Source organism: Peromyscus californicus, unplaced genomic scaffold (genome assembly GCF_007827085.1).
Source record: "Peromyscus californicus insignis strain IS unplaced genomic scaffold, ASM782708v3 Scaffold_16__1_contigs__length_79575227, whole genome shotgun sequence".
NCBI classification, from domain to species: domain Eukaryota; kingdom Metazoa; phylum Chordata; class Mammalia; order Rodentia; family Cricetidae; genus Peromyscus; species Peromyscus californicus.
In genome coordinates, this window is record NW_026294458.1 from 71,782,341 (window position 1) to 71,925,781 (window position 143,441).

Consider the following 143,441-nt stretch of genomic DNA (forward strand, 5'->3'; position numbering starts at 1 on the left):
CCACTGTGAGGCAAGGGGGAGGGTGATAAACGCGTGGATGGCAGGGACAGTGTGTGTCTGTCACGTTGCTTAATTATGAAGTTTCCTCTTTCACTGTGTCATGTGTCCCAGTAGGGACAATAAACTTTGTAGTCCTACGGGCAGGAAGAGCATGGCAGGGGAGCCCTTGTTCTTGGGGACCAGGATTGGCACCTTTTATTACATGTGTCTTGGCTCATGCTAATCTCATCTGGGCTTTCCTTGAGAGAATTCTGAATCTTTTGCTTTTTAATGTAGACAGTGAACCAGGGTGTTTCAGACTAGTGTCTGGGTGCATTCTGAATATGCTTTTAACTGCCCATCACGAACAGTTCAATCCAAATGTTGATTTCAGAGAGAGGAAAATGAATGTGAAGGAGACTTCTCCTCAGTGAGGAGACGAGAACAAAGCAGTCTCCTCATTCACGGACCATCTCCCCCACACTGGCTCTCTGAAGGACCACATCAGGACCAGATTCTCCTAGGCTTCCCTTCAGAGAGAGAGAGACAGCCGCTGTTGCCTTGGAGACGGTGCCCAGCAGGCTGGCATCACGAGACTTTGTGGGTCCTGCTCCAGGGCTGACAGCCAATGCTGACTAATTCAGTTTGACTTGGTGATGGCTTTGTCGGGGACACAATGATGGGGGGGACGAGGACAGGGGAACTTGGGCACGTGAAATGACAACAGCAAGATAGCTCCCTTTAACAAAGCAAGTTATGACAAGAGAGATCACTAGCATGTTTTGACAATCACGATGGTGGATGAAATGTTGAGGACCAGAGATGCCATGAAACAAAGCACTCACGTGCCCACATTTGAATTCTATTCAGAATTCTGATTCAAAAATATCTCCAAGACCTGCCACCTGGCAGCCAGCTACGACTGTCATGCAGCAGCAGCAGTGTGGGCGGCACTCTGTTCCAAACCTCTCTTCTGGTCTCTTCTACCAGGCAGAGGATGGTCAATGTCCACCAGGACTCAAGTGCTGCATGGGAGTCTCTACCTGCCCAGGCACAGTTGCCATTTCAAAGCAGTATCCACTGAGTGTCCCTTATCGGATGCTTGGGGAAGAACTGTTTGATATTTCAATATGTTTAGATTTTGAAATATTTGCATAATACAATGAGAAGCCTGGGGGATGGGAGCAGAGACTGAATGGACAACCGACACTATTTCCATACCCATCTTACAGAAGTAGAGCGGAAGGAACTTCACACATTCATTTTAGCCCTATGTGTTTTTCACTGCGACCCATCACATGAGGCTGACTGTGGAGTTTCTACTCATGGGATCACGCTAGCATTCAGAAAGTTTCGGATTTCAGAGTTTGGGCTTTCAGATTAGTAGCACTCAAACCTTCACTTAATTAAAACAAATATTGCAGGGGCCAGAGAGACGGCAAGTGCCTAAAGGTGCTTGCTGACAAGCCTGACCAGCAGAATCTGTGCCCTGCGACCCACAGGGAGAAAAGTGACGCTTGCAAGTTGTCCTCTGACCTCCACACGTGCGCTGTGGTAAGCATCACCCCCCCCCCCACAAACACACACACACAGACACACATAAAATAAATAAACGTAACAAAAAATTAACACTTTTCTATTTTTTTAAATGAATTTGAAGGGGAACTTTACAGGTCATTTTAATTCCTCATTCCATGGTTGGGGACAGGGCTGGGAAACAGGAGGTCAAGGGTACGAATGGCACCATCTGCTACCGGCATGGCAGGACCCAGACTACAAAGCTCTGTCTGGCTGCACCTCAGAGAACCACCTTTGCCTCCGCTGTTAACGTTGAGCATAATTTAACACACGAATGCAAACATTTGCGTTTCAGCAAACGGAAACATAAAGCACAGTTCTTTCTCGGTACCCATGGGGGTCCCTGCTACAAAACGGCGTTCTATTTTGCACATAACCGAGGCACATCTGCCCACACTTTAAATCACTTCTCAATTACTTTTGATTCCTAGCACAATGTAAATGCTATGCAAATTATGTTATAAGTTATTATTTAGGAACTAACAACGAAAAGGAATCTACAGATGTTCAGCATAGATTTAACTTTTTTCAAGTATTTGTGGGAAGTGGACAGTGTGTGTGTGTGTGTGTGTGTGTGTGTGTGTGTGTGTGTGTGTGTGTGTGTAGGTACCTGTGGAGGTCAGAGTTCAACCTTGGGTGTTGTTCCTCGAAAGCCATCGTCCTTGTTTTTATGTTAAGACAGGGTCTTACTGGGACCCGAGGCCACCAATTAGGCTAGATCGGCAGGCACTGAGTCCTAGAGATCCTCCTGTCTCTACCTTCCCGGTGCTAGGATTATAGGCACTCAGAACCATGGCCAGCTCTTGACCTGGGTTCCAGGGATCGAACTCAGATCCTGATGCTTACAAGGCAAGCACTTTACCGGCTGAGCTCTCTCCCCAGCACCTCCCACATTTCTGATCTGTGGTTCTCTGAATTCATGGCTATGGAAGCTGGAGAGAGAGGGGGGCCAACTCCAACTGCCCTCATCTTCTTACATTTTGGAAAAAGGACTCACCGAAAGTACTCTGGATGCCTAGTTCCATTAACAGTACCGTTCCCTAGGCCTTCCAAAGAAGCTAGTGACATGGAGACAAATGGGGAGAACTCTTGAGAAGTCCTTGTGAGTCAAGCATTTTGGTGGGGTGATTAGAAGCATCTCCCCCAAAGCCCGACATCTCTCAGTTGGCAATTCCAAATGGAGCCGGCAGACACAGGTATTAGGGAGTCAGAATTCAGGAAGGGGGTTTAGTAATGAACCGGAGTCATGGAAACATAGGAAGCGAGTGAAAGAGAAACCATAATTAACTTCCCAAGTACGATCTGAGTCTCAGGGAGACTGCTTGCAGGCACGTACGAGGAAACAGTATTAGGGGTGAGCTGACAGACTGTTAGTAATCTGATGGGGACTAGGGTATAAAGGGGCTGGGGGAGTCCCGGCTGTGCTATCTAACCAAGAAGCTTCTGATGCTCCAGGTTAGTTGGAAGAGACTCCAGCAGCCACCCAATTTGTCCTGGCGCTAGTGAGTAGCCAGACATGGTGAGTAATTATGTGGTGAAATGCGGCCCCTTGTGGTCTGATTCAGGAAGCAATATATATACACAAGTATATCTGCCTAATGACACTAAGCTACTGTACATGGAAGAGGTAAAACAGATGGAAACACAAGTTCACATTGTGAATTGCAGGGAAGGCCTGGAGACTGGGTTTCTGAAACCACTGCCATGGAGATGTCCATTCTGAGCAGCTCCAGGACTCTGAGGAAGTCCCTGCCACATGGGATGCCCCAGCACAGCTCCACTCGGGCCTCTTCACTCTGGGGATTGCATGTCCCAGGATGACATTCCCATTAGGCTCCTGTCCTCCCAATGAAGTCAAGGTTGTGGGGGTGGTATAATTCCTTGTCAATACTGAGGCCCTGGGACCAATTCATCCTGCAAACCTGAGACCCCTGCTTTGAGATCATTCTTCTCAGGGAGAAGGGCATCCTTGTGGGGTCACAGAGGCCATCCCCTAACATGTGGCGACATTTCAGGTTGGCATGTGTCTATGCCCTGTGGGTTCTACATGAACAGAGCTAGGGCTGGTTCTCCTGGCCCTGGGTGCAGTAGGACGCTCTCTGGCCTATTTACCTCCAAATTCTCTCTTGAGGTTTGCACATCTGCAAATCACTTATGATGCCTGTCTGCTGGGCTTCTCACTCACATGTGGCACACAGTGAGCACCTGCTGTGATCAGATTTCCTATTTCAAATAGTCATACTTTTACCTCTAATTCTAAGAATTCATTGTATTCGGTTAGTAAAAAATAATTTTTAATACCAAGTATTTTTAACTTGTGTGGGAGGAGAAAGATGGAAGACACAACAGCAGAATGATCACAGGTGGGTAATTACACATGTAAATGAGCTGAGTTTGATAATTCCCCCCGAATTCCTATTTACCGTTAACATTTTATGCTGAATCCTACATTACCACTTCACTTGGGGGTGTTTCTTTTTATTCTTATACGTTAATCCTAAAATATTAAGGGGAATTTAGACAACCACTTTCTATGCTTAGCTTTTACAGATAGTGCCACTTATCCTTGTAACTGATAAACAAGTAGACAGGATAAAACTGTTCTTTTCACTTAAAAAAAATCATTATTAATTGCCTCCATTCAGTGTTCAGGGTCCGACACTTTGGGTTCTCAGGTCACTGGTGTTAGGACATCTTAAGTTTTGAAGGACTAGTTCCCCCAAGTCTAGAACACAGTATCACAAGATAGTGAAGCCAGTGATTTACTGATTGGGAAATAATGACCACGGCTGAGCGATCTGCAGTTCACTAGGAGGATGTTACAGGACCTCAAAGAGGACAAGCGAGGACTACAGAGAAGCGAGTGTGAGACAGAGCACACCTGTGAGCAAAAGCTCAGCCCGCCAGACTCACACACACACACACACATACCTCACATACACACACCTCACACACATACACATACACACACCTCACACACATACACATACACACACACACCTCACACACATACACACACACCTCACACACACACATACACACACACCTCACACACATACACATACACACACACCTCACACACATACACATACACACACACCTCACACACATACACATACACACACACACCTCACACACATACACATACACACACATCTCACACACATACACACACCTCACACACATACACATACATATACACACACACACACCTCACACACTCATACACACACACACACACACACACACACCTGTAATCCCAGAGCGGAGAGGCAGAGGCAAAGGGCTTCTGGGGCTCACTGCCAGCTAGTCTTGACAAGTTATCAAACTCCAGGTTTAGAGACTCCGTCTCAAAAAATAAGGTACAGAAAGATAGAAGACACCTGACACCAACCTCCAGCCTCCACACATACATGAGCACATACGTGCACAAGCACACACATGCACAGAGGGAAAAGGTGCCACTACAAAGACTGAGTACCCCACACGTGTGGTGAGGTGAAGTGTGAATTACTGTCCACCCACTGTTCAGCAGTGACGGCAAGTGCTTCTGCTGCCTGTTTACACGCAGACACTGACCAATTTCTCACTCAGGGAGAATAAAAAGGGTATCTGTGACAGCAGCTATGTAAGATTCCCAGTCATTTGTTTTCAAGTATTTTGCTTTTTCTCTGGAAGCAATGAAGAATGCGGCTATAATCCTTTGGTTGTAAGACACTTTCATTTTTTACTTAACAAATGAGATGTTAAGAATGGTCTTTTGAGTGTTGTCTTCTAAATGCTAAGTTAAACAGGATGGAGCAAGACTGAAATAGACTACGGTGCTAGGAAACCAGCTCGGAAGGAAGAGGGAAACCCTGACTGTTTTTCAGTACTTGATTTCTCTAATAGAATACCCACAACCCCTCTCTGCCCAACTTCAAGCTGCCAGAGGTTTACCTAGCAGCTCAGGTATCTCTAAACATCTCAAACACCACCTCCTGCACACCACAGGCGCTTCCATGGTCCATCTTCTTCTGTTTGAGGCATGTATTCAATTGTCAAGTACAACCACTAAACGGAGTTCATACATTATGTCACAGTTTGGATCTGAAATGCCACCCCACCCCACCTCACCCCCGCAAAAGCCTTCCGGTCACTAGGGGCACACGCTTAGTTACACTGACTGTGACTCTAACTTTCTCAGAATGCTTCAGAAACAACTGCTCAGAAACTGAGTGAATGAGCACTACAGGGTGCCGTGAGGAGCCTCCTCTGCACCTAAAAAGGGGTCTGGGCCGAGCAGATCACAGAGTATGTAGATTTCAGGGCCCCAGAATTTTTTTATCACTTAAATATCAATTTAGTTTGTAAACAAACAAATGAACCTTCAAGCATTTTAAAAATCTTTATTCTTTCTTATTATAAAATAATAAATGTTCATTATAAAAGTTTTACATTATAGAAAATCGAAATCTAATATATTACACTAAAATCTTACCCCAGAAGTTACATACTCTTTGGTAAGTATCTTTAAGCATGAAGATACCACAGCAGGTTGGGATCTCACTGCACACAGATGGTATTTTAAGCATAAAGATCCCACAGCAGGATGGAATCTCACTGCACACAGATGTTATTTTTAAGCATCTAGTGAACAGCAGGATGGGATCTCACTGCATACAGATGGCATTTTAAGCATGAAGATTCCACAGCAGGATGAGATGGTAGGTTATTCTTGCACAAATTTCCAAGTCATTCTAGCAAGTGGACTGACCAGTTTTTCCAGAGGCTTAAGCACTAATCTTCAAAGACTATACCACAAAGCAGATGAGAAAAACAATTAAGATTTTCTTACTACTCACTCTTTAATATCCAAAGTATTAAGTGACAAAGTTTTTAAAAAATAGAAAAATGCACACGTACAATGAATTTAACAAAAAAAAGACAGAAAAATCACCCCGTTTTTTAATAAAATAAAAACTCACAAAACCTCGTTCCAGCATGTATCATAAACTGGCTTTAAAATTCACATACGGAGAACAGTTACTTCTTCCCCTAAAGTACACAGAAGGAGTCTGACTACCCATGAGGAACAGGGTGGGGCAGGTGGGGTAGGGCAGCTCAGCGGCAGCAGCCAGCCAAGGACAGTTTTGACTCAACCTCCCACAGCTTCGTCTGCAAGGCCTTCAGGACGTCTTCCATCTACCGGATTGAAAAGGCATGGAGAAACACAAGTCTGAGTATAATTACTGCTCACAGTCGAATGGTTAAAATGAGTCACACCTCTGTGACTGTTATGTATGGCATAGATGAAGATATTCGGCCTAACGAAACTCTTTAGATGAGTGAGTCTCCTGTGAATGAGACATACTCATAATCTTACTAGCTTTAGTCACAACCTGACCCACAATCTACAGCTACACATGAATTCGCCATCCTGTCCATCTCAAGAAACTTGAGTGTTCAGCAACGAGCCCAATACCAGGCAAGCCAATCGGCTCAAGGCCACAGGCTGGCTTAGCAGGCAAAGGCACCTGCTGCTCAGCCTGGCCACCCTGGCTCAACCCTGAGACCTGGCTGGGGATCCGACACCCTCTTCCAGCCTCCACAGCCATCCAGCTCACACATGGTGCACATGCATACATGCAGGCAAAGCACAAAGACACGCAGACACATACAAATATTTGTAAACAATTTAAATATTGCTTTGCTCCAGGCTACACTTCTGGTTTAGAATCAGTACGGTTTTGAGCTCAGCATGGAAGGTGTTCGCTGTTCTGTTGACACAGCTTCAGCTCACAGCTCAACTCCCTAATGGATGATGAGCACTTTCTCACCGCTAAAGTGCTAAAAGCAAAACAGATGACATCACAGGGCCATGGGGAGGGGTCATCTGGTCACTGCAGGAAACTGTTCAAACAAGGGCATAAATTTAGAGCAAAATTACCTGCTTTATAGACTTCTCTATTTCAACTCTGCTTTCCAGATTGAGAAGCTCCTTGTCTTCCGACAGGATTTGCTTTTCGGAGGACCCTAAAGTGTAACTGAGATGTGGTACAACACAGAGTTACAGTCTGGAAAGGAACAAGCATCAACTCTGCAGGGCTAACACCGCCAGCTTGAAGGCCATTCCTCTATCCCCGAGTAACTGAAGACAGCCGCTCCCTTTTGGTGGAGACCTTCTGAGGAAGCCGTACCATATAATCTCATCCCTCCCTACCGGCTTTGTCCAGCTAGCCCTGTGCATCCAGCTTTCGTTATAAATATTTCACTGTTGGAATAGGCCACCGCCGCCGACTACTCCTCCTCCTCCTCCTCCTCCTCCTCCTCCTCCTCCTCCTCCTCCCTCACCCCCGGGCGGTCACCACGGCTCAAGGCCAGGGGCAAGCAGAGCAACCCTGAGAAACCAAAGCTCGCTTTATGTGACTTTCCAGAAACATGGGCGTTTTCAAGTTCGGCTTCTAAGAAGTAGCCAGTTGTGGAATCAACTCTGATTATCAACCTCAGGGTTGGAGAGATAGTTGTAGGTAGTTAAGAGCACTTGCTGCTCCTGTAGGAGCTGAGTTCAGTTCCTAGGACCCCTATGGCAGCTCACAACCCTCGATGACTCCAGTTCTAGAGGATCCGATGACCTCTTCTGGCCTCCAGGGAACCAGGCTTACATGTGGCACACATACATACGTTTAGGCAAAACACCCATAAACACACAATAAAAATAACTAAGTCTGAAAAAATAAGATTTAGACTGCCTCAACATTGTCCTCCAGCTTGTGTTCTCCACAGCTCTCTAGGTTGTGGAGTGTTATTATTAAAAATGTATTTTTAAAAAAGCAGCAGCAGCAGCAGCCTGGGCCATGAGAAAAGGAAGTCTGGTGCCAGCCCCCACAGAACTCAACGTGAGGAAGGACACGCAATTCCTTCCCTTCTTTAAGTCTTTTATCCATGTAGCAACTTCACATCATCTGTCAAATAACAAGGCTTCTGGAGCTGCTGAGACGGCAGCAGGTAAGAGCACCGGCTGTTCTCCCAGAGGATCTGGGTTCAATTCCCAGCTCCCACATGGCGGCTCACGGCTGTCTGTAGCCTTAGTTTCGGGGACCTGACACCCTCACAAGGATATATATGCAGGCAAAACAGTAATGCTCATGAAGTAAAATTAATAATAATAAGATCATTTTATCTTACATAAAATGAAAAAAAGAAGAGAACTAGAAAAAATCATCCTGTAAAAAAAGAAGAAATGAACTGAAAAGACCGATGGCATTTAAGTCATTTTCTGAACTGTAACTACATGTCACACTGCGCAAACACGTCTACAGTGAACCCAGACTCCTCAGCATGATAATCCTGCCCCTAAAGGTACCATGACCCGAAATTTAACTTTTAAGGAGAAAAATAACTTCAATATTGTGACCTTTAGGACAAAATATTCCACCCCTTTTCTTTTATATAGTTTCACTTTGAAACGTTATGGTGATCCTAGCACTTGGAAGACTGAGGCAGGAGGATCACTGAGTTCAAAGCTAGCCAGGGACACCACCACCTGGCCCAATCTTAAAAAATCTGAGAAGAGTAAAGGGAACTGGGGATTCCTCTCTCTGTTTTCTGACTGAGACGTAATGTGACTGTCTTTCCCACTAACTGACTGGTCCCTCAAAGTCTGAGTCCAAATAAACCATTCCTTCTTAAAAAGAAAGTCAGCTGGGTGTGGTGGCACACACCTTTACTTCCAGCACTCGGGAGGTAGAGGCAGGAGGATCTCTATGAGTTCAAGGCCAGGCTGGTCTACAGAGTGAGATCCAGGACAGGCTCCAAAGCTACACAGAGAAACCCTGTCTTGAAAAACAAAACAAAAACAAAAACGAAAAAGAAAAACACAACAAAACAATAATGATAAAATGAAAGATAGAAATTTTAATCCAGTAAGGTTAGAACAACCCTCTTTTTGTTTGATTTTTGTTTTTGTTTTGTTTTAGGTTTTTTGAGACAGGGTCTCGTTATGTAGTCCTGACTTGCCACCACCACATGGCTTTATCATTATTTTTAAGGAGAGAGCTTGCCAGGTAACCAAGGTGCTTTAAACTCCCGACTACCCTCCCCACCTCAGACTCTGAAATGCTGAGGTTATGGTGCATCACCACACTTGGCTGAAAGGCCCTCTCTTTTATATGCATGCACACCCTCAGTTCATCGTCACTGACCCTGGTGAGCATCTCACAGATTAAGGGGGCACGGGTTTAGGACCCGGCCTTCTACTCAGACATTAAAATCATGAACCACCATATACTACATGCTCTGTAACATGGAACACTGCTTGCTTAGTGATTCTTCCATGTGAGTTGGCTTACGGATTATAAAATTTTGATTTAAACTTGTCTAGTTTCAAAACATGCCAAATACAAAGTTATCAATTAATAACTGGATAAAAATTACTTAAAAATTTTTTTGGGGGGGAGGGTGTTTCGAGACAGGGTTTCTCTGTGTAGTTTTGGCCTCCCCAGTGCTGGGATTAAAGGTGTGCGCCACCACTGCCTGGCCTGTTTTAAAAAATTTTAAAACAGGCACTCGGGAGGCAGAGCCAGGCGGATCGCTGTGAGTTCGAGGCCAGCCTGGGCTACCAAGTGAGTTCCAGGAAAGGCGCAAAGCTACACAGAGAAACCCTGTCTCGAAAAACCAAAAAAAAAAAAAAAAAAAAAAAATTTTAAAACAGGAGAAAAATCTAAGAAATTAAACAAGCATGATAAAAGTACCTCAAGTTGCTGTGGGATGGTCTGTATGTCAAATTGCTCTGATTGGTCAATAAATAAAACACTGATTGGCCAGTGGCTAGGCGGGAAGTATAGGTGGGACTAACAGGAGAACAGAGAAAACAGGAAGGCGGAGAGAGACACTGCCAGCTGCCACGATGACAAACAGCATGTGAAGATGCCAGTAAGCCACGAGCCATGTGGCAAGGTATAGATTTATAGAAATGGATTAATTTAAGCTGTAAGAGCAGTTAGCAAGAAGTCTGCCACAGCCATACATTTTGTAAGCAATATAAGTCTCTGTGTTTACTTGGTTGGGTCTGAGTGGTTGTGGGACTGGCGGGTGAGAGAGATTTGTCCTGACGGTGGGCCAGGCAGGAAAACTCTAGCTACATCAAGTAAGTAAAGTATAGTCATTTTCTTTTCTTCTTAAATTGTTCTTTCCTGATACACAAGATCTTAGGGTCACATCTTTACAAGGACAAATTAAGAGGCACTGATATCAACTGATTTAATTTTGTATTTCCTATTTTAAAAGGACAGTCAACTGAAGGCCACTGAGACATCTGACATTGTTCTGAGGGGTAAGGTTTCCCATATCTAGCACTGGGTTTTTTATTTGGCAACCCAGGGCTTCTAGGGTGAGCATAATCCCAGTGTAGGGTAATGCCAATGAAACTCAGATATATACACATATATAATAAAATAGCTTTCCATATGGCTTTTCAAGTGATCAAAGCTGTGGATGGCTGATGGCTTCTAAAAGGAGGGAGTCAGTTTTCTCTAAGGGTGAAGCCCTGGTAGGTGGACCATGATCCGTGGACAGCCACACACACGGAGTATAAGCCACACAAACTGGACTTGATAGGTTATGAAAGAGGCCTGAAGTTTTGGAGGGAAGAAGTGGGAAGACGGAGCTGGGAAAAGTGAGGAGGGTGAATATGAGCAATACATTGCATGAAATTCTCAAAGCATTACTAAACACTTTTTATTAAAAAACTATCTGAAATTAGGGGCCTGTAGCACCTAATTCACATTGTTTCCTAATGCTTTTTAGAAATCTTGCAGAATACAAATATTTCCTTGCATTTTTGAAAAATACAGAAAACAAAAACAAAAAACCAGATAATTCTTTATTATAGTAAATAACTAAATTTATATTTCTAGTCTTCTAGAATATCAAAGGGACTCCCTTCTTAACCAATTTTGAAATGCCAATTCTTCATGACATTCTTTTTGGGAGTCCGAGGGCATTTTGAGAGTCTTATGGATCTTAAGGCTAGCTCTCTATGTTGCTCTCTCTATGATCCTCCTGCCTCCACCTGCCAAGTGCAGAGATGATGGTGTGCACCACCGTGCTGGGCTCTGAACCAAGGGTTTGTACATACTGTGCTCTACCCACTGAGCTATAAACACCCTGATCATCTAAGGTACAAGTTCTCAACCTGTGGGTCCCAACCCCTTTGGGGAGTTAAGTGACCCTTTCACAGGGGCTGCATATCAGATATCCTGCATATCAGATATTTACAGTATGATTCATAACAGTAGCAAAATTACAGTTATGAAGTAACAGCGAAGTAATTTTATAGTTGGGGTCACAACATGAGGAACTGTATTGAAGAGTCACAGCATTAGGAAGACTGAGAACCACTGCCTGAGAGGTTAATAATGGGGATAGGAAAGTACATACTGGTCTACACAATTGCTTAAAAACATCTTGCTAGGCATACTCACACTCATGATCCCAGCATCTGGGAAGCAGAAGTAGGGGATTATGACTTTGAAGTCAGCTAAGAGTACGTACTAAAACTAGTAGTGGTGCACAGCTGTAATCCCAGCACGCGGGAGGCAGAGGCAAGCAGAGCTCTGTGAGTTCAGGGTCAGCCTGGTCTACAGAGCGCCAGGGCAGCCAAGGCAAGGCTACACAGAGAAACCTTGTCTCAGGAAAAACAAAAACAAAATAAAATAAAATAAAATAAAAAGCAAATAAATAAACAAAAAACTCAAATCAAAAAAAGTCTCCCATTTTCTCCTATAATTGAGTGTCTGACTTTCCCAATACTAAATAAATTAGACACAAAGTGTGTATCGGGGTGGGGGTGACTTGCTGGCTTTACTGTCAGGAACTTTTACTCTAAAATGTATTTGAACCCACCAGTGTTGATTTAGTACAGTTGTTCTCACACCTACTTCTGCAAACCTAACAGTGAGAAATCAGTCACGAGGCAGCCACTTAGCTGTCAAACCTGCCTTTCAATCAAACCTGCCTTTCAATCAAACCTACCTTTCAATCAAACCTACCTTTCAATCAAACCTACCTTTCAATCAAACCTGCCTTTCAATCAAACCTGCCTTTCAATCAAACCTGCCTTTCAATCAAACCTACCTTTCAATCAAACCTACCTTTCAATCAAACCTACCTTTCAATCAAACCTGCCTTTCAATCAAACCTGCCTTTCAATCAAACCTACCTTTCAATCAAACCTACCTTTCAATGGCTTCAACGCTGAGGCAGAACAAGTCCCTCTTGTAGTCTAGGTTCTTGGGAGTGCATCTGTACACATAGCCAAGGCGGAGGGAGCAGCCTGTACAATACAGAGTCTCAAGAATGCTGCAATAAAGAAATGACACTACTGAGGGAGAATGTATGAATGCGTATGATAAAATCCACAAGCTGAGGGCTGGCAAGACGGCTCAGCAGGGAAAGGTGCTTCCTGCCAGCATAACAACCTGACTCGCTCGCTCCCAGGACCCCTATGGTGAAAGGAGAGTTGTCCCTGACCTCCACAGACACACACACAGAGACAGACAGACAGACAGACACACACACACAACACAATTTAAAGAAATAAAAATAAATTAAACTCCACAGGCCCTGAGTTGCCTCAGGTGAAAAGGGGCTATTCTGACCACTTCGTGTTATTGTTTTTGTTTTGTGTTTGTTTTGTTTCGGGGGGCACAGGGTCTCACTATGTAGCACACCCCCACTTCAAACTCTTAGCAGTCGTCATTCTGCCCATCTTCCCGTGGCAAGAGCTGGGGTGACAAGCATGCTTCACTACAACCAGCCTCATTCCGACTGTACTAAGTCACACACACACACACACACACACACACACACACACACACAAGCTGAGTGCAGAAGTGCTGTCAGCTCTAGGCCACACTACTTTGGACAACAAATGACAAGGAACATAAACAAAATGCCAAGGCAGGGTTTTCCAGAATATATAGTCCTTGATCTGGTATGAAGACAAACTTTAAAATCTGGGAAAGCAACAAAAAGACTCTGCACATTCATAACACTCTTGTTAGGAAGGTAGGCAATTTCCCTGTAATGAAATTAAGTATTTCAAGCTTTCCGGCCACCAGGGGTCTGGTGTGAGCATCAACTCTGTACTGTGGCACAGAGCAGTCAGACATACAGAACTGAATAATCTGCTCCCCTAAACACAGCCACACAACACAAGCCCAGCCCAGGCCAGGTGGTGGCGCACACCTTTAATCCCAGTACTTGGGAGGCAGAGGCAGGCGGATCTCTGTGAGTTTGAGGCCAGCCTGGTCTACAGAGCAAGATCCAGGACAGGCTCCAAAACTACACAGAGAAACCCTGTCTTGAAAAACAAAGAGAAAAAAAAAAGAAGAAGAAGAAGCTTGAGCCATAGACCATCCAGTTTTTAATTAATATAAGCCTCTGAGTGATTATTTTATAATCGGCTATGGGACCGTGGGTAGGAGAGATTTGTCTGGACCTTGGGGCCGGGCTGGACCTGATAAACTTCCCACTACATCACTGTTCACCCAGACACTCAGAGATGCTTTTTAATTATGGCAGCAATATATGGAACAAAGATCACCACCTGTTAAGATTTCATCAGTGATATAATTGGCTAGGAAATCTGCTACTTATTCTATATTAAGTCTCTATGGCGTTTAAAAAAAGATTTTTTGTAAGAGATTAAAAAAAAATATTGGGGTTGGGGAGATGGGTCAGTGGTTAAGAGCAAGTACTCTTACAAAAGACCTGAGTTAGGTTCTCAGAACCTACATAACAGTCCATACTACCTACAACTCCAATTTCAAGGGGATCTGCCCTAGTTAGGGCTTCTACTGCTGTACCCATGACCAAAGCAACTTGGGGAGGAAAGGGTGTATACAGTTTATGCCTCCATATCCATAGACCATCACTGAAGGAAGTCAGGGTAGGAACTCAAACAGGACAGGAACCTGGAGGAAGAAACTGAATCAGAGGTCATCGAGACAGGGTTTCTCTGTGTAGCTTTAACTGTCCTGGAACTGACTATGTAGACCAGGATGGCCTCGAACTCACAGAGATCCGCCTGCCTCTGCCTCCCAAGTACCGGGATTAAAGGTGTGTGCCACCACCTGGGGGAGGCATTTTCTTAACTGAGAGTCCCTCCTCTCAGATGACTTTAGCTTGTGTCAAGTTGACATAAAGAGCCAGTACAGGATCCAATACCCTTCTGTGGCCTCTGCTAACACTGCACCCACATTCACAAACCCACACACATATACATATACACACACTTTAAAAATAATAATTTTTTTTTAAGAACTATAAAAACAGCTTAGGGGCAGGAGAGATGGCACAATGGTTAAGGGCACTTGCTGCTCTTCCAGAGAATCAGGTTTAGTTCCCAGCACTCACATGGCAGCTCATGATCATCCATAACTCCAGTTCCAGGGGATCTGATGCCCTCTTCTGACTTTTGTGGGCACCAGGCACACTTGTGGTGCACATAGATACACGTGGGCAAAACATGTATGTAGCTAGAGTTTTCCTGCCTGGCCCACAGTCAGGACAAATCTCTCTCACCCGCCAGTCCCACAGCAGCTCAGACCCGACCAAGTAAACACAGAGACTTATATTGGTTACAAACTGTATGGCCGTGGCAGGCTTCTTGCTAACTGTTCTTACAGCTTAAATTAATCCATTTCCATTAATCTATACCTTGCCACGTGGCTCGTGGCTTACCGGCATCTTCACATGCTGTTTCTCATCATGGCGGCTGGCAGTGTCTCTCTGACTCAGCCTTCCACTTCCCAGCTTTATTCTCCTTGTCCCGCCTACACTTCCTGCCTAGCCAATGGCCAATCAGTGTTTTATTTATTGACTAATTAGCAACACATTTGCCATACAGAACATCCCACAGCACATGTACACTCATAAAATAATAAATCTTTAAAGGAAAAAAAACAAGCAAATAAAAACATCTTAGTAGACCCCAAGTAGAAAACCTCACCTACACTACCAACAGTGAACAGGCAAATCTACATGATTTTATATATATATATATATCAAGCTTCATAATAATTAGGAGGCTACAACACATTGTCAATATTGTAATCAAGAAAAAAGATTTAGAAAAACCTGAGATTTTAACTCCTAGGATATACTGATAATAAATGGATAATCTGAATTTTCAAAATCAGTCACAATACCTGCAAGAGCTCACATGAGCCCTCTCACATCTCGGCACCATTTGAATGTGGTCTGTCTTCCCAAGCTCATAAAGAAACTCCAGTGAGACAGTACACGGCCCTCAGAACTGGGGTCTCTTGAAGGTGAGTAAGACTGGACAAGTCATCATGGTAGAGCCCCAATGGCTTTATAAGAGGGAGAGACCAGAAGAGACACATACCCACACAAGGTTCCATCTTGCCACAGTATACTCTGCACCACCTGGGACTGTCATCAAGAAGGCTACCACTGAACGTGGCCCTTAGACAATGTACCCCCAGAACTGTAGTCACAGCAAACCTCCTTCCTGCATACCGTAGCATGGTCAGGTACTTCATCACAATCCAACCGATCCAGAATTAGAATCATCTTGGGGAACAGCAGGAGTGTGTGGCCACCATCAGACTATCATTGAACAAGACTGAGAAGGACCACCAGAAACCACAAATGACTTTAATCAAGGAACCTGCTCAATCCTAAGATCCTCAACGAGGGATGGATCAGAAAAGCAGGGGAGCCGTACTTCTGGAGCCCACCCCTGGGCTCCTGCTGACCCCTTGAATGGCTCAGCTGGACACTCAGTAGAAAGGACACCCTAAAGCAATCCAGTATTTCACAAGGCCTGGTGAGACCCAGGACAACTGAAGGCAATACAGATGACGGGTTCAGGAGACACAAGTAGACGAGTCCCTTCAGCTCACTGAGTGAGAAAGACGGTTCCCTTCTCAACTCTCAACCAGTTCTGGTTGCTAAACAACAGTCAGCTCCATGTCACACTGCTGTCAACACGGCTGTACACTGTTCAGCACCCTGAGAACAGACCACAGGCTTAGCAAGACAAGCAACAACTGCGTGATCTACTGTTTGCTCCACTGCAGTGGAGCTCGAGCTACCTTCAAGCTGATTTCAGGAAAACACACTAAGCACAGACAGTGGACCTGGGACACAGCCACGACATAATGGAGGAGGTTACATCAGAAGACTCGAGTTGGAAGCAGAGAGAAAAGAACACTGCAGAGCAGCGAGGCCAACACCAACACCCTGGATGGACTGCAGTCAGTGCCACAGCCTAGTGAGGGGTGAACTCCTGGGCTTGTTTCCTTCAGCCACAACATGAGACGTGATCTAAAGTTGAGATTTCCAGGAGATAGCTAGAGTTAAGAGCACTGGCTGCTCTTGCAGAGAGCCAGGTTCATTCCTGGCACCTACACAGCAGCTCACACCTGTCTACTATTCCTAATTCCAGGGGATCCAGCGCCCTCTTTTGACCTCTGTGGGCATCAGGCACACGCATGATGAACATACATACATATGTGCAAAGACTCATACACGCAAAATAATAAATAAATCTAAGAAACAAAGGTGAGATTTCTAAATTGTAACCATCCACCTGCCAGCAACATAATCTGACCCGCCTACACATTATCTTTACCAATATCCATGTAATTTCCCTTGAGTTTCTGTACCGCTGCACTCGACTCTATTTGAACAGGATATTCCAGCATTATTAAAGCTCTAATGTCAGTACCACCTTTGCTTCTCTGGGCACTACCTAAAGTTCATCTCTACTCCTCAGCAAGACACAGTTCCGATTTGGGGTACCAACTACAAAAGGCGGGGCTTCCGTTCATTTGCTGAGGACAGCACTTGCAGCCACAAGATGACAGCCGTGATAAGATGGCTGTCCTTCAGCCCCAGCAGTGGCCACACGGAACAAAACTAGGACCGCTGTGCTGTGGTTGGGACTGCTTGTTTAGGGCCACAAACGGCCTGTCTGTGTACCCAGTCGGCTGTGGGTGTGGATTCTGAATTAGCACTTCCTGTCTGTGTCGGGACATGGAAGAGGCAGCAGCACTGGGACAGGGCACCTCAGACTTGGAGATTTTAAGATAGATATGTTCTACATTTACCTCCCATCTTCTTCTGCACCAAACCCAAAGCCCTAAAGTCGGTGTCAGCGACCCCTTCAGAAACTTAGAAACTTCCACTTTCCTATCTAAAGGGACTCTCACCACTGAATAATGGGTTTTTACTTCTTTTATATATGTTCAGTTACCATGAAAAGTTACATCTCAAGCAATCTCACAGAATGGTGGAAGACTTTTCCTTAAAATTAAACATTTTCTATGATGCAATATTCACATCAACACCTCACTTACCAGCCGTCTTCGCCTTCGCACTTGGACAGTTTCTGTTCTTTATCCACAGACACATTGGAGGAAACACCTGGGAAGAGAACAGCAACACTTCATTAGTGTGGTTTGTTATAATACACCTGAACACAGACAACTTTTAACTCAACTTTAACTTTTATTTTAGAACTCAGAGGGATAGGGAAAAAGAGGAGCCCAAAGACAGAGCCCATATACATGGTTCAAAACTAAAGGTGCAGGGGCCTTCTGGGAAAAGAAGGTGGAGTAAGAGTCACTTCACATCCTTCTCTGAAAACTAACAGTATTAATAAAGCGAACAACATTACCCAGGAACATCAACGACAGAGCTTGGACTGTGAGAATCGCAAGCTACAAAGAACAAACTACCAGGTAGAGAGAAATCGGGGTCAAGACCAAGGAAGATGGTCATCCCTGCACTTCCAGATCCAACACAGAGCTCCTCTAAAAGTAACGGAGCAGGTCCCCAGACAGACATCTTGGGCTTGGACACGTCACAGTTGGACCAGAGAAGCAGTACAAAACATTCCCAGAGGAAAATGGAGAAGCAGTCTCTCCAGTTCACCCTCTTCCACAGCCGCCTTAGTATACCCCGTGCCCACATATTCAGTGGCTCCGATTAGAAGCCGGGACGTATTCCATGAGTTTACTTTGGTTTTTACAACTCTGGGTATCATGCCAAGCAAGCCCTGCCTCACAAACCTTCCTCAGGTCCTGAAACCTCAGCACCACCTCTTGCCTGGACAACTGCTGCCGCACAGCTACAGCAGTGTTAGCCTTCCCTCCTTGCTTGTTCCACGAGAGTCGACCATCACTCCTCTGCCCCGTGGTCACTCGTCGGATAGATTCTCCAAGTCCCTCCATTTCCTGGTCCCTTTCTAAAGCTTGTCTACACTTAGGCAACACAAGCCTGGGTCCCTTCCTGGGGGAAGGGGGGTGGGGGAGCAGGACCCAATTTAGTATCTACATATAAAGATAACAAAAAGAAACTTTCCAGCACCCAAACTTGACATTTCCGTGGGGACTGGAAAGACAATGGTGATAATTATACAAGCGGTGGGGAAGTCACAAATTTTTTAAATTTTTATTCATTTATTTTTGAGTGTTTTGCCTGCATGTGAGTATGTGCGGCAAGTGCATGTGTGGTGACGTCAGATCCCCTGGAATCGGAGTTACCAATGGTTGGAAACAGCCCGTCAGTGCTGAGAACTGAACCCTGGTCCTTTGGAAATGCTCTTGACCCTCGAGTCCTCTCTCCAGCCCCTATTTTTTTTATATGTTAATAAAACTACTGGGGTTGAGAGATGAGTTTATAAATATATTAAAGCTGCCAGGTGGTGGTGGCACACAACTTTAATCCTAGCACTTGGGAGGCAGAGCCAGGCAGATCTCTGTGAGTTTGAGGCCAGCCTGGTCTACAAAGCGAGATCCAGGACAGGCACCAAAACTACACAGAGAAAACCTGTCTCGAAAAACCAAACAAACAAACAAATCCCATCCCAATTTTAGGCTGTCCAAATTAATGGTGGCAATGCTGGGTGGATCACCCAGCAAAGAAAGCGCCGACTCATTGGCCACACAGCATTCATGAACTCACTTAATCGTCCCCGTTATCGCATGTATTAGCCCTCACTTTGGCACAAGCTGTTGGACATGCCCACAAGTCCCCTCAAAGAAGCTGGATGGTCTTAACACTTGGAACTGTAAGGGCCATCGGCTAACAGAGCCCACCAGATCTGAAAAACCTTGACACGTCCCTGAAGGAAGCACCTAGCTAAGACGCCTGGTCACTTGTTTCTGGATAACGTTCATGACGATGCTCAAAGATGCTCAACCCTCCTGGGGACTGGGGATGGCCGAGCCCACTGACAGGAAGGCCCTTCCTCCCCTTTGCTCACCCCCAACCCCCGGGAACCCAGAAACCCCTCATGCCCCCGGGCCCGAACTGACAGCGCAAGAGGATGCAGTTGCTGTCCTCCTGGCTGGTCACCCAGGTGAGCGAGTCGCCCAGCGGCCGGCGACAGCGCGAGCACAGGAACACGAGCGGGTTCTCCCCGGCCGCCGCCGCCGCCGCCGCCGCCGCCGCCTTCTCCCCGCACGGCTCGGGCTCCGCCTCCGCCTCCGCCGCGTCCGCGCTCGACATGCTCGTCCACTGCTGAAGCAGCCGGTGGCGGCGCGAGTCTTCCGAGAGCCGCTTCTCCAGCAGCGAGGGGTCGCTCCACTTGCCCTGGCGGTTACATGCACAAGAAGCAGAGGAGCAGCCTAGGGAGCACGCAGCCGCCATGAGCGACAAATCTGCCGCGCGCCCCAGAGCCCCACGGGAAAAGCACAGCTGGGCATGCGCGAGGACCGAGAGGCGGGGCACCGCTCGAGGGGCGGGGCCTGAGGGCCCGACCGCACCTAATGCGCGTGCTCGTCGCCCGGCTGGCGCGCCCGCTGCGCCCGCTGCGCCCGCTGCGCCCTCACGCCTCCCTCGGCTAGGAAGCTGAGCTGGAAGTGTTGGCGGGAAACCTGCCTGCACCCTCCGCCACCATGGAGGAAGTTGAGGGTCTCAAATGAGTGGAGACGCCCGTGCTGGGTTAGCAGAGCAGGGCGGTGGTGGCGCAGGCAGAGCCAGACGGATCTCTGTGAGTTCGAGGCCAGCCTGGTCTACAGAGCGAGATCCAGGAAAGGCACCAAAACTACACGGAGAAACTCTGTCTCAAAAACACCAAAAAAACAAAACAAAACTCAGGCCTAGTGGAGGCTGGGGCCAGGAGAAGTCTAGCCATGGCGTTGCTGTGGCCCCTCAAGGACCAAGCATTGGAGTATGTGTGAGGATACCATGCCTGAGTTAATTAACTTCCAAGTAAAAGTAAGTGCTTCAAATAGTTCAGGGCTTTTCCACCCAGCGAATTGTCTCTTTTCCTACTGCTTTTGTAGAGTGCGCCTGGCCTACCCTTTCTGTGTTATGTGAGTAACACAACCCACATGAGTTGTGGAAGTTGGGTAGTATCTTTGGAATTCAATGGGCAATTGTTAGCCTCAGACATTGGGATCCTATGATCAGCACTTAAAATGCTATATAATAGGATATCCCAGTACAATGATCCTTCATTCTCAGCGAATACATCTTGTTGCAAGAAAATACAGCTCTCACCTCAAAGTGACTTAAGAGAGGGTTTATTATGGAGCCAAATATGAGTGGCCATGGCCCAAGAATACAGATCCCATTTTCCAATGTGACATCAGTTATGTGAGGTTTTAATTGTGTGTGAGGGGTCACAGTAAAGAAATCATCAAAATGGCCCATTTGACGAGTAAAGGGAAAGGTTTTTATTGTAGGTAAGAAAAAGGAGCTATCGAGGCATCTGGAAGAGTTCGGAGCAGAGAGAGAAAGCAGCAGACTGCTGGACATGGCCAGGGCTATCTACAAGGGGGAGGAATAGCAGGAGAGAATAGTAGACATGGTGAGATTGGGGGATGGGGGTGGGAACGGAGCCTTGCCATTATATAGAGAAGGAACAGGAGAAGGGAAGCCTGTGAGCTAGAACAGGCCTAGGAATTTGGGGTAGAGGAGGTGAGAAGGGCCAGAATGCTCAAGTTGGGGGTTTGAAGTGTATGACAGGTACTTGTGAACAGGGTCTGTGGGAACCTGGAGGCCAGCATGGGCTTTGTTATGCAACCATGGGCATATGTCAATGGAGAGCTATATGTCCCTTCTGCCAGAGAGGCAGGGGAATGACTCCTTTTGGAACCTGTTTCATACGTTCCTGAAGAATGCTGACTTTTATTTAACTTCCAGAAATCCTTCTGCGGTCCAGTCCGGCTTAAGGTGGGCCAAGACTGTCATTTCTGGATATATGCATTTCCTGAGACTTAAGGGAACAGAACAAAGAATGCCATAAACCAACAAACTTTTCAACTACATGTGAGTTGTATCAGGAAGGTGGGTTACAGCAAAGCAATAGGAACCCTTTACTGTGGACTGCCAATGCTCTCTGGCCATATTCTTAGCATTTGGGTTTAGAAGCTAGGGATCTGATTGTATATATCAAAGTCTTTACCTCATACAGGGGAGGGCAGTAAATGACCATAGAAGGGGACTAAAGATAATCCAAAATGATTGGGCGCTGAACTTAACAGCGTTCCAACCTCTGCAGTCATTGATGTTCTGATCCCTCAATTAGCCTTTGTGGTCTCTGCCTCTTTCCAGGAATTTTCCTTCAGAGTTCCAATACCCCTGGTGGAGGCAGGAAATAGCAGTCATTGCAAACACTCTCGAACTCCTGCTTTGCTGAACTTGGCAGGGTGGGAGAGGAAGGGAAAGAGAGCTTGGAGATAGAAGAAAGTTCAAGAAGAAATGAATGGATGAGGCCTTAGCCATTTTGCTGGAAGAATTGAGGATTGATTTTTATTTACATTTATTTAAGGGGAACCTGCAGATGTTGGAAGGCAGAGGACAACTTGGAGTCAGTTCTTTTCTTCCTGGAGTTTAAACTCAGGCTTGCTGCCAAGCACCTTTAACCTCTGAGTCATCTCTCCACCCTGAACTAGAGATTCTCAAAAGTGCACTGGCAGCTGAGGAAAATGAGAAATTAATAACTGCTGATTACAATCACAGACTGATTTTAATTGCATGCACTTCCTAACATTTGCACACCAGAATGACAATAAGATGTGATTGCAGGTCCCCAGAGGCGGGTGGCTGACTTCTCTGGTAGGCAGGTTTGATTGCGGTCGCATTCAAAGACCATTTAGATGTATGTGTGTGTTGGGCGGGGGGATCCAAATGGTAACAAAGGCTGCCTTCCCTGACCAGCTGGCACCAGGAGAATGGCACACTATACCCTCCAGCCCCCAAGGACCTTCTTTCACCCTAAGAGCCCTTTTTAGGGGATACAACCCACTATAGGTTAAGCCGGGAGCAGGGAGGTGGTGATATTTATATCTGTGTTCCACACAGAACTCAGGAATATGTCTCACCTTCTTAAAAGTCCTCAGAGGCAGGACGTTCTTTAAATAGTATTTCTTCGCTCTTCTATGTGTTGAGTAGAATCACAACTTCCCAGCCCTCAACCGATCCTTGGTTCTTGTGAAAGTTAAAAACAAGTAAGAGAGCATGTGGTTCTCAGCAAAACCATAATACAGTGGAGCTGAGAAACCCACATGCTTAATTGATGCATCTCATTCTAACCATGAAAAGGCTGAGATCTATGGGATTCATGAGTAACTGTTCAGATGACTGGCAGAGATTTATGAGAGCCTGGACTGTTAAATATTAAGCACACCCCTCCCCTTCCCCCACAGAAACACCTAGAGAAGAACAGCGTCACCATCCATATCTTGGTTACAATTTTAACCGGAAAGAAACAATGCTAATGGTCAAGGTCGTGGAGGCATTTGTTAATATAAGTATGTCAGTGTTATCTCAGAGCGTCAGCCTTTGTGGGAATATTAGTTTTCTCTATGCCAAAAGGTGGGAGGAAATGTTTAATTTGTTATTCCCCCTGGTTCTTTTTAAAATCTAGATTATTGTCACACCAGTAAGTTCACCATAATAGTTAGTAATCCATTAGACAGAAGTAAAAATTTCAAACTAGTCTAATTAAATTATGCTCAATTGGAAAGGAAGGAAGGAGAGCAAGAGGGTGGAAAGGTAAATATATATAATTCCTCAGTTTAAAATACCTGCACAAAGATGTGAAATCCTCCCCCACACTCCACCTGACCTGTATTCACTGCATACACTGCCATGAGCAGTAAGGTATCTATCTCTGTTTTCCACACCAGTCTCTGGCACTTCCTTGGCTTCCCCTCTCCGTCCCAACTTGACCTCTTCGGAAGGGGACCAGGAAGTCATTTTGTTGGACACCCTTGTGCTGTGGGATGGTCTTTTTGTCAAGTGTGTTGCTAATTAGTCAATAAAACACTGATTGGCCATTGGCTAGGCAGGAAGTGTAGGCGGGACAAGGAGGAGAATAAAGCTGGGAAGTGGAAGGCTGAGTCAGAGAGACACTGCCAACCGCCATGATGAGAAACAACAGCATGTGAAGATGCTGGTAAGCCACGAGCCATGTGGCAAGGTATAGATTAATGGAAATGGATTAATTTAAGCTGTAAGAACAGTTAGCAAGAAGCCTGCCACGGCCATACAGTTTGCAACCAATATAAGTCTCTGTGTTTACTTGGTTGGGTCTGACGGCTGTGGGACTGGCAGGTGAGAGAGATTTGTCCTGACTGTGGGCCAGGCAGAAAACTCCAGCTATACCCTTGATTTAGCTTTTTCCCTAATGTCTTAGTCAGAGTTACTGGGGTCATGTGTTTAACAAGAGCACCACAGAGGTCATGAGTCCCTCATGCACACGGTAAGGGACAAACACAGTCATCACTGCTTGTCAGTGATTTGAAATGTAGCACCTGGAGGTTTCTTGTGATTGTTTTTCTCTGTGTAAACAGTATTGTTTTATATTGTTATTCAAATTAGTAATGAACAATCTGGAGATTCTTGTTAAATTAGGCAAATATTGTTTCTCCTCACACTTTCACCTACTAATTTGACATCCATCTTTACATGCCTGCCAGAGTCTTGCCCTCTGATAGTTGTGCTGTGTTTCTTCCCATCCTATAATTATGTTAGGATGAGCTAGCCTTTGGATAACTTGTTTATTTCGTCAATCAGTTATCAGTATGGGCTCACCTGTAGCTACTTTTTCTATGGTATGCTGTGGGCGGACTTTTTTGTGGGGACCACCAGTCAGCTTTGTCCTACCAGCTGGCTCCCCAAATAACCACACAGAGACTTATTATTAATTATAAATGCTTGGCCGATAGCTTGGGCTTGTTACTAACTAGCACTTACATCGTAAATTAACCCATAAGCCTTATCTGCATTCCACCATGTGGTAGGGCAGTTTTCAGCATGGCATATTCACCTTGCTTCTCTCCGCGTCTCCTAGCGACTGTGACTCTGCCTTTCTTCTTCCTCACAGTTTCTTTTTGTCCATAAGTCCTGCCTAAACTTTTGCTGCCTAGCGATTGGCCAGTCAGCTCTTTATTAACCAGTGAGAGTAATATGTATTTACAGTGTACAAAAAGATGGTTCCACAGCAGTATGCCCTCTAATACTACCACTACAGATTTTTATACTTTTCATTTTTATACATTTTCACATTCTTAAATTTTTATGTTACATATTCATTTTAATTATTTTAATAATTAAATTTAAGGGCCTTGTCTGCTAATTCCAGTATCTGGGTCGTCTCAGAATTGGCTTCATTTGCCTTCATTTTCTCTAGATGGAATGCCTTGCTTTTTCTGAGTCTTTTTGGAGGCAGAGTGATCTTTGAGGCAGAGTGATCTTTCCGTTGTATGTGATGGCTAGCTTTAAATTTTAGCTTTCCACAACCTAGAGTCGCCTCGGGGTTCCTTAGATCAGGCTCTGGGCATGTCTGTGGAGCACTGTTTTGGTTGCCTTACCTGAAGTGGGGATAGAAGACCCACTCTGAATGTAGGCAACACCACAGCAGGGGCTGGGCCCTGGACCATGTAAGAGTGAAGGAAGCCCGCTGAGCAAAACCAAGCCAGCAGCGTGTATACGTTTGCTGCTCTCTGCTCTCAGGTGTGATGTCACAGGATGCTTTGTGACCCTGCTGCTGCCTTGACTCCCGCTCCATGACAGAGCGAAACCTGGAGTTATAAACTGGAGAAGCCCTTGCTCCCCCAAGTTGCTCTAGTCAGGGTGGTTGTCACAGCAACAGAAAGTAAACTAGGCCACTGCCATAGTAGGTGACACATGGAGACTAGAGTCTGCTGCGTCCTCTGAACTGTGGGGTTTTGCCTATTGTGACCTATTTCATTTTGATTCTTTTCCTCACTCAAGGATTTGACCAAGGTTATTTATTTTTTTAACTGTGGAATGAGGGACTGAACCTAGAGCCTGGAGTATTGATAGGCAAGTTCTGTCTCTACCACTGAGCTAACACACACCTTGAACAACATAAACAGGTTGGGGCGGGGGGGGGGGGGGGGGTCTGGTTCTGTGGGATGTCTTTCTGTACACTATGAATATGTGTTGCTCTGATTGGTTGATAAATAAAGCTATTTGGCCAATGGCGAGGCAGCATAAGGTTAGGCGGGGCATTCAAACTGAAGATGAGACAAAGAAGGGTGGCATCAGGGGAGACACAAGCCCGGTGCCCAAGGAGCAACAAGATGCCAGCAGATCGGTAACGCCACAGCCACGTGGCAACAAATAGATTAACAGGAATGGGTTAACTTAAGATGAAAGAGCTAGCTAGCAAGAAGCTGAAGCCATAGACCATACAGTTTGTAATTAATATAAGCCTCTGAATAATTTTTTATAAGTGGCTGTGGGACCATGGTGGGAGAGATTTGTCTGGACCTTGGGGCCAGGCGGGACCAGAGAAACTTATGTCTACAGGGTGGTAACTATGCCCTTTTACCCTCTATGATTCCTCTACCCTATGCCCATTTAAATACTCTCCTATGCCAAGCTCTGCCCCCTGACTCCCAAACCCAATTAAATTTTTGTTTTCTGCTTGAATTCACACTGGCTTATGTTGTGATGGCTGGGGGATGCACCCAGGAAAGACATCTATAAATACAAACCTCACCCCTGCTGTTCCCTTATCTCGGTGTTGTTATCTATCTTGTTGCTGTGGCTTTCTGTCCCTCTCTGGTGCCTCTGAATAGTTGTCTTATTATATCTTTTCCATATTTTGCAGTTATTACCTAAAGATCTATTAGTAGGATATGTGCTACTCCACAATTATAACAACAACAAAAAACAGACCGCCTGACTGGGGTTTTAGTTTAATACTTTTATATGTAAACAATTTAGAATGGTTGACAGTTACCGCATTTTTGCAGCTTCTTAAAAATTTTATGAGCCAGGCGGTGGTGGCACACACCTTTAATCCCAGCACTCGGGAGGCAGAGCCAGGTAGATCTCTGTGAGTTCAAGGCCAGCCTGGTCTACAGAGTGAGTTTCAGGAAAGGCACAAAGCTACACAGAGAAACCCTGTCTCGAAAAACCAAAAAAAAAAACAAAAAACAACCAAAAACCAAAAGCAAAACAAAACAAAAAAATTTATGAAACATGTTTAATCTGATTGATATTATCAATAAATTCTGACAATAAGTAAATCATGATCTTTGTCTTAAATTTTTTGCAAAGCACCCAGAGATGTTGAGACAAATATAGGAATGAATTAAAAATTCAGCAGAAACTTACTGGAATAGGTCAAAGTAAAGGAACTGAAACATGTAGATGTAAAAGAACAGGAGCATGGATATCTCATCAATTACCTCATGCTGTGTAAGAAAGCACCCCAAGATTAGTGACTTGAAATAGCCATTTGGGCTGGGGAGATGGCCCCGCTGGTAAATTGCTGCCTGCCTTGCAAACATAAGGACCTGAGTTCAATCCCCAGGGCCCATGTCAGAGAGTGACCAGGTGTGATGCACGGTGCATGCTTGCAGTCTTGGCACTGGGGGAGGCAGATGCAGGCACCCCTGGGTTTCACTGACCAGACTGCCTGGCCTACCTGGTGAGCTCCGGGTCAGTGGGAAACAAGGTGGATGGCTCTTGAGGACTGATTCTTCATTGTTCTCTGGCCAGTACACACACACACACACACACACACACACACACACACACACACACACACACACGGGGAAGGACGGGGGAGAGAAGAGACGGGCCGGGGTGGGGGGAGAAGGGAGAGAGAGGGAGAAGGCACATTATCACACACACACACACACACACAAACACACACACACACACACACACACACGGGGAAGGACGGGGGAGAGAAGAGACGGGCCGGGGTGGGGGGAGAAGGGAGAGAGAGGGAGAAGGCACATTATCACACACACACACACACACACACACACACACACACACACACACGGGGAAGGACGGGGGAGAAAAGAGACAGGGAGAGAGGGGAGAGAGAGGGAGAAGGCATATTACCACACACAAAGAACAACCATTCTGGCTGCTGGGGTTTGCCTGGCTCTTAACTGTGAAACTTGTCCCTACTGCTAGTGCTGCAGAAGAGTGGGAGTGTGCCAGACCTCTTAAGACAGTGGTTCTCAACCTTCTGAATGCTGTGATCCTTTAATGCATTCCCCATGCTGTGCTGACCCCCAACCATAAATTATTTTGTTGCTGCTTCAGAACTATAATTTTGCTAGTTATGAATCATAATGTAAATATCTGATATGCAGGATATCTGATATGTGGCTCTCAGGGGGGTCCTGACCCACAGGTTGAGAACTTTCGACTTAAGACTTTGGCCTGGAACTTGCACATCTTTGTGTTTTGTTTTTGTAGTGCTGGGAACTGAATGGACCCGGGGCCTTGTAGATGCTCTGCATTATGGTCTGCTGTGCAGTCACATCCCAGGTCAATACAACGTCTCAGTTGCTGTATCAATTACTCAAAGCCAAAGCAAGTCACAAGGACCGCTCATATCCAAGGGCTCATCACTGTGGGAAAATGAATTACTCGGTATCTCTCTAACACTACCGAGGAACAAAAGGGAGTGATTGCTTCATGCAACATGTTGACAAAAGAAGCTAGAGCTCAAAGGGTGTGTACAGGCTGCGTTTTGTGATCGATCACATCTATGGGTTTTATTGGAATTTCTGGGTGACTGGGTGAGAGGAGCGACACACCAGCTTCCTTGATCTGTACCTGGGCTTTTATGCTAATGAGGGTTTTTATGCTAATGAGGGCTTTATGCTAATGAGGTGATTTGTGGAGACTCGGATTGTCAGAGGATCCAATCACAAGCTAACAAGAACTGGAACTCAGCCCACACTTTAACCTCTAGGGAGGGAAGGCTACATCTCACCTTGAGGTTGAGATCAGCCACTTGGATCTAGGGATTTCATGCTTCACCTCTGTGCTCTATAACCTCGAGACCCTGTACAATGAGGTTGGGGTGCGGGAAATGCTGGGGGTATACATGGAGAAGGCCAGGAAGCTTCCTACCTCTTTAACCCTAGACCTCAAAACCAAGGGAAATGCCAAATAAACCCCTTAGCCTCCCTTGCTTTTACTCACATGCTTCTAGCACCAGCTTTAGAGGGCACGCAGCTAAGCAGTACCTCCCACGGCTTCGCTCTAGGTAACTCCTCTGACACGTGCTAATAGTTGCCCAGGTTGTTCAGAATTTGGAGGACGTTCTCGTCTGTCTTCAGTGAGCTGGCACACTACCCCTCGTTCTCGTCTGCCTTCAGTGAGCTGGCACACTGCCCCTTGACTTGTTCCTGCACAGAGGGGGATGTTTTGACGTCAGAGAGCTGAACAGTCCACCCTTAGAGCTTACTAATGTCACTGTGTTCTGAACATGTGACCTCTGAAGAATCCTGAACTGGACCACACATGCACAGGCCACCCATCACCCCATCACCCCTTCACCCCATCACCCCTTCACTCCATCACCCCATCACCCCATCACCCCTTCACTCCATCACTCCATCACCCCTTCACTCCATCACCCCATCACTCCATCACCCCATCACCCCATTACTCCATCACCCCATCACCCCATCACCCCATCACCCCTTCACTCCATCACTCCTTCACTCCATCACTCCTTCACTCCATCACTCCTTCACTCCATCACTCCTTCACTCCATCACTCCTTCACTTTATCACTCCATCACTCCATCACCCCATCACTCCTTCACTCCATCACTCCTTCACTCCATCACTCCTTCAGTCATCACCCCATCACTCCACTCCATCACCCCATCACCCCATCACTCCATCACTCCATCACTCCTTCACTTTATCACTACATCACTCCTTACCTCCCATCACCTTTTCCCCATTCTCAGACCAGCCCTCTTCTTTACACCATAAATGTCCCTGTCACCATTCTCAGGTAACGGAATTGAGACTTGTGTAAACAGAAGGCTTTTCTCTGTCCCGCCCCGTCCTGCAGCTGTTTCCAAATAATCACTCAGAGGCTTGTAATTGTTTGGCTGATGACTCAGGCTTATTACTAACTAGCTCTTACATTTAAATTAGCCCATTTCTTCTTACCTATTTATTGCCACATGTCCCGTGGCTTACTAGTTCTCTCTGGCATCTTGTTCCTTGGGTGACTGGCTGGCTGGCATCTCTCCTGACTCCTCCCTCCTTCTTCCCATCATTCTCAGTTTGGCTTTCCTGCCTAACTTCCTGCCCAGCTACAGGCCTGTCAGCTTTTTATTAACCAGTGGGAGTAATACCTATTCACAGCATACAGAAGGTCATCCCACAGCAGACTTGGGGCTTCTGTGTCCTCCATCTTTGCCTCACAAAAAGATGCTGTGTTGTAAAAACCACTTTCAGTGATTGTCACACTCTGCAGTGTGCACACCAGGCCTGTTTTGACAGCGATAGCTTCTGTCTGACTAGACCTGAATTGTATCCTTTTATGATGAGCCCGAGTCCTGGGAACCAGGGGAGGGGCTTGTTAAACCCTTCAATGTCCAGCCAGTGGGTCAGAACTGAGGTGACAACCTGGGGTTCAGGATTACAGCTGAAGTGGGGAGAGGCAGGTGACTCTGGGCCCATAACACAGTTATAACACAGACGACGGGAGCTTGTGTGGCATGAAAACCCTTCACTCCTGCTGAGAGGTAAAACAGAAGAGGGAACACAGTTCCCTGTTCTTCCAGGGGATCATCGCCTCTTTGCTTTGGAAATCCAAGCACAACCTCCCCCGCTTCTCGACCTCTAAGAGCTCCCAGCAGAATGCCTGCCTTGGCATAGCAGGGTCAGAACTGGCAGGGCTCAGGCTGTACCTCTTGACACCCAGCACTGGAGACTTAGAAACAAGTAGGACAGATGAAAGACCCGGTGCATACTCCCAAAGGCAAAATCCCAAGGTGCCTCACGCATCAGCTGCTCATTCCAGGATTCCTCACAGTCTTTCAGGGTAGTGTCTAGAGACCTTGGCAACGAGTGAGTGCTTAACTTAGGGCAGGCCCCACAGAAGCCTGGATTCCTCCTTACACTGTGTCAGCTAAGAGCTGTGTAGACCCTTGTGCCTTCTTTCCCAAGAGCTCAGTCCTGTGGGACGCTGACCCAGATACACTGCCTCTTTGGTCTGAACAAATGCAGCTGGCCACCACCCAGCTGGCTCCTGGAGGCTTGAGTGAAAGCTGGGGGTGCATTCAGCCGGGTAGTGGGATTTTCCGTTTTAGTTTACTGGTTGTGCACAGGAAAGAGGTTGCAAGTACAGGGCCTGCCTTCAGAATCCAAGTCAGAGGTCTGCTGGTTGCTTAATAATACCGAGAACTGCCTCAGTGTGTGTCAAGGGCACTGCCAGGCTTTCCTGCAGTTTTGTTAACTTTTCATGTATCAGAGGCAAAAACGACGGCTCTGTCTGGCTCCTCCGCTAGTCATTTCCTGCTTCTGGCATCTGATTTCTTGCCCACTTCCCAGGCCTTCCACGGAGAGGCAAGCTAGAGCTGAGTGGGAAGCCGTGACTCTCACAGCCGGCTTTTCCTGCTTTGTAGATTTTTCCAGAGGCAGTTCATGGGAACAGCCCCCTGACCTTCCAGCGAAGCTATGATAAGCAGGCCCCTTGTCTGGAGACCCGCAGATGAGCTGGGTGACTCTGAAAGAGATGAGTTAAGCAATGTCGTCCCTGGGGCCCACAGCCCAGCTCCGGATGTGAGGCTCTGGCAGACGCTGGCCTCCATAGCTACAGTCATGGCCAACAGGACCAACGCCTCCGTCCCGTACACCAGCTATGAATATTACCTGGATTACTTAGACCTCATTCCTGTGGATGAAAAGAAGTTGAAAGCCAACAAGCGTAAGTCGGAACCTGGGAAGGCAGCCAGGCAGAGGCTGGGTCCCAGATGAGGTGTTCCTGGTCTTGCCTTTACTTTCTAACTCCAAAAGACTCACCCGGCAGCAATAATACTGCACACACAGATGGAAATGAGTCAGGCCTGGGACTCAGACTGTACCTATAACTTTCAGTAGTAAGTTTATGAATCAACTTGCTATAAACTAAGCAGAATGTTCCTTTTAAAAATGCGCATGCATTCATTTAGGAGGTGGGGGTGCCACGGTGCATCTGGGAAGGTCAGAGGACAGCTTGGGGAAGTTGTCTATCTCCACCACATGGGTCCCTAACGCGGAAACCCCTTTGTCAAGCTTGGCAGCAAGCGCCTTTAACCCTCTATCTCGATAACCCAGCAGAATGTTCCTTTAAGACAAATGCACATGCGCGCACACACACATACTTACTTTTACGCTTTATTTCCCCATTCATTTTCTTAGTGTATATTAATTGTACAAAATAATGGATTTTGTTGGAAAGGTTTCATACATGTAGTATAATTTTTTTATTTTTGTTTCTTTGAGATGGCGTCTTATTTAGCTTTGGCTCTGTTGGTACTCCTTATATAGCACAGACTTTGCTCAAACTCACAGAAATCCTCCTGCCTCAGCCACTCAAGTGCTGGGACTACAGGTGTGCATTACCGTGACCAGCTGCGGACTTTGATCATATTCAGCCCCCTGTTACCCTTCCTCATGCCTGATTCCTTCCCCCCCCGGCCCTTCTTTCCCCAAATAGTTGCCCCTCCGACTTCCCTTTTTTCCTCTCACCCTGCGATGCTGGGAATTGAGTCAAGCCTCTCCAGCTCTCTGCTACATGCCCCCCACCCCCACTTCTCTCTTGAAGGTCTATTTCTTGATGAAGTTGCATTTGTTTGGGGCTCCAGTAAGCTGGGTGAGTTTCTTCAAACTGCAGAGTTCACTTTTTCTCACTGTCCATATTTAGAGCTGGGAGATGTATTCCCGCCACCTCTAAGACGGATGTCATAATCTCTGCTAAATTGCCAACAGCTGTTCAGCGTTCCTAGTCTCAGAGGACAAGCATGAGTTAACATCCGTTTCTCATCTGCTTTCATTCATCTCTTGAGCAACTTGGCACTTTGTGGACGTTCTTCCCTGATCCGTCCAGCTATTCAGTCAAGGTCAAAAGTCAGCCAAGGTGATGAGCACACAGGCACAGCCCTGGAACCGTGCTCTTGTCGGGGGACCTGCCTCTGCCTGCTCCATAAGAGGTCTTGGGTTCTGTAGATATTTCCCACACTATAAATGGAATTCCTCAAAGGGATGGAATGATTTCCATATGGAAGGGAGAACGCTGCTTATAGTTCAGCTCAAAACAAATAAATGCTAGTGTTTAAGACAGTAAGCACAAGGCAGGCAGTGCCTCTGAGGACAGTCTTCTAGAACAGCCTGTCGGGTGGAGTTCCCGTTTCATTTCCAACTTGCAGTATTCAAATGCAAGTGCCCATCCATGTTCCTGAGGACTCCTTTGTTCCCAACACCATAGGAAGCCCTCTGGGGGCGCAGGAGGTTTGCTGTGTGCTGTCTAGTGCGAGGCAGAGATTCGTACCTTTCAGGGGCAGGGTTTTGCACACGTGACTCACAATAAGGAAGTTGTGATCAGAGGGAGAGCAGCAGGGCTGAAAAACACACCCACTTGTAAATATTGTCACAAGATCAGAACCCGAGGACACGTGTTGATCTGGACAAAAAGTAGGTTTGCCTTCAGATGACTTTGTAAAACAGAACGCTGTTCAGATGCAAAGCTGAGAGACCCTCAGACAGTGGAACTTTCTGAATGTGGAAGATGTCGCGCTCGGTCACTGCCTGCTCAGTAAAGCCACCGCACTGTTTTGGGTGGGAGGCTTCTTGGCCATCTTACAGTCTGCGAGCTCAGCCTTGCCTTAAGTTCAGTTCCTGGGACCCATGTGGTAGGAGGAGAGAACTGACTCCCACAGGCTTCCCTCTGACCTCCACACACACGCGCCGTGCTGTGCACACACAATCAATAAATGTGGAAAAGAATATATTAATTTGCAAGCTGAGGAGATGGCTCAGTGTTTATAGCAAACGCATGAGGACCAAAGGTTGGGTCCCTGAACCCACATACAAACTGGGTATGGAAGCCCAGATCTGTAATCCCAGAACTCATACAGCAGGATGGGAGGCAGAGAAAGGAGAAAAAATTCATGGGTACTCATGAGTTAGCTAGCCTGGTGTACCCAGGAGCAACGAGACCTTGTATCAAATAAGATAGAAGTCAAGACCAACAGTCCTATCTGACCTCCACAGGTGTGCCATGACATATGCACGTCTTCACACACGCCACAACTACACACAATGTTAATTTGCATTTGAAGGGCCCTAGTTTCTTAGGAGGTCAGTTCTAACTACATTACAAAGGATAACGTCCCCTCAGGAGAAAGAAGTCAGTACTGAGCTGAAGGCTGTAGGCTGCCATATGCCAGTGACAGATCAAAATCTGGCCTGATCCTGTTACAAGCACTTTACAAGGACATGAGCCTTGTAGTTCTCAATGCGGCTCATGACTGTTTCATGGAGATGTGTCAACACAGTAGAATATGCAAAGAGGCTTTGGAAGAACCCATCAGAGTTGGAGGGTATGATTTTGTATCTGTCCCCCTCTTGGATGCCAAGCTAAGAAGAGAACCAATCCTACATTCTGATCTTACAGAGACAAAGGAATTATTCTGATCAGATGGGTCTCCAGTGACTGGTTAGTGTTCCTTCTCAGAGGGCAGTGAGATGGGTGGCCCTCCCTCAAAAATAACTGGCTTTAGTGCTCTATTATCTACCTCCATGGTCCACATATCTCCTTCCCTTTAATTATGGGTTAGAAAGAATTTGTCACAGTACAAATTGACTTCTGTTGCTGCCCTGCTCTAGCAGTTTCAATAATGCTGTCTATTCACCTGCTTCTCCAAGAGCTCAGGGAAGGAGAGCAGAAACACACCATTAATCAAACTCTTCCGAAAACAATAGGGATCTCAATGGACACATAAAACAAAGGGCTGCATATGACTCTTTTCTCACAGGAGAAACATCAATTTCAGACTTTCCCCATGATTTCATTGTCTTCAGCAAATGGTCCTCAGCAAATTTCAATGTCCCATGCACGTAACATAAATCCTGAAAGTGACATTTAAAGAAAGATGTCACAATGTTTGCTTTGGAATAAACTTTCATCAAATGTCCTTGCAAGGCATGACACTTGAATGATTCTGTTACTGGAACCCTTTGGTTTGAAACTGATTTAGACAACCACAGCCCATTTTCTGAAACATCTTTGGAGAGAAATGATGTGTAAGTTTTCAGAGTGATTTGTTGCTATGATTGATTGATAAATAGAACGCTGATTGGCCAGTAGCCAGGCAGGAAGTATAGGCTGGACAAACAGAGAGGAGAGTTCTGGGAAGTGGAAGGCTGAGGCAGGGAGACACTGCCAGCCACCGTGATGAGAAGCAACATGTTAAGATACCAGTAAGCCACGAGCCACGTGGCAACTTATAGATTAACAGAAATGGGTTAAGATATAAGAACAGCTAGCAAGAAGCCTGAGCCCGTAGGCCATACAGTTTTTTTGTTTTTTTTTTGTTTTTTTTTTTTTGGTTTTTCGAGACAGGGTTTCTCTGTGTAGCTTTGCGCCTTTCCTGGATCTCGCTAGAACAGGCTGGCCTCGAACTCACAGAGATCCGCCTGCCTCTGCCTCCCGAGTGCTGGGATTAAAGGCGTGCGCCACCACCGCCCGGCCCGTAGGCCATACAGTTTATAAATAATGTAAGTCTCTGTGTGTTTGCTTGGGTCTGAGGGCCGCGGGAGCCAGGCAGGAACAGGATAACTTCGGCTACAGTGACTTGTTTCTGGGAACTAGTTAGAGGAGGGCTGTATTTGATTAATAGATACACTTCGGGAAAATCTCTCTGGGGTAGCTTTCATTTGGATTTGTCCTTGTTGTTCTGGTGTGTTCCATGAGAAAGCCACAGTAAGGACCACTGATGGCAACGCACAGGAGAACGGGGGCAACACAAGTTGATGACTCCTACACAGGGCCCAGCCAGGGTAGGGTGGTGAGGTGGCCCCATGAAATCCTCAGGCACTAGACGACGTGGGACTCACTCCTCTAGCTTTCCTGAGACGTGTCACTCAGCTCCATGCTCTAGGCTTTGCTGATGACTTCACCATCCACAGCTGGGCAGAAAAATGGAGAAAGGGAATAAAGGAAGGATGCAAGGTTCAGGAAGTCTAGCTGTGGCTGGAGGAAGACTCCAGGGCCAGTTCTTCTCATACTCCACTAGCTAGAACCTGGCTGAAAAGGAAGCTGGGAAATGTAGTTTTTATCCCAGGTAGCCATGAACCCAGATGAAACAGGGGTAGAGAACAGATCCTAGGATTGATAACTAGCACTCTGTGCCGTAGCTACCTTTATTCAGACCCCACATTAGTGAGGTCAGAGGACAATGTGACACTGCATCATTGGCCATAAAACCCTTGACAAAAACAAGGATCTTAGTTCTCCTTAGAAATTGTAGGCACTGAACGAGAAACTATGCCAGGGACATTTATTTTATTCAGTCATCTGAATACTTAGTATAATAGGCACTATTGGAGACAAACAAGATTTAGAGATGTAAGAAAATGTCAGATTGACCAAGATCATAAATAGGAAATGAAAAGGTCAAAATGTGAAATTGAAAGCAATCTGCCTGGGCTTTTACTATTTTTTTATTCCCCAACAAAGAGACAAGTAACAACAGCAGCAAGAACTGAAGCCGGTTCCTACCAGAACCCTGGAATGTGGTGACGTCAGACAAACACTGCCGTGTACTCGCTCTTGCTCATACACTGAAGAACCTTCCCTGGGGTGGTTTAATTAACTCCTACGATCATACGCTAAAGGCCCAGTCAAGGCCCTAGGAGCTGTTGAGAAGTAACAGACCCTCTAAGTGGGAGGAGGTGAGGTCATTGGCGGTATGTCCTTGATGAGAACACTGGGGTCCTGGACTCTCTCCTTTTGCTCCCCAGTTGCCGTGATGTTAGCAGTATTATTCATCACATGCTCTGCACCATGGCCCCCAGCCTCACCAAAGCACCAAAGTGACACACTGAGCAACCACAGACTCAAGTCTCTAAAATTGTAACCAAATAGACCATTCCCTATGGTGATATTTTATTTGTATTAAAATGTTATTTGTATGTTAATAAATAAAGTTGCCCGGGGGTCAGAGCTATTAGCAAGCCATAGGAAAGCAGGGCAGTGGTAGCGTATGCTTGTAATTCCAGCACTTGGTAGGCAGAGCTGGGTAAGTCTCTGTGTGTTCAGGGATACAGCCATTATTGGATACACATGCTTTTAATCTTAATACCAATCATGGAAAACCTGGAGGCCTATACAGACAGGCCGTGAGGAGGCGGTCATGTGGTTGGGTTTACAACCAATGAGAAGGCAGGACAGGAACTCTATATAAAGACTTTAACACAGGGGTAGTTCTGGTTTGGAGAGGTAGGACCACCGCAGGAGGAAGGGTAAGGTTTTAGCTCTTAGCTCTGACCTCTTGGCTTTCTTCTTTGCATTGGTTCTGTGTTTCTTATTTAATAAGAAGGTTGGATACATCTACAATTCCCCTTTTAAATGGTGTGTGCGCTTCAGGGATCTTGTCACGGTGTTGTGCAGCTGACTGACACACTCAGGTTAGTCAAGGGAGTCCTATAATGTAAGGTGAAGTCCATCCGTGCTTGCTGCAATTTGCCTTAGAAATGGGGTCATGCTATGTGGGCCAGGCTGGTCCTGAACTTCTGAACTCCAGCAGTCCTCCTGCCTCAGTTCCCAAGTAGCCGGAACTACAGCATGCAATGCTGCACACATTCAGAATCTGGTGAATCCTCTGTTGGTGTTCGATTCTTCACAGTCCATAGTGTGAACGTGTGAACAGGGAAATGGAGGAGAGGAAAGAGGGCAGAAGAGAGGGGGGAACTGAGGGAGGGAGGGCAGGGGAGAGCGGGAGGAGGGAAAGAGGGATGGAAGAGAAAGGAATGGGCAGGCAGGCAGGGAGAGGAAGCTGGGGGCTCTCCATATATGAACTGGTTTCATTCCCAGCCCAGCCAGGGGTTCTTTGCAAAAACAAGCCCGTGAGTGTGAGAATCTTTCAGATGCTGGAGGATGACCGTTCTTGCCTTTAGGACAAAATGTTCTCTGTGAGCACTCAAGATGAACTTTCAACAGAAGAGGAAGAAAGTACTATTTTTCTTGGCTTTCTATTTCAAAGGAACACAACGAGAGGGAATTTAACATGGGAATTGACTAGTGGCTGCTCATCCTCATTTCGGTCTGACAAAATTTAAATTTCACTTGTCCGTAGGCAATGAATTCCAGGCAAGGGGTCATCTCATTTCCTGCTTGGTATCAGGGATAATGACCAGGGCTCTGGCAGATGGTTGAGAGAAATGAGGCTCTTGTCTACTAAGTGCTTGAAGCTGCTTCCTGTGAACTTACAAGGACCTATGGACCTCAAATTTTTCATCATTTTTATGAAGAGGAAAAGAGAGCATTGATGTCCACAGAAATCAGAAATACCCATCCAGAAGAAAATCCCAAATGAAAGTTTCAGAAAGCATATGCTCATACCTGGAAGATTATGAAGCAAATTGTAACTCTCTGGGAGTATGGGCATGTAACAAGGCATGCAGAGAAAGACACAGGGGTCTTTTGAAAGGATTCTGTATAAACTAACCATAATGTCAATAAGGAGAAGGTTTTTCATGTAAATTGAGAGAGAGAGAGAGAGAGAGACAGAGAGACAGAGAGACAGAGAGAACAGCCAGAGGCATCTGGAAGAGTCCATAGCAGAGGGAGAAATAAGTAGATGAATGGCCAGCAGACTGGATGTGGCCAGGGTTATCTTCAAGAGGGGAGAAGAGCAGGGAATAGAGAACAGAGAAAACACAGTGAGAGGCAGGAGCAGAGAGAGAACAAGCAGGAACAGCTGGGCCATAAGGAGAATGAGTAGCTGGGGGAAAGAAGCCCATGTGCTGGAGGGAGTTTAGGGTAGGGGAGGAGGTGAGGAGGGCTAGGGTCCTAGCATGGACTTTGAAATGTGCAACAGGTACTTGTGATGCTGAGGGACCCGGGAGCCAGCACGGCACTGATATGCTGATAGGCACCACAGGCAGCCATTTGTCCCTCCTGCCAGAGGAAAGGGAAATGACTCCTTTTGGCAGATGGGAACTAGTTTCATCAGTTCCAGAGGAATGCTGGCTTTTATCTAACTGCCAGAAATCCTCCTATGGTCAGGTTGAGCTCATTTCTTAATATTTGGACTTGCGTTTTGGGGTTTAGGGAATTGGAGTTTCCTTTGGGCTTGACATGTTTCTGCTTAGGACATCCGCTATGACCTCATCTCCCACTTCCCGGGAGCCCAGAGGTCCCCTTAAACTGTTGAATGTTTCTTAGCTTAGGGGCAGAAAAGGGAGAGGATGCAAGAGCCAGCTTGGGGGCCTCTGCTGTCCTTGCCTCCCTGGAGGGTAAATGCTGTAAAGGGCTGATAGATTACAAAGCAGGGGCTTGTGTTCCTTCTACAAGCATAGCATCTTTTCTGCTCTGTGTGTGTGTGTGTGTGTGTGCGCGCGCACGCGTGCATGCATGCGCGTGTGTGTGTTATGTGTAGTACAGTGTGCAAGTGCACATATACCTGTGTAACCAGAGTTCAATGTTGGGTGTCTTTCCTCAATTGCTTGGCACCTAATCTGTTGAGATAGGGTCACTCACTAACCCTTGAAGTCATCAGCTCATCAGTTGGCCTGGCTGGCTGGCCGGTGATCTCTGGGGATAAACTTGTCTTCACTCCCTAATCCCCAGGATTGGGTTACAGATGAGCACCTGGTTTTTCCATGCATGCCTGGGATCTGGCCTCAGGTCTTCCTGCTTGTGCCATAGGCTGTTTACCAGCTGAATCACCCCTGTCTTAAGCCCCATTTTTGACGTTAACTGTTAGGGTCCAGGGTGTGAATGTTATAGCTCTGGAGGGAGAGGTATCCCGACTTGTAGGGAAGCCAGGCTGTACCTGGAGCTGCAGTGGGACAGCTCAGCCCTGGAGGGAGGGGTATCCTGACTTGTGGGGAAGACAGGTGATACCTGAAGCTGGGGTGCAGTGGGAGATGGTCACCCCACACGGTATAGCAATTCTGTTCCTCTCCTAGAGAGAGCCCTTACAGCTGAGCTTTGCTCCGCCCCACCCCCTTAAGGGGGTTTCCCAGCAGAGCTCCAGTTCTTCTCTCTGGCCCAAGATGTTGCTTCCTCCACTTCACTCTGCTCAAGGGGAAACCCCTGCAGAAATTTAGCACTCTCCTCCAGCGAAAAGTTGTTACTTTGTTCTGCTCAGCCCCCCCCAGTCTCAGCAAGTTTTTTTCTACTCAGTCTCCCTAAGGAATGTCTCAGAATGAAGATCTTCACCCAAGACTCTTGAGAGATTTATTTGGGAAGGAGGAGTCCGGCAGAGTGGCTGCCTCTGTCTCTGTCGGGGTGGGGTGGGAAAGCACCCTGTACAACTGAACAGGCAGAGGGACTTATATAGGGCTTTTTAGGGGCGGAGTTTCTCCAGGGAGATTCTCTGCTCAGGGATTGGTTAGTTTCGTTGGTCGGGCAGAGATAGCTCTGATTTCAGGGTCAAACTATGTTGCTTTCACTGGTCCTTTTTAGCCTTTTGGCTCTAGTTTTAGGGCCAGGGCATGTTTCTTTCACTGGCTCTGATTCCAGGGACAAAGTGTGTTTCTTTGGCACTGGTTTCAGGGTCAGGGTATGTTTCTTAGGTTCTGGGTTTGGGGCTGGCCCCTTTTCCCTACACAAGGTGCACTTTTACAAAAAAAAAAAAAAAAAAATTTTTTTAACCTGTCTGAGTCATAGGAAGCAGAGATGACACTTTTCAAATATGGCCAGCGTTATATATCCACATACTGAAATTATTTTTTTTTAAATTGGATATGTACTAAAAGTGGACAGACCCTTCTCTTGTCCTTATCCCCTCAGAAGACAGCAGCTGTTTGTATGCAGTCATGTGGAACAGAGTCATCTGGAGATGATTCAAGCTGTGGTAGTCTTGTGCAGGCTATACACACATACAATGTGGGCTTCCATAGTGGACATGAGCATCTGAGGACGTTGGTACCCTATGGGGGGAGGAGAGCCTGACAAACAGGGATGCCATTTACACAGAGCCCACTTCCATCTCCACAACTTACACACCCCGCGCACCACAATCACTTCTTTGGATGGTTGCTCATTTTTTGTATAACATTCATAAATATCTTTTGTATATGATATGATAATATGACACATGGTCCCTTTGTGTTAGCTTTCACAGCTGTGGAGCATTACAATTCACACTAACAGAAGGTTGCCCTGCAGGGCTCAGTGTGCTTAGTAAGTACTTCTTGGGTTACAGACTGTCTTAGGGTTTCTATTGCTACCATGACCACAGCAACTCTTACAAAAACATTTAATTGGGACTTCTTTACAGGTTCAGAGGTTTAGTCCATTACTGTCAAGGCAGGGAGCATGGTGGCATGCAGGCAGACATGGTGCTGGAGAAGGAGAGTTCTACATCTGGATCTGTAGGCAGCAGGCAGGGAGAGTCCCTGGGCCTTGCTTGAGCATTTGAAACCTCAAAGTCCATCCCCAGTTACACGCTTCCTCCAACAAGGCCACACCTACTCCAACAAGAACACACCTCCTAATAGTGCCACTCCCTATGAGCCTATGGGGGCTCTTTTCATTCAAACTACCATACGACTTCAATAGTCTCTTTCTGTCACGCATTGAGGGGTGTATAGATTCTCCCAGCTTGAACATCTTGTCCTGAGGCTACCATGTAGTTCTCATAGCCATAGGTAACCACCCCAAACCCACCATAGTGTGACAGTTCCCCAGCTACCTGTCAGGAGCCTCTGAGACAAACCCTCCCAACCTGCCAGGTTCTGCACAGGGATGGAGGAGGCTAAGCATGTTCCCTGGTTTCCACTTGCCCAGAGCCACACATCCAGCCATGGTGCTGGCTACAACAATGCCCGAGAGAGGGTCACTAGCCAGTTACACCCCCTGTCCCTGGCCTCAGTCCACTTCTCCACAGAGGTAGGGACCTTGACCTCCAACAGGACCCACTGGCCCTGTGCAGTTCTCCTGGGTTTCTGAGAATGGAGTCCCCGAATCTGATCCTACTGGGGCCTGTCACCAAGGCTCCGAGAGTCCTTGTTACACCGAGCTGCACTCAATGAGAAAAGGAAGTCACAAAGTCACTACTCAGGATTCTTCTCCAAGCAACAGTGCAGCTGGACAAGGCTTGTGGGGAGCCCCAGATTCTATTCAGTTTGCCATCAAGTGACATCACCCTAAACGGAGGAAAAGCCGCTCGCACACTTCCCTTTCTTTCTGTGGCTGTTTCGGGAAACCTTCCCAGCCAACAGCTGGAAGAGGCCGCCTCGGAGGCACTGGCTCTGGAATGCCTGGTCTCCTGACTTCTCACTGAGGACGGCTCTGCTGTCAGGCTGACGCAGCTGATTCTCTTCCTTCCTGCAGATTCCATCGTCATCGCCTTTTGGGTGAGCCTGGCAACTTTCGTGGTGCTCCTCTTCCTGATTCTGCTCTACATGTCCTGGTCAGGCTCCCCGCAGATGAGGTAAGCAGGGAGGCGGGCGTTTGGACGAATGCAGATGTGAAATGGTAGTCGTGCAGGGCATTCGCCCCACGGGACGGCACCCATTCATGCTAAGCATGGCCCAGCAATAACAATCTACACATAGAGTAGCAGTTCCCCAAGTTTGTTGAGTACAGCCTGTGGTGTTCGCAGTGAGACCACCTCGTGGCCCACTGCTTAGCAGTTAAGAGCACTTGCTATTCTTCCCGAGGACCAAGTTGGGTGGCCAGCACTCACAATGGGCAGTTTACAACTGCCTGAGATCCAACTCCAGGGATCTGGCATCCTCTGCTGGCCTCTTTGGGTGGCATACACTCACTCTGACACCCACATAAACACAATTTTCTTTTTTTTAGAAATCTAGAAAGACCCCCAAGACACTGGGTGAGGACCCTCCCCATCCCCCACAGAGATGGGGGAGGGGCAGACAGGAAACAAAAGGCTCCTATGGCTCCTGAGGCACCTGGAGAGAAGGGCTTTGGGTCCCAGCAGCTCCCCTCCGGTGCCTTCCTTTTGGAGCACTGTAGCCACATGGAGCATTGTTCTCCAGCTTAGCTAGTCCCTGGCCCCGGCTCCCCCCATGCCACTTACGAGGCAGTTTCATCCCATTTTGTGAATAAAACCCAACACAGGCAGAAGCAGTGGTCAAGGTTTATGCCAGGCAGCCATGTTCACTGTCCCCCGCACTTCCGTGGCCTGGAAACCCAGAAGACAGGCTTCCTTGTTAAAGACACAGTCAGTGTGGCCATGAAGGAGCTGCCGCGGGTCTGTGTAGGCCGCTGTGTGCAAGGAGACATACAGAAGAAGGAAGGACTCAAGGCCTGGTTCCCAGGGGCGCAGGGCAGGCATGGGGGACGGGGGGCCCCCAGCTGCGGACTGTTCTCTAGCCAGTCCCTCTGAAGTTCGCCTCTGTTTGCTCTGCCCACAGACACAGCCCCCAGCCCCACCGGATATGCCCATGGAGTCACAGCCTCAACCTCCCCTTCTGTCTCCGGAGGGCCTCCCCGCAGACAACAGGGGAACCAGGAAGTAGAACGGGCTCTGAGCAATGGTTACAGCAGCAGAGTCGCACCTCTGCCTCGCCCCTGGAACCAGGCTTGGGATGGGGCTTCCCAGGGCATCAGCTGACCTCAGGAACAAGCAAGGGGGTGTAGTGGTGAGCCTGGAGACAGAACTTCTCAGCTGTGGAACTGACAAACTTGATACACTCAAATCAACATGGACCATTTACAATGTAGTTCTAAGAACCTGACCAGGTCACAGCCAAGTCTACAGGGAGGACCTTCACACACGTTCACAGTCCAGGGAGGACCTTCACACACGTTCACAGTCCGGGGAGGACCATCACACACGTTCACAGTCCGGGGAGGACCATCACACAGGTTCACAGTCCGGGGAGGACCATCACACAGGTTCACAGTCCGGGGAGGACCATCACACACGTTCACAGTCTGGGGAGGACCATCACACACGTTCACAGTCCGGGGAGGACCATCACACAGGTTCACAGTCCAAGGAGGACCATCACACACGTTCACAGTCCGGGGAGGACCATCACACACATTCACAATCCGGGGAGGACCATCACACACGTTCACAGTCCGGGGAGGACCATCACACAGGTTCACAGTCCGGGGAGGACCATCACACACGTTCACAGTCCAAGGAGGACCATCACACACGTTCACAGTCCGGGGAGGACCATCACACACGTTCACAGTCTGGGGAGGACCATCACACACGTTCACAGTCCGGGGAGGACCATCACACAGGTTCACAGTCCGGGGAGGACCATCACACACGTTCACAGTCCGGGGAGGACCATCACACATTCACAGTCCTGGGAGGACCATCACACAGGTTCACAGTCCAAGGAGGACCATCACACATGTTCACAGTCCGGGGAGGACCATCACACACGTTCACAGTCCGGGGAGGCCATCACACACGTTCACAGTCCGGGGAGGACCATCACACACGTTCACAGTCCGGGGAGGACTATCACACACATTCACAGTCCAAGGAGGACCATCACACACGTTCACAGTCCGGCTACCATGCAGAAGCTGCCCCGACATAGCTGATTCTGTTGACTATGTTAATCTGCTTGCTGCTTGCATTTGCTTTGGGATGCGTAGGAAAATAAAACATGAACCAGGATAAAGAGTACTAACCTTTGCTTTGCCTCCATCATTCCTTCTGCCTGAACACACCTGATACAGGTTCTTGTGAGGATGCTGGGGAAGCCTGCAGACCTCCCTGTGCCCTCCACTGACACTGAGAGATCCCCAAGATACAACAGTGTGTGCCCTCCCAGGCCAGCTCAGCTGGATCACGCTCTCTCTTCCCCACAGCCTTTCAAGACAGAGCCCAAGGAGCTTGTCAGAAGCAGGGCCTGAATCCAGTGGAGCCAGCCAGCCCCCAGCACGGTCCCAGAATACTGACTTCTCCAAGCTAGCAAGTAGCTTCAAAGCCATTTTAGACGCCGCTTTACGGGACCGTGGCTCCGAGAGCCCCGAACAACTAGGTGTGTAGTACCGACGGCCCTGCTTGAACTGAGATAGCACAAGGCCCAGAAAAGCGGCAGTAGCAGCTGCTAGCACAGCCAGGCGCTGGTAGGCTCGATCCTTAAATGATGGTTTTCCCTTTCCACCACAGCCTTCACGCAGCTTCTCGGTACTGACCGGGGTGGGGCCATGCCAAAACCACAGTGAGCAAACCCTTGTGTAAAACAGTGCTGCGTTTGCACACGGCCAGCCTGCCAAGCACCACTTCTGGCACGCTTTAACCATCTCCAGATGCCCTCCATCCCGTGCCCGGCAAGTCTCAACATCAGTACAGAGGCAATCCATTTCGTATCACAGCTGCGGACTGTGGGTCTAGAAGGCTGGCTGTGTAACCCCATGCCAGGTGTGGAAGGTCACGTGGGGCCCACTCTGCACAGGGTGAGGGCCAGGCGTGGTCTCGCCAGGCTTGGGGGAGGTGAATCTAAACAGACGGAGAGCTGGCGAGCTCCTGAGCTCAGGTGAGGCTCTGCTCTGCCTGCATCGCTGTCACCACCTAAGGCAGCATCTACCTCCTGTCTCTGCTCTGCACTGGCCACAGACTGCCAGGAGAGGGCAAGGGAGGGAGCATGACCCATGACCTCTCACCAGCTCCTATCCAGGGTCAAGACAGAGGAGGCTGGTACCATCAGACTGCATGTGAGCTCACCTCACAGGAGCAATCAAACCCCACCAACTCACTGCGACCCATGAATCTAGGGGACGGCTGAGGACTGGAGCTTGTGACGAGCTGTGGAAACTTGCTGAGGTCTGGTGGCCTCTCAGAGGCCGGTTATAGGGACACGCTCCAGATCCTGTCTTTCCAGCCACTGTCCCTCTGTATGCCAGTCAGAGGTACCATAAACAGGACAGTGTCAATAAACTGCAATCTAACGGCACTTTCCACGTCAGTGTCCTCGAGCTTTGGCCGCTCCCTGCCATTAAAGGTAAACGGCCCCGTCCTTACACGAGCCTGTCTGTGTAACAGGACGACACACAGGTGCACATAAAAGTGTAAACATTTAAGTCGAAATCAAGCCACTCTCAGTACTACATACACCACACACGACAAACTAAATCACCAGCTCACAAATGGCAGCTCAAACACAAGGGACCAGTGTGGAGTATTTCATCTGCAAAATCTATGCAATTTCAGACTGACCTCTACCAGAGACAACACCTACTAACAGTGAACCATGGAAGTTAAATTCTGACATAAAATGCAGGTCTCTGAAATAAAAAGTTTGTAAAATGAAAGCAAAGTACAAAGCGACTCGCAAAAATAGCTATTTATTATCAAAACATTATAAAACTCAAAATCCTCATTGAAATATAACTTAGAAAAATAGACTGTCTCCCCCAAAGTAGAGGTGAAGGCATTTACCTTAGGGGTGTAGTACAACATACTTAAATAGAACAGCAAACACAGACAGGAGCTCGGCCCCGTGGACACAGAAGCTACTCCTAGGACTTCTTACAGAGATGACTTGAAACATCTGTCGTGGGCATCCACAGACACGAGGTTTCACATTTCAGCTTTCACACCATGAACCCTTCCCAGCACACTTAGGAAGCGTCCTCTGCTGGGGCTCCGGGACTCAGGTGATGGCAGCCATCCGAACCCGCCGTGGGCCTCATGGCCTGCCAGTGCCCCAGTCACTTCAACTCTGACTGTAAGGTCAACACCCGAGCCTCGTGTTGGTCAGTTAAGGCCTCTTAACTTTTCTTGCTGGAAAACAGTTGAATGTATCAGTTCACACCTCCTGGAAACCTTGCCCTAAGCTTTCTGGAACCTGCTGGGGCGCTGGTCGGCGGGGGGGGGGGGGGGGGGGGGGGGGGGAGGCAAGCATCTGGGTCAAGGAGTCAATGTTCCTGCACATCACAACAATGGCCTCCACTTCACCATGTGGCCCGTCCTTTGCAGCCTCACAGACCATTCTGACATGATGGAGGAAGGTGTCTGGCTGCTGGGCCCCCAGCCAGATGTCCTTAACGTACAGCGACACCAGGAATGCTGCGGGAGCTGTGGAGAGTTGGACAAGGCCATTAGGATATGCACTTGCTCAGACGGGAACAAACCGCCCACCCACAGTGCATAGGGCTTTGGACAGCTGCCAGATCCACTACGCCAAACCTGGGGAAGCACAAGTGAGCATGTGGACAAACAATGAATTTCCTCTTGTGCTACCCTTTCTGATCATTTTTCAGTTTACTTTCTTCTGATGATTGTGTATCGACCTTAAAAAAGAACTACTCCTAGTCCCATCAAGGTCAGAGGCCTCATGCCTAGCACCATCACTGACTCGGCATTTATCATCTCCAAGGGCATGTTTAGGAAAAGGTGAGGTTCACCCTGCTCCTTCTGCTCTCAGGTGAGGTCACAGCTCAGCCTGCTGTCCTCTCCATTCTCCCAGATGGAGGACACAGCTGGCACTCCATCTCACAGCCGCCACGGAGCAGGTCACTCATCCACTCACTCTTGCATCCAAGCCTCTGGATGCCAGCTGAATGCCAAGCACGAACTGCATGTGTGGGTGTGTGCTCACGTGGGTATATCCATGTGGTCATTGTGCAACACAGCAATGTTCTGCTTGGGTGACTTATGGTCAAAACACCCTCTGCTCTGTAGGATGGAGTGTCCCTAAGGTGCTGAGGGGGTGCCTGTCATCATAAACATGATTGTCGCCAATGAGGAAGACCTGCTCTCCCTTTGCATTCACTCTCTGTAACTCCCAGTCTTGGTGAGGACCCAACTAGAAATCAGAGTACCAAGTGAAAGAACTTTCTAACCCACCCTCTCCCACCCCACACATTTCTCTACTTCTGACCAAGAGCCCACGTTACCTCGTTTGGCTTCATCCTTTTCGTTCAGACAGTCAAGGCACAGGGCCTCCACCGCTGGATGGAAAGGGCTGTCTGTCTGGCCCTGGGCTACCAACAACTGCAGCATGACAGAGCTGAACTCGCAGGCCACATCCTGTGCAGGCCCCGCCAGGCCCTGGGCGCTGCAGTGGCGCCCATACAGCCTGAAGATGCCACTCTTCACAGCACTGTCCCTGAGAAGGTCAGCCACCACCGCTGGGTATGGCAAAATGTGGCTCTTGAGCCAGTCAAGGAGTCTTGTGGCCTCTGCCCTGCTGAGGGGGTGTTCAGCCAATGACCTCAGCACCCAGCTGACCACCAAGGAAACAGCAGCATATGTAGAGCCCAGTGTTGTACTTCTGGGGGTAGCCTGGTCCACAGACTCCTGGGTGGGTCCAGGGATGGTCACAACTGGCCCCCAGTGAGTCAGTGTGGCCCTCAGGAGGTCCTTGCATGTCTCCAAACTAGACGCTTCCAGCTCAGGCTCAGCAGTCTCCTCCACCTCTCCATGCCTCTTCTTTCGGCCTCGTGGGCCTTTGGCATGGGCAGCTGTCACAGGCTTGTTCTTATCCTTGAGCATTTCTGTTAAAGACAGAGAGAAAAGGTGAGGCTAGGGTTGCCACATCCACACAGTGTGTGTGTTTGTGTGTGTGTGTGTGTGTGTGCAAGTGAGCAGTGTTGAATCCCTTAGAGCTGGAGTTAAAGGTGTTTGTGAGATGCGATGAGGGTGTTGGGGTACAAACTCCGGCCCTTTGATAGAGCACTAAGCACTCTTTAACTTTGTGTTTTGGGACAGGGTCTCTCAGTGGACCTGGGCTTACTCATCCGGCTGGACTGGCTGGCTGAGCCAACCCCAGACATCTACCTGTCTCCATCTCCCCAGCATGGGGATTATAAACATGCTCTGCCATGTTTAGCTCCGTGAGTTCTGGAGAGCCCCCTCAGGTCCTTATGTGTGTGTGACAGCGCTGTATAGGCTGCACTTCCTCCCGGGCCTTCCCAATCAGTTCTGACTTCAGAGCAGAGAACAAGGTGAAAACAAGCCACTCTTAGGTACCTCCCTTAGGCGATCGGGCACCTCAACACTCATATTACCGTTTGGATCTCCTACATCCCCGAAGCCTTTGTGTTTTAGGCTTACTCCCAATGCAGCAGTGTGGAAGTGAATGGTTCAGGAAGGTCCTGATCTTGTGGGCGAAGGGATTAAAGCATTTATGCACTTACAGCTTAACAGGCTATGGGAGCTGTGGAAACACTGGAAAGTAGGTCACTGGCAGTGTACCTCTGAAGGTGTATCTGACCCCAGGTCCCTTTTTATCTTCTGAGGTATTTTGTCACAGTGACATAAAGCTAACACACTTAGGGACTGACATACCTAAGGGCAGAAAGGCCACCAGGCACTGGGGCTGAAGTTCAAAGCCAGGTCCCCACTTCGGCCTCTGTGTGCACCAGCTCTCAACTGTGGCTGCTAAGGACAGTGAGGAGGTCTAGAACTCACTCATTAGGTCCTTGACTTGGTGCTGCTCAATGACGTCTTTCAGGGCTCCTTGGAGCTTCGTGTCTCTTTCAATGAGGCTCCACTTATGGAGGAGGACCAGCACATCTTTGGTGGAAAGCGTCTCCTTGTTCACAGTGAATCGGCCCATCTCCTTGAAGGTCTTTATGATGGTGGCCCGATAGCTCAGCACAGACTCAAGTGTCCAAAAGAAGTTGATCAGCTGGGCGGAGGCCAGGGTGGGTCTGTTTGGAAGTCAATGTTTCAGACTGGGCAAGAGCTGACCCTGTCCTGACAGCTCAGGACAGTCAGGGTCACACAAACTACACTGCTTTTGAAGGCCAAACCAGTGTGCACTCAGGACAGAGAAGAGGAAAAATGAGGCACTCGAGAGAGACCTGGATCTGAGGAAGAGAAATCTCTTGGAAAGCTAAGCGAAATGGGGGAAGCCAAGAAGGAAGAGGGAGGCTGGTCAGGGCCATGGGAGTGCCACAGAACTCTACCCTAGGATGCTGAGTCCTCTCCAGCTCAGGCAGGCCCTGTTCAGTATCACCTCACAGGAAAGCCTGAGTGGAGGAAAGACAGCTTTCTGGTCTTTTCATGTCATCTGCTACACACAAGGTTGGATGCTAAACCATCATTCCAAGGACCACTAGCTGTCGGGCAGCAATGTTCCAGACAACCGCGAAGTAAGAGGTATGGTTGCTCAGCAGTCTTAATTTAATTTGGGACACCTGAAACCAACTGCCCTGTTCTTATCAAAAAATGCCTCCATTCCGAGCCCCATTCTCTCCCACCAACACACGTCAGCTCCCAACATGAGAAATCTAAGTACATGTTTTCTCCAACACTGACTCTGAGGAGAATTCAACTCCCAGAGGAAACCCAGCACCCGATTCAAGGATCAGCTGCCAGGACTGATGAGCTCCAGGATCCATGTGCATCTCTGGAGGCTGGAGGCTTGTAGGTGCCCTGGCTGAGGTAAGGTCACAGAAAACATGCTCTTCTGTGGGACCTCATTTGTTCAAGCAATGTGGGGGTGTGGTGGGGGTGCCACCTATAAGTTTTTCCTGCTAAAAATGCCCTAGCCACCACTGCCCCGACTTGCACAGTAGAGTACCTCATGGCGGGCTCACCTCAGGTGCTTTGTAAGCGCGACGAGAACATACAGGAACTCATTGACCATGTGCAATGCAAGCATCTTTTGGGACTTGTGGGAGCCAGGCTGGCAAGGTGGCTGGCCGCCCTTCTCCGGTGCCTTGTTGCCCAGGTTGGTCACCCACAGGGTGTGCAGCAAGGAGATCACGTTGGAGAGCAGCCGAGTTTCCACAAACCTGAAAGCAAACACGGCAGCAGGGAAGCCAACTTGGGAAGCTAAGATGGGGACCGCAGAGTAGGCCAGACGCTGTGACAGCCCTGCCTTCAGAGGTCCAATCTGTTCATCCCTCACCACAAAGCACATGCGCTAAGTAAAACCAGGGTCCTAATGTAGAAATGCGGCATCAAGCCAGGATGAGGCCGCCAGACCACTTTCTAACCAGCACACTGTCCCAAGTCCCCCAAGTACAGTAACAACAGCATTGCAGTTACAGTAGCAACTTGAGCTATAAATGAAGTTATTACGGGACAGGCTATTGGCCAATTATGCCTTTTTAAAAAAATCTGAAAGTCTTGAAGTTGTTGATGTTGGAAGACAAGGTTTAAGCTGTTTCTTTCTTTTAGAAAGATTTTATTCTATTTGTCCTTTTGAGGTAAGATCTAGCATGGTAGCCCAGATTGGCCTCGAACCCCCTGAAATCCTCTGACACAGCCTCCTGAATGGTAGGATTACACGCACAAGAACCTTTAGAAAAGTATCTCTTCAATGCCAATGTCCAGCAGTGCTTATTCCCAGGTATGAACACCTAGTTTTTATATTAGGAGTAAAAGATCATTTAATCTAAGCTTTGGGCAAAAACAAATCAATGAAGGAGCGTCTTCTGCAACACCAGGCTTATGACGTGACAGTGCCACAAACCTCTTGGGGATGAGGTGCGGTAGGCACCCTAAGAAGTCATCTGGTGTGGTGACAAACAGGATCTGAAATATGCAGAGTTCCCAGGCCTGCAGCCTGCACATGTGCACTGGAGTCAGCTTCTCAAAGAGCTGACATTACTTTGGAAAAAGAACAAAAAGACCCTGCTGTGGGATGTTCTGTATGGCAAATGTGTTGCTAATTAGTCAATAAATAAAACACTGATTGGCCATGGCTAGGCAGGAAGTTTAGGCGGGACAAGGAGGAGAATAAAGCTGGGAAGTGGAAGGCTGAGTCAGAGAGACACTGCCAGCCGCCATGATGAGAAACAGCATGTGAAGATGCCGGTAAGCCACGAGCCACGTGGCAAGGTATAGATTAATGGAAATGGATTAATTTAAGTTGTAAGAACAGTTAGCAAGAAGCCTGCCACGGCCATACAGTTTGTAACCAATATAAGTCTCTGTGTTTACTTGGTCGGGTCTGAGCGGCTGTGGGACTGGCAGGTGAGAGAGATTTGTCCTGACTGTGGGCCAGGCAGGAAATCTCTAGCTACAAGACCCAGTGGCCCTGGGCATATCACAGATGCGCCGTCACAGACAGAGCCCTCCGGACAGTGTGGCTGTGTCAGGGGCCCCAGCCTTCCACAGACTCACAGTGAGGGGGACTACGAGGAATGACAGGCACCTTCTGTCCAGTCCTCCACACTGTAGCACCGGCTCCTCCCTGCCCCACGCCCCATCCTTCACTGGGCATTTCAACAAGCCTTTTAGACCCAGAGGCTCAGGCGACAGGACACTGTGTCAAGCCCTCTAGAAAGCTGACCCCAGTGGATGAGTGTGATATAAAGACAGGAAGGCCAGTGGGGTTCTGCCAGAGCAGACGCAGCTGTGCTCCAATCCAAGGCAGACAAGAGACACTGAAAGGCAGGAGTTAATGGAAGAAAGGTCCTTTGGCTGTTACCAGGAGCTGGGCTGCAAGCTCACAGGAGTATCAGTGGGCCGCCACTGCACACAGTCTATTGATACTTAAACGCTTAGAGGTATCATGAACACATAGCTCATGCAAACAGTACTTACCTGCTTTCAAGGATGTGTAAAATCCATGTTAAAAGGCTATAGTCACGGATGACTTCATAGGCAGATCTGGTGATGTGGGCAACATTCTGCAGAATTTCCAGAATCCAATTCTGTAAAGTCCCAAAAGTCACTCCTTAGTGGACAAACTTACTCAACTGAAAGTGATTTTTCCCTCCCACTGTTTTAACTTTTAGTATGTTTTAGATAGGGACTCACACTGGTCCCAGACTCCTGAGGGCTGGGATTATAAGCACTAGCCACTAGGCCCAGCTCCAAAAGAGTGATTTCAAAATGTATCAGCATGCAAATGACAGAAGACAGACTCCCAGCAGTCAGCAGCTCTTGGAGAGAGCCTCACTTCTGATAATCCGTCATGGAACTGACCCACAGCAGACATGCACCATGAAAACCACATAGCTCAGATACATGACAGTCCAGGTGGGACACAGTATAGACCCCAGAATTTCTAGCCCAGCCGTGAGCTGCTGCTGGTAGCCCATTTTGTCCTATTCACCCAGAAGGGAGACCATCAACAGGACTATCCTTAACTGCTTCTGAGCACCTCAGAATTCTCTTACTATAAAAGTAAAGTTACCATACTCAACTTCCATTTATCACAATGTGTTTCTTAATCCTGACTGTTACCCCCCACATCTTACATAAAACAGAAATGAAAGCTCTCCAGGCTAAGAATTAATCTAGGCCGGGCGGTGGTGGTGCACGCCTTTAATCCCAGCACTTGGGAGGCAGAGGCAGGCGGATCTTTGTGAGTTCGAGGCCAGCCTAGTCTACAGAGTGAGTTCCAGGAAAGGCGCAAAGCTGCACAGAGAAACCCTGTCTCAAAAAACTAAAAAAAAAAAGAAAAGAATTAATCGAGGCACCTCAGCCTTTTCCCATTTACTTCTTTCAGCAGCCTGTGTATTTAGAACACATAGAATCAGCTCTTGCTCCCGGACACAGTCAGGGGTCAGGGCAAACTCACTGATTCCTGATGGGTGAGGGAAGGCAGTCCTAACTCTCAATTCTCCCCAAATCAAAGGCAAATTAAGAATTAAGTCTTTAATTGAAATTCAGAGTGCCTTTGACTTTTAAAGCTTTAGTGAAAACTGTAAACTGTCATTTAGTTAGATGATATTGACACCAGACAGTCAAAAAAGATGGATCCAGCCTCAGAGAGCACTCTGGAGCTTGTACATCAGTATGTGGTGACAGGGGAGGGGATGCAAGAAGTTCTGATCTCACAAAACAACCAAAGAGACCGTGTGTCCAGTGCTTATACTTAGGGACTACATTCAGTGGAAACTTTTGAAGAGTCAACCTCACATCTGGTCAGGCCTACAGTCCAGCACGGGAAAGGCAGGAGGGAGACTGCAAGTTCAAAGCCAGCCACATGAAAATCAGACTTCAGGCCAGCCAGGGCTACAAAGGGAGACCTTGTTCCAAAAGCAGAAGAATAAATCACAGAAGAATAATATAACTGATATGAACTGATAAAACTGAACACACAGTGTAACTGTCCACAGGCCAACATTTATTTATTTGGAACATGGTTTGTCTTATGCATTCCAGGCTGGCCTTGAATCCTCCTGCCTCAGCCTAAGGGCTGGGATTCTTCTGCAAAGGTCTTCTGTCTCCAGACACCACATGAAAGCTGGGAGCTAGAGGGCTCCTGTCACTCATGTGGTGCAATCTGCATCCTGGATTTCTGGCCAACTCCACAGGCCTATGACCAGTAATCAGCACCTTTCCCTTGGTAAACTAAAGAGGCAGAGACCTTTCTCCCTATCACCAGGGGTATGGTAAGAAGGCTACAAAGAAAACCACCTGTCAGGGGACAGACAACTGGGAGAACCCCAGAGACCAGTCGGCTGTGCAGTGGACCCGAGGAACATGCTCACCTGAGCCACTTCATCACACAGGGGGCTGCTGAAGAAGGACAGGATGATGTGGAGCACCCCTCTCCTGGAGCACAGCTCATAGCACTGCTTGTCTCTAATCCCCTGCCGCAGAATTCCCAACACCCATTCTTGTTCAGTTTTTTGCTAGACCAGACAAACAAGAAAGCATTGTTAGGTAAGTTACAGCCCTTTCGTGGCCAATCAAACACCACTGTTTCCAGGTGAGGGCAACAGCTCTGGCCTGACATCATTAAGAGTCTCGTCCCATCTTTGATTCCATTATCAGCTCAGAAATCCAAGGGCAAGTCAAGTTCTACGCTGAGCCATGTGTAAGTGGTGGGAGTTTTACAGAAGGGTATGCAATACTTGGTCCAGGGACTCAGCAAGGAAATATACGAGGGATGCTTAAGGAAGCCCGAGAAGTGCCAGGACACAGGGGTGTGTCTGGCTTTGTGGGGCAGCACCAACAGTTCCTTTCTGTGACCTTGCTCTGCACGGTTGTGCCATGGTACTGGGGAGCAAGCGGTACTACTGGGGACACAGGAGATGTAGCGGCAGAGCAATCCTGTCAGGAGTCTCTGGGGGCCTTGAGGACTTGGCAACACTACCTGGAAGTCAGAGCTGTAGAAGAACTGGTAGAAGCCTGGCAGTTTGTCCATGTTCAAGCTGTCGTGGGAGAGCAGGAACTTGCTGATCTTCCAGTACATGTGCTCCTCTGAGAACACAGGCAGACAGTCACTCACAGCCTCGTGGCACAGGCTGGCAGGAGATGAACTAGGGATCAACCCCGACCCAGCAGAGGTTCTGTATCCTTCTCCTGATTACTAGTCCCTACGAACCAGAATATGACTGGAAACCCAAGACCACTTCTGGTTTAGAAACCATTCCTGGACTTGGCCACCAACAAGAGCACAGGGCCCACACTGCCTACTTTGAGTCTCTCCTAGAAAGGGGCTGGCCCAGGAGGGAGGCTCAGACATCTGACTCCAGAATACAAGGCAGGGATGGTACACACCTCCTCTTCCTGCTGCACTCTCAAAGTCCAGCTGGGGGGTCACTGGTCACCAACCCATGACCTTCCTTGGCATGAGGACTGATATGACAGCCATACCCAGGCACCATGGGCACAATGGGAGACTACCACCATGAACATCTGATCTCTGCTGTATTTTCTCCTAACAGCAAAGTGATAATTATTTAGCTCCCTCCACAAGTTTCCAAGGCAGGGAAGGAAACCCATGTCACACAAGTTCGATGACAGATGAGAACCAGACCGGACTTCGAAGAGCAACTTGATTGCACACTTGACTACACACTAACTGAGGGCCTGAGACACACTGCCTCTCCTGGGGACCTCAGCTGGTGAGGAGGTGGGGAGTCAGGTGGGGACTGTTTTCTCAGCTGAGATTATGACCTTGCTAGACTAACCCAGCCCTGGGCCCCCGCTGGTACCAACCCTCCTCTATTGGTTTTTCTCTGATTAACCCCAACCAGGGCCTTCTGGTGAATCGAGGCCTGTTACTTGCATGTCCTTTTAGAGGTGGCCCTGTTCCCCATGAGCTGTGCTCTGACATCCTGGGTTACACCTCAGAGTGACTCATATGCTTTCCGGCTGAGTCCCTGGAACCACACACACCATGGCCTCTGCTATGCATGATCAGTGATCATGAACAGTTTCAGCAGAACAGCTGATAACTCAGATGGGGGTATGCTGTGCGGGCAATCTACAAGGCTTTGAAGTGCATGACTCCTGACCTCTCACAGCAGTCCTAGAGGCAGGGGGTGCTCTACAGTGAAGAAACCTGTGGGACTGACTCCCACAACCTTGGCTTTATCTGTTTCTCCTCCCCCAGAATCTACGAGGGTACCTGGTTTCAAGATCTGTAGCGCTGCCTTGGCAATGAAAAGAGCCACGGTAAAGGGGAGTCTCAGGTTTGGAGCTTTAATTCCATTACGGACAACATCCAACAGGTACAGAACCTGAACAGGGGGGGAAAAGATGAGCATGTTCAGAAGGTGTCTGTTTGGTCACAGCTTGCAGGGAGTGCCCGCTCCTTCCAGCCTGGGGACAAACAGGAAGCTATAGCAGTATACTGTGTGCCTTCCTCTTGGACTCCCTGAAGTCCAATCTGCTCCTGTCCTCCAGCACCACGGGGTGTGGGCTTCTGGGGGTCAGATGGTGTGGAAGGTCAGCTGCCTTCACCACTGAGTTTAGACCAACATTCAACGGAAGGCAAACCACTGTGTCTAGCCACAAGAAAGCAGGGTGCAGGGGAACCCTTCCCAGGGGGTCCTGGGGTAGAAGGCAGCCTCCCGAGGCTGAGCAGGGCCTCTCACTCACGCCTCCTCCACACCCGTCCTCCTGCCCCAGGTGACAGGCAGCTCTCCAAAGCCTCACCTGCATCTCCACAGATCTATCCAATTCTACTCACTTGGGACTGTTCCCGGAAGCGAGCTCCCTCCAGGTGTGAGTAGTAGGCTGCTAGGACATAGTAGGCCGCAGCTCGCATCTGGGGGTCATAGCTGCTAAGGGCTGCGACAGTTAGACCCAGAGCATTTGAATCCAAAAATTTTCGACAATCCACCACAAACTCTACAGAAAGTAAATTACAGCGTTAAACACATGATCCAAATTTCATGATCCTTGTACAACCTACAGGATTTCTTTTACTTCCCACCAATGCCAGCTGTTCGGGCTGGACACAGAAAACAAGTGTCTCTCTGACTGCTGAGACTGGACAAGAGTATATTCTCTTCTGTGGCAACGAGTACCCTGTTTCTATGACACTGGTCAGTTCTACGCACAGATGCCTCAAAGCTGAGAAGAGCGAGGGCAACACCAAGACTCACTTGCAATCTCAGCGCGTCAGCAGAATGGGACACAACGAGAGACCTGGCGTCCAGGTCCTACCTTGTCTAGCCCTGGGCCTCTGCCCCATATAGAAGACTAGAAGGGACTGAGAGTTGGGAAACTCAGCCAGCAAACCAGTGGGGTCTGGGCCCATTCTGTACACAAAGGACCCCCTACGTCCACTGTGACAACCCTCCTTCCTTTATTCTTCAGACACACAACAAAACTCTGTAGAGTGGTTCACCAGGCTTAAACAAAAGCAATGGTCAAAAAGTCTGCTGGGGCTGGGGGCCAGGGCACAGCTCAGTGGCAGAGTACTTGTCTACCCCACACAAGGCCAGGGGGGGATTCCCAGCATTGCCAGGGGCAGGGACAGCCTGCTGGCTGACATCCATTTGCTCTATGTGAGGCCTCAAGGCACCCCAACTGCTATGAGAAAGTGCAAGACAGCTGGTCACATACAGGGGACCAATCCCGACAGCCCAAGGGCCCAAGGGCTTGACGCTCACCAACAGAACCTGATCTTATCAGCTGATCACATACAGGGGGACCAATCCCGACAGCCCAAGGGCTCGATGCTCACCAACAGAACCTGATCTTGTCAGCTCCACTTTAATGGGAACTCAGGACTTTCCCCGAGGAATAACTCTGTCCAAGAACCTCAGAAGAGAGCTAGGTTTCCCTTGGTGAAAAATGAGTAACTTGGTGATAATTCCCCATTAAAGACGCTTTTTAGATTGAGTGGTCAGTGACCCAATCAGGAACTAACAGAAGCAAACGGAAATGAGTGTCTTCTATGAACACTCTTGGGATACACTATCAATGTGATCAATTTAAAACAGGAGCAAAGACAGTGCACGCTAAGATGAAGATGGAGAGAATGAGGACCCAAGCAGCTTCTGGAGGAGGCTGTGGGGAGGCTGGAGATGAAGTTGCTGTGGAATCATTCTTTTTGTACACTGTGAATATGTATTACTCTCATTGGTTTAATAAAGAGCTGACTGAGCCGGGCGGTGGTGGCGCAAGCCTTTAATCCCAGCACTCGGGAGGCAGAGGCAGGCGGATCTCTGTGAGTTCGAGGTCAGCCTGGTCTACGGCTCGAGACCCAGGAAAGGCGCAAAGCTACACAGAGAAACCCTGTCTCGAAAAACCAAAAAAAAAAAAAAAATAATAATAAATAAAGAGCTGACTGGCCAATAGCTAGGCAGGAAGAGCGAGGTGAGAGAGCCAGACTGAGAGGATGCTGGGAAGAAGAAGGTGGGGACAAGAGAGTCACCTCCAGATGCAGAGGAAGTAGGACAGGTACAAAATGAGGTCATGAGCCAGGAGCCACATGGCAACAAGTAAATAAATAGGAACCGGTTACTTTAAGTTACAAGAGCTAGTTACAACCAAATCTAAGCTCTCAGCCGAGCAGTTATAATTAACAGTAAGTCTCTGCACGGTTATTTGGGAGTGGCTGGTGGGACAGAGCTGAAAGTGCACTGGCCAGGACCAAGATCAGAACAGGCCAGTGACTCAGAAGACTGCAAGAGAAACCATGTAAACCAGATACAGAGAAAACTATCGGAACCCAAGTACAGAGAAAACAAACATCTAAAAGCCACAGCAGCAGTACTGAGCAGCAGGGCAACGTGCAGGCGGCCAGCAACCACGGAGGCCTAAGAAGAACCTGGAGACACGGGGGCCATGCTTCTCTCAAGCCAGCCCCGCTGGACTGTCAGTCAGGAGCTCCAGAAGCACAAGCCAGAAACAAAATTACGAAAAACTGAAGTAAAAATAGGTTTACAGGTGACAAAGAAAAGGTTTAGGAATAGCACAAAAGCCAAGCACGCTGGCTGGTTTTATTAACCTGACACAAGCCTAAGTCATCTGAGAGGAGGGAACCTCAAATAAGATCGGGCTGCAGGCAGGCCTGTAGGGCATTTTCTTAATTAGTGATTGGTGGGGGAGGGCCCAGCCCATGGTGGGTGGTACCATCCCCTGGCTGGTGGTCCTGGGTTCTATAAGAAAGCAGGCTGAGCAAGCCATGGGAAGGAAGTCAGTAAACAGCTCCCTTCCATGGCCTCTGCATCAGCTCCCGCCTCCAGGTTCCTGCCCTGTTTGAGTTCCTGTCCTGACTTCCTTCAGTGAAGGACTATGATCTGGAAGTGTAGCCAAATAAACCCTTTCCTCCCCAACTTGCTTTTTGGTCATGGAGTTTCATCGCAGCAATAGAAGCCCTAACAAGACACTCAGAAAGGAGAAACGGTCTATGCTATGGTTAGCCTCTTGCACATGCATGAAGCAAAGTCATCTGGCTGGAGAGTAAACTGTGATCAACTGCATGACACGAGCCCTAAGCAGCCACACTCACCCTTACAAAACTGAACCAGGGCTATGATTTCATTACGTAGACATGGTGGACACCCTCCACTAAACCAGAACTCAAGTTACTAAGTTGTAACTTAGCACATGCTGCTTATGAGAGCCCACTTGATGGTAAAGCACAGACGGAAGCCAGGACTGGGAAAAGAACAAGCAGGCGATTGATTGTTCCAGTAACTTACAGACTCCATTTCACAGTTTCTAACAACTGACGATTTGGATGTGCAAAGGGCACTAAAAAGCTTTTTAAAAGCATCAAACTATAGATAAAATGAATACTGCTCTGGAGAACAGAGGTATTTAAGAGATAGCTACATAACAGACATTCATGAATAGAGTATGTTTGGGAGAGAGAACAGTCTAAACATTTAATTTACACTCAATGAGGAAAGCTAGACCTCTGACGGCTGGGATAATTTTAGTAACTACTGACGTTCTAAGACAAATGAATTTTCCACGTGGCCATGAGGAGAAACCAACTTCCTATTCTGTGACTTTCTCGGCTACTCTCTGGTCTTAGCTGTGCACTTATGGAAGAGGGCTGCCCTTGGGTACTGAAAATATACCAGGTTATTGAAAAGTGGCTATAAATGCTACTCTGTTTTAAGAACCCTTTGAACAGGATTTTGACCTTCTAAAACCAGCTTTAAAATTCTGAGATGGCTTAGCCAGGACAAAGACCATAGAAACATCAAAAGCACCCAGGTTTAGTGGACATTCATGGTCCTGTGGCTCTGTTCCAGGAGCATCAGGAAATGTGCCTCAGCCTCTCTTTATATGACATCCTCAGACATGAACTGTAAAAGGTTCTTCACAGACAGCAGAGTCCACAGGTCTGGTGCGCTGGGCACCAGGCGGTGGCATGCAGCTCACCCTGTGCGGCTGCCTTGGCAGACTGTAGCTCCAGCCTGTCTAGCACAAGAGCTGCTGTGGAAAAAGCATCTGTCACTGCCACTGGTAACAGCCTTGGCTGGCTGAGCACTCCAAGTGGGCAGGTAGTGAGGTTATGAAAACAGGTTCCTACTCTCCACAAAGGGCTGAAAGTGGAGCAGTAAGACACAAGAATCACAGGCCTGACTTCGGACAAGGGCAGCAATACCTGGCCACGGTGGAAGCACAGACTGCTGGGGCCAGGATCATGCGCGCGCGCGTGTGTGCACACACACACACACACACACACACACACACACACACACACACACTAAATTTTTGTAAATAAATAAAAAGCCATGCCTAGAAGTCAGACACAGAAATTTTTTACTGTGTGCCTTAAAGTTTTAATTTTCTATCATCTAAATTTTAAAATTTGAATGCATAATCCAATACTAAAAATAATTAAATTCTCAATTCTGGGAAAAAAGAACAATATCCCTTGTTCTTCCAACAAAAACAAGGTCTTAAGTATAGCTAAAGACCTTGAATATAACATAAATAAATCCATGGGCAGGCAAGAAGACTCTGAGGATAAAGGTGCTTGCTGTAAAGCCTGGCAACTTGAATTTGATGACTGGGACTCATACTAAAGGCGAAAACTATCGCCTTAAAGTTGTTCTCTGACCTCCACGGGTGCTGTGGCATGAGTGCAAAACATCCTGTGCACAATAGTAAGGACTAATTAAAAAACAAACCAACAAACCAAATATCATGACTGAAAGGGAGAGAAAGCAGACTAGCTCAGGGCTCTAGGTCCAAGGAATGATAAGGTGGGTTGTGCCCCTATGCCCCTAGCAACATACCCATAACAAACAAAACCCCTAGAAGAATAGTTTCCTGACTGGGGACTGACCTGGGAGCTATGAAAACAATGAACAGCAATCTGACCGCAGAAGGCCAGCACACTCACCTGGCCTGGTCAACTCCCCAAAGAGATGGAGAAGAAAGCAGGGGTCATAGAGGCTGTCGAGGTCCACTCTCACAGTCTTGTCCTTAAACACCAGTGGCTCCCCTGTGTCCTGAAACAGCCCGAGCCAACACCATGCTCAGGGATGCTGACCATTTGGATGCTGACCCCACTGTCAGAGCTCATAAAGCTTAAGCAGTTCCACAAAAAAGAGTTTTCACAGGAAACTGTGATCTTTGAGACTTACTTCAAGACAAGCTTGTGGGGGTAATAAATAACAAAACAGTGTGACCAGTGTGGTCCAGCTTCAGTATGGACATGGAGGTCCAGTCTGCACCTCTGGACAAAACTGGAGTGCCAACAGGGAAGGGAGAAGAGCAGCACCACACCTCAGCAGGCAGCAGCCTCCGGTCCTGTGGGAAGTGCAGGATGGTCTGCATCATCCGTTCTGGGTCCAGCAGGCGGAGGATGTCCCCAACGCTTGGCTGCTGCCACAGTGACTTGCCTAGGCTTCGACATGTCTTGTGATGCTCCACAGCTGCTGGGCCCCACAACAGAACCCTAGAGTCACAGAGGAGTGCAGACTGGTCACAGGACCCACCAGAAACAGAACTGATGACCACAACCCCAACACCAAGATCCAAGTGCCACTCTGGGTAAGCATGCACGCTCTATCACTTAACCCTTAACATGGCCTCTGAAATCGACACGGTGATGGTGCTGCTGAGGCGCAGGGACAGCGGGTGGTGGCAGCACAAGCCAGCACCCACACACTACTCTTGGGGTATGTGGCCAGACTCAGAGCCTGTCGCATGCAAGAATTCACGGAATCGGTGCCATGACCCCATGGCTTACATTGCCACCTTCTGTGCAATGTGGGGAAGAGGTATGAGGGCCTGGGGACGCTGCACGGCCACTCACTTGCCCGCTGGGGAGCAGCAGAGCAGGGATTCTACAGGCAGGCTAAAGCAGCCACAGGATCCTGACCTCAGGCTGCCCACAGGAGGAACCAACCCGTCAGGACTGCCGCAAAGTCTTTAGTCAGCCCTGCCTGGAGACCCCACCCTGTGCAGCCCGGTACTCGCCGGCAGCTGCCCACTGAGGCCCACGGGACATGGCAACGACTACAGTGTGGGTCTGGTTCCTGCCAACGCTTCTGTGGAGGCTCTGTTCTTGACTTCCAAGTGTGCACTGTGGCATGAACATGCTATGCATATGCCTACATTTATACAAAATAAGGAATACAAATCCTAATAATAGTTTAAGACAACAACAGAGAGGAATGAGCTGTCTCGGATCTAGAGCTCCCTGGAGAGGGGCGACACCACTGGGCCAAGTGTCCCCATTGTCCTTTTGTTCATGACCACCTGTCAAGCCAACACTCACCTGAAGCTGATGAGGCTGAGGTTGTTCTGTTCATATGCACGAAGGAGAAGTAAAATCTTCTGGTCTAGAGACAAAGGAAGGCCACTTTCAGGAAACTGAACCCCTCCAATACACAAGAGGGTACACCCACGAGCCCCACCCACATAGCCTGGCCATCAGGTCCTCCTCACCCAGGACACTGAGGGTGGCGCTGTAGGTCCCAAGAAGCACGGCAAAGTGGCTGCTCTCACAGACGGAAGGGCACATCCTCACCACAGCGGACATCAGGTCCACCAGGGTTTCTGGAAGAAACATGGACATAAGCACTAAGGAGAGAGACACCTTCTCACACAGTCGGGGAGGGTGCACTGCAGCAGGCCTGGAAGCAGTGGGCCACCACCAACGAAGCTCTAGCCCTTCCTGCTTTCATTCAACCCTCCCTGCAAGACTCATGGCGACTCCACTCCTCTCCGGGCAAATGTCCACACTTATTTTCCCACCCCTCCCCTAACTCCCAGACTTTTAACACCAGCTCCTGACAGGGCCACGAGCCCCCACAGAACCTCTGTAAACCAGACAAAGCCTTCAAAACAGGGGGCAACTTCTGTGTCACTTTTAAGACAGAGGAGCACGTCTGTACCCTGAATCTGATAGACACAGAGATTCCAGTACGGCACTCTGAAAAGGAATGGTGCTTGGCTAGCTGGATGGAGCTAGAAGACAGCAGCTGCCACTGAGCTGGGAGGGCAGAGTGTGCAGACACCTTTTACTTGACTGTCCAGATCTTCCTGTTCTTCCGATGTCAGCATGGTTGGCAAAAACAGAGAATGCTGGGTGAGCATCATGTGGACCACTGGAAGCTGGACAAGTTTTGTGTGCACAGAGCTTTCTGGACTATACAGGAGTTTCATGGCATCGAGCAGAGTCTTCAAAAAGGTGAGGTCCTGGTACCGAAATCTGGAAGACAAGCCAAAGGGAAAAAGTGTCATGAAGGGAAGCTTATTTTTTTAGGAAATAACATTTGTCCTTAGAATTCCAAAACTACAAAGCTGACAATTTTACAGTGGCTATGTATACATTCATCCCTGGTTCTGAGTCCTATCTGTCCACCATGACAGGGATCTCTAACCTACATCATGAGGAGATCCTGTCATGAGACAGACATCACAGAATGGGCTGACACAGACAGGACAGCGACATCACTAGCTACCCAGCCTCGTGTGGGATCACTATCATACAGGGTGATCTCTGACCAAACCATCTTCTGTGGCACATGGCTGAACCTGCTCTGTGGCAGAGCTATCAAGAAGACCGTTCTGTCTGCTGAGTCAGCAGGCAGAAGCCTGAGTGTGAGGACGGCACTCCGCGGTGGACCCTACCAGGTCGGCCTCCCTGGGTCCTTGGCCATTTGGACTACACCAAGCTATGTCTTCAATCCCTTCAAACCCACTAAAGGGAGAAGAGGTCTAGGAGAAATCCTTGTAGCTCTCTCCAGGTCAGCATTAGGATGTCCCTAGACTTGTCATGAAGAAAACAGGAAGTGCTGTGCAGCATCAAGGAGAGTGGGGCTGGGCGGGGCTGTGTAGGGGAGAGTGGGGCTGGGCGGGGCTGTGTAGGGGAGAGTGGGGCTGGGCAGGGCTGTGTAGGGGAGAGTGGGGCTGGGCAGGGCTGTGTAGGGGAGAGTAGGGCTGGGCAGGGCTGTGTAGGGGAGAGTAGGGCTGGGCAGGGGCTGTGTATGGGAGAGTGGGGCTGGGCAGGGGCTATGTAGGGGAGAGTGGGGCTGGGCAGGGCTGTGTAGGAGAGAGTGAGGCTGGGCAGGGCTGTGTAGGGGAGAGTGGGGCTGGGCAGGGGCTGCATCAATTCCCCTGGACACTTCCCAGCACTTGGGAAGAAGGCTCAGAGTTGGAGGAGGCTTGGACTACATAGTGAGACTCTGTCTCAAAAGGTCAAAGAACAGACAGACAAATAAGAAAAGAAAAAGAAGAGGGGGCTGGAGAGATGGCTCAGTGGTTAAGAGCACTGGCTGCTCTTCCAGAGAACCTGGGTTCAATTCTCAGCACCCATAGGGTGGCTCACAACCATCTGTAATGGGATCCAATGCCCTCCTCTGGCAAGCAGAGGAACATGCAGACAGAGAACTCAAATACATACAAACATAAATAAATAACGCTTGAAAAAAAGAAGAAGAAATAATAATGATGGCAGTATTTAACCTGGAACCACTCCTTCCTTCTTTCTTCTCATGACATTTTCTCTGGATGTTGGACATCACAAATAATCAGGAATGAAGATTACAGGCACCACACATCATTTCATGATTCTCTGCACACCCAAACTAGTCTGACCACAGCAAATGTGAGCGAGGTCTCATTAACGCACACACTCCCTGCTAGGAACAAAGTCTCTCCACTTTGCTCGAGTGACATTCAAAGTGTGCAGATCCTCCCCCAGCCGGCAGGTCCTCCACCAGCACTACATGTAACATGGGGAGTCACTGCAGGGGCTATAAAGGTGGGGAGGGCTCAGGGAACAGCCTAGATGTCCTCCAGCAGGGAACTGCTAAATAAACCGCTGTACAGTCTAAAGACGGAATTCTACACAGTAGTGAAAATGGATGACTTTTAGATCTGTATGTTTTAAATTAGAAACATCTGAGTAAAAAAAAAAAACAAAGACAAAGAATGACATGAATGTTCAAAGTATCAAACACATGCAATAATATATCATGCCGTGGAACATACTCTGCCACACAGAGGCTGGGTGGCCACAGCTCAGTGGTGTAAAATACTTGCCTAGCATTTGTAAGGCCCTAGCTAGGTCAATCCTCAGCACTGAAAAAACAAAAACAAACAAAACAAAACTAGATAAACAGCCCTGGAGGATGACAAATGCATGGCTGGGCACAGAGGGGAGACAAGAATTCATTAGGAATAATACAGAAAACGGTGACATTCATCGTGTTTGAGTACAGCTATCATCTCTACACTTCAAATTTTCAAAATTTCATTTTTACTTCGTGTGTGTGTGTGTGTGTGTGTGTGTGTGTGTGTGTGTGTGTGTGATCAGACTGTTTTGTTTTCTTGAGATAAAGTCTCATGCAGCCCAGGCTGGCCTTGAACTTGCTATGGAGCAGAAGAATGATTTTGAAATTCCTCCCCAAGTGCTGCATTACAGACATGCACTATCACACCATTTCCATGTTTGTGTGTTTCGGATGTTTTTCTTCTCTGTAGACAAGGCTGACAGCTGTGCTGCTGTGACTGGTACTCTAATGACAAGCTAAAGAGACCTGCATGGTTGGAGCACCACGTCTTTACAAGTGGCACCAAGAAAATCAAATCAACTTACTTGAGTCCTGTCTTCACAAACTGCTGCCAGTCACCAGGGTCAACCTCTTTAAGCTCATGCTAGAAAAAAGCAAGCAAAAGTGCACATGAAACATGCCAGTGAGCTGGACACACTGAGGGCTCCAACACTGTTTCGGGGGGCAGCTGAACTAGCTCCAGTTCTCTCTCTGACTTCTGAAGCAGGGTTACCGAGAGCCCTGCAGCGCTTCCTACTCAGTCTGTCATCTCCCCTGCAGCTGCTCCACTCACCTACTGCCGTTCCTGCTGACCCAGGGGCAGAGACAGGCCAACCATCTTACAACGAAGACTAACGTGCAGACTGTGAATTTACAGCAAACAGAAACCAAGTACCCAAACACGGCCGCTTTGTTTGAGACAGGCTCCCATGTAGGCCGCTGTGAACTAACTGGGGACTCCCCTACTTCCTGAGGGCTAGGATTACAGGTCTGAGCTACCATTCCCTGTTTATCCGGTGCTGGCGATGGAAGCCAGGGTTTTGTGCATGCTGAGCAAGGGCTCTACCCACTGAGCTACAACCCCTTGTTTTGTTATTTAAAAAAGCAGTACTGAAATTTTATCAGCACACCAAACATGCAAAGGGGCATTTCCCGGGCGGTCCTGTTATGTTTCCATGCCCGCCTTTTCAGACAGCACTGGTGGATTTGCGATTAGCTTTTTCCTTAGGAACCAGTGGAGAACACTCAGAGGACATGCTCACCCACCCCAGGAAACAGTGCACAAAGGGACCGTGAGGCGCAACGCTGGCCCTGAGCACAGCTAAGCACAGGTCACTCATGTCACTGCCTCCACCAGGCCAGCCATGCACGGAGACCTCAGTGCCAAAGACGGCCAGGAGATCCCAGGGCACTGGCCCTCGACCGAGGACTTTTCTGACGCATCACACTCTTCAACGCTGTTCTCTTTGCCCAGCACTTGCTGTTTCGGGGATTCACCAGGATAAACTGATCAGATGTACAGAGGGCTGTGGCAGTCAGTACTGAGCCTCACAGGGTCTAGAATAATCTGGAGACAAAAACCTCTGTGCTGTCTGTAAGGGAGTGTCTAACACTTACAGTTCAGTTCTAGCTCATCACTTGCACGCAGAGATATACCATCTCTAGGATATTCATTCACCTAACATGGCGGAATGGCCTTGCGATGTTCTCTTAGTTTTGCATTGCTGGTCTTCCTGGGGCTGGTGGTAGGGCACTATGGATAGAGCAGGGACCTGCAGGAGCTAAGCCAGCACTCCATCACTCAGCTACACCCCAGCTCTGCACTGCTCACTGCTGTAGTTGGTATGTTTGTTAGCTTACGATCACAAAAGCCAGTAAATTTACATTTTCATGGTATTGGAGGAAAGGGTGACAGACATCATACATGGAATACTACTAAGCAACAAAAACCCAGGTACTCGCCAGGCGGTGGTGGCGCACGCCTTTAACCCCAGCACTCGGGAGGCAGAGGCAGGCGGATCTCTGTGAGTTCGAGGCCAGTCTGGTCTACAGAGCAAGAGCCAGGACAGACACCAAAGCTACACAGAGAAACCCTGTCTTGAAAAAAACAAAACAAAAAAACCAAGCCAGCTACTCATTCCCATATCTGTAAAGTATTACTTAGCCAAGAAAAGAGACACTGAAGGGTACACACTGAAGTCATACCATGTTGGGTTCCTGTTACTTTAAATTCACAAACCATGACACAACAAATTAAGCCTGAAAGTACAGGTTGTAAAATATATATATTATCAATCACTTTGTGATTCATAATGAACTCACAAATAAAAACATCAAGCAGCTAGAGTACGGGAGCCACCCAAACCCTTATCCAGTCCCAAGCTCTACACATCTCAATGTATCTCTGAAGTTGTACAGCTTCCACTGGGGTTTTACAATCCACAAGTGTATGGTGCATGCCTGGAAGCTATACAGACTGCATGCCTGGAAGCTATACAGACGGCATGCCTGGAAGTTATACAGACGGCATGCCTGGAAGTTATACAGACGGCATGCCTTGGGGGCCACTACTAACTTTTAGGATACTATTTCTATATGGAAACATAACATTTAAAAGGGAGTACTTTAATAGAAGGGAATAAACGTGGACCATTTCTCAACTTTATAACCACCACAAGCTGCAGACAGACAGACAGCTTACTGCATGCAGTGCTTAAGAAGCTAGGGATGGAAAGCCTATGGGCCATCATAAGCCAACTAACTGCTCAACCCACACTTTCAAAAGGTCCTAAAATCAGCCATAGGAAAAAAGGCACCATGTATTGATGAGTGAAAGTAAGAATGACAGATCTGACTGGAAACAAAGCAATCCAGAAGATAGGAAGGCGGTACCTATAAAACAGTTAAGAAGAACAACCAAACTGTCCACTTGAATTTTAAACCTAGTGAAACTGTTCCCAACTCATCCTATGAGGCCTGCCTTACCCAACACAGAGCATCACAGAAAAGATAAATTCAACACTATTCAACTATGCCTTATGCACAAAGGAGCAAAAACTCCCTAGCGGAATTAATTAGCAAATCAAATTCAACAACATAGAACAAGGCTAATACACTATGATCAAGTAGTTGATTTCAAGAATACAAGGCTGGTTTAGCATTAACTAATAAAATTCACCCTATTAACAGACTAATCAAAAGACAGACTTTCTGTAACATCTCAATAGATGAAAAAGAATCTGATAAAATGCAACATCCATTCCTGATAAAAGATGGCTTACAAATTCAGAGCCCTCCCACCCGACTGCCCCCAGACATCAGTCCCCTCACTTCCTCTGAGGCCTCCTTCACACCATACAGTTTGGCTTGTCTGGCTCCACGTCCCCTCAGCATGTAAGCAGGGTCTCCAAGGAGAGCTACTTACCAACAACTGGCTTAATCGGAGCAGCATTGGCTTCTCTTGCTCCTGGGGGTTTTCATCTCCTGGCTCCCTGCCACTGAAGGACACAGCCAGCCACTGCATACAGGACCCCAGAAGGGTCTTCCTCCAGGCCCTCAGCTCTTCTGCTGACCCCGCCAAGGCTGCAGAGACAGAGTCGGCCACGATCCAACTGCAGCAGGAGACAGGGGCGGCAGGGTTACGCTGCTGAGGGCTGTCTGTACAGAGGCCGCACTGCCCACTCTCAGGGCCACTCTGACTTCACCTCACACTGTCAGTGGGCTCAGCACAGCAGAGAAAGGACAGTCTCTCCAGACTCAGTGCGCGCGCGCGTGTGTGTGTGTGTGTGTGTGTGTGTGTGTGTGAGAGAGAGAGAGAGAGAGAGAGAGTGTTTCACCAGGTATAGAATACTGGGTTGGCAGTTATTATCTTTTTTTTTTTAATTTTTAAATGTAATTTATTTATTGATTCTTTGGGAATTTCACATCATGCACTGCTAATTTCACTCACCTCTTGGTCCCCCCATATCCTCCCCTCACCCCTGCAGTGCCCCCCCCAAGAGAAAATTAAAAAAAAATCAAAACAAAACAATCAAGCAAGCAAACAAACAAAAACAAGAAGAAAACAAACGAACAAGACCCCTTTCTTCTCCTTTTTCCCGCCTCTCCACCACCTCTCCACCGTCCTGGCGGCACCGGGAGCTGTGGTGTGCCACACAGTCCACCCTTCTGTCTGTCAGTTTACCAGCAAATGTTCACTGCGGTGAGTCCTGGTCTTCTTTCTCCAGACTCGTTCTTAACCAGGGCCTCCCCACCTCTGATCTAGTGACGCACAGGGCCTGGTGCTTTCTTTGGAAGGCTGTTCTATCAGCAGTCAGTGGCACTCCGTCCCTCGACCCTCTGGAGACCAGAGAGCACACCCCCTCACCCAAGTGAGACACTGCAAAACCGCGGCTGGGGGAAGCCGCTCTGGTAGAGCGCTGCTCTGGGGCATCAGCCATCCGCAGGCAGAGATGCACTTCTCCAGCCATAATGGCTGCCCCAGCCAGACTGCTGTTCCGTCCACTGGCACAACAGGAAGACACACTTTTCCTTAACTGTTCCATACATACCAAAGAGAAAGTGACGCTAAGAGGGAAAAGCCACCCCACGGCCTTAGATGTCATACCTCCTGTGACTACTCAGGGTCCGAAGCAAGCTGGGTAAACGGTCCATGAGAACATGCAGATCTTTGGTTCTTGCAAATGGAACGAGCTGAGCCAGGGACTCCAGATGCAGCTCATGTTTGGAGAGTCCATCAATCTGAAAAACCCTGTCTCGCACTTGTCTCCATAGGGCCTTCAAGACAGGAGTGACAGCGGAGCACACTAGGCAGACACAAAGCAGAGGTTACTGTGCACAATGCAGGGCGCCTTTGGACACGTGGCTGCCTGCGGGGAACCTCCCTTTAGGAAGCGCCTGTCACTGACACAGTACAAAGCAACAGGGAATCACCTTTTGTTTACTATAAATGAGTAAGTTGGAGGTGACTGTCGGTGCCAGACCTGAGGCTCAGCAGGGAGAGAACTGAATTCACACATACTGCTTGGACTCAGTATGAACTCACCAACAACTTTCCTGAAGGACAGGACAGTGTAATGGGACAGAGGATGGCTTAGCCCTCAGTTACTTCTGCTCAATCAGAAACAGCCAGAACACCCCAATTACTGCCCACCCTACCCTGCCTTTCTAATTAGGAATGGCTAGGCCCCTGGGGCTACACCTCAGTTCCTAAGGTCAAGAGACAAGAGAGGCTGCTGAGAACTCTCAGCTTTCTCAGCCTCGAGAGACTACAGTAAGAAGGAACCGAACTGTACCAGGTCCAGAACATAAGAGACAGGGTTCAAGAGGGCGAGCCACTCCGCCTTCCAGGCAGAAACCCCTCACTGCTTTCTCTCTCCATACCTCCTGTTGGCCGCATGAAGCATCCTTGAGTCCTGTGCTGGAGATACACATGGATAAGGGGGAGGAAGTCATCCAGGTGCTCATGCAGCAGCCCCACACCAGGCTGCCCACACCACAGCTCAAACTTTAGTAGGTGGGTGCTGCTGTGCCGCAGGAGCAGGCTAGCAATGCCCAGGGCTGCCTCTGTCCGTCGGACCAAGCAGTACTCAAGCAGGTCGGCTGGGACCGCAGGGGCCAGTACAGGGTCTCTCTGCAGAGTCTGAAGGAATACAGTGTCCAGCTCACGCTCGGCCAGAGTGGGGAGCAGAGCCCCCAGGCCTCGAACATACTCGGCCCACCAGAGGAGCTCACTGCTCTGCAGCTGCTCCTGGGGGCTGCTCGCCAACAGCTGTACCAGTGTCTTTCCAAGACTGCTCAGTTGTCTCTCCTTTCCTGGGGACTGCGTGCCTTGCTGGGCCAGCAGGTGGGCCTCTGGCAAGCCCAGCAGGGCCAGGGTGACCTCTCGGATCTGGACACTCTCCATGTATGGATGCAGCTCCCGCAGGGCCTCCAACTGAAGCAGGGTCTTGGGTGCTGTGGCAGAGTTCACAGTCCTGGTGCGCAGCTCTCTCAACACACTTTGGGTGATGGCTTCTGAGTACTTGGCCAGGAGGTCCAACCGGCCCAGTTTATGGAGAATGGGGGAACTTGCCACCAGTAGCTGAAGGACCCCGGCACTGAAGTGGGCCGCTAGGAGCTTCACCAGGATGGGGCTGAGCGTGTGTGGAGGCAGAGCTTTCTGCTCCAGGGCTAGAAACCAACTCTCCAGCGTGGGGTGTTTAAGGACGGCCACCAGCAGCTCCTCTACTGTCTGAAAAACAAGGTCAGGAGCATACTTTAACATGTGTGACCCAGGGCCGGGGGGCCACAGCTACCCGAGAACACTCTGGGCAGGGTCCAGCATCTCAGCCATAGTTTTCTACAGTTCTCTGTTCTCTAGCAAACACATTTTTAAACTCAGAAATGGACAGTATCTGCAACCTGTGGGAAAAGGGGAAGAGGTTCTGGTGGTGGTACCTTGTTAGTGGCCAACTCAAGTGAAGCCACAGACTCCATGTCCAAAAAGAGATCAGACTCAGCACGGGCAGCCTCTGCCTTCTGCTGGTTCTGGGCATCCAGCTGCTCAGAGTGGACAACCAGGTGTTTAAGGAGATCCAGGAGGAGCTGCAGGTGGGTCGGGCCCACACTTCTGCCCAGCTGTAAGAGACACATGACCCTCAGACAAGAAGAGCTGACCAGCCAGCAGAATACTGACTGCCCTCTGCCTATAACATAGGCACATAAACAAGCACATGCTCATAAACAAACACATGCACATAAACAAGCAAGCATATGCACATAAATAAACACATGCACATAAACAAATAAGCACATGCACATAAAAAAACAAGCACATACACATAAACAAACAAGCACATACACATAAACAAACACATGCACATAAACAAACAAGCACATACACATAAACAAACACATGCACATAAACAAGCACATGCACATAAACAAACAAGTTAATGAGTGAATAAGTGTAGTAAGTGTGGGTTTTTGTTTTTATTTTTTAAATAAGGGGAACAGGTCAACAACAAAACCCAAACTAAAGAGCTATACAGCCCACCAGCAGCAAGTTCAACAGCGAGCTACTGGACTCACAAACCATGAAAGCGCAGGTCTGGCTCTGCTGCTACTGTCCAGGCTACCACAGGAGGGACCTTGTCCTGCGTACACATACTGGCCCAGACAGACGAGCACCACTGCCTCTGCACAGCTGCCCGGAGAGGGCCAGCACAGGAGCAGCAGAGCCCAGCGCCCAGGCTCCAGAGCTGGGGTCTGCACAGCTGCCCGGAGAGGGCCAGCACAGGAGCAGCAGCTGGGGCCTGCCTCGTGGCATATCAGGATTTCTGTCCCTGCGTGACCACTGTGGTGCGGACTCAGAGAAGAGCACTCTCTGCAGGTGGAGGGTTGGGAGGAGGAGGAGGAGGAGGAGAAGGAGGAGGAGGAGGAGGAGGAGGAGAGGCACTGACCTGGCTGAAGTTCTCCACAGTGCTCCTGAGGTAGAGCAGCACCTGTTTGGCTGAGCACAGCACCTGCTGCAGAGCTAGACCCGGAAGAGCAGCCAGCAGCTGTGTCTGAATGTTCTTGTCCCCAAGTGTGCGGCTCTCATACGCTGTTTGCAGCAAGGTGGAGAAGCAAGAAGATGAGGTGGGGACATGGGGTACAGAGCTGCTGGGCACCTGCAGTGGCTGAGGGATCAAAAGGAATGGAAAAGAAATTACCTCAGAAGCAAAGGCTCACACACCGGCGACAACCGGGGTAACAGGTAATGAAGGGCATTTCACACTAAACACTTGGTGCGGTGTGGCGCCGCACTCAAGGAAACCCCATCCCAACACTAACATCCTGAGGTCAACTAGAACGTGCCTGCCGACAGTGCAGAGCACCGAGCGTTCGGTATGAGCAGTGAGGAGCCGACCGCCACACAAAGGGGATTTGATCACTGCTGCTATCAGGATGAACCACTGCAAACTAGGAAAGTACCACCCAAAGCAAAGCCCTGTGCAAGCTACTGGCCTGCCCTGAGTACCCTGTCAGAAGGACAATGGGTAGAGGGAAAGAAGGATCCAGAACAGTCCTGCTCCAAACAGAAACCATTCACTTATCACCACCAAGCTGCTGTCTAAACCTACCCATGGGACTTTAGAACACTTGACTTTCTTCAGCTAATGAGCTCAAGGCCACTGTGTACAGATGCTCAGTGGTTCTCAAAGCATGGTCTGAGGGCCAGCGTAGCTGCACCACTACTTGGGACAGTGTGACAAAGGCTGATTCTCAAGACCCTACCCCATAGCTGCTAGCTGGGTCACATTACGGTCACGGCCTGGCAGTCAGGGTTAAATGAACACCACAAAGGGTGACTCCCGGCTCTGATCACTCCGCGGAGGATAGACGGCAACGCCGGCACACAGGGGAGCAGGATTGAACTCTACCGCCTGCTGACTGGTGGGGACCATGCCTCTGTGCAGAGGAAGACGGCAGTGGCTGTCTGGACATCAGCTCTGGAACCAGGCTCATCAAATCCTGCCCCACCACTAATTGCTGGTGGAAGTTCTCTGCACCTCAGGTCCCCCATGTGTATCTGAACGGTGATCAGCGTCTTGACCTACCTCTCAGAGGTGGTGAATCAAACGGTTTACAATACACATGGCTACCATCACAAGACAAAGGCCCTAAGCTATCTGCATTCTTAAGCACAGCTGAAGTGGAGTGAATCCACACAAATCCACAGCAAGGTTTACTTGGTGCCCCAGACTGTTTAGACACAGCACCACAGCAAGAATCCTCCTCATCACCCCATTTACTCTCCCAGTTTTGGCGTGGAGCTCATGGGGGTATTGAGGGGGGGGTGTCTGCTAGCCGAGGACACTAATGTCTGTAGAAGACAGCTGAGACAAGCCCTCCACTTTACTTAGTAAGGGAAAAGAGGAAGAGGCCGCTTCCTGTCCTCGGCTGAAACAGTGATGAACCAGTTATGATCATCAGGGAGCTGCTCCACTCACACCGGCTGAGCAGAGGAAATGGGAAGGTCAAGCTCCCTCGGTAAACTACTACTGTGCACATCAACTACAGCATGAGGAAGAAACACTTGGGAGGAGCAGCGAGTGTAGCTCACCAAGACCTCTCGGGCTTGCTCAGGAATCCAGAGGCTGTAGTATCTGTGAAACTGGGCAAGCTGCTGACGGCAGAGCAGGCTGGCAGGCTCGCACTTGTCGTAAGCCTGGAGCAGGAGACACAGGGCGAGGGGGTCCCTCTGGGTATGGAGAAGGTCTGTCAGCACTGCAGTCAGATACGCCAGGACGCGCTCCCCTGCAATGGAATTGGTGGGCAGGGTAGGGAGGAGGAGAGCTCAAATGCCTCTGCGCCGTGCTGACACAGCACTTTCCACAGACACAGCAGACTCAGGGACAATGAGTGCCAGCTCCACCAAGGGGCAAGTGCCCACACGGGAAGGTGCAGGCGCCTGTGGTGTCCTGGGTTCCAGTTCAATACACAGAGGGCACATGGTCTGACATCAGGTCCTCAGGCACAGGTACAGCTAGACCAAGGCTACCTGGGACCAGGACTTGCTGGTGGTTCTCCTGCCCTTCCTCTGCCTTGACACACAGGTCTCTCCAATGGGTAAGGTGGGAACACATGCCACCTGAGTCCCTCTCCAGGCGTAGCACTTGCTGCTTGATCAGAGACTCTGGGATGACCAGGATCACCTTCCCCAGTGATCCTAACTACATGCCATTAGATGGTGTAGCTATGAGATTAGCCTATATCCCTGGGCCACATCATCGAAGACAGCCACCGGAAGAGCCACCTGACCTGGATTGGCCTATGACAAGGTCAGGAAACTTTTATCCTCAAACCATTGGGGGGCTTCACATGCTATGGTAAAGTCTGGGTACGCCAGATTACTATGATCTGTGACTGCTCTCAGGTCTGAGATACTTGGGAAACCTAATAGATAGCCAAGGTTCATCCTTATTCTGATAGCAGGACTGAGTAGCACCGAGAAAACCTCAAAGTGATAGCTGGTTCCATGGAGCCATGTGAACAACACATTCTTCTAGACTCATCCCTCAAGGACTGCTCTGCCAGCAGCCTAGTCGCCTGCACATCTATCCCTGTGCTCTGGGCTCCAGGCCGAGGTTCCATCACTCTGGGGAACCCGACTGTTGGCTCTTCATACTTTCAGCCCCTGGTATCCCAACCCCAACCTCCGTAGCCACCCTGACTATGCACAGGTACCTGCTTTACTTTCTGTCCCAAGGAGCAGCTTATTCCTGGCTTCCAGAGCTGCAGGAACCAGAGCACTGAAGGGGAAGGTGAGCAGAATCATGTCTTCATTTAACAAGAACCCGATCTCCTCATCCAGGCCCTCGCTGCCTTCCACCAGGACATCCACCATGTCCAGCACATCTGAGAGAGAAGGGAGAGGCCAGCTTAGGAAGGAGCCGCCACAGGATCCCACTGTAAACAGCCCAGGACAGGAAGAAGCAAGAGAATATTACAAAAAGAGATAAACAAAAATTTTCCAACTTCTCTCAGGGGAAAATGCTTCCTAGAGGTTGACAGATGCAGACACTGCCTGCAGTTTTCAAGGCCTTTGACAAGGTACAGGTACTCAGCCAAGGCAGTAACTACAGCCCAGGGACGTTACCCCAGATGTCCAGACGAGCAAGCAAGGGCTACAGCACAGACCAGCACTCGGGCACCTAGGTTCAAATCTTGAAGTTGCTAGGACGTAAATGTGAGAGCCAAAGTGACTTGGCCTCTCTGTCCCCAGCTCTCTTAACTGTATATTAAAGAAGAACAGCAATACCTTCCTCACCTTAGAGCTGTTAGGAGGTTTCTGTGAGATCTGTAAAGAGCTTAACAGTGCCAGCGCACAGGCACAGTAGACAACAGACAGAAACTCCCAGCAGGTAAGTTCTCCACACACAGCACAATGGGAAGCAGCTTCCTTTCCAGAGTTGCTGAAGGGCTCGTCCTTCACACAAGGAAACGGGCTGTCTGTACTCTGCCCAAAGCCTCGGCACACGTCTCATTCTGTCTAACTTGCTACTGTAGCCTGAGACTCAGAGCACAGGCAGCAGTAGTCTGGGCACAGCACCTACCGTCAATGTGGGAGATGGGAATGCTGACATCATCGGCGTCTTGCTTCCCCACAGTGGCCTGCAGGGTGCTGGCTTCCTGGACAAACTCAGAAGCTTTGTCCGTGTATGAGTAAGGACTCACCACCAGTGTCAGTAATATCTGAACATAAAAGAGGCAGGTGAAGACAGTCAAATGCGACAAATAAATAGAAAAAAAAAAGTCCCAAATGCCCTTGGTAAAATTAAAGGAAGAAAATGCTAAGTGTCCTTATTAAGAATAATAATATAATTTTAGTAAAAAGATTTTTAAAGCTTTTTGTTATACAATTTTAAAAGGATCTCTTCTATTCTAATACTTTGTAACTTGGCTTTTTGGATAACCTTATTCCTTCAGGCAAAAACAAACTTCCCAAATGAGATCAAGAAGCATGCAGTAGCATACTGCTACTTCAGATGCTAACACTGAGTGGGCGCTCAGTGTCAGCAGGGTTAGGAAGTGAGGTGGGCAGGAGCCTTCTGGCAGGGCTGCGTCAAGAAAGGCTCAGTGTGGTTGAGTCAGCTGCCCCCAGCACACTCCGTTCCATGAAGCTCTGCACTCACACGCTCCAGGAACTGAATGATGCTTTCCCTGTGCTCTTCTGCAGTGCTATCCAGGTGCTCCAGCCACAGCCCCAGCTCTCTCCACGTGTGTTCGAACACACCTGTGTCCCGAAGAATCTGTTGGCAGCAGAGGCATGCAAACGTCAGAACCAAACCTGCTTTCTGTGCAGCTGCAAGTTTCACACCAGTGTGCCAGACCACAGAGGGCCACACGCACCAGCCACAGGTGTGCTCCACAAGCTGCTCTCCTAGGGTACAACCCCACTGCTGAGGCCACTCCACGCCCCGTTGGGAACAACATGGCTCCGTTCTCACTGCTGTGTGCTCCCTTTCCTAAACTTGTAATAAGAAGGAGAATGAACCAGGTGGTTCTTGGGGAACTGTCTTTATCTGGATTTTCACAAAGACCAGATAAGCATGTGTCATGACCCCTCACGTGACTCAAGCCTTAGCCTAAGGGAACTCCAAGTCTAGGATACCATTCCTACCAGGGGAGAGCTTAGTGAGGCAGGATCTCAATTTGCCAATATGATACTCCTAAAGGTCCTCTGACGTAGGAGACTCGGGGGCTAAGTGCTCTTGTGGCACAGGGCCCTGCCACAGTGTGTACCAAACACCCCTTGACTGTCAATCCCACCTCTGCAGCTACTAGTCATGACATCTGGCTGGGGTGGAGCTCTCAGCTAAACAGTCGGTGAGGGAATGGCCACACAGGGGCAGGGACTCAAACAGGGCGGCCTTCAAGCAGCTCAGACAAGCTGAAAATGCAGCAACACCATCAGCCTTTCAAGGAAAACTGCAAAGTAACACGGTGGCACTCCAAAAGCACTGGCTGCCACTGTTAGCGTTTCTGAGACGGTGTGGAGATCTGGCCTCTGACCCCCTGAGGTAACTACAGGTGAGGACTATGATGCCTGCTGATCAAGTGACCCTGGGAGCGTGAGTGCCACTGTAGGAGAGAGAAGAGAGCCAAGTCCTCACTCCTGCCCACTGACTCTGCAGACACCTGAGGGTGGGCGGTGGACAAGGTCACAAAGTTGGAAGGCCTGAAGAAAGTCCAGTGTGGGAATGAGGGACAAGGAGGAGCTCGGAAACAGTTTCCCAGGGGAAGAGACTGTGTAGAGTCTGCACTGTGCGAGCTGTGACTGACTACTTCACAGTTCCCTTTCTGACCCCCCCCCCACCACCACACACACACACACACACACACACACACACACACACACACACACACACACGGACACACAGTAAATACATGGAAACATTACAAAAATTTCAAATGGACTACACCCCAAATAAAAACCCACACAAGCCGGGCGGTGGTGGCGCACGCCTTTAATCCCAGCACTCGGGAGGCAGAGCCAGGCGGATCTCTGTGAGTTCAAGGCCAGCCTGGGCTACCAAGTGAGTTCCAGGAAAGGCGCAAAGTACACAGAGAAACCCTGTCTCGAAAAACCAAAAAAAAAAAAAAAAACAAAAAAACCCACACAAATCTACTCTTCTCCTACCACATTCTAAATCACCCCCATAAGGAAGGCCACATACATCCTCGTCAGATGAGAAACTGCTGCAAGACACTGACCTTCATGATCAGAAGTTTAGTGGACGACTTGAGCTGGAAATGGCTACTGGTCACAAACATCTTCATCAACAGGTAAAAAACCGAGCGCTCTCCTCCAATGATCTCTGCATCGTGGCCTTCCTAGAGTTAGGACATCATCCTAAGCTGTTAAGACGTACAATTAACAAGGGCACTACTTGCTGAGAAACATGTGACTGCATGCCCAGGACATGGCCAGGCCTTTCACTTCATCTCATTTTAACTACCACTCAGTGAAGAGCACCGGGGTCTCACACATGGAAAACCGCAGGTTAGACCACTCATCCCAAACCTCCGACAGCCGTGCTAATGAGCCAGCAGCAACAACACAGAAGCATTTCTGTGGGCTGCAGCTCTCGGCTCTCCATGGAAATGGCTCACTGAATCCTCCCTTCAACCCAGGAAGAGGCATAGCTGTGACCTGACTGACTCCTAACTGGGTCCTGGACACCAGGCTCTGGTGTAGACGCCATGCGCAGGTGGGAAGTGAAGAGGCACCTCAGCCAAGCGGCGCAGCTGTGTTCCGTCAGGACACTGTGTAGACACAACCAACACCCAGTGGATGCACAACAGAGCCTTCTGAAGAGCCTTCCAGATGTTGAACACATGCCTGGGCCTCAGAGCCCGGGCCACTCTGTCATGGTCACAGCCCTTGGTGACAAAGTGCTGGAGATAACTGGTCCAGTACGCGTGCCACACAGAAGATGCACTTTGGAAACATGGGTGGTGGAGCGCGGAGCGTCAATTAGTGTCTTGATGCTGCCACTTCTTTCACACTAAGAGGCCCTTCCAGGGAAATTCTCATGGACAAGGATTGTGTGGTGAGTGTGTCTCAGTGTGACCGTTCTTGTGGCACTCACGATCTGAAATCACTCACAATGCCATGCCACAGAGCACCAAAGAAGAGCCACACAGCACTGTGTCACTTGCCGACCCTCTACCTGTCGTACCTGCTTTCTGTCTCCACCCTATCTGCCCTTCTCTAAAGACTCCTCTGAACACACTGGGCAGCACAACTTCGCAGTGGGTGTCTCAAGGGCTCCCTTCTTGACATACAATAAGACAGTGTGGTTATTCGTTAGTGTCCTGCTAATCTGGGGAGGAGATGTCCACCCTTCCACTTTTTCTTATAGAAAGTTTTCTTTTTCCCCAGGAAACAGGAGTATAGGAACAAAGCTTCTCTTCTTCCAGCCTTTATTGCTCCTAGAGACAGCAGGTGTCCTGGTCTCTGCCTGTCTTTCTAGTAAGGATCTGTGCACATACATACGTGAATGAACAGTTTTGTGAGAATGTAAGCACATGTGCACACATTCATGCTTGTATTCCCTTTTTAAACATAAATGATATCACTGTATTTTTCTTTTTTTGTCTTAATGATATATCTGCGTTGACTCCCATAGTCTACATGTAAATTCTTGTGTTCCTTGGCCTTGCTGCCGTTACTCCACAGCGTATTATGATTTGGATTGCTTCGGCCAAGGTGGGGCCCGGTGTGAAGAGAAGTAGCTCAGTGACTTAACCGGCACGCACAGGCTTTGGGCTCCAGCCCTAGCACCAGGGTGGAAAAAGACAATGTTTCTAACTCTCTACGTGTATCATCAAGATCTACTGGTCTAACAACATCTAACATGTCACTTCAGGGTGGAAACCGCTGGAGGCTGAGAGGAGGGCTCAGGACAGCACTGCCTGGGCCCTCCACATAGAGCTGGAGCACTGCACAAATATCCTGAGCACTCTGTGACCCCAGCACCTTGTCTGACGTGCTTTGGGTGGAGTGGAAAAAAGCACCCTTGTGCAGCCTGCCATGTGTAAGTCCTTATGCAATTAGGAGTTGTCCTCAACTCAGAAAGAGAGCATCATGCATATACACACAGACCCCAGGGCTGCAGCAGTCTTAGACTTTTCTGGAAATGCTGTGTGTGTAAACGCCAACATGCACTTCCATGCAACTGGTTCCAATTAAAAATTGTACATAAGAACCAAGCCATTATATGATCTGAGCTACTGAGAAGCACACTTAAGCTTGTTGGTCATGCCCTCAGTACACAGCAGGAACAGATCTGGGGTTCCAGGGCATTGGTGAGCATCCAGGGCCTGCTGACCTTCCCTCTATGAGTAAATAGTCTGACCCTAGAAGATGTTACTGAAGATGTGCAAACACAGTACCCAGGATCTGCCTGCATATCTGCCAGCCTCAGCTCTCTGCTGGCATGGTGGTAGTGCCATCTTGACCACTGAGCCCTTCAGGGTCAGAACAAAGGAAAAGTGATGTGCTTTGCTTCCAGTGTGTTAACTGACAAGAACTGTGAAAGGATGGAGAGAAAAGCCAGCCCAGGAAGTTGGCAGCAGAGAACTGGGAATTCCACTTCCTACCTGTGCCTTTAGCCACAAAAACTTGTTAGCAGGCAGTTCCAGGGCCACCTTCAGCATGTGATGCTGCAAGATGGGAGGGACCTCCTCAGGAGGGCCCTGTTCAGAGATGATGCCTGCAGACAGAGATCAGGAAAACACAAGGTTACCCAGAGCTAACACCCTGACCCAGAGAAGAAAAAGGAGGAGATAATCCATTCTATGTTCCATGCTCCCTCGCCCAGGCTGTGAGAAACATACCTCACCTGGCATCCCTTACCCGATGCCTAGCCAAATTCTTCAACAAAAGTCCAAATTCTCTATGCCCACAACAGCCCTTGTCTGTCCCTCAGCCAATTCCCACCTATCTTATAACTGCAGTCCCCATACTACATCACATCACAGTGCCTCCAAGTGTGGTTACGAACTCACTAATGTTACAACCCTCCATGACTCTATGCAGGGCATGGGCCCTATTATCCTGGCTGTATTTGTGGAGAGAGACTATGACCACTGAGCCTGAGCCTGGACCCTGGTCTCTAGATTCCTCTCTTGCTTGGGAAAGATACAGCTGCTAAGTCCTACATGGCCACATTTCTTTAAGTTTTATATTCTCATGAAAAAGACAACTTTTCACCCTTGATGATTAAAATGCTAATTACAAGTCTCAAAAATATATTTCAGTAACATATAAATTCCAAGAATGGCAAGCCATCTTCTGTAGGCCCAATTATAAAGCCAATTTTATTAGGCAAATTTGACCATCAAGGAACCATGTCCAGGTAAGCAATGATGATACTCTTATACGAGGTAGTTTGAACCTCACTGGGATAAATCATGAAGGAACTATACCCAATGTGCCTCTGCACAAACAGGATGGCACGGCCCTGCACAGGGCTCCCCTTTCTGCTGCCCATGCACCCTGCCTGGGCGTACGAATCTTGGGGACAGCCCTGAGCAGCTCACTCAGCATGGTTTTCTCTGCTCTCACTGCTACCCTAAGGATTCTCTTCATGTGGACTTATGGGGTCCAGCTATCCAAAGAAATGGTGGTACAAATAAGTAACGGTGATGGATCCCATCTGCTGGTAAACAGCCCACCACCCTTCCCAATCCTCAGCTCCTGGACTCTGCTGCAGTCTACTGGAGTGTCCTTTATCCCCACTGGCAGAAACCGAGGCAGCTTGCCTGCAGTCCCTTAAGACTCACCTTTTAGGAGTTTGCTGAAGTCAAAGTTGTACTGCATGACCATGTGGGGAACAACCTGTTGGTAGAGGCATATGACCTGGAGCAGAACAGCTTTCAGAAGAATAGTTTCTGCATTGTCTGCATCAAAGGGAGACAGTCTGCATTAGGACAAATCCTTGCCCTTTGTTCCTGATCAGGTGAGCATTCATGCCACCAGTCCTAGCCAACTACATGCTGCACACTCAGGTAACAGAAAATGTGATAACTAGATTTAAGGGCCAGTGGTAACAGACTGTTCCACTTCACTGCTGCAGCCTGCTCAGGTCAAGGTCACCAGTCTCTGGGCTCTCCTGTCCTCATCTGAGCAATAGACACACAGCAAGGACTGCCCTGGGTGCTGTAAGAACGAATCAAGGTGTAAACATGGGAAAACCACACCTGCCAACACCAAATTTTAACACACGAGTGGCCTCATAGCTCACCTCCGTCTGCATAGCACCAAGAGTCCTCATCCATTCGCACAGCACCAGCAGTCAAGTTTCAGAGAGACATGGTGCTGGCATAAGGACCGAATGTAATTCTAACAGATACTAAAATTCAATCTACAATTCCATCTAATGCTTCTTCCTAAACAAGAAAGGATACAAGATCTCTTCACAGCCAGAGGGGACCTAATCCAGAACTCCTTGAGGATTCTCTCAGAGGAGCCACCCCAGGCTGCCTGTCATCTCTGTCCCAGGCCAAGAGCAGAAGTAGCTGAAGCCCTCACCGTGCTGGACAGGCTCTGAGGCAGCAGGAGTCTTGCTGCTGCTCTTCTTCCCTTTCCCATGGTCCTGTTTAATTTCTTGCTTTTTCAGCGACTGCCAGACCCAAATAACTGTGTTCAGATCTGGCAAATTCTAAGTGAGAAAGAGAAGCAAAGAATAAAAACCAGTCACTTGACACACGGAAAGAAAGCATTGAACTGAACACAATACAGGGAAACAAGGCTAGTGTCCACAGCCCGAGGGGGAGAACAGGCCCCTGCCCTAAGCTCACTCCTGCAGATATCCTAGAACTGCACTTGCTCTTACACCCAGACCAGACAGTGGAGCAGGAAGAACCCTTCCTGGAACAGCTCCAGTAACTGGCCAAGCACCACCAGGGTGCTCTGCACTGCTGGCCAGCGTGTAGAAGTCCTACCTTATTAGCAGAATTAGCCACGGGGGAAACAAGGGTCCCTCCAGCCACCCACCTTTATCTGCTTTTCCTTGAGCCATACACCATCAGTGTGTGCACTTACAGGCATAGTACAGCCAGATGGGCCACAGGTCCACCAGAACCAGAGCCCACTGTTTCTATGCCAGCGAGTGCATGGTCTGACTCTTAGCTCCCTCAAGGACCTGTTCTAAGTGAGACAGAAGCAAACACTTATCAGCTGCTCCTGCCCACTGGCTTACTGTCCAGCAGCTGAGAGGACGCATCCATCCCATGGCTCCCACCCCACATTCCCAGGACAGCCCTTCTCTCGTCTGTATTTGGTGAAGGGGTATGCAGAGAAAACTCAAACTGGGACCTACGCCCACCTTGCTCAAGGCTTCTCTGAAGAGCTGAACAAAGTCTTCCATCATCTCAGCTGTGTACACGCCTGAATCTTGCCAAACTTCTTTATCCAGACAGTGGTCAACTGTTTTTAATGCTCTCTTCAAAATGACTGAAATAAGGGCTAACGCTGAGTGTCTCACAGGAATGCTGTCCAACTGGGAAGAAAAGAGAGAGATCCGTCATGTCTGCAGGTGGACGCCTGGGCCTGGTGGGCTCTTGTTCCTCAGGTCACTCTGGGGAAGCTGGAAGATGGCTGGACTCTGCACTGAGAGGTGGTGGGGACCTCCCCGTAGACATCCATTTGGTCTGACTACAGCCGTCACCAGGAATTCTCGGTAGCCTTCTCGGATGACCACTCGGCCAGGACAGATGGTCTGCAGGGACAGCCCAGGATCTCCCTAGCGACGACCACCTGGCGTCCACAGAAGCACTCACCTCAAGTGAGGCAGAAAGAAGGTTAGAAAAGATGTCAGGCTGTTCCTGATGAAGCCCGCCTTCAGGATGACTAAGCATCTGGATTGGCTTGGATAACATCTGTCCCCCAGAGGTTCATATGCTGGAAGCCTGTTCCAACATGGTGGTACTGAGAGGTAACAGAACCTTTAGGAGGTAGGATCACTGAGCATTGAGTAGGCTTCAGTCATGAATTAACATAGTTCTCATGAGAGAGTTGATTTCTAAGATGAGCCAAGGCTAGTGGTGAATGCCTATAATTCTAGCACCCAGGAGACTGAGGCAGGAGAACCACCAGGAGTTGAAGGCCAACGTGACCATCACAAAAACAAAGAGAATTTAACCAGCCCATCCCTGTCTCTGGCGTCCTTTCTCACCATGTGTCCCCACCTCACTTCTGCAAGCACTCTACCTTTTTGTTCACCCACCCTGTTGTCTGTGGCACAGTAAGCAGGACCTCACTAAAGCCTAACCACATGAGGTCCCTCACTCTTGGACTTCCAGCCTCGAGGTGCTGTAATAGTGACAGAAGATGGAGTAACGCAGAAAGCAACCCCCACACAGACTTCCGACAGTCAGAGTCCCCTCCAGTCAGAGGACAACCAAGAAGGGTGTCAAGGTCCTCAATGACCTCAGAGACTGAGTGACACTCAAGGACCCATAGATCCTATTATCAAAGAGAAATGGGCCCGAGCCCTGACCAGGGGCAGTGCGTTCTTGAGCCAGCAGCCTGCTGGTCCCTGGCTCTCTACCAATTCTAGCCGAATGGGCACCTTCCCAGGACCCCCACGTGGTCCCATCCATGTTAGGGCGTGGAGCTGTGGCTGGAATAGTAGAGATTTACAATGAAACACGAATGGCCTCCTGACTTAGCTCAGTAACCATGATGGCCTAGTACGCCAGCCCTCCAGGCAGCTTCAGGTTTAAGTAAATATTGTACACTTAAGAACAGAGCCATGTTCTAAACCCAGCAATGGCTCCACAGCTGGGACCCCCTTCAAAGGCAGGCCTTAAAAAGGGCTCCCAAGTGCCCACAGTGGAGGGAGCACGGAACTAACTCAGGACTCCAAACCCTGCAGCCAAATCCTTCTCCTTTCCCATTTCTACTCCTCTTTCTGACTCTGAAATACACACTGGTGGAACTTCTCAGAGGAAAGCAGAGGGATCAAAACACAACTCCTAACCGCAAGCCTTAGAAGCCACTCACATGGATGCGTCCCCAACAGTACGACGTCTCAGCTCTTGGGAGGGCATGTGGGCACAGGGGACAAGGCTGTGGCTCAATGGTCCTGGGCCTGCACAGAGTGACTGCCACTAGGAGAGACAGCTCTGTGCTCAGTCACTGCTGAGCCACCCAGTCCAGGAGCTGGGACACCCCTCTGGAGATACAGCCCTGGTGTTGGGAGTGAAAGGCAGCCTTCCATCTGACCGCAGGGACTGGGCAGGGAGAAGTGCCAATGAGGCCTCCGAGGAGGTACGAACACTGAGTTCTTCCCATTTCCTTGAGGCCCCTTGGGAAACGTTAATCTCTCCACAAAACAGACGGGACCTAATTTTGCGGATGATTTGTCAAAGAGAACAAAAGGCCCTTCTGCCCAGTCCCACACAGGCTCTCTCTCCTCACACACTGTACACACTCAGCGTGAACCCTGCATGGGCATCAAAGGATTCACTGCAGTCTCAGGAGGGACACAACCGTCCAGTGGTTTTATAGCCCCTGCCAACCCGACTGTGCAGAGCACCATGGCTGACCCCATTCCTGCTCACGTCACACACCACCTGGCCTCTCTGGAAGGCTGGAGATGGCTTTCTGAGTGCCAAGACTCTCCGTGGATATCAGGCTACCTGGGCTTAGGATGGGCTGGCTGCCAGAGTCCAGTGGCAGGTGTGTCAACAATCAGCAACCACTCACATAAAACTAGGACACGGTGGTAAGGAACAGGAGTCCTCAGAATTAGGCTTCTGACGGGAAATGCGGACATCTACCGGAAGGAAGTAAAGATGTGAACTGTTTGGAAGTTTATTTTATTTATGTGTATATGCGTCTGTATGTGGGTGTGAGCACATGAATGCAGGTGTTTGCAGAGGCCAGGAGAAGGTGTCAGGTGCCCTGGAGCTGCAGTTACAGGCAGCTGTAAGCTGCCTAACATGGGTGCCCAACCAAACTTCCTCTGGAAGAAAAGCAAGTGCTCTTTGCCACTAAGTAATGATGAGAAATTTAAGTATCATTTTTTCCTCCAGCACAGCCTGAAAAAAGCTGCTCCTCAAAGTATATATTCCCCAGAAATCTTAACATCTGGTCCAAAAGGCCCTTGAAAGAAATGGAGATTGGCTGGAAGTTCTGGCCCCACCGTACCCTGGTATCCTGAAATAGTGAAGTTCTACTGCCGACCTTCCCACACCCGCACAGGACTACAGAAGTGTGGCGGGACGGGGTCCCCACAGTATGCTGAAGCAGAGATGAGGACCATGCTAGTCACCTCTGGAAGGAATGCTAACCCCAGGTTGACTAGATCGGTCTCTCACAGGTGACTTCAACCCAAAATCCTGTCTGAGAAAACGGTCCAATGCAGTCAGCAGCTCTTCTCAGGATCACACACAGCAGAGGGCTGACTTACCTTTGTTTTTAAATTTTAATTTTCTTTCTTTTTTTTTTTATGTGCACCACACATAGGCAGTACCAACAGAGGCCAGAAGGCGTCAGATCCCCTGAAACTGGAGTGTGTGTGTCACAGATGGCTGTGAGCCAACACGTGCTGGAGCAAACCCGGGTCCTCTGGAGAGCAGCCAGTGCTCTTGACCACTGAGGATTTCTCTACCCTGTGACTTACATTTAATGCCTGAGTGAACATGATCTTATTGCACACCAGAGGCACTGTGGTCACCATCACCATCGCCAGGAGCCTCGGCAAGGGGATAAACTCTCTGGTCCAAAAGGCCTGGGAAATCTCTGGCTGGGCCTCATAGATCTAAGACAGGGAAGAAAGAGACTGGGTTAGGGGTGGAAGAAGGTACTGCCTGTAAGTACCCCCAAATCCACTCATACATAATCACTACACAAACTACTAGAGTAACAAGGGCTCCGTCGCCAGTCACTGCTGCACTTGACAGGTGCGTGACAAATGACACTGTCCTTCCTTCCCTTTTCGGGACAGGGTTTCTCTGGGTGTAGTCCTGGCTGTCCAGGAATCACTCAGTAGCCTAGGCTGGCTTTGAACTCACAGAGCTCCAACTGCTTCTGGCTCTTGAGGGCTGGGATTAAAGGTGTGCATTACCATTGCCCAGTTAACCACACTGTCCTTTTAGAGCTCCACGAAAATACTTAGCACACAGATGTGTTCATGGTGTCACAGCTGGACCCCAGTGGGACTACCAGCCACATAATAGACAGACCACATCGTAAGGACTCAGGCCGGGCTATAAAACCACACAAGTGTCCCTTCAGCACCATGGGGCTAGACAGCACCAGAAGTAGCTCTTAGGACAGATGCTGGGCAGCTTCCCCAAGCTGGGCCAAGGTGAGTGCTTCTCATGGGATTCAGGAGGCCTGTACACACAGGTGCTCTAAGAAAACCAGAGAATGTGTGAGTTAAAAAGCTGGTTTTACAGATAATGTCAGGACCAAACTGAGACACCAGCAAACCGTCATGGGAATTTCCCTGAAAGGAAGACCATAAACCAGAGAGAGAAAGCTTAGCCACACTAGGTGTCACTACTATAGTTTTATTTATAGTTATATTGCTGTGTGTGGGAAGACACAGGAGGGTCTTGCAGAGATTATACAAAAATTACAAAATCCACCCCACCCACACCCACACAAAACTCTCCTGGTCCCAAGCATTCAAGAATGGGACCTCTGATCTGGACCTACGCTGGCAGATGAGGAGGGGCTGGGAAAGGGATTAATACACAGCACTCAAACATTTCATCACACCCTGCAAGGTCTACTGTCCTCTTCAGACTTCACTGACACCAGCCTATCCTGTGACTCCCAAGATCAGCAATGAGTTCAACTGAGTCAGAAGGGAGAGTTCCAAATCCAGCTCAGTGAAAAGTCAATGCTACCAGAGGGCAAGACCACCAAATCCCACGGTCTAAAGTATCCCCGAGACAGGGCCTTCCTGCACGCCCCGGCAGGCCAGCGTGCACACCGGCCCCAACTGCTCAGACACTGCCTTCTCAACCAGCAGCTCCGCCGTGCTCTACCTTGTTTAGCAGCTTCACATTATTCAGCCAAGCGGACTTCACTCTTGGGAGAAAGGAAAATGTGACTTCCTTGAAGTATTTGGTCAGGAGGTCCGGGCACGCTTTCAGAATGTTCACCACAAGAGCGGCCACCAGCTCATCCCCAGCCGCAGTTTTCAGACTCAACAAGAAGTGTAAGAGTGTCAGGTTGCCTCCTCTGTTAGGAACAGGGACAGACCAGAGGGTCAGCAGGAGGAGGAGTTCAAATACACTGAGCACTGAGTCCTCTCGGGGACGCGACAGGCACATGACAGTGAGCACACTTTCTCCAGGGTACCTGATGTGGTATGCTTTGGCCTGCAGGGGAGCCCTAGGGGAGGAATCCCCTGGAAAAGCATCTTCCAGCGTGAGAGGAAGACAAGAGTAAAGCCTGGCATGGTAACACGCTCTGGAAACGCCATGCTCAAGAGAGTGAAGTGGGAAGGTCATTTTAAGTACCAAGCTCTGGACCAGCCTGACCAATAAACAAAAGCAAGCAGAAAAAAACCCAGACAGGAAGCACCATCCCAGGACCTCTACAGCTGAGGCTCCAGGGCGCTAGGCCTTATCCGCCCAAAGCCTGAAGACAGGACTACTTTTCACAGCTGCTTGACCCCGGGCAGTCAGAGCATCCAGATGTACCCGGGCTCTGCCATCTGTTCATTAATTAGGCAGCTCACCAGGGTTGCCATACTATGGCTACCACCTGCCTTTAAGTCTCACCGGACATTCGCGTCACAATGGCAACGCTGGGTAGTCAGACTGGCCTGTCAAGTTACTACGCTATCTGGTCCTTACAGAAACAGGCTGCCACCCCTGATCCACACTGGCACCTTGTCTGCTGACCACTTAGTGTACGGCAGCCGCCGTCCTAGGCAATGACCAGCCTCCACTCTGACCACATCTCACCACTCAGACTATGAGCAGAGAAGTGACTATACATGGTGGAGAGAAGTCACAGAAGCCTTGGCCAGGCAAGAGGACAATGACAGCAGAGGGCCATGTGAGCAAGGTCGGCAGGGGAGCGGGCCCGAGGTGGTGACCTGTGAGGGAGGAGCCCCGCACCTGCTGGCCACCTTCCTTCAGTTCCTCAGCTCTTTCCATCCCAACAGCACAGATATTGGTGAAATCTGTGCTCCCCAACCCCAAACAAAAAGCTCACTGTGTGCCACATGAACCTCAGCTTTGAAGGCCACAGGAAGAGAGGGAAATGCTTGGGGGGGTAACGTTTCCAACAGCTGTAACATGGTAGTGGATTCTAAAATCCTGAAGTTGCATTTTAACAGGGAAAGGCGTTCACCCCGAGGGGAAAAGCTACGGTGAAGTTTTTTAAAGTTAGGACTAGGAACACAGCTCAGGGGTAGAGCACCTGCCCAGAATGCTTAAAACCCTAGTTTGCTTCCCAGCACACAGAAGAAAATAAAAATAGAAAATATTACAAAGTGAAAGAAATGTAGTAAATTCAATCAAAATAATCTCCAAACAAATCCACAGTCACACACCGATTTCCCACCATGCCACCACGTTGAAGGACTCAATTATGTCCCTACAGCCATTCCAAGTTACAAGTAACTGAATTCTTTTGTGTTTGTTTTTTGAGACAGAGTCTCTCTATTATGTAGCTCTGCCTGTCCTGGAACTCACTATGTAGACCAGGCTGGCTTTGAACTCAGAGGTTCAACTGCCTCCGCCTCCCAAACGCTGGATTAAAGGCATGCACTACCATACCCAGCCTGACTTCATAAAAGAAATGCTATGCAGCCAAGAGGAGTCTAAGGACTAGAAAACACGCTCATCTTTTTACTGCTGAATGAAGGCGGGGCAGACTGATCGTTTGCCTTGTTAGAGAAAAAAAACAGACATATAGTTATCTGACTACAAAAACACATTCAAAAGAATTAGTACCATTAGATTCGGACCTCCTTTCCTTGCTGATAAAATCTTGTAACCGTGAATTAGGAAATACACAAAACCACCACTCTGATGGCCTACCCACTGGCAGCATGTTGGAGGAGCAGGGGCCATTCAGCTATCACACGGATCAGGTTTGGAATCAGATTTCCCGCGCCCAGTGCAAGTTCTGCTGCTCATGGGGCAAGTGCCTTGCCCTCTATGTGGCCTCCTTCCTTTCTGCAAAAGTGGGGTAACAGAGCTCAGGGCTACGTAAAGCTTGCGTCAGCAGCTTGCCCTCCCTGGGAAGGCCCACTCTAGGGAACTCTTTCTCAGATCCAGAGGACAGTATTGTCTTTAAGTACATCCATGCGCGAATGTGTACTGCCTTCCCCTGCGTACACGGTCCTTTATCTGTGTGCCTCGATTGCTATTGTGAGCACTCTGTCCACAAGGACACTGATGGAGAGACACTCTCCAGGTGCTCCAGGTCACCCCGAAAATAAGTTTAATCATGTCCATGATTCTGACTCTAAGCATTGGTGCCATCGCTTAGCTGGTTTCCACTGGACGGTCAGGACACGCCACCACCCTTTACGGAACACACACAAGGGGTTCACACAGCAATGTACTTTACCTGCCAGAAGTTCCCAAAGAGGCGTCATAAAAACTAATGCCATGCTTTCGAGAACAGCAAAGATCTATCAGGAAGTTATGAACGAGGTCCCTCACCATGGCTTTCCCCGCCTCCTCAGCAGACGCCTGGAAAGTTGAACAAACTATCAATTCCAAGGTCCTAGCTACAGAATAAAGACTGGGCAGCGTCACCAGAGGATGACAGCTAAGAAAATATTGTAAATCAAATACCTGAGGTCAATGAAAAAGCAAACAAGTAACCCAGGAAACATACACTGATCACCAAGAAACAATACTCTTAAGAGGGCCGAGTTCAAACTTGTATTTTTAAAAAGTTAAAAACGACTTAATTTGGCTTGTGCTTTTGAATAAAATGAGTGCTTTCATCAGCCTGTGCGACTTCCTGGTGAGGGACATACAAAACATGTTCAGAACAGGAGGACATGGGCAAGTTACCAAGACAAAAGGAAGCAACCGTAGGCTCTCAGGAGGCAAATAACCATCAAGTTAACAGGGAAACTAAGCCCTCACTGGCGCTCAACGTGGTGGCAAGAGTTTCTACCTAAAACCCGAGAAAAAAGATTCTAAAACGGAGCTAAAAACAGTTCCTAGTTGTCTTTCTCAAGTTAGCGGCAGCCTGCATGTTTGAGCTACTATGGAGGGTTCCTGGCGTGCGCACTCGACCTGCCGTATGGCGGGAATGAGGCCTCTGCAAGTGGCACATTAAGCTGTGTGGTGGATTTAGCCTTTGCTAGTACAAAACAAAAAAAGCGGTTTCTGGGCTACACGCTGCTTTGATAGAAGCATAGACCCACTAATTCTGAGAGTTGATGGCTCCCAGAGCTGGCGAAAAAATGTACCACCGCCATGTTGGGAAGCTGAAGTGGGCGGAGCCAGCAGTCACAGCGCTGTTTCAGTCTTGGAATGCTGCAGTTTAAAGCAATAGGCTCAAGATAATATAAAAATAAGCCACGTAAAGATGGCTACCACACAGAGACTCTGGATTATGTTCTCTTTGATATTCGTAACTGAAGAAAAACGTTTGATTGTAAAAGCTGTTGAGTTATGCCAAAATGTGTATTTTAAAGATACCTTGACTTCAAAATTTGGATGTAAGGATATGTTGCTTTGGAAAGGAGACTCTGCTTTTGTTCCCACAGAAAGCCAGAGGCTATGGATTTGTTCCAGATTAAGACACATCAGGTTTGACCAGCCAAGACCCCCTGAAAGGTCTCCGATGACACCATGGCCCAGATGATCCAACATCCAGAATGGTTTCAAGGCAACTGGCTCAGACGATACACCCTCATGGACTACTCCATAATCCTAAAATATTCTTTGTGTCCCCAGAAGATACAGCGCCCCCCTCCAGCAGGAAGTAGTAAGAGAAGCTACGCCCAAATTCCCAAATTATATGTAATTTTACTATGTTAAGGTTAAAACCTTCCTTTTAAAAAAAAAAAAGAAAAGGGGAAGTGCTGTGGATATCATTCTGTATAAACAAAACACTGATTGGCCAGTGGCCAGGCAGGAAGTATAGGCAGGACTAACAGAGAGGAGAATTGAGAGAACAGGAAGGCTGAGTGAGACACTGCCAGCCGCCACCATGACAAGCAGCATGTGAAGATGCTGGTAAGCCACGAGCCACGTGGCAAGGTATAGATTTATAGAAATGGATTAATTTAAGATGTAAGAACTAGATAGCTAGAAGACTGAACCATTAGGCCAAACAGTTTAAATAATATAAGCATCTGTGTGTTTATTTTATAAGTGGGCTGTCGGACTGCCGGGGCTGGGCGGGACCCGGAGAGAAAATTCTCCAGCTATATCTCACCAGGCTAGCCAAATCCATGTTCTGCAGCATCCACAGAAAACCAAGATGAATGCTAGGCGTAGACCAACGTGAGAGTGACTGTTCTAATTTAGCAATGAATTAACAATTGTAACATAAATTATTTGTCGGTAAACAAAATGTGAGGCCTTCTAGACAGAGTTCTGAAGTAAGAAAGTTACACTATAAAAGCTGGATATTTTAAAAGAAGAGCAAGCAAGAAGAGAGGATGCAGCCTGGAGGAGTCCTGCAAACCCGCCAGACAGGCATGGCAGGGCCTGATGTCACTCAGCAGAGGTGACTGATTCCTCATGAAAAACAAAAGGTTTACTCTCACTGCTCTATGACCAGAATAAAAACCTACAGAAATTGTGTCTTATCTTGCAAAGAGTTAATCTACCTATCTAACCATACGTCAAAAAAAAAAACAGATGGTATGGGATTTCTTTAAAGGTCTGGGGTAGTGTTGGGATGCCTTCTCTTCCTGACTGTGAGGGTCACACACAAGGACTAAGTGAAACCTGGCAACTTACCTCAGTGCTTTCTGGGTTCTCTGGACTGACATCTGGGATCCCATTCCAGTTGTAGAGAGAAGCTATATGGTTCAGAAGCTGCCCAGTAAAGAAACGCACCTTCTGGGTTTTCGTGATGTTTTTATTATGAATTACCTGGATGCAGTCAGAAGACAAAGAAAAAGGAAGTCTATCATTTTTATAATACTGTTCACTGTTTTCTACTATTAAAAAAGCATGTATGCCAAGGGGAGATAAATTACCAAAGAAATGGAAAAACAGAAAGAGAAACAGAATTTGCCAACATTCCCAAATATCTCAGAATACCTACTTACCATTTTGGCGTGTTTCCTTTTAGCTCCGCCGACCTACCCCCACAATGCACATGTGTACTAGCTGGTTATCTTTTTTTGTCTGAGGTTATATTTATTTATAGTTTGGGTGCTTCCTTTATTTACATGGTTTACCTTTTCTCACACTATTCAAAATTGCATCAGAGTCTCATTTTGGAGGGCTTTCCCCTTCTGTGCCCTGACTGGACCGTAACTGATATCACTGTTCCCTGTGGTGTTTGTATCAGTGGTCCCAACACTCTAGCTATTCCCCAAAAAGTCATGATCAGAATCCTGTTACACAGTTTTCACCACATCTCTGTCTAGGGAGCAGGTGCTGGTTCTTACAAATAGGACCCAGATCAAGATCTCAGCCCCACCCAGAGTTACCCCCAAATCCCTGTCACTGTGGTCCAGGAACATGTATTCCACATGGGTGGTTCTAATGCAAAGACCAAATGTAAGTTCAGGTATAAACATATGTAAAACTCTGACACACCATGCCAGAGAGGCTGTGTCCCTCAAGGCTCAGTGCTTTCTCCAGGAAAGCACTCATTTTCATTTTCACAGCCTCTTTGCTGGCACTGAGATCGTGTTATAAAAAAGGAGGCGCTGGTTTGGTAGGGGAACAAACACCTCTCGCTACTGTTCACATGACTGTAAGTGAAGGGTCTCTCGGCCTCCACTCGGGAGCTGTACTGCAGGATGTGTTGAGACATCACCGATCTCACTCCAAAGGGACCAGTGGGATGACCCACTGTGACAATCTAAACTCTCTCCAGACATCTCCAAATAGTCTCCCTTGGCGGAGAAGGAGCCAAACCCTCTTAGTTGAGTCACTATGGCAAATCCTATCTAATGTTTTGTCCATACTTATTAGCCTTTTTTAAAGCACTGGCTTCCGACTTTTCCTTTTGGAGGATCAGTTTTTTCACTGATCACTGAAAGTATCTCTAGATAAAAAGCCATGATCCTTTCACCAAGTTTTAAAATGTCTCCTAAGATACCCGAAAAAGGCAGAATATGCAACACGTCTCAAATGAACACTTGTAAAGAAAGTATCATTTGCATTTACAGCCCAAACTACCGCAGCTGAGTTACCACGAACTGCAGACGGACAGCTTTTTTCTCTTACGGTAACGAAAAGGGCAGGCTGCTGGAGCTCTGGCTTTTCTTTAACCTTCTAGTTCCAGAACTAACTCCCCTCAAGACCAAGCTGAAGCCTAAGAAGCTGCTGTCCAAACTACCTCACCATAAGCTCAACGTTGAACCATGTGGATGGCAGAGGAGCAGGCCTGCAGGCAATCTCAAAGACAAACAAGACAGACAGGTACCTTTGTTTTCAGTGTAGACAACAAAATGTTGATGGTAGAAATCTTATCCTCCTTTATGCCTGAGCTAAAAATGCAGGGGATAAATTCTGAAAATAAAAGTTGCAAAGAATTAAACTCCCAGGTACTCTGAAATGAGGAGCAAACCCCACCACACCTGGTTCTGTACTAATCACACAAGTTTTCAACATTAAACCTGCTCCATGGCCTAGGGAATCAACAACATCTCAGGGTAAAATGACCACAGGACATGTATGATGCTTGGTGCTGGCCCAGCCCCATTTAGTGCTTTCTTACATGAAGTAAAAGCAACTATTGAGAGGGGACTCAGAGTGACAGTTCTTGAGAAGCTGTCTCCCACTTAGACAAGCTCAGGGCTGCTTGAGACAGCTGTCATTTTGAGGTTGGTGGGTGTGAGGAGTAGTTCGCTTGCCTTCCCTTTGACTCATCCCTTCCTCTACCAAGAACAACTCCGACCTAGAGGTGACATGGGCAGAAATGTCAAAGCAATGACAGTTTCACCTGCTCCACACAAGCCTGAAGCAACACAGTTTCCACAAAAGAAAAATGCATCCTTTCTTAAACGTCAAACCAAAAGGCTAAGTTTCAAGTCAACAAGGACTCTCTAACTCAACTGCAACACTGTGACATCCAAGTTGACTGCTGGTTTCTGCTGGGTCCATATGCTCTGTCCAGTGTTCATGAAATGCTATTCTACAACCACCTGTCACTCAAACACTGACATCAGGGTGTATTTTCCACCTGGACAACTAGTACTCAATTTGCTCACCTCCTCCCTTGCTAATGGACCGTCAGAGGTCTAACTGTCAACCAGTTATAAGGCTTTCTCCTAACCAATCCTCTATGCGTATCCTTAAACTATTTCCTTGGACAACTGACTAAACACAGCATGGCTGGATCAAACATCTTTAAAGTCTTGATGCACAGGTGCTGTGGATATCGCTCTGTATGCTGTGAATGTGTTGCTGATTGGCCAGTAGCCAGACAGGAAGTATAGGTGTGACAAAGAGAGAGGAGAAGGCTGGGAACAGGAGGGCTGAGTCAGGAGACGCTGCCAGCAGCCACCATGAGAAGCAAGATGTGAAGGCAGAACTGGGAAAAAGGTACCAAGCCACGTGGCTAAACGTAAATAAGAATTATGGGTTAGTTTAAATGTAAGAGTTAGTCAGTGGTAGGCCTGAGCTAATGGCCGAACAGTTTTAATTAATATAAGCCTCTGTGTGTTTACTTGGGTCCAAGCACCTGTAGGGCCGCAGGAGCCGGGCAGGAACAGGACAACTTCAGCTACACACAGGGCCCAACTGCCCCGCATAACCTGTCTACGGCAGTGTACATGAGCACTTGCCCATCCTTTAGAGAGAGGCCAGGTGGATGAGATGACCTACAGCGGAACCCTAACATTCCCAGCCTAATCCTGAGCTAGTTCCTGGAAAGAGCAGGGGAAAACTGTCTGAGGCACTATGATGGCCAATTCTCATTGTCAAGTTGACTAGGTTTAAAACTGCCATGAAAACAAACCTCTGGGCACATCTATGAAGGTGCTTCCAGAAGTTTAATTCAAGAGGGAAGACCGCTCTGTTTGTGAACATACTATCCCATGGGCTGGGCTCCCAGACTAAATAAAAAGGAGAAATCAAGCCGAGTACCAGTATTCATCTCTCTCTGTTTCCTGACTATGGACTCAATGCCACCAGCCTTCCCCGCCATGAAAGATTGTCCTAAAGAACACAAGCCAAAATAAGCCCCTCTGTCCTAAGGCTGCTTCTGCCAGGCTCTGTCACAGCAATAAGAAAAGTCACTAATGCAGACCCTAATCAGTTCAGCATCTCTCCTTCCATAATGCTCTGCCACCACAGCGCCCAGGCTGACCACAGAGTCTCACCTCCACTCTTACCCTCTCCTGATGAGTGACGCCCAGGGCCCCTGTCCTGGGGGAGGCAGAGGACTGGTTACTGAACACTTAGGCTGTAGCACATGGGGATTCCTCCAAGGACTCAGTCCAGTGTTTTGCCATGACATAAGGGTGTGATTCTGGAAGTCTGACTGAGCAACTACCATGTGCTACCCCAGGGCAGTCATTCACCAACCTTCTGAAATGCTTAATAAAGCACTAATGTTCCTAGTAAACTTTAACAAGCCTTTCGCTAAGGAAGCAGTCATCAGAAGTGGTCAAACTGGAGCTCCCTGGATCCTTGATATTCTGACAACATGGAATGCAGCCATCAAGGCAATTAAATGTATCTATGTTACTTATTATGACGTAAGGAATCAACTCCTTGTACATGCCAAGAAAGTGCGATACCACTGAGCTATATCCTAACCCCTTACACTTCATTTTAAAAAATGCAATTACTGTTGGGCGGTGGTGGCACACGCCTTTAATCCCAGGACTCGGGAGGCAGAGGCAGGAGGATCTCTGTGAGTTTGAGGCCAGCCTGGTCTACAAAGTGAGATCCAGGACAGGCTCCAAAGCTACACAGAGACACCCTGTCTTGAAAAACAAAAAATGCAATTACTGGGACTGGAGAGATGCCTCAGTGGTTAAGAACACAAGCTGCTCTTCTAGAGGACCCAGGTTGGATTCCCACATTAGCAGATTAAAACTGGTTTATAACTCCAGACCCAGAAGATCTGATGCCTTCTTCTGTCCTCTGCAGGTAGCACCTGCATACGGTGTATACATATACATAAAAACATAAATAAAAATGTTAAAGTTGCAAAGGCCGAAGTCAGGCAGTCAGGGCTATGATCATCTGCCCCAGGCTGTGCTCAGCACTCCAGACAGCCTCAAGGGGCACCAACAAGTGGTAAAACCACAACTGCTCAAGGCCTTGCCCCACGTCCTCTGCGCACTGCAGTGAGGGCGCAGCTAGAGGCCGCAGACTCTTCGGGAAGAAACCACTTGCTGTAGGTTTTCCTCACTCCAGACTCTCCTGGGACAAAGCCGAACACCCACCTTTTAGCTCCAGCACCTGGCCTATGGTGTTGTCGTCACCCGCAATGAGGAAGGAGAGGGCGAACTGGATGTAGGCCAGCCGGACGTCATGCACTCCCTGGAGGACAAAGGAGACTCACATGTAACTCACATGCATTAGAGACAGGAACGCAGAAGGCATGCTCACCTCCCAGCTCAGTGTCACCAGCCTCCTGATCCTGTCTCCAGGCACAGCACACGGATTCATCATTCTCTATGGGAAGTCAATTTTCTTTACATTCCCCCAACCAGCCCTTAAGTCTTCTCTGCTTTTCCCTCTTCTTCTGTTCCCATTCTCCACACAACACAAGTATGGCTGAAAACAGTCTGCCCCTTCCCTGACTTACGACATCAATTTCTTTAGCTCACTCTGGGATAGGGCCAAAGATCCTGAGTCCTGCTGGGATCCATTCCCTCTAGCTTGCTAATGAAAACAATCTATTGTGCTTTAGAAAAGCCAGAGATAATGGAGACATGGTGCTGCTTTTGATGAGAAGCCAACGTGGTGAGATCTGGTTTTTATTAAATATTGTAAATAAGTTATTAAATCACACTAAAAACCAAAGCACAGATGCTTCATGTTATAAGCGCATGGACAGCCCAGGATACAGCCCACAGACATCAGCATGACCCAGGGAGGCAGGACACAAAGACCAGTGAAGACAGAGCAGCTGCCTGAGGCTCCCGGGAAGTCAGTGACATCCAGAAGACACGAGTTATTTACCTGCTATATCCTGTGGGTCCTAAGGCTTGCAGGCTTTCCGGAGAGTGTGGCAGGCTGGGGCTGCATTTTGTCTCTATTTTCTCTGCTGTTTACTTGTAGGATGTGAACGCCCCCCCAACACCCTCCAGTGTTGTTAAGATACATTCACGTCTCCACACAAGGAAGAGAAGGTACAGATCTCCACAGCTGCTCCAGCACTGGAACGTGTACTTAGAGTCTCCACCACTTAAACTGAAAACCTTTCCAATTCCCAATTATTCCAAGGTGCCTTACTGCTTTACCAAGAAATATTACGATAGAAAGTATGGTTTCGAATGCCTGGCAAGACCAAGAAGTCAGCATCCCCGCCTTCCAGACCATCCAGGCCCACTCAGTAGCCACAGAAGAGGTGGTAGCAGTTGTGATGGTGGTGAGGACAATGACAATGGTTCCTGAGCACCTGCTCCATGCACGCCAGGCACTATGGCAAACACTGAATCGCTGTCATCTCATTCAGCTCTCACACCAGCCAAGGGGGAGCATCGCACTTTGCAAATGACTTGGAAAAGCCTGTCATCATCATCACCATCACCATCGCCATCACCACCATCACTGAAGTATTAGAGTCAGGGCCCTGGACTCCCTAGCCCCAGTGTGCTGTCCCTCTAGATTTTTCTAGACTACGGGCACAGGCATGCAGCAGAGTTGGACTAGATCTTCCTGTGGGCTCCTCCAACACAAGGTTTCTAATGAAAAGGAATCTGGTTACCACCTGTTGGTTCCCATCCTATACCCCAGCCAACCTCCAATCTCAGGTTCCTCCACTGTAGAGAAACTAGTCTGACAAATCCCAGAGACAAGGGCGCCCCCCTCCCTAGGCTGGCCACTGCCAGGCCTCCATCCCCACCGACCCCTCAAAGGCACCCCACTCCCACCGAGACGGCCTGTGCCTACTCCTCGTTCCCACCCGATGACCTCACAGGGTTGTCATCCTAGAAAGGAAACATTCTGAACTTCTCTGAGCTTGTTCTGAAAAACACTTTCTAAAATAGACTGAAACACTGGCAAAAGTGCTTTTTGGCACAGCGTTTTAACAATGCTTTCATTGGCTGGATGAGCAGAGCCACGATCTGCTTTCTGCAGGAACACTGAACTACACCTTACAAACCGGAGATGACTCTCCATGTTCAACTACAGGGCATCAAATAAAGAAGGGGAAGTCAAACGTTTAGGATCCTTAAAGACACCCAACACACTTACCAGCCAAATACAACAACCGAACAGATCTTGTTTGGATCCAGATGGAACCAAGAAGTACAAAAACGTTTTTTGAGACAGGAAGATCCAAAGACCAAACTGGGTGTTCAAAGTAGGAAACTATTAATGGTGACAGTGCCATAATGGCAGTGTGGTTTGTTTTTAAAAAGACACTTTTCTGCTGAGAGTACATGCTGAAATATTTATACTGAAGTATGATTCACGTCTGGGACTTGCTACAAAAGTCAACTGAAAAGGTGGGGTGTTGAGTGGGTGAAGGCGGCCGACACCAGCAAGGCTAGAACACGGGGTTCCTTGTGCTGCTCTATTTTTAACGTCTCTGATCTCTCTGAAAAGCCGTGATGTCTGGACGTCACTGACCACACACACAGTAGCTTGTGTAGATCACACAAAAGAAGCACACGCTCTTTCACCTTGACAGAACCTTCCATTTCACAGATCCTGGAGGCAACAGAGCTCATCCTGAGAGCCTGAGGTGAACCAGCTGCTGTAGCTGGGGTTTGGGAGCGCAAGCCCTAGCTGGGCTTTGCCATATTGTCCAGGCTGTCTGGGTGGCCCAGGTACGTCAGCCTATTTCACTCAGACAGCTTGGATAACTAAATCAGGGGAGCGGGAGGACAGATTATCTGGTAGATAATCACTGCTAGGCTTACTGCCAGACAAGAGCAAAGAACTTCGACATTTGCCTTATTGTGCAAACAGCAAACACTCTTTTCGTTATAAATGCATTTCACGTCCAAAGCCCTTACCCACTGGTGGGAATTTGTTGACATGTTAATAAAGCATAGTATCTAAAGACACTAAGACCTGGGCTTTCTTCCCTCAGAGACTGTGTTATTTGTAATTCTATAAAGCTTTCAATGCCAGGCTAGTCTTATAGAGCCATAAAAGTTACATGGCATTATTATTAACCCTTTGGTCTACTTCCTAGCAATTAAGACATTTAATCCCCAGGCATACTGGGACAATTAGCAAGCATACTGTTACACAGGAGACGTAGAGCACCACAGTTCTCCACCTCAACAAGTGGGTGGTATGTGTTCACTGTGCTCTACTCTCAGGAGGAGGGGAGCACTTGGGCCTTGGCTGTGCACACCACTGAGCACCATCAGAAGCCAATCTGGCAAGCAGGAACAGGCGCTACCAAGACCTGCAGCTGGCCCCTGTGCTGGGAACTTAGATGTCTTGGTTGTGTTTTCTTCCCCAGAGCCCTGCCAAACCCAAGTGTCACCTCTAGAGCTACCAGTGAACTCTTGCGGCACTCCTGAAAACCGAGCACTCCTGTTCCCATTCTCACTGGCCTGTTTATCCTCTACCCATCACAAGATTATCACAGAGCCGGGGAGCTCTCTGGGGCTAAGTTCCAAAAGATTTCTCTAGAGTGGACAGAATGGCAAGAGCCCTGGGAGCTGTATAAACTCACAGCTGGGGCAGAGCGAGGCTCTTCTAGTCACTTAGAAGAGAGGGTGCTTACAAATGATCCTCTCAGCCCAGAGCCTAAGCCACCCCACTAAGCCAACCTTGTCCCCTTAGGGAGGCTCGGATCTTCCTGGATATACCAACTGTTCAGGCTCTGTTGAGGCCCTGGCCCATCAAAGTCAGGGTGGGGAAAGGCTGCTGCCCTACTCACAGGCATGGTCTTCACCCGTGTGGGGACCAAGGGAGAGGAGGAGGAAAAAAACGACCACCAGAGCCTCCCTAAGGGAAGGGACAAGCACGGCACTGGGGATTCTCACCTTTGAACCTCTCTTGGTCACCAGCGTATACAAGGCTTTTTTATTCAAATCAAAACAGCTGCACACATCCCTGGCGGCTTCAGGACCCTGGGTCACCATGGCAGCCATCAGGTCCATGCAGGCTCGAGCCAACCTGCACAGAGACAATAGACCAAGTATGAGGAACAGAGGCAACACTACCAGGACCCAGTACACTCCTGGCTTAGGACCTGCCACCCAAAACCGGGAAAAAGGAAGCACGAATGTTCTTTTCTTCCACATTTTTTAAGAACAACAAAACCTTTAATAGGAACTAAAAAGTCAAGGAAAGATTCTAATACAAAGATGAGAAAAATTATCATTATTATTTGAGACAGAGTTTCACCATGTATGTAGCTTTGGCTGAAGGGAAACTTACTATGTAGACACTAGGCTGGTCTTGAACTCACAGAGATCTGCTTGTCTCTGCCTCTTGAGTGCTGGGATTAAGGTTTAAGTCATCATGCTCAGTGCTAAAGATGAAAATTTTATCTCTTAAGTAACCATCAGTGACTGAGTGCCACATCTCAGTCACTGCGTTTTGGGGACACAAAGGACCACTTCAAAGAGCTATCTCCAAAAGTGCCCTCCTGGCAGCCTTCTGCTCTGAGCTTGCCAGCATTGGTGGCTCCACACAAGATGATGCTCTAGACACTGAAAAGTAAGATGCTATCATCCTCTGCATACGTATTTGGGGAAGAAGACAGTCAACAGATGTAGACCACTGTGTTGCTGCACAGATATTTGTCGACAGATAGGAAACTGTAGTGGGACATGGAGACAGAAAAGGCCAGTGGACTGTTACTGGCCTAAGATGGTCAGTGAAGATCCCACAGGCCTTTCCTCTGCAAAGTGCTGTGGAGAAGAATCATCTAGGCAGGACAAGCTATGTAAGGCATGTCTGAGCTCCAGGATAGTGAAGAAAGGTAGAAGAAGGCTGAGCGGAAGGGACACTTGGTGTGAGAAGTCAGCAGCAGTCCCTGCTGGTCACTGGCGAGCAACTGACTCACCTGTAACCAGATGCATACAGGGATTCACACAGGAGCTTCATGTGGTTGTTCAGTAGCTTCTTCACAATGTTGATGCCCACCACATGGAAATGCGTAAGATCACTGGCTGTCCTCAATAATATGGCCTCAAAAACTTGAAATATTAACAGCATCTGCAAATATGTAAATGAATACTATTGATCATTTCATTCTTGACTTACAAAGTTACGAAGTTAGGCCTTCCCCAGATCCTGAACCAAATAGCAGAAGGAAGCAGGCGAGAGTTTAACACTCTCATCCACTAAGACCCAGGCTCTGAACTAGAAACAGACAAGAGGCTGCTTAAAGTTTCACGAGATGACAGCAAAGGACAAAACTCTATTGAGACTGAAACTCACTGCTCTGAGGACACTCAGTTCTACGGCCTTCCAACATGAGTCCTGAGATCAACAAGCTCAGAAACAGTTCCAGTTTTCCACCTCTGAGAAACCAATCAACTCCACATGTGTTCTGAGTCTGTAACAGGGCGTACTGCTAAAGCAAACCAAGTGTACTCTAAGAATCCATAATCCTAGGGCTGGAGAGATGGCTCAGCAGTGAAAAGCACTGGATGCTCTTGCAGAAGATCCAAGTTCAGTTCCCAGCACCCACACAACAGCTCATAACTGTCTGCACATGCATACATACATACATACATACATACATACATGCATACATGCATACAGACAGACAAAGCATTCATACACATAAAAATAAATGAATATGCATTTTTTAAAAACTGTAACCTTGACTTACGACATTAGTTGTAAACTATTAAAGAGAAGCTACCATTTCCCATCAAAATGTTTTCAAAGGCCATAGAGGAAAAGCACTGGGACAAGAGATCACTTTCTGAAGGAAGCTGGTGCCGCCCAAGATATGGATCTCACACTTTGCCAAGCTCAGTGCCACACAACACTGACTTCTCTTCATCACACAGGTAAGAAACAACCTACTTCACTCTCGGGCTGCTTCTCTCCACTGAGGAGCTGGAAAATTTCTGCACACTCCATGGAAATCTTGATGTAGCCCTCAACGACATCACACATGCCTTCCTGCGGTAGCTGTTTGGCAGCAGAGACAAAGGCTTCCAAAGCTGAAATAAGAGATAAGAAATCAAGAGGACCGTCTCCTCAGACACCATCACAGCCACTACTACACCATACTTTCCTTGGTCTGAGATTCCCATACCTCTACTGTACCCAAAGAGGCAGAGAACCCACTGAACTGAAGGTTCCTGTTAAGGCTGTAATTCCTACAGGACTATATGAAGACAGGGCTTCTCAGAGACAATTAAGGATGACTGAGGTCATCGGGTTGATGCCCCAATCCCATAGGATTGGTGTCCTAATGATAAGAAGGGGGATGCAGAGAGATCCTCTTTGAAGAGGTGAGGTCCTATGAGGCCTCCAGGCAGTGCGGGGTTTTCTAGCATGGGAACTGCTGATCTGTTATGCTTACCAGCTCTACACCCATCTTTCCATTCACTATTCACCACACTGCGATGTGCCAGACCTGGGATGTGCTGGTAAATGAACTGCAAATGGTCTCCACCAATGTGGTACAATGTGGAATGAATGGGGCCAAAATGCATTCCATGAGTATATATTATGGCCCTCCCATTCGCTTAAATAGACATGTATTTCAAACTATAGTGAGTGCTATGAAGACAAGAAGGGGGAAGGCTGCTGATGAGAGGTTATAACTGTAGATTTTGTGATTTTGACCAAGGGCTAGGAAGGTGTCTACAAAGTAAGGCTGCACCTGATAATCAGAAAATGAGTTGGGGGAGGGCGAGGCAGTGCTCCCAGCCAATAAGAAAAGTCCCCGGCCTGGGGGAACAAAGTGAGGGTAGGTACAGTGGGGCTGATATCTGGGTGGGAGGGGAGGATGGCCTGAGATGAAGACAAACAAGTAGGTAGGCCAGGTGGAGTAGAAGTAATGACTTTGGTTATCAGCCTATGTGCAGTAGGATCGAACCAAAAGATGCCATGAGAGGAGGGACAGAGTGGCAGTTTTAAAAGATCACCTCATGCTGCATGTGGAATGGGGTCTAGGGAATGAGCTCAAGCCTGGGCGGCTCTGGCCATAATCACAGCAAAGACTAACGACCATGGAGGAAGTAGAGGGCAACAGACAGACTCCAGAGACACACAGGACTACCAGCAAGCCAAGGGATGGACTGGGGCACAAGGAGGGCTCCGGAAGGAACATCTATGTGATGAGGAACAGGGATAAAATTTAACCTTTAGCACACTCATATTCACAGTATGGCCTTTTCCATCACCAGTGAAGGGGCAAACCAGACTTAAGCAGACCCTTTCTTGATCTAGAATCCCGATCATCACTTTAATCCTTGACACTGGTCCACTGAGCACCCTCTGCTAACGGAACCCCACAAGCTCCTCTCCACTACACAAAGGGAGCATAAGCAACAATCTTCCCTCACGACTGCATAAAGAAAAAAAATCCCTGCCACCCACCCACAAATCCTATCCTTGGTAGCATTTCTATCACAGGAAGTCAGCAAGTACCAAGGGGGTGGGAGGGTGGGGGAATCTGAAAGAAGAGTCAAACACAAATCTACAAATTCCCATACTCATCCACTGACTCCAGCTTTGCCACACCTTTCAATTACTTCACTAAACCTACTGCCTGTCAACCTAGCTGTCCCTTCTCAGTTGGCATGGTGCTCTCCCGCTGGACCCTGAAATGCAGACAAGCCCTTCTGTAACCAAGCTTGCTCTTTTCTTCCGCCAGAAAGGCTCCTGTCCCTATACCTTTTTACAACTCTAGAAAATCTACTTCCTTGGGGAAGCCTTCTTCGATCTCACAGATTAGCGTCCCGGGCCCATTAGACACAAAGCGTAGCTGGCTCCTCTGGAAGACTTGTGACTTGACGGAGCACCTGCTTTCCCAAATTGACTATCAGATCCACAATGGCAAGACCAGGGTCAGATGTGTATCCACCCATTTTATCTCCACCTAACAAATAACAGCCGCTATTAAGTGGCAAATAAAAAGGTGGGATGCTGGATCATGTGCTAAAAAAGGGCATCATTCTCCAAGCAAACTATCGAGGATGGGCACCAAAAGTTTAAAGATAAAAATTGTAAGAAAAAAAATTAGTTGAGAGTCCTTTCTGAAACAGTCTCATTATACGGTGTTTACCGAGTCCCTTGGCTGTGAGTCAGCCCAGAGGAGTTTGGTGACACAGACAGCTTACTCTTCTTTGGGCTGCCAGCAGCAGCTCCTGGAGGGATGTCACTTCTAACAAGTTCCAATTCTGTCCCTGACCTTCTACCATTTCTAACTTAGAAAGTCAGGTGTACTTGGTTTGGAACTTGTTGGGTAGATCAGGCTAGCCTCCAACTCACAGAGATCCGCCTGCCTCTGCCTCCCTCTCAAGTGCTGAATTAAAGGCGGGGGTAACACCAAGTCCTGTGACAGTTCATTGATTTAGTAATTTACTTAACCTGAGAGAAGTATTTCATTATCTTACTGTACTACAGCGTCGATGTCTGAACAGGACAACATGCCCAACTGTAGTTTTCCTCGTAACCAATGCAGTCCTTACACGAGTACTTACAACTCCTTATAAGTAGCTGTGAAGTGTGGTCACACTCTTCACCAAGAGAAATTAAGTTACAGAATCTGGTCCATCTCAGTCACAAGTCCAATCCCAGTCACTTGACAGGGAGTGGTAGGTCCTTACGGGGGACTTGTTACACGTGACATCTCGCCATTCTTAGGGTTGACAGTTGGCTAGGCGTGCCTAAGGGGAGAGGGATGGCACGCTGTCTGGCTGAACCACTCTGGGCTGACTCCCCGGCCAGGGGCGCGGGAAACGCTTGCAGTGCGGACAAGGACCCTTCCTTTACCTTCCTGACAATCACAATCGAGAGGTTTTGGAGGCTGTCTAGGGTCGCTGCGCCCAAGAGAAACGTGTGGCCGCATAAGCACGGACATGCAGGGTGGGGAACCCCGCAGGCTCCATCACCGGAGCCTCCGTTTCCCCGCAGCCAGAGGCGTGGCTCTCACTGCCCGGGAGCTGAGAGGGGTCCGGCTGATTGCCTCCCCCAGCCCGCCGGCCTCACTCACCAGGCCCCGGGCCCTGCGCGTCCCTCAGCTGGGTCTTGAACCGCACGCCCGTGAGCTCCTCCGCACGGGTTCGCTTGGCTGTGCCCGCGGGGGACGCCGCGCCGCCCGGGCTCTCGGAGGCCTTCCTCTTGGGGACCCCCATGGTGCAAACCCCCGGCCCCAGAAATCCGCACGCTCAGAAAAACCCACGCGACCGGAAGCAGTGGCGGCAAGGAAGGGGCGGGACTGGAGGAAAAGGCGGAGCCTGAGTGGGTAAGCCGGTGGAAGAGGCGGTCTTCGGGTGGCGAACGGCGGAAAGGGCGGGGCCTGCTGCTGGAGGCAAAATACCTGAAGGGCGGGGTCTTTGGAAGGGGCTGGGCGGGGCTTAGTGCTGGGGGCGGGGCCTGGAGGGCATGGGATCACTTCTGGCTCTCTTCTTCTAATCCGCACAAATCGCACACGCCTCAACACACGCTGCGGCAATCTGGGGCGGATCAAAGCGCTTCTCCTGTCCCGGCAGTGCTGTTGGGGTCCCTGAGCGCGGGAAGAACTCTCAGACCCTTCCCGAACGCCACCTCCCTGACGCCCACAAAGATCACAAAGCAGCACAAAGCTCAGGTTTTGTTTTTGTTTTGGGTTTTGTTTTTGTATCTCTGGGCACCTTAATGGTATCCCTTAAATTACTCCATGGGATCAACACTTTGCCAGTTCAAGCCCCTGCGTGTAGGCCGGGCGATTCGGTGATTCTCGAGGGCCTGATGTATGGACTTAATACTGAGACGCCCTATCTTGGGAATGCGGGTCCCGGGCTGTGCAGGCGCTCCTAGCCTTGAATTCCAGCTTATGTCACAACCGTAGCCAGATGGGCTGGGTTGGTAAATTGTCACTACAAATAACTTCCAACCAAGCTCCCCCATACTCAGGGGCTCACATGCACTCCTTCTAGTAGTGCGGAATGTGAAGGGAGATGAAAGAAAGTAAGCATTTAAGAAAACTCCTTGGACAGTGTAGGGTGTCCACACCTCAGGTCCCTGGCTAAGATGGAGACAGCAAAGCGCTCTTTCCCCAGTTCTGAGCTAGAGAACACTAAGTAATGCAATGTGTAAAGAACTGCTTTGAGCCAGGCGGTGGTGGCGCACGCCTTTAATCCCAGCACTTGGGAGGCAGAGGCAGGCGGATCTTTGTGAGTTCCAGGCCAGCCTGGTCTACAGAGGGAGATCCAGGAAAGGCGCAAAGCTACACAGAGAAACCCTGTCTCGGGGGGAAAAAAAAACTGCTTTGAGAGCTTATGATACGTTTGTTACTGTTGTTGTTGTTGTTGTCAATTATTAATTCACAAGCTGCATTAAACGCTCTGGCATAATATGGAAAAGTAAAAATGAGTAAAAACAGACAGCTACAGAACAGTAGTAGCTTCTCTACGAACTCTAGAGAAGAACACAATATACTTGGGCCAGAAAGGGGAAGCGAGTATCTGGATCCTCAATTCCAGTCCACAAAAGGCCAACGTCCACCAACAGTGGCCATGGTGTTGCTTTTTATAATCAACCATAATAGATTCGAGGAAGTATAACACAGCCCACTTACCCTACTCAAGGCTCACTAAGGATGTAACACATCTGATAAATTCAGTGAAAACAAACAGTTTATACCAAGAATCTGAATAACCAGGAATCCAAGATGAGAAGTTAAGGGGTCACATGGCATAATAATGAATTATTTGAGCAATGACTACATTGTGGTCATAAACTCCAGGTTATTTCATCATAGATATCTTACTGAAATGATAGTAAGATATCATTTATAGATATCTTACTGAAATGATAGTAAAAGAAGAGAAAAAGCAGAAACATCAAGTTGGTCGATTTTTTTTTCTTCTCTGAGAAGAAAAAAATTGAGGGAGAATAGAAAATATTCCTGTTATTCTATGTAGACTAAAGTAGCTATGTGAAGCTAGTATTGATTTTAAAAGAATAGTACTGTAGGTGAAGTTTGTCTTCTTGGATTCCCCCAAATCTGCTGTCTACCGGTTCATGTTTGTTTTCTGTTGCTGTGATAAAACACTCTGAACAAAAGCAACAGAGGAAGAAGGGGTTTGTGTGGCTTACATTTCCAGGTCACAGTCCATCACTGAAGGAAGTAAAGCCAAGAACTCACACGAGAACATGAAGCAGAAACCATGGAGGAATGCTGTTGGCTGGCCCCATCCCAGGCTCCTGCTTACTTAGCTTCCCTATATAGCTCGGGGCCACCTTCCTAGAGATGGTGCCGCCCACAGTGAACTGCGCCATCCTTTGTCAGTTAACAGTGAGACAGTTCCCCGAAGACCTTCCAGGGGCCAATCTGATCCAGGCAGTTTCTGGATTGAGATTCTTTTCTCAGGTGACTCTACACTGTGTCAAGTTGACAGCTGCAGCTTCTAGGCCACTGCTCACTCATCCAACTCTGCCCACAGACACATGGCGTCTCCCTGATACCCCGTTCTCTGTAGTCCCAACTGACACAGCTTTCCCAGAACTGATCTCCCTGGGGAGTGTCTGTCCTTGGACTTACTCCTATTTCCGCCTCCCTCCCGATGCAGGCTCATCGTTTCTTCCTTCCTCCAAAACTCCTTGCCTTACCAAAGTTCCCTGGGCTAACCATCAGAAAACAAAGACATTTGGTATGTTCACCGTCAGATATTGGAGAACAGTTGGATTTTGAAGTCATCTTTCCGTGATTATTTTTATACTTCAAAAGAACATTTGGAGTGCGCTACCCCGGTGAATTTGGAGTGTTTTAGTCACTGTGTCATTAAGCTGGGCATAGGTGAGAATGAAGAGCCAGGTCACAGGCAAAAAAGAAGAATAACTTCAGAACATTGACATGGATCTGCCTGAGTTCCGGCCACATGTTACATTTTACAATCTTGAGACATGCACATTTTCGAAGATGGACTTTCAAATCCATTCAGAAAGTACACAAGTATCCCACTAAAATCCGTGTTGCTGAGGGCTACATCCTTAGTCAGCACATATTATGTTGAGGGCCATTGTCTTAGACTGGGATGTTCAGAAATGCTGGGTCATTGAGTTCATGGCCAGAATCTTTGAAGGCCAAAACATAGCAAAAAGCTACAGTAACTTTAGAGATTAAAATCTCAACTGATAAATTCCACAGCTATTTTATAAACTGTGCTGGCATCTTAACTATTAGACGGAAATCTTAAAAATATGAGGAACATATAAATAACAGTGTTTTAAAATTAATAGACTCTAAGAGAATTTGTTTACCCATAGAGAATACATGTTTTTATGACAAGGAATGCTCATAAAAGCTGAACACTTTAGGCCACAGAGGAGGCATCACAAGTTCTGGAATAGCCGCAGAGTGAGAGGCCATCTTCTCTGACCAACACCCAGTAAAAGTGGGCCTTGATATCAAGAGGTTTTCCCATTGCACGAGGGATACAACTTCTCCTAAGTCGTCTTTGGAAAGCATAAACTAAGTTGGGAGAGTTGGACCGCAACACATGGAACTCTAGGTAGCGACCTCTGCTGGCCACATGTGTGTATGGGAACGCTTTCTGCTTTAAAATCCACCTATCAGAAGGCAGGGAAGATGGAAGTAAGTGAACTAGTGATAAAGGGTTCAATCACAAGAGTGGGGAGATATAAATGGAAATGAGAAGTAAAAGGAATAAACGAGCTGGGAAACAAACATCTTAAAAATACCACAAACTTGCAGGGAAGCTGGTTGCGTCTCTTTTTATAATAAATATACAAACCTGTGACAAGATTAATTAGGAGAATAAAATGAAAGATTATAGAAACTACAGGAGTAGAAGAGGAAATAAGCACACAACATAGGTAATTAAAAATATTAATATTCTATTTTGATGGGTATGGATGTTCTGCCTGGGTGTATGTCTGTGCAACATGAGCAAGCTTGGTGCCTGCAGAAGCTAGAAGAAGCATCAGATCCCCTGGATCTAGGGTTATCAATGGTTGTGAGACATTATGTGGGTGCTGGGAACTGAACCCTGGTCCTCTGCAAGAGCAGCCAATGCTTCAGAGTGTTTAAAACCACTGAGCCATCTCTCCAAATCCAATAATACAGGCCTTAAAATTATAAAGAACTACCAAAAAATGTAAAGCTAAAAGAAATGCACAAGCTGGTAGAAAAGATAAAAGTCCCAAAGCTGGCACAAAAACAAATTAGAACAACTGGAAACATAAGCAGTCGTTAAAATTATACAATAAACCTTTCCCATGATACTGATGACATTTCCAGGTTCTGACCATTTGTAATGGAATCCACAACCCCTGGTTCCCTTCAGCTTTTTCCACAAAAGCAGACAAGAAAGGAAGAATCTCGACACGTTTTACGAGGCTGACATAACCCTAGGTTCAAACCAAAGGGCTGGAATGTGGCTCAACTGTAGAGCATGTACACAAGTGTTAGGACCTGAGTTTAGTTCCCAGGCCTGAAGAAAAAAAAAAAGCTACAAAACCAGTTAAGGCAGATTGCCTGGAGAGAAAAGTCAGCAATTGTCTTACCCAGCTGTGAACCTCATGCACTGCCTTGGTGACCAGCATGGCATGTGCCCATGAGTGCAATGGCACACGTATTATGAGGGTCACCAGTCACTGTCTGATCAGATTTAAGGCCCGCTGTGCAGAAGGCAACTCATGCCTTGTACTAGAACTTGATTAGAGTCTAGTTAAGAACTCAAGGCTGGAGAACTCTCTTAGACCCCAGCGGTGAACATATCATTTTGCTTAATAGACGTAGTATTGAAATACCTCTAAATTTCCATCTCTGTACCCACAGGTTAGTACGGCTCTCAGACCTCATCAGAGAAGCTTCTTTGTGCAGTGGGCAACAGGTAGTGCAGAAACTCACACTTAGTCATGTGCAGAGAATAACTCTGGCATGCTCCGCTGTCAATGGGATAACTACATCATATTCCCCTAAGGGATCACGAAGGAAGAGGGGCGAGGAAGATTGTAAGAGTCAGAGGTCGGGGAGGACCAAAGTGAAACAGTACTTTCTGCACTCATGAACTCCCAGCAGCCTGGTTACCTGCCCAAGATCAAGCCAGTTAACCTTCCGGTGTGCACCTGGGGTTCATGACACATATAAGAAACTATTGACATTTGATGGCTGCTTGAGAGAAGGAAAGTTTTTGTTAAGGGTGTGGCCCTTGGTAGACCAGTCACACTCCAGTGAATAGTCCCACATCCACTGGACCCATGTTCATATGGGCAGTACAGATTGAACTTAGTGAGTTGCTTAAAGAGGAAGAGTGGGGGGACAGGGTAGTGGTGTATGCTTTAATCCCAACACTTGAAATGCAGAGGCAAGCAGATATCTGTGAGTTAGAGGGCATCCAGGTCTATGTAGTGAGTTCTATGCTAGTTGAGTTTACATGGTGAGACCCTATCTAAAAATAAACAAACAAAACACCAGAGGACATGAAGTCAAGAGGAGTTACAGGGCATGGGTGGATCTAGGGGGAGTCAGGGAGAGGAGTGGGGGGTGAATTATCAAAATACATCGTACGCATATATGAAATTCTCAAAGAATTCATTAAAAAATATGCACATTTTAAAAAACAAGCTAAAGGAAATTCAAAGTAGGAAAATGATGTTCTTACTTCAATTATGGACATAGATTTATATAAATAAAATATTAGCTAACTGAGTCCAATACTGCACTTTAGAAACAGAAGAACAATATAATATCATGTTTATATAATTTACCACATTAATGGATTAAAGAAAAACAACTATCTTGAGAGGCAATAAAAATGAGCGTTCAAAAAACTATCTATGATTGTTTTTAAAATTCACACAGAACTAAGGACTAAAGGAATGTCCTTAGTTTGAATATGGTTACATATCCCCAAACATATAGCAATCATCATGAATGGAAACACTTTGAATTCTGATAGAGAAAAATAGAAAAGATAGAGCTCTTCACTGTCTATACTATTATCTATTATGTATATGTGGAGGTGTACACATGCCATAGCTTAGGTGTGGAAGCCAGAGGACAACTAGGAATCATTGTTCAGGAATAAAGGATATGTGGTAAGTTGCACATAATGACCATATACAAACAAATAAGTTTAGTCATGAAACCATCACCCTCGCCAAGGTATCAGACATACCCAGTTTCCCCATGCCCCTGGATGGTGTTTAGGGCTGTGAGAATTTTAGGGACTATCTTGCATAACCACAGCTTTATAACAATCGTATAACAAATTCCCATTTCTTTCTCTGCTAGTAAGACAGTCTCAATAAGCAGCTCATCCTTGCCTGAAACCCAGTGTGTCCATAGGCTGACATCAAATTCATGGCAATTCTTCTGCCTCAGCTCCTGAGTGCTAGGGTTGCTGGTATGTGTCATTACATCCAGGCACAAAATTATTCTTGGTTTTGTGAGCTTTACTATTTGAATACTGCATGCAAATATAATAGCAATACAGTGTCTGTCTTTCTGTGACTGGCTTATTACACTTAGCAGAAGGAATTGAAATCAGGATTATGAAGTAATATCTATACTCTTGGGTTTATGATAATAATAGCATCATTGAGAATAATTGGCTTGCAGAAGTCAATGATCAGATGACTGTATAAAGACAGTATAGTATGATAGACATATTCAGTGGAATATCACTCAGTCTTTTAGAAGAAGGAAACCACCAGGGCGTGGTGGCGCACACCTTTAATCCCAGCACTCGGGAGGCAGAGGCAGGCAGATCTCTGTGAGTTCGAGGCCAGCCTGGTCTACAGAGTGAGATCCAGGACAGGCACCAAAACTACACAGAGAAACCCTGTCTCAAACAAACAAACAAACAAACAAACAAACAAGGAAATCTTGCCAGATTTGAGACAGAGAAGACTCTGGAGGACATTATAGGTGTTTGACAGATGATAAAGACAGCACCCAAAATCCACTGGATGAAGTTGACGTAGGAGACTACAAAATGCAGTCATAAATTCCTCCCACCAGGGCAGCGTACCTCTTTGCATTTTAACCTTGGAGTTCTTCCTCTTGGGGTGTGGCAACATCTCTTCACTTGTAGGGAAGCAGCCTGGACTTGCAGGTCTCCAGGAGTACCTCGGCACCAGCCCCGACACTTCTAGTGTCTCTTTGGGCTTCTCTCAACGCTCCTGGCTTGTCTATTTAAATCACTATGATCCCATGTATTTATATCATTTTCTGTATTTACTTTGGTCTTTACTGTTCTGCTTCCTTTTTGTGCACTGATATTTTAATAGCGTCAAGTTTTGTCTTGTTGTACTGAAGGAAGCCTGGACTTCTAAAGCCAACTGTGACCGTGTTTGCAGATGGTGTTTGGGGGAAGGTGCAGGAAGATTGGTAGAACTGGCCCGCAGGTCACTAGGAGTGCTCTGCAGATAGAGAACATGGATCAGGGTGACTGGGATGAACAGGTCAGCAGACACCATTAGTTGGTTAGGGAGAAGGGCCATGGCAACCCAGGCAGAAAGAGTGTTAGTTGTAGCAAAACATTGAGATGTACATGATCGGAGTGGGGAAGCTTACCAAAGGCCAGTATATACATCACCGTAACGAAATCCTATAAAGAGGTTGACTTAACTAACTGTTTCAGAGACTGACCGTTCAAGCCGCATGGCGCAGATTCTGGCAGGCTCCTAGCCTGCGGCACACCATCCAGGCAGCCCCATGCTGGGGGTACCTGTCAGGTAAGAGATCACAGGCTGAGACTGGTTGGTGAGACCATCAGCCCCGGAAAGGCTCACACAGCATCTGCGGGACTAGACAAGGTCTTGGTAACATTGGAATGATTGCGATTTCTAGATCCCAAACTGAGCACCACGGGGCCCAGAACCCAGGGAGAAACACGAAGGCTGTCTTGAAATGTCGGTACCTATCAAAAGAGACAGACTCGGCAGCTCTTGGTGGCTCTTTGCCCCCCCCCCCCACACACATATACACACACACACACACACACACACACACACACACACTGCTAGTTCAAGCTGGCTGTTTCAACACCTGGCGCTACTTTCTTTTCATCGAGGTCACAGCTCGCCAATCTGGGTTTCTGTGGTGGTGACTGAAAGGGAGGAGGAAGCAGACAGAAGTTGACACGGGACAGGAAATGCTGTCCCCATAGGACAGCCGCCGTGACATACCTCACAGGCACACACACCCCGTTAGTAAATAACTGCGGTTATTTAAGAATACAATAAAAATATCTCTCCTTTCAATTTATTACACGGTAAATGTTTTCAAACTGATACTGAGTGATTATAACACAAATATTCACTGAGCTCCTTGGATCTGTTTAATAAACACAAAAAGTTCAGTTTGGTGTTGGGTGTCTGTGTGTTTGACTAGGGCCACCATGAAGAATTATCAAGACACAAAGCACATTGGGAACTGGGAAAATTCGAAGCCTTCTGCTCTGTGCCCGTAACCAACCAGAGATCACTTTTGTTTGATTCTGAATTGTCTTTGTTGGGTTCTGATTGACTTTGATCTGAGTTTCCATTGATTTCGATCTTCCATTGAAAACAATCGCTTATAATTTAAATTTTTTGGTACACCCAGTTTCGTAGCAGGATTAATTGCAAATGATCAAAATGTAGAAACAACCCAATTTGCCAGCGAGGAACGAATGGTGACATGGTATGGTAGTGTTGTGGCCGAGTCCAGAGACCCCTGAACAAGACCACCACAGAACCGATATCCGATGCAAAACACACAGGGGTTTACTGATAACAAGCAAGCCCTTGGTCCGCATTCAACACTCAATATGGCGGGTGGAGGAGGACAGCCCCGAGCTCTCAGGGTGGGGGGTTTTTAAAGGGAAAAACCGCAAGCAGGGTGGTACAAGCCTTGGCCTCATGATTGAGTGAGGGTGTGTAACCTTTGAATTTACTGGTTGGGGGTTACAGTTATCATTTGGGGCAAGCCTGGACAAGTCCCAGGCTCTGTCCTTGAGCTGCCATGGGGCCTGGCTGGCCTAGCACATTCACATTGACCCGTGCATTTGGCTCTCGACAGACCATAGGTACAGGTATCAGTTAGGCACTGCATACTTGCTCTTCCTTTCTTTTTCTCCATTTTACATGTATGTGGGGTTTTCTGCATGTATGTCCATGCACTAGGTGCACCTTGGTGCCTGGGGAGGTCAGAAGATCGGATCCCTTGGGAGTGGAATTAGAGACATTTGTGAGTTGTTATGTGAATGCTGGGAATTGAACCCAGGTCCTCTGGGAAAAAACAGCCAAAGTGCTCTTAACTGCTGATCTATCTCTCTAGCCCCAATACACATGTTCTTTAAGACCTCCTTCAGTAGACTTTTGGGTTAAACGTTGCCTACACACATTTTCCAGTTCATTCTAGCTTCTGTGGCCCCCACTAGTCAGGCTCTCTGCTATTGATGTGGCTCTGTGGTACAGCTCTAAAACAAGCCACTATTTGTTGCCTTCTAAAAATAAGTCCTTTTAGGCCTGGAGGGTATGGCCTCCCTCTCCTGAGCTGAAAGGTTGGTTTCTTTGAGGCTGAGATATGGCTGCTTATATCTTTTCAGAACAGCCACAGTCCATCTTTATTGGAAACCTGAAGTCTTAACCTTGATAGCTCAGGTGAGAAGACCTGATTAGACCTGACATTTAAGTTCAAAGCCCTCAAACATCTTCTGAAACACACTTAGATATGTGTGGAGGTGAGCAGCCAAGATCTCTAGGGAGAAGAGAAACAGGGCTGCAACTTAGAACTAGCAGAATACACAGAGGTTGTTTTAAAAGGGAAAAAAAAAAAGGAAAAAGAAAAGGAAGAGAGACAGCCAATTTATAATGCCCCTTAGGGGTGCCTCTCCCACAAAAGATGAATGTCTCGGAGATAAGGAGCATCTCAAACTCATTCAGGGTGAGGTGAGCTTGTCCGATCACACATGGCATACAGAGGGGTGCTGTTACATTGGCATCTATTCCTAATGACTGTGTCTCTCAGTACAGGGGCTTCCCTCAGCTCCTTGCTCTGGGCAAGCTTGTATCCCCAATGTCTCTATCATTTTGTAACAGATGGATAATTGATATCCTTTATTAGTTACCATGATTCTCAAAGGGTTGGGAACAATTTATCATTTGGCTCACTTTTATCAGACTGAATTCATTCTTTTTTCTTCTCTCCAACTCTGGGATTGAACATAGGTCCGTGTGCATGATAGGCAGTGCCATACCATTGAGATACATCTCCTGCTTTTCAGACTGAATTGATATGAATTCCAGTGTCTATAATCTGGCTGGATAATCAAGTGGTTGTAGCCACTTCTTAGCTTTCAAATTCTATTATAGAAGAAAGAGTGAAGGGCACGTGTGTGTGCCTTAACTATTTTCTTTCTTTCTTTCCTTCCTTCCTTCCTTCCTTCCTTCCTTCCTCCCCCCCCCCCCCCCCATTTTTTGTAACTAAATGACTTACTGAGGAGTTTATTTGGCTTATACCTCCAAAGGGAGAGTCCAAAACAGTGGGGGAGCTATGACAGCAGGCAGCCAGAGCAGGAAGCTGAAGGGTCACATCTTCAACCACATGCACAAAGCAGAGAGAGAAAACTAGAAGTGGGACAAGACCATAAGCTCTCCAAGCCCGCAACCCGCGGGGTGAAGCACTTCCTCCAGCAAGGCCGCACTTCCTGTATAACCCCCTCAAACAGCGCCACCTATTGGGGACCACGTTCAAGGTGAGTCAATAAGAGACATTCCACATTCAAACCACCGACTTTATTGGTGGGAAACAATCTTCCCTGTGGCTGAGATTGACTTTACAAGATCTACAAGGTCCCCTCATGTTTGAACCACGCAGTCCTCTCCGCAGGCCTTTGATGGAGTGCCACATTTGAGATGTTTGATTTCCTAATGTTCGGCGGTAAGGAAATGGGACGAGGTAGAATTTCCTTTTGGTTAGAGGTACAAAGGTACTGGGTGGGAGTGGGGGAGGTATGGAGGAAGATGAATGAGCTTAATTTTCTTGCAAGGGCTAGCCTGGGTGTCCAGGGAGCCTAAGAGAAGGGAGAGTCCTGTGCTTGCTCAGACTGTGGTCCCCTCTTCCAAGGCAGTCATTCACAGGCCACTCTTGGGGAACGGAGCAGAGAGCAGAGTCACTGACAGACAATCAGGACTGACCCTCACAGGCGCCTTTTGCCTCATTTGGGAACCACACATGTGAAGACGACAGAAGACTGGCCCCCTATCTAGTGAAGAGCAGCTGAATGCTGGTACCTTTGGGGCCTGCCGGGGCTACCCTTTGACAGACGTCCACCACTCTCAAGCCCGTAGGCCAGAGAGATGGCTTAGAGGGTAAAAGCTCAATTGTCAGGACTCACATGGCGGAGTGAGTCCTGTGACTCACTCCAGTTGTTCTCTGACTTCCAAACGTAAGCACGACACATGTGCACACATACAAACAAATAAAAAATTTAATTTTTCTGCAAGTTAAAAACCTCTTCTCTAAAGATATGTTTTATTTTTAAAACAAATTCTGTGTGTGTGTTTGTTCCTGTGTGGGGGTGCAGGTGCTCACAGAGCCCAGAAGAGGATGTCAGATGCCTTGGAGTTGGAGGGATTGGCGGTTGTAAGCTACCGGACATGGGTGCTGTGAGCCAGACTCTGGCCCTCTGCAAGAGCGGTACATGCTGTTAGCTGCTGAGCCATGTCTCCAGCCTCCTGAACAGTTCTTAAAGGAAGCAAGTTAGGAACGAAATCCTCCATTTTGACAGAAAAGGCTAAGGGGTAATGCAAAGGAGGGCAGGGAGTCACCTTTAGTCACCTCTTCCCTACGCCTCAACCACCAGTTCCCGCCGCATAGTATCCATCCTCGTGAAAATCTTTCCAGGGCTGGGGAGACAGTTCAGTTGGTAAAGTGTGTTGCCGTGGAAGTGTGAAGACCCGGGTCCCATCCCAGCAGTGGGGGATGAAGACAGGAGGGTCCCTGGGGTTCACGGGCAGCCAGGCGAGCTGAATCGTGAGCTCCAGGCTAACGTGAGACCTCGTCTCAAAAAAATAAAAATGTGGATGGTACCTGAGGAACAATATTCAAGGTTGACCTCTGGCCTCCACACTCTCTCTCTCTCTCTCTCTCTCTCACACACACACACACACACACACACACACACACCCATGTGAGCACACCCTCACCAAACACACACAACCTTTCCCATTCTTCCGCTGCTCTCCCCTCTCTGGGCTCTCTGGGCTCTCCTCATGACTCTCTCTCTAGAGCCACTGCTACTGTGAGATCTTAAAAACAGCTCCATTGAGAGAGATTTCACATACTAGAACTCACTTGTTTAAAATGTATAATCCACTGGCTTAAGGCATATTACATTATTAAGTTTTTAAAGCTATGATGCATTTATATAATAAAAATTTTTTTTTGTTTTAACTGTTTTCAGTTGTACAACTCGGTGCCTGTAATTATGCGGTTACCACAAATTCCAGAACTTGAAAAACAATCACCCCCAACAGAAGCTCAAGTACTCATTAAGCAGTAACTCCTGACCCGCCTCCCTCAGCTTCCCCTCCAGTCTGCATTCTGCCCTGTGACCCTGCTGGCCAAACTCCTCCTCCAAGTCAACTCATACTCCACTTGTCTGGTTAACTTCTCTCAGCATAATGTCTTCAGGGTTCATCCATGTTGCGGCACGTACCAGAACATCTCTCCTTTTTATTGCCAAATAATATTCTGCATTTTGTTTATCCCTTCCTCCATTGATGGGCACATGGATTGCTTCCACCTTCTGTCGACCTCACATAATGAATACTGGTGTGCAAGGATCTATTTCAGTCACTGATTTTGCTTCTCTGGGGTGCATACTCTCCAGCCCCCTCCCCCTTTTATCCGAGACATGATATCGCTGTGTACTTAAGCTGACTCAAACTTGCAATCCTCCTGCCTCAGCCTCCTAAGTGCTGGGATTGCAGGCGTGCCCCACCACATCCAGCTGGGCCAGCTGTGGACGCTTCCAGATTATTTGTGCCCAGTTCCCACAGGAATCTTTTTGACCCCGCAGTGTTGGGGATCAAACCCAGGGACTTGAACAGTCTAAGCAAATGCCACTGAGCTAACCTCTCAACTTTATCCATATGTTGGTAGAACATTTCTACCAACATATGCCAGCTCACACCACTTCTCTGTTCATAATCCTTTGCCAGTTTGACATAAAGATGCCCCTTGAGGTCTGAGAAGATGATTCTGTCCGTAAAGCATGAGTTGACCTCCAGAACCGACGTGATAAAAAAACATGGCAAGATAGATAGCTTGCAGTCCTAGCAGGGAGATAAAGACAAGTAGATCCAGGCACTTACTGGCCAGCCAGCTTAGCCTTCTTGGGGACTTCTAGGCCGGTGAGAGGCCCTGTCTCAAAAAGAAAAACAAGTGGATGGACCTGAGGAGTGACCCCCAAAATTGTCCTCTGGCCTCCTCATGTGTGCACACATGTGTACCCCACATACATACCCACTAAGCAAGGGGTTCAGAGAGACACTCTAATGCTGAGCCAGGCCTTTAGAACCTGAGCTGGGGCCTGCCAGAGTCTCCAAGGTTTCATACCCCCTTCCTCTGCTCTAGATGCCCCAGACTTCCCATCCTGCTCCGGAGCCATGCTCCTTTCAGATTTTAACCTTCAGGTCCCTCTTTCTCCCTTTAATATTTTATTGTCATTTATTTATGTGTGCATGTGTATGTATGCATAGAGTGAGACAGACAGAGGGATGTTGGATTCTCTGGAGTTATAGGCGGTTGTGATCTGCCAGATGTAGGTGTTGGGAATCGAACTCAGGTCCCCTGCAATAATAATAGTATGTGCTCTTAACCACTGAGCCATCTCTCCGGCGCAGGTTCCTCTTTCTAAAATGTTCACACACCTCCAAATCCCTAGGTCTTGCTAGCTTTATTAATAGTCATTCCTTCCTATCTTTTCCATCTATCTTATCATAGAAAATTTCCCTAATGTCCACAAACCCCTGCATCCCAGTCCCCTGTCACTCTTTTGTGCTCTTTCAGCCCCTTGTCTTTTATGACTTGGCGTGGATGGTCCAATGTCTTGTCCTCCCTGCTACAGTGATGACTCCTACGGACTGAACACCGCCTGTGTGTCTCAGGCTGTTTCACGCACATCTCCTGTAGTCCCTTATCACAAGCTGACAATGGAAGTATGGGGATCCAGTCACAGTGTCGGTGACGTCTGGAAACCACTACAGCCCCCAGAGTCATCCCTCAGGGAGCGTGGTGCTCCTGTGCCAGCATCTTCATGCCCTACCAAAGAACCTGGAGCACACTGGTAGCCAATCCATACCTAGATGAGGGGATAAGATGGAAGTACAGGAGGGACTCGAAGTTTGAGCACTCTTTTTTTCCCAGTGGTCTCTATGAGTTGAGCAACCTTACCTACTCTCCCAGCCTCAGTTTCCCCAATGTAAGATGTTCATGTTAAAGTTATGTCCCACGATTATTGAGGCTTTAAAAAAAAAGATTTATTCGTGTGTGTATGTGTGCCACATGTGCGAGGGTGTCTGTGGAGGCCAGACTAGGGCTTGGTGTCCCCTGGAGCAGAGAGATTCGGGGTGGTTGCAAGCTCCCAGCACAGGCTGCTGAGATCTGAACTTCCGTCTTCTATAAGAGCAGCATGCTCTTTTAACCGCTGAGCCGTCTCTCCAGCGCAAGGCTGTGCTCTTGTTTTAACATAATAATGTTTTGTTTTGTTTTAAGTTCAGCCTCGCACACTGGCTCCCTCTCCACAAACACTGATAGCTAGCATTTTCTTCCCATCCTCAGAATCCCAATTTGGCCGACCTAGCCCCGGCAGGATGTGTGGCTGTCCTCCTCCTTGGATTTCAGTGGTCCACCTCTGAGACAGTACCACGGGGAGGCAGAGCGTCCGCGTGCTCGGCTGGCCTGGCCTCACCCTGGCTGCTCTGCTCCGGGAGTCGAGGCGGAGCTGGAAGCCTGGCCCCGCCCTTGGGGCGCGTTATCTACGTTTCCGCGTCAGGCGCTGGGTGAACTTGGCAAGCCCTCCCGGCTGTGGATGGGGAACACTTTGTGCCCAGCGCCGGCCCGCTGGGCCCTCCTCCTTCCCGCCGGCGCCGCAGGGCCTGGACGCCTCCGCTGTCCCTAGGTCTGGGGTCTTTGGAACCCGAGTACCTTGCACCTGGACCGCAGCTCTGAACTCCCACGCCTCGTCCCCAGTGTAGTCACAGATCCCTTGGTCTACGGGAGTCCAAATGTGTGGACACCGCGCCTAGTCAAGGGGGTCATATAGATGCCGTGGCCCATTTTAAAACAAAGCTCAATTATAAGCGCGCAGCGGCTGTTTATTCCAGCCCAGCCTCTGATCCCCGAGGGCTGCTGTCAACTAGTACCCACAGGAAGCTCCACCCCGACAAAAAGAACCGAGCCCGGAGCCTAGGGACCTGCTTGAGACCCTCAGCTCGCTCAGGTCCAGACTACAAGAGCCTAGGCAGATCGCGGGATGGTGGGTAGGGGGTGGAGGACCCAGTCTCCCATTCTGTGTAATGGGACGCACTGCGTGCTTGGTGGCTGTACCTCAAGGGCTGAAGGTGGCAGGGATAGCAATGCCTCTATCTCCGGGACCCCCATCTTCCCACGGTCCCCGCTCCCCGCTGGCCAGGGCTGCACGCGCGGCGCTGACTCTAAAGTGCGTCACGGACGGCACCCGCCGTGCTGCTCCACCGGCCTGGGTGAGGTTGGCGCCGGGCCAGTGCAGGCTGGGCCAGCAGCGCCTGGGCCATCACCCCGCCTAGAGACCCGGGCGTGGAAAGCGCTGAAGTTGCGCAGCACCGGGATCGCAGCCGGGACACTCTCGGCTAGGGGCTCCGCGCCCCTGATCCGCCTCCGCAACCCTCCTGGGCACGAGGTGACACGCCCTCGGTTCCCTAGGCGCGCGGAGCCCGGGAGATTTCTTCAGGATCAACTGCGCGGCGGCCTCCCTGGGCTCCTTGCCCCGCCCCGGGTCTCCGCCCCCTCCCCTTTGGCTAGGGATCTTGGACCCGGAGGCGACCGCCTAAGAAGCTCGAGCAGCCTGGACCCGGAGGCGGGCTGGGGGCCGCGGAGCCGCTGGCCACCGACTCTCCCCGCCATGTGACTCGATCCTCCTGCCTGCGATCCCAGTGCCAGCGCCCGCGCCCTGCCGCGCTGCGCATCATGCTCTTGCCGGGACACCCGCGCCCGCCGCCCGCGCCCCAACCCGCGCAGAATCCCGGCCTCCGCAGGCAGGTAGAGCCTCCCGGGCAGCTCCTGAGCCTCTTCTACTGCACGGTCCTGGTGTGCTCCAAAGAGACCTCCGCGCTCACCGATTTCTCCGGTAAGAGCTCTCTTGCTTGCCATGAGCCCGCGTTCCCGTCGGTTACCCAGGTGAGAAGTAGGCAGGGGCCGCCTCTGTAGGGGGCACGTCCTGGATGGATTAAAGTTCAAGTGGACTCCATAAGCAGTTTTCTTGCCTGGTGGGAGTTTAGGTGATGGTATCAGGGGAGCCGTCTCTTCCTAACGATGGACCTGTAAGATATTTCGAGGTTTTCCGCGGTGCTCTTGACCTTTGTTAGTTTCCTGGACATCAGCCGCACAGCCCTGACCTTCATGTGTTCACTAGAGGATCCCTAAATTGAGCCCGGTACCACGCCCAGCTCTGGGAGATAACCGTGTTCTGGACGAACAGTTGCGCTTGGCTGGCCACCCACACGATAAGGGTGCGTCCAGCCAGACTCCAGGGTACCCATGTAAGGAGACTAGCCCAGGGCACACTGGACCTAAAGTCCAAGCCAGTCCCTAGGGAGGGAGCCTAGGAAGATTGGAGGTCTGGTGGAGATGCCTTGAGAGACTCATAAGAACTGACACCAGAGAATACACAGAGGCATGACTTTATAGCAAAAGGTGCCAGCACCCACCAAACACACACACACACACACACACACACACACACACACACACACACACACACACACACACACACTGACCTCCTCCTGCCAAATCAAAGATCTTTGGCGAACTCCTACCCCAACCCTGGCAAAAGATCTTAGCAAGGTGTGAGGCAGCAGGTGGCAGGTGTAGGGAAGGTTTTTAGAAGGTAACAAATGTCTACAGCTGTTAACAGCCCTGAGTCTCCATAGGCTCAGCAGCTTTCTCCATCATTCCCAGGGTGCATCACCTCTGTGCCTCTCACTCCCCTCTCTCTCAGGACCTTCTGCCCAGCTTAGGCTGGGCACAGACACTAACAAGCCCCTTGCTGCAGGGTTTTTCCCCTTTGTTCTTCAGTGTGATTGTGGTAAACAGAGTCACCCCTCTGTTCTGCGTGCACGACAGACTACCAGGCAAAGAAACGGGAAGACCAGACTTGAGTTAGGTTTCTGGTTTGCTTACAGAGAATGTCATTCATTGTTAGCTGAGAGCCCTTAGCTCAGAGGTTCTTTGCCTAGAATATTTAATATCAAGGCAGTGTTCCTGCCTGGCCAAGGAAGCCAAGATATGCCTGTTTGGCAAGCTCACCAAGGCCCTTAAAAACAAGCCGCAGAGAATCAAAACTCAGGTCAATGTGCTGGGGAAATGCATCGGGTTTTTTTTTCCAAGCACTATTGACTTTTTTCTTTTTCTGTAACAGAACTTTCTTGGCTTCCAGAAACATTCTGCATCATTTGCTGATTTAAGCTAGAGTGAGCAGCTCTTTTTTTTTTTTTTTTTTTTTTTTTTTAGCCACCGTCTTGCCCTGATTATTGTAAGGAAAAAATTAAAAGCTGAACCCCCCCACCTTCACCCCACTTTAGTGACATCACTGCAACTGAACAAATATTGCTTTAGGCAAATTGCAATGGAACTCCCTCAACCCCCCCCCCCCACCACCACCACCAATGACAGACTTTCCGAGTTTGTTTCTGGAGGGAAGCAGTTGTAGTCCTGACAGCGTGCAGGCTGTCACACAAGTCTGGAGATGAACTGTGCATAGTAAACGGCATACAGCAGATCTAAGCTGTAAACAGGGAGGCACCATCCTGTGAGAAGCAGGTGCTTGTCCGGAGGTCCCTAAGTCCTGAGATGGATGAATGCCCCCTCCCCCGCTGTTTCCCAGGAGATGTGGGGGGGGGGGTCTCTAACTCAGAGTCAGCGGCAGGTGGTGGCATTGTCTGGTCACCTCACCTTCCCTCTTTGCTGTCTACAGACTGTAAGGAAACACATGGAACTCTCTTCCCAAGCCATAGGCACTCTCAGGTTTAAACCCGAGTTCTGTATAATGTGGGATGGGGAGACCTCCAAAAGATCTCAGAGGGAAAGAGAGGTGAAGTCTTCCGACGATGGCCCGTTCAGCTTTAAACTGAAGCCAACCCTCCAACCATGCAACAGAGGGAAAACCCTAAGCTCCCAAATGGACAGTTTGAGTGTCCAGTTGAGTGTGTTGGCCTCACTGATTGATTTCCTGTGGCCTCCAAGGGTACTGCCTGCTTTCCTGGGGACAGGCAGGCCTGTTCCCTTTCATGAGTTTGGCAAGTGTGTAGGAGGGGAACAGAAATAGTGGGTTCTCCCCTGCGGAGCCATACCACAATAGCCCCGAGCTAGGGAGCATGTTTGACAATACAGACACTTGTTTTCTAAACCAGAGAAACATCAAAAAGGTGTGGAGGAGAGAGGGAGTTCAGGACCCCCCCCCCCCCATTACCTCCCCTTTCGAAGAAGAACAGAGAATGTGTCCATGTGAAAGAAAGTCCTAACATGCTGTGGGCCCCCATCGGAGGGGCCCCGTCAGAGTCATACAGTGCAGAACATTCCTGCAGTTTCAGAACATTACTTAATGTCTCCCCCCCTTGCAGCTCTTTCCCAGGCTATTGCCTGAGGCCGTCAGCTGGTGTCATTTTTCCTGGGTCATTGATTTTTTTTTTCCCCTTGCCCTGGAGATTCTAGCATCAGATCTCTTAATAATCCAAAGGCTGCATGGCGGCCCTTTCTCCCACTCTGTGCTTGTGACTTGGGCTAATCATCCCCAAGCCTGCTGAGGCCCAGGCTCCCTGGTACCCTCTTCTCTCTGAAAATTTTGGGTTTCCAGGAAGGCTGGCTTCACTGCATTAAAAATGTATCCCAGGAGAGACACGATGGCTCAGTGGGTAGAGGCACTTGCCACCAAGTCTGATGACCTGAGTTTGATATCTGGATCCACACGGCTGAAGGAGTCTTTAGTCCCAGCACTCGGGCAGCAGAGGCAGGCGGACCTCTGAGTTTGAGGTCAGCGTGGTCTACAGAGTGAGTTCCAGGACAGCCAGGGCTATGTAGATAAACCCTGTCTTGAAAAAACAAACAACAAACAACAACAACAAAACAAAAAAAGAACACAGGCTGCTCTTTCACAGGACTCGGGCTCGGTTTCCAGCACCTACATGTTATAACTCCAGTTCCAGAGTATCCAATGCACTCTTCTAGTCTCCTCAAGAGTCAGACATGCATGTGGTACATGTACATATAAGTAGGCAAACACACACACACACATACACATAATGTTTTAAAAAAGTCTTTTTAAAGCTCTCAAATAAAGAAAAAAAATTGAAATGAATACTTATTTAAAGAAACAGTTTGAGAGGCTGGGCCCCTGTGCTTGGCTTACAGGCCACTGACTTCTCACCTATGTGTCCATCCTTCTGTGTCTGTCTGTGTCTTCATGGCCTCTTCTAAGGCCAACAATCGGATTGGGTCAGGGCCCACATGAATGCCTTTATCTTAACTTAACCTCCCATTTAAAGACTGCGCCTCCAAGTACACTCCCAGTCTAATGTGAATCTAGGTGACACACAAATCCATCTGTAACACAGGTCATCTGCAACCCAACATACAGGCCTGACTGGATGCTCCATCGTAGCCGGAAGTTTCTCCTGTCCTGCCCGGCCCCACAGTCCGGACGAATCTCTACCACTCAAGGTCCCACAGCCGCTTATAAAATAGTCACTCTGAGGCTTAATATTAATTATAAATTGTTTGGCCTATGGCTCAGGCTTCTTGCTAGCTTATAACTTATAACTCAACCCATTCCTATTAACGTATGTTTTGCCGTGTGGCCCGAGGCTGTGCCGTTACTGATCTGGTGACATGTTGCTCCTTGGGTGGGCTCGAGTCTCCCTGACTCTGCCCTTCTTCTCTGTGTATCTCCATTTGAATTTTCGGCCTGGTTCTTATCCTGCCTTACCATAGGCCAAAGCAGCTTAATTTATTAACCAATGGGAGCAACATATATTCACAGCACACAGAAAGACATCCCACAGCACTCCATGTTCCACTGGCCAGAATTTCAGGATGTGATACAGTGGATATTAGGAGCCAAGTCCTGGAAAGGGACGGGGCACACATAGTTGTCCGTTTTCAGGAAGCTAAATTTTCCTATTTTGCACCCAGACAAACAAGGTGTAACCCTAGAAGTGTATAGAATGACCTGGGGAACTAAATGCATGGTGTTGAGCTGTATTCCAGGGTTTCTGACTGAAATGACCTGCAGACATGCAGGCACTGGGTTCTCCTATGGTTTCCTGGGCAATCCCAAGGTGCAATCAGTTCCGAGGCACAGTGCCAGTGGTCACAGGACAGAGCTACCTCCCGTTCATGTATCAGCCCACCCAGAGGATGACTGACTGGGGTCCCCTTCCTCATTAGCCCAAGGTGCACCACCAGGGAGACCAAACCTGAGTTTCTCCAGCCACCGCCCAACACCTACATGCACACACACACACACACACACACACACACACACACACACGTACACACACCCCGTCTGCATTTTATTATTCCTCGGTTATATTGTCCTTTTACCTAGGAGTTATTGTCACTTAAAAAAAAAAATGTTATGGCGTGAAAAGCCAGCTCATGCCAGAAGAAAAACAAGCTGAATGTCTGAAGTTGTCTGGCTCTCATGGAGAAAGAGAGGAAGAACAGGGGTCTCAAACTGCCCGGCTGTTTCCGTGGAAAGCAGCAGCATCTGAAAAATGCCCCCCCCAGCCCCTGCTGCGGCAAAGAGTTGTCTCGGCTCACAAGTGCGCCGTTATTGATGGCCGTGGTCTCCCAGGTGCTGTGTTGGAAAGGGCAGCCTAGCAGCAGTCCTAGGGAGGAGGCAGCAAGAAAGAATGGAATTAATTGAGCCCAGTGTCATTTGACGTCAGCCCTGTAGCAGCCCCTGGTGAGTAGTGGTCTCATTTACAGACAAGAACTTGGCCTTGGATAGGGCAACTAACCTGCTCAAAATGCCCCAGTTAGCAGAACAAGAGCTACCTCCAGCACTGAACTGGGGCTAGCCTAGGGGACTCGGGCTTTGATGGTGTCAGGAGCAGGACAACAAGAATACATCTACAATTTGCCCGGTCTTTCTAGACGGTTCCCGGAGTGACCACTGCTGTCTCAGGTGTCTACTGGGGAGACACAGCTTCTCACCACAGTGGTCACAAAGAGGGCTGTGGTTATGGGAGATACACACAGTTGTTCGGTCATCTCTCAGTGTCTCCTGAGGAGTGATTCAAGGACCCCCGTGGACATCAAATGCTCCTTTCTATATGAATTTCTATATAAATTGTCTGAGTATAAACTGCACAGTTCCCATTGTGGGCTTTCAGCCACCGCTTACCATACCCAAAACAGCTTGAGCTCTAGGCAGACTGTTGTTTATATTGTTTAGAGAATGGTCACAAGAAAAAGGAATTTGTACCCATTCAGAACAGGCACACACAATGTGTGTGTGTGTGTGTGTGTGTGTGTGTGTGTGTGTGTGTGTGTGTGTGTGTGTGTGTGTAGTTTTGAGAAAGAGTCTCACGTAGCTCAACTTGCCTCAAACTCACTATGAAGCCAGCTGAAGATGTCATTGAACTCCTTATGTTTTTTGCCTCCTGAGTGCCGAGATTACAAGCATACACCACCAGAATTAGCTTCAGGTGTAACTGAAGGCCAGGCATTGTGGTGCACACCTTTATTCCTAGTGCTCAGGAGCAGAAGCAGGCAGACTTCTTTGAGTTTGAGGTCAGCCTGGTCTACATAGTGAGTTCTTGGCCAGCCAGAGCTCGATTACAAGCAAACAAACAAATTTTTTATCTGCAGTATGTTGAATCCTTCAGTATTTCCCATGCTTATGGAGGGCAGGTGATATTTGCTGCTCCATTCTGAAAAAAAAAGAGACATTTTTGTTTATAATTGGCATTCACATTGACAGTTGAAGAGTGTATAATTTATAGATAAATATACACATATTAGAGGTGTGTTCTCACAATGTTTTGATTGGTGGGTCATGATTATAAAATGTGGAGGTCACTGATCTTCCCTCCCATCCTGTCAGCTTTAGCATCCTTGAAAAGGGACCAGTTGAAGGATAACAAGACATCTGCCCCCCGACCCATCGTGCATCTTCCTGCTTGCTTTGCCTGATTCTTCCCAGCTGTCAGGACTTGAGCCCAGCACTCACCTGGTTTCAGAAGTCCACACACTTACCATTTGAGCAAAGGAATGGCTCAGGAAAGCAGGACAAAGGTTCTTTGAGCTTTTGAGGGGCTGTTAACTGTTTAAATGAGGCTGGTGTGTCTGTGTCATTTGGTAAGGAAGTATGGCTTAGGGGCATAGATCACAGAGTGGCTGAGAGTGTTAAGACTGTAGCACTACAAGGAGATGCCCACATGGAAGAGACTGGCCCAGTTATCCTCCCCTCAGAAGGGGAGCCAGTTGATGGTCCCTGGGTGTGGCCATCTCCAGTTAAAACTCTGGCCTAGCCCAGGCAGTGGCCTCCTCCCTTGGCTCCCCTCAGCACAGGTGAGTGACACTGATGGGTTAAGAGCACTTTCGTATCCGATGAGAAGCAAATCAGAAACCTCTACTTCAGATGCTGTTCCAAGAGTTTCAGGTTCACCGCTCACTGACTCTTCCTGACTTTCATGTCAATGTGATGATATATAATGCTTAGGGGTTTTAATCTAGGCAGTGTTCTAATATCAAGGGAAGAAAATAATATCAATAAATTCCAGTGGTTTAAAGCAACTCCACCTTGGTAATGTCCATTGCTTATTTTACCAGAGCCTAATCTTTCCCAGGACTTAACACGTATTTCTTATAACATGTCCTACCTGGAAAAAATGAGTACACAGATGCTCCCTATGTGGAAACATCAGCAACACAGGTCACTCAAGCGTCATATGAACACACACACACACACACACACACACACACACACACACACACACTTTAATTAAAAAGACTCATATAGGTGAATTCTGCTGATTATGAACACACAATTGAAAACCACATTATACAAGCAGTACTCAGCAGTAGCAACAGCGCTCTCAAGAAGCGAAGGAGGGAATCCCCCAAATGAGAAAAGAACGAAGTCCACCATGAAAAACAATGTCCCACTGAAGGAAAGCCAGATGCAGCTACTGACATGAAGAAAACACTGAGTGAGATGAACATCTTTGTCGACAGGGCAGTGAGTGGATTAGACACCGCCAAAGACAGAAACCGTGACACGGAAATACTGGAGAAATTATTCAGGATGAAGCAGATAGGATAAAGGCTTAGAAAAAATCTACAGAAAATGGTAAGAAAATCGATCCGCATACGGGATGGAAGGGAAAGTTAACACACGCACGCACGCACGCACGCACGCACGCACGCACGCACGCACAGGTAAATTCTTCAGAGAGAAAATGCAAAAGAAGCAACACTCATCATAGACTCACGGAGTCGGTTTTCCGGAATTGCTGAAAGATTGTTTTTAAGCATCTCAAGTAAAGCAATTCGCAGATGTCAAACCTGTAAACTACTAAAAACAAGCAAACCGAGGGGAAAATAGTATCTATAAAGTGTCCCCATCAACACACTGGGAGACAGAGACAGGGAGATAAATCGCTGTGCTTCGGAGGAAATGAAAATCTAAACAGCCCTCAGCCTAGAACTATAGCTACGTCCAACTATTTACAAAGATGAGTATGGAAAGAAGACACTTTGACCAGTGATAAATCTTCCCTAAAAGAACTACAGGACGTTCTTGGTGGAGGACATTAAGTCTAGAAGGCCGGAGAAAGGAACAATGATGATCTCGGGATCCGTACAACGTCCAATTCACTTTTCTCACATTCCCCGCTCTGTCTTCACATTTAAGAGTGGTGTCTTAGTTACTGTCCTGGTGCCGAGAGGAGACGCCGTAGCCAAGGCAATTATGGAAGGAAGCGGTTCATGGGAGGTTTGATTACAGTTTCAGAGGGTTGGTTAGTCCGTTATCATCGTGGCAGTGGGGAGCACAGTGGCATGCAGGCATGGCATGGTGCTGGAGAAGCAGCTGAGAGCTTTACATCCACAGGCAGCAGGCAGGGGATGGGGGAGACTGGCATGACTTTTGAAACCTCAAAGCCCACCCCACAGTGACACGCCTCCTCCTAAAGGGCACACCTCCTAATCCTTCTCAAATAGATTATCAACTGGGGCCTAAACATGCAAATATCTGAGCCAATGGGGGCCATTTTCATTCAAACCACAAGAGGCATCCCTCCTCCTGATCCTTCTCCTTCTCCTTCTCCTTCTCCTTCTTCTTCTTCTTTGACAAAGTCTCATGAAATAGACCTATTGGCCTGGAACTCATTGTGCAGACTAGCCTGGCCTCACAGACATCTGCCTGCCTCTGTCTCCCAAGTACTGAACTGTGTGCACCATGCTGACTTGCATGTCTTTATCTTAAGAGTGATGTTCTTTTCAGTATCTTTTTTTTTTTTTTTTTTTTTTTTTACTCCAAGTGCTGGGTATTAAACCCAGGACTTCATACACACCAGACAGGTACCCCACCGCTGAACTGCATCCCTAGTCAAGATATCTTGTTCTTTTGTCTGGGTTCATGCCATCCTTTCTTGGCCAACTTGAGCTCCTCCACTCACTGGAAGCCTGAGACACTCACATCCCCTCCCCAGATGAGCCTCAGTCCCAAGGCATCCCGTGGTAGAGGAAAAGGAACATTCTAAAGTCTCTCAGGACCAGATTCCAGGTCTGATCCATGACCACTATGATGAGCTGATCTTGTCCTGTCTTGTTTTCACTGGACCCGTGGACATACAGGTCATAAGGGAGGAGTTTGAGGATAGATAATAGAATAGCCAGGCCATACACTCTAAAATAATAACCAATGCACAGAGCTAGAACCGAGTGTTTAATATTGTGCCCACAGACCTGGCAGACGGCTATGCACAGATTTTACATTTTCATACGTGTCTGACTCACACTGTCTCCAACACCTGTACCCGTAGAGGACTCAGGCCCCAACCCTGAACTTTCTCTGCATTAACAAATTCATTAACAAATGAATCGGTGCTTGGGGCTGGTAGTTTCCAAACACAGAGCCACCACGTAAGTCCAGGCAACCAGGCAGCATTGAAATTCACAACTTGGGCTGCTGAATCCGAAGCATGTTTGCGAATGGTCTGATTTCATGCGTGCCTCGGATGTCCCATGAATACAAATGGCCTCATTTGGGGTCAGGGGAACCGGGAGGAAGAAATCGAAGAAAGATCTCCGAAACAAATCTTGAATTCGGATGAGTATAATGGAGCGTGAGCCCATTCGAGTCTATCAGCATTCCTTTGATGATTACAAACGAGTCCCCTTTCCCCGGCAATGTGGGGAGTAATCTGGGTAAAATAACCCTTTTTGTCCGCCAAGGCCCGTGTGCTGCTCCCCGTGACAGCTGTCAGAGTAGTGTTTCAGAGGCTAAGGGGCGCTCACCAGGCCACCGAGCCATCCCTTTACTTAGAAAACTTTTCATGTTTGGCCTCTTCTAAACTTCTCAGGCTGGAAACTATAAATCATTATACTGTCCCCAGGAACAAGAGACCTGTCACTGAGCCCCCCACCCTCTCCCCTCCCTCGCCTGTTGGACGGAAGACAGGTGGAAATGAGAATGAATGATCTTATCTAGAAAGCCAATTTGTACAGCCACTGAGGGATCTACTTTAAGAAATGCAGGCGATGTGGCGGCCCCTTCCCATTAGGAAAAAAAAGAAAAAAAAGAACCCTGCAAGTTCATGCTTCCTTTGGTCTCTTTGGTTGTGAAACACCAGGGATGGTCAGTGGCAACACTGCTTTCTGTGTTTCTGAGGCTCAGATAACTAAACACTCTTCCAAAGCATATGATCAAAATGACCCATGGTTGGGTCAGACTGGAGGCGGGAGCCCCCTCCCCAGCCTTGGAAGGAGGGGCGATGCTGCAGGCCCCTCTGATCTTGTTTCTCTGATCTGTCTGACCTCTTCCACTTCCAGGGTCGAGGTCAGAGGTCCTCCTGTTCTGATTCCATCTTTTACTTGACTCGGAGCCCCACAGTTGTCTGCCTCTTTGAGGTGGTTTAAATACGAAACGTCGCTGGGCGGTGATGGCGCACACCTTTAATCCCAGCACTCAGGAAGCAGAGGCAGGTGGATCTCTGTGAGTTCCAGGCCAGCCTGGTCTATGGATCGAGTTCCAGGACAGGCTCTAAAGTTACACAGAGAAACCCTGTCTTGAAAAACACCCCCAAAAAAGAATCAAAGAAATGTCTCCCATGGACTCACGTGTTTGAGTGCTTGATTTCAGTTGGTGGTGGTGTTTGGGAGGTTTAGGAAGTGTGGCCTTGCTAGAGGAAGGGTGTCACTAATGGCGGACTTTGAGAGTTTATAACCGTACCTCACTTCTAGTTCCTGCTCTGCTTCATATAAGTGGTTGAAGATGAGGTCTCTCATCTTCATGTTTTTGCCGACTTGCATGCCTCCCTGCCATAATGGACTCTTACCCTCTCCCCACCCCCACCCCCCACTCACCCCCCCCCCCCTCGACAACCATAAGCCAAAATAAACTGTTTCTTTCATAAGTTGCTGTTTGGTCATAGAGTTTTACCACAGCAACAGAAAGTAACTAATACAGCCCTTAAAAGCATAAACCAATCCCGTGAGGCTGAAGGGCCCTTGTCTAGGGCCTCTGTGTTTCTGTGTTCTCACAGAAGGTTGCTTGAGATCATCAGCATTCACCAGAGTGCCTCAAGGTCACACAGCCAGTGTCTACCTACCCAGGGAAAGTGTGACTCCCCTCAAAGGGTTAATGAAAACCGGAATGATTTTGCATCTAAGTAATGTTTGGCAGTGCCCAGATTTATAGTTTTGAGGGGTGCTAGTGGAGCTGAGTCTGGTCACCTGAGGATGCTGCTAAGCATCTTCCCATGCACAAGGCCACTGCAGCGATGAGGAGTCACCTTTGCTGAGGCAGAGGAAGCTGGAGAAGCCCAGTAGAGTTGACCCTGTCTCCTTCACACTCTGGTGGAACTTGAAGAAATTAAAACACTTCATTCTTTTCACATTATTATTTTTTCCTGTGTGTGAACCCATGTGTGCGCTATGCATGGGAAGGTCGGAGGACAGTGGTCAGAGGACAGTCTGGGGGACCGGGATCTTTCTGCCGTGTAGGTCCTGGGAGTTGAACAGACTTGGTTGCAGGTGCCTTTGTCTGCTAAGCCATTTTGCCAGCCCTTAAAACACCAAGAGTTTCAAGATGCGGACAGCTCATGTCCTGAAGCCCAGCTTGCCTTCTCAGAGTAGGGGACTCTCCAGTTCCTCCAAACTGGGGAGATGACAATCCCTCTATTATGGTGCTTCTCCACCCCGCCCAGGTGGGTTTTACTCGGTTCTTTCCTCTAAGGGGCTAGCTTGTGTCTTTGGGCCCTTTTCCCTCCTTATTTCAAGCTGAGCCCTTGGCCGCCAGCAGGTGCCAGCTACAATGTTGCACTGGAGAGACGTCCTGGCTTGAAGTCTCTGCTTGCTCGAAGCTTGAGCAAGGATGAGTTTGCAACACACACACCTCAGTTATCTTGGGATCTCAGGCACGTTGGGTTTAATTTGATCAGAATCTTAAAAGGGAAGAGGGAGAGGAAGTCATACAGACCACGTGGAGATCTGCGTTGCCCTGGCATCTCCTTGTGGGCTTCCTTCCCCTTCCCTGCAGTCATCCCTCCTGTCCCTCTGCCCACAGCCACACCCACCTCCGCACACCCACGTGCAGACAGCCCCTGGCACTCACACACAAGCACGTTGCTTTTAAGCAGCCGTGTCTTCCCTGTGCTGCGTGTCACACACTTACTAGGACCCATGTGGAGCTCACGTGGCCTGGAGCTAAGTGACACTGTGGGCCCACCCTGAGGAGAGGTGAGGCCACCACCACCACCTCCCACCCAGAGGCTGCAAGACCTCAGGGTGGTCCCCACTTTCCGGCCAGGCTCTCTCCTCTCACCTCATTTATAGACAAGTCACAACGCCACTCAGAATATTTCCTTCTCTCTGACACAGAAAATCTACTATTGTTTCCAAGAGAGCGAGTAGGGACACTGGCAGGAACGGGTGTGCAGTATTTGAACAGCTTCGTGACTCAGTCCATCTGAATTTCCAAGCATTTTAAGAGCTTTGTCCAAAAAGGAAAGAAAAAAAAAAGGTCTATTGTATGGTTCTTGGCACTGAAGAAAATAGTGAGCCTGTTAGAACTCTGTTTCAGATGTGATTTTCAAGTGGGTGATGTAGGAATGCTGTCCCACGGCGAGGGCTTTGCTCTTTTTCTGATTCCTGTTCATTCAGGCGAGGGCTTTGCTCTTTTTCTGATTCCTGTTCATTCAGGGGCCCTGGAACTCAAGTTTTCAGAAGCAACTCTTGTTGACATTGAAACATCTTTTCCTGTGATTCCCTCTTAATAAAAAAGGCATCCTGTCCTCAGGCAAAGATCAGGATGTCTTTTCGATGAGTGTGGGTCACTGAATAGAAAGAAAAACACCCTTGAGTGTGTATCCAATATCTATTTTATGTATTATATAAAGTGTAGTCCCTTCTTAGCAACCTTCCTCAGACCCCAAACTCTGAGGGCACTCACGTTCCTTCTGTAATGTGCCACGGGCTTTGCGTGTGACCTGCACACCCCCTCCCATGTGTATACACACCCTCCCACTTATTTCTAGACAACTTAACAACATACAGTACAACGGAATGCTGTGCACAAAGCTGATACACTGTATTATCTGGGAGCTAATGACAAGGATATGAGTCTGTAATATTCAGTACAGACACTGTTTTCCCCCAAGTGTTTCCATGCACGGTTGGATGAGTTCATGGGCGTGGGATCCATGGTTACAGAGGCCGGCTGCATACATTTTCAGAGCTGGGTCTTGTACAACTCTACTTCTTTTTTTCCCCCTCAATGCCATTTGAGAAGGTAGAGAGCTTACTGAACTTCCCCGACACCTCATATATTCAGTGTTCACTTCTGGGTATAGATGTCATAAAAATGAGCAAGGAAAATTGAGTGTTAAACCTACTCTTCCTTTCTCTGCTTCCCTGGATTTGAATAGTGAATGGTGATTTTTTTTAACATACACACATTTTATGAGTACACATGTGGCCTCCCTCTGTTCTGTCTTTTCCTGTTATTAATTGTTATGTGCAAAGAATGGGTCCCTCTGAACCATGATGAACTGATGCCACTCTGGCTGGGGAACCTTGACGGAGTGTGACCAATGGTCTATCCTCCTGATAGGAGTGACTGTCTACTCATTTGAGTTCTCTGTCTAGTGCCACACATCCCTAGCAAAACAACTTGGATGTCCTTCTTTCTGGCTTCCAGAAAGTTCCTTATAACTCTGAAGAAGGTTGTTTTGTTTTGTTTCTACAATAAGAAATGTAACATGGTGTCATGTGGAGAACCCATGCTACAACAAGAATTGCTCTGGATTGATTCTCATATAAAATAAGACCCTGGACAAGATGAGTTTCTGGAAACAGACACATACAACCCTCCTAGCCCAGGTCATTTGCTGCAAGACAGGCTTGACCAAAAGAAACATCTCAGAACATTACTCCCATGTAAGCAGATAAAATGAGTGAGAAACTTGTGTCTGTATGAGATGTTCAGTAGTGCTCTACACACCAACCCAACAAGTCTGGAATGTGACTTGTTACTGATAAAAGCCAACTCTGTGCCATTTGCCTTCACTGCCCACGTATTTTCTCTCTGTGAGAAGGTAAATTATTAGGTAGGGCTTAGGCAGACTGATGTACTAATTGAGAGCTTTACTTTAAAGAATGTTAAGTGTTTGCGACTCGGTCTCACAGACTGGGATAAAATTGCAGTGCTTGGAGGTAGGTTGCCCATTAGTATAATTATCATTATTATTCTTCTTCAAGCAAGTGGTGAGAAATGAGTACAGTCTGACACTCTCTGCACTTCGGTGGACTGGGAGCAAGAGTGACTTTACTATGGTTAGGGAGGGCTGAGAACCACAGGGGAGTTCCACAGAACAGTCAAAGCCCGGGCTTATTTCACCACCAACTCAATCCTTTACTAAACCTGGACCTTGATAAAACTATCGCCAAGGAAATCACACGTTAGAATGGACCTGGCCAACAGAGATACAATACAACCTGAATATGGAAAATTAAATATCGTAATGGCCCCTTTAGGGAAAGCAAGTAAGGAAGGGAGGTGAAGTGACCATCCACAGTAAATGTCACTTAACTCGGTGTACATCAGACAGCGTCATTTCAGCATGAATTGTGCACCTGTTCATACAGTGTGCCTGTTCGTGGGGCACATACGTGGGGGTCAGAGGGTAACCTCGATGGTGGTCCTTGCCTCCCATAAGGGTCTCTCTAGCTGTTTGTGGCTCTGCACACCAGGCTAGTTGGCTCCCAGAATTCTCCTGTTTCTATACTATAGGACCTCGCACCATAGGACTGCTGGGATTACAGGCATGTGCTACCACTCTGACTTTTACAGGGCTCCTGGGGATGCAAACTCTGGTCTTCACACCGCTCCAGCGTTGAGCCATCTCCCAGGCCCAGTTCTCATGTCTCTTTAGTCTCATTTTAAGCAAGAATGGTCTTTATTTTTCATCGCCCTGGCATTCGCCACTGTCCCCTAGAGTCCCATGTGCCGACAGATGTTAAATCACCTGTCACCCTGAAGAGAACAGTGTTCGATCAGGGTTGGGAACAGATGTCTCGTAGGGCCAAGAAGCATCATCAGCCATTCTCACTCTGATGAACTGATTCTCACTTGGACTAGAACAGTCTTGATTTGGAATAGGCAAGCATTAAAAAAACAAGACATGAAGAAAGCTCCAGAACCTGGAACTTTGGGCTAGGGAAAGGGGGGAAAGGAGTCAGCCTTTGAGTCTCTGTGGCTCCACTGAGCACTGCGCTGTACCCGGAGAATTCACTGCTTACTTTAATTAATTTATTACTTAATGTAGTCATTATGCATGTGTACATACGTGGCCGCCAGGGTCAACTCTGAGCACTGTTCCTCAAGAGATGGTCACCTTGTTTTTTGAGACAATTTCTTTCACTGGGACCTGGGGCTTGCCAATTTAGTTTTAGGACGTCTGGCCATGGAGCCTTCTGCCTCTGCCTCCCCAATGCTGGGTGGAATTGCACCACACGCCACCTGCCTGGCTTCTCCCCAAGTGTTTCATGTAGGTTCTGGAAAGCAAACTCAGGTCCTCATGCTTGACTGGCAAGCCCTCCATCACCAACCAGCCCCTCGTAGCTCACTTTGAAGATCTTCAGTCTCCCACCAGAACGCAGCAGCTCCCTCTGTCTAAGCTTTGGTTTACCTTACAGCCCCACCCACCCTCTCCTCTGGGAATGATGGCTTCCAGTTTAGCCCCAGCGAAGATTTCTGGTAAGGTGATGCCCAACTGGGCATGTCTGGCAAATCAACTTGTTACCACCACCTAATGCTCAGCCCCAGGTCAAATGCAAGTTCATGGTTTCCAAGAGCCCTTGAACTTGTCAAAAGAAGGCGAAGAAGGTCACCCCCACAGTTTAAACTGACTGTGATTAGTAACTGATCAAACTTGGCTTTCCTTCTCTCTGTGTGGAGCCATGTGTTGGCACATTCTGCACACTTGGCATCTCAGGCCTCCTGCTGACCCCTGGGAGGCAGTGGAGGAGGACGGGCCGGGAGCGGTTTCCTTCTCTGCACGCTGCTGTTGACATGCCTGCCTGTGGTTGTCGTTAGCTGCTTATCGGAATGTGTTATTCCTCTTTCCCTGTTCCCTCTTCTTACTTCACCTGTGTACTCTCACCTGGGGCTCAAGGGCTGCTGGGAAAACGCTGGTTGTTGTGGAGATTGTGACCACAACAGATTCAGACTCCTGGCCTGGGGCTGTCCTTTGCCTGGCTCTCCCACATACCTGGGAAGAAAGCAGCCGAACAGTGGGGTTAACAGCAACGAAGACGAACCTTTCCACAGAGCTGAGGCAGGCAGGGCGGCTGTTAGGCATTGAATTGTGTCTCTAGAAAGAGCCGTGGACTCCTAAGCCCCAGGACTGCAGAAGGCGGCCTTATTTGGAGATGGAGCCTTGACGAAGGTGACCAAGTTAGAATGAGGTCATTGGGTGGGCCTTCCTCCGTGACCGATGCCCTCACCCAAGGGAAACTTGGACACAGACATGCATGCACATGGGGAAGATGCCACGGAAGATTGGAATTACAGTACCATGAACCAAGAACCTTCCAGAAGGTGGAAAAGTGACCCAGCACTGACCCTTCCCTACAGTCTTCAAAAGAAGTGTGGCCCAAAAACACTGTTTTGGACTTCCGGTCTTTAGAAGGGAGAGAGAACTGGTTCCTAATGTCCCAAGCCACCCTGTTTCTGGTTCCCATTTGCAGCAGCTGGGGGTATCTCATCCTGCAGAGGTCTGAGCACTTCACATGCAGATCTCCGTGACCCACTGAGACACACGCTGTTGTCTTTATTTGAAAACTGACATCCGTGGTGGGAAGCTTGAAAGGCTGATATGAGGTCGCATGAGCTAGTGAAGCCACATTCTGTCAGATCAGTAATTCTCCCTTACCTGCCTCTACTGCCCCCTTATTCCTTCACATCCCTCCTGTCACCCCGTCCCCTGCGCTTTTCTTTACTGGAGGCTTCTTTATTGTCCTGTCTCCTACACGTTTGCCTTCCTAAGGGTCCCCACCCAAGTCCTCATAGTCGCTATTCCCCATGGGTCAGTCATCACGAACATACGGGGGACTTGTTAGCCCCCTACCTCATCATCCATCTCAGAGCTTGTGACCTTGGACCTCATGGAACGTCCCATGGGCTCAGCCAAGGCAGGGAAGAATGGCAATGCTTGGTCCTTGTGTACAGGCTTTCCCAAGCGAATGATATCACCAGCTTAAACCAGTAGCCGTCCTGCCGAAAATCTCCTCTCTCTCTCTCTCTCTCTCTCTCTCTCTCTCTCTCTCTCTCTCTCTCATGCTCGGCTCCCCACAATCCCCTCCTGGTTCTAGGGCTAAATTGGCATCTTTACACTCAGAATCAGCTGTGTGATTTGTAGGACACAGTGCAAAATTAAAATGTAAACTCCATATTGGTAAACCAAAGAAAAGAGACTATTTTTGTTTTATATATATATATATAAAACACACACACACACACACACACACACACACACACACACACACACACACACACACACATACACACACACACGGTTTCAGGATGTAGACCAGGCTGGCCCTGAACATACAGAAATCTGCCTGCCTCTTCCCGGAGCTCACAAGTAGGCTAGGCTGGCTGGCCAGGGAGCCCCAGGGATGCACCTGTCTCGGCTCCCCAGTGCTGGGCATACAGGTGCATGCTGCCACAGCTGGCTTCTTTATGTGGGTTCTGGGGCTCACACTCAAGTACTCGCGTTTGTGAGACACGCACTTCACCCACCAAGCTCTCTCTCCCGTCTTCAGTGAAGTCCCCCCCCCCCCCCAGCTTGACTGATTTGTGCATGGCCCCCACTCCGCCTTCTCTCTCCCTCTGCTGAGCATAACTCTGAGCATGCCATTGAAACAATCACTTATAAGGGCAGCGAGAGGTGGTCGGTGCTTCTTATTCAGAAATCCCACTCCCGGGCCTAAGTGAGGAACCCTTTCAACCTGGGAGGAGGCTGGACCGGAAGTCAGAAATTCATCAGAACCCTTGTCCAAATGAGGCTTCTTGAAGCTGTAGTCCCTGCCGGTCCCACCACCGTTGTTTGATATGAGGACAATGTGGCCATGTGGACATCACTTGGGAGGTATGCATCAGAAAGTTCAACGTTGTCGTCTCTCTTCCTAGAGACAGAAAATCCCTGGGAATAATAGTTCAGTGAGTGGGCAAGTTTGCAAAGGCCAAATCCACCAACAGTGGGACTCACTTGGGTATCCATCAGCAAACAGGATCTGGTGTTCAACTTACCCAGCCTGAAGGTGGCCAGGAACCAAGACCTGAAAACAAATTCCCCGGATGATGGTGGATAGAGCAGACATGGCAGGGGTGTTGGTCGCTCAGCTATCACAAAATGAGGCAACAGGTGGAGAACAGTAAGCGTAGAGGAGGGCGGCCAGGGGAGCTGGGCTCCGAGAAAGATGAAGGAAGCACAGGGTTCCGGGGCCACTCCCTGCCCCAGAGTCGGCTGCTGGAGGAGGAGGTTAAAGCCAGCTCGGGTGTGTGTGCCAGGGAATCAATTAAGGATGAATACAGAGCTCGAGGCCAGCCCGACCTAATTACTGTGCAGGCGCCCGGATTTCTTTTCATTTGCTGACTACCAATCCAGCCTCCTGGTGTCTATGAAATATACAAGGGGGTGGGAGGGTGGGAATGCGGTGGGTTATCCGGGTTCTAAGACAAAACCCGAAGAACTGAAGGCTGGATGGTCTGCCCAAGTCCTCCATTGCGCCCAGGTGGTGTCTGCGGCAGATACAGCCAGCCATCTAGGTTGTACTGAGGTACCATCTTTTGGATGACACTGCTTAGATCAGATCCAAGCCTTAGGCACCACGGGATGTTGGTTTTGTGATCTGCTTAGGAATATGATGGGTCTGGTCAGGAGCACCAGAAACCTGCCTGCCCTGCCTCCCACATCCATTGTTTCTACCTTCAAAACAGCTTTTCAAGGTTATTTAATGCTGTCTAAACGTCATCATCTCTAACGTGCAAAAAGAAAAAAAAATGCTTTCATTTACATGAGAAGTGAGATTACTATATAATTTTCCAATTAACTGAATGAAGGCACAAAATACATGCCCTTAGGTCTTACTTTCTGCCTTGATCATCTTACCCATCCCGAGGGTGGGCAGAAGGGAGAAGAACCATCAGAAGTGAGAGCGGTTTCTTTTGGGAATGGGCGGGAGACGGCACCTTCCGACCCCCATGTCTGGGTATTAGGCCCTGCAGGTCCTGCTGATTGGTCCGTGACCCTGAGCATGGTTTCTGAGAACCTTTTGTTGAACACAGGGAGAGGAGACAGAGTTGGCCAGTTCTAAGCAGAAAATGATCACGGGTAGATTTCATATCGGAGTTTTAAGTGCTGGTAAAAGTTGCATCAAGTTATCAAGTACACTGCAAACCCAGCTTCCTCGCCAAGCGGCTGTAGTTTAGGGATTACTCTGCAGCCCGAAGAAAAGAAAAAGTGTTTTGTTTAGATGCTGGGGGGAACGCGGGGATTGATCCAGTTTCTTTTAAACTAATCTAACCCAGATGGTGCTCACTGAATAACTTTCTGGGGTTGGTACCTGGTCACAAAACAAAGTGCTCATTCTATAGGGCCTGAAGCCTTTGGTTGGAGCGGCACAGAGGGCCTCCTACCAGACCTGTTTGGAATCAAATAGTGAGTGTAATCTAAAGATGGTCACTTCAGACTAACGGACAGGGAGAGCACATGCAGAGGAATTGTTTGGGGTCATAATTTAATTGATTGATTCATATCTTTTCCCCCTGCAGCACATAGTCTTTCCTCTGTACTCATGGTGCCTGTGTCTGTGGATTCAGCTAACACTAAAAACAGAGACTGCAAACAGAAACAAAAACAAAACAATAAACCCACATGCACACTGAGCATAGACAGACGTTTTTGTTCAGCACCTCCCAAATTACACAGTATAAAAACCACATAGAAAGCACTTTAGTTGTGTATTACAGTCGGTGTCCTGAGTGATCAAGAGATGGATTCACATACATGCTGGTATACTTCATGGCTATATGAAGGCGTCATGTGTTTTTTGTTTATTGGTTTGGTTTTAGAGACAGGATCTTGCTATGCTTTTAATGGATGAGCCATCTCCCTAGCTGTATGCCTATGTGAAAGTGATGCATAATTGTGTATGTATGGATGTCCACCAAGAAAACATCCACTCAGACATATGTGACTATCTAGGGGGATGTATAGGACTCAATAAGTCAGTGGGCCAGTGTTCAGAGAGACAGAAGAAGGAGAACTCCAAGTCTGGGGAAACGTGTGGAGGCCTCCAGGTGGGAAGACGATGTGCTGCATGGGACCTGATGCCCCTCAACCATGTGAAACACTCACAGCTTAAGGCAGAAAAGCC

At 48.3% G+C, this 143,441-nt stretch overlaps 4 protein-coding genes across 10 annotated transcripts in view; 2 read left to right on the forward strand and 2 right to left on the reverse strand.

The window, feature by feature from the left end:
• Positions 1-5,925: 5,925 nt before the first annotated feature.
• Mis18a (MIS18 kinetochore protein A) lies at positions 5,926-31,035 on the reverse strand. 3 transcript variants are annotated; one of them, XM_052741115.1, is made up of 8 exons: positions 29,766-31,035; positions 29,014-29,219; positions 22,905-23,010; positions 19,890-22,499; positions 17,928-17,994; positions 12,775-12,897; positions 7,487-7,583; positions 5,926-6,741 (listed from the first exon to the last, which is right to left on the reverse strand). In XM_052741115.1, the coding sequence occupies exons 4-8, from the start codon at positions 20,221-20,223 to the stop codon at positions 6,661-6,663; spliced, it is 702 nt and encodes a 233-aa protein (XP_052597075.1). In that variant the 5' UTR covers positions 20,224-22,499; positions 22,905-23,010; positions 29,014-29,219; positions 29,766-31,035; the 3' UTR covers positions 5,926-6,660. The 3 variants fall into 3 exon arrangements, with proteins under 3 accessions (XP_052597075.1, XP_052597073.1, XP_052597074.1); XM_052741113.1 differs by having other exon boundaries at positions 19,890-23,010; XM_052741114.1 differs by lacking the exons at positions 29,014-29,219; positions 29,766-31,035 and having other exon boundaries at positions 19,890-25,907.
• A 277-nt stretch (positions 31,036-31,312) lies between these two features.
• Positions 31,313-44,669, forward strand: Mrap (melanocortin 2 receptor accessory protein). Its single transcript, XM_052741116.1, has 3 exons — positions 31,313-31,765; positions 42,383-42,482; positions 43,429-44,669. Exons 1-3 carry the CDS (start codon positions 31,516-31,518, stop codon positions 43,652-43,654), a joined length of 576 nt encoding a protein of 191 aa, XP_052597076.1. The 5' UTR covers positions 31,313-31,515; the 3' UTR covers positions 43,655-44,669.
• A 1,648-nt stretch (positions 44,670-46,317) lies between these two features.
• Urb1 (URB1 ribosome biogenesis homolog) lies at positions 46,318-107,274 on the reverse strand. The gene is made up of 39 exons (XM_052741112.1): positions 107,067-107,274; positions 103,922-104,061; positions 102,948-103,099; positions 101,920-102,052; positions 98,185-98,281; positions 95,211-95,296; positions 93,566-93,700; positions 91,203-91,327; positions 88,658-88,853; positions 87,283-87,420; positions 83,980-84,153; positions 83,184-83,313; positions 82,436-82,552; positions 81,251-81,363; positions 78,860-78,979; positions 77,278-77,394; positions 76,699-76,837; positions 75,830-76,000; positions 74,706-74,899; positions 73,060-73,278; positions 72,056-72,235; positions 71,000-71,849; positions 70,224-70,422; positions 69,042-69,228; positions 66,163-66,221; positions 63,578-63,771; positions 63,006-63,116; positions 62,836-62,899; positions 61,839-62,010; positions 61,453-61,561; positions 56,824-56,984; positions 56,260-56,371; positions 55,000-55,106; positions 54,392-54,535; positions 52,494-52,603; positions 50,537-50,734; positions 49,404-49,645; positions 47,888-48,487; positions 46,318-47,066 (listed from the first exon to the last, which is right to left on the reverse strand). Exons 1-39 carry the CDS (start codon positions 107,206-107,208, stop codon positions 46,798-46,800), a joined length of 6,906 nt encoding a protein of 2,301 aa, XP_052597072.1. The 5' UTR covers positions 107,209-107,274; the 3' UTR covers positions 46,318-46,797.
• Positions 107,275-122,867: 15,593 nt separating this feature from the next.
• Positions 122,868-143,441, forward strand: part of Eva1c (eva-1 homolog C) — a 73,279-nt gene continuing 52,705 nt past the window's right edge. For 2 of the 5 annotated variants that reach the window (XM_052741120.1, XM_052741121.1), the window contains exon 1: positions 122,868-123,402. In XM_052741120.1, the coding sequence (XP_052597080.1) occupies positions 123,243-123,402 (160 nt within the window). In that variant the 5' untranslated portion in view covers positions 122,868-123,242. The remainder of the gene's footprint in view (positions 123,403-143,441) is intronic. The other 3 variants (XM_052741119.1, XM_052741122.1, XM_052741117.1) reach the window with 3 other exon arrangements.

Bases quoted from the DNA above. Each gene is read 5' to 3' on its own strand.
- Mrap (XM_052741116.1), top strand. From the start codon at position 31,516: ATGATAAGCAGGCCCCTTGTCTGGAGACCCGCAGATGAGCTGGGTGAC. The intron at 31,766-42,382 runs GTAAGTCGGAAC...TCCTTCCTGCAG, and splicing joins GAAGTTGAAAGCCAACAAGC to ATTCCATCGTCATCGCCTTT. The intron at 42,483-43,428 runs GTAAGCAGGGAG...CTCTGCCCACAG, and splicing joins TCAGGCTCCCCGCAGATGAG to ACACAGCCCCCAGCCCCACC.
- Mis18a (XM_052741115.1), bottom strand. From the start codon at position 20,223: ATGGCGGCTGCGTGCTCCCTAGGCTGCTCCTCTGCTTCTTGTGCATGT. The intron at 17,995-19,889 runs GTCAGTTCGGGC...TTCTCTTCCCAG, and splicing joins CAACTGCATCCTCTTGCGCT to GTGTTTCCTCCAATGTGTCT. The intron at 7,584-12,774 runs GTAGGTTTGATT...ACCACATCTCAG, and splicing joins AGCGTTGAAGCCATTGAAAG to TTACACTTTAGGGTCCTCCG.
- Urb1 (XM_052741112.1), bottom strand. From the start codon at position 107,208: ATGGGGGTCCCCAAGAGGAAGGCCTCCGAGAGCCCGGGCGGCGCGGCG. The intron at 93,701-95,210 runs GTACCTGTCTGT...GACTGCATCCAG, and splicing joins TGTCTACACTGAAAACAAAG to GTAATTCATAATAAAAACAT. The intron at 70,423-70,999 runs GTATGGAGAGAG...GTGTCTGCCTAG, and splicing joins CTTCATGCGGCCAACAGGAG to TGTGCTCCGCTGTCACTCCT.